Raw genomic sequence first — 144,179 nt, forward strand, 5'->3', positions numbered from 1 at the left:
GATCGGTTACCTAAGACGACACCTAAAGGGGCACTGCTGCCAGCTGTACAATCTTGGATTCAGGGAAGCCTGGTGGTTCCATCTTGATGACGATGCTACACAAATGGATCAAAACTAGAGGACAGAGTAGGCATGAGGGTCAACATTGATAACCTAGGGACTGAGATCTGTTTTAGACTGCCTGACCATAATACGATCCTACAGGCAGAGATCCAGGCAATCACGGAATGCGTGAGGTGGTGTAGTGTTCATGCGAGAACGTCGTGTGTGAACAACTTTCCGGAACAACTAACAGGCCATCAGACTGTTCGTGACCTTACCTGGATGGTAAGGTCACGAACAGTCTTGGAGTGTAAGAAGGAGATTAACACCTTTTATGAGAATATCTCGATCAGCATCGTTTAGGTGCCAGGCCAACGCGGATCGGCATTGGTTAAGGACGTGAGCTACGAACGCATTTAACACTGCGAAATAGCGAAATGATTGGTAGGACGACAAAATTCTATGGTGAGATCTGGATGGTAAGAAATAGAGGCTATTACTGAATGGAATTAGGTATTTTCTAAGTAGGATGGAATTCTTCACTCCAAATTTAAGTCAATGTGGTGTGTTGGGTATAAAAGGTCGGCTACGACCGACAATTTTAAGCATTTCAGGTGTTGTTGCAGTTTTTTTTACCATCTCCATGGCGTTGGACCCAGTATCACTGTAACGAATAATGATACGATACACAAGCATTTTCTTCACTTTGAGGTATTTGAGGAAAACAACAAAAGCCTCTTGTATTCCATCACAAATAACATTAATTTTTAAAGGTCGATTTGGCGTTCTGACCAATTCAAGAGTAGAGCTTCCAGAGATATTATAGTTAAGGCAATATTTGAACCTATGCAAAGAAATTTAAAATGAAAATTTTATTTATTTTATCAAATAAAACCAACATGTTGGTGTCAACACTTTTAGAGCACTCATTTTTAGTTTAAAACAAGTAAAAGCGTGCTAAGTTCGGCCGGGCCGAATCTTTTATACCCTCCACCATGGATCGCATTTGTCGAGTTCTTTTCCCGGCATCTCTTCTTAGGCAAAAAAGGATATAAGAAAAGAGTTGCTCTGCTATTAAAACGATATCAAGATATGGTCCGGTTCGGACCACAATTAAATTATATGTTGGAGACCTGTGTAAAATTTCAGCCAATTCGTATAAGAATTGCCCCCATTGGGGCTCACGAAGTAAAATAGAGAGAACGATTTATATGGGATCTGTATCGGGCTATAGACCAATTCAGACCATAATAAACACGTTTGTTGATGGTCATGAGAGGATCCGTCGTAGAAAATTTCAGGCATATCGGATAATAATTGCGACCTCTAGGGGTCAAGAAGTCAAGATCCCAGATCGGTTAATATGGCAGCTATATCAGGTTATGAACCGATTTGAACCTTATTTGACACAGTTGTTGGATATCATAACGAAATACTTCGTGCAAAAATTCATTCAAATCTGATAAGAATTGCGCCCTCTAGAGGCTCAAGAAGTCAAGACCCAAGATCGGTTTATATGGCAGCTATATCAGATTATAGACCGATTTAAACCATACTTAGCACAGTTGTTGGATATCATAACGAAATACTTCGTGCAAAAATTCATTCCATTCGGATAAGAATTGCACCCTCTAGAGGCTCAAGAAATCAAGACCCAAGATCGGTTTATATGGCAGCTATATCAGGTTATGGACCGAATTGAACCATACTTGGCACAGTTGTTGGATATAATAACAAAGCACGTCGTGCAAAATTTCATTCCAAATGGATAAGAATTGCGCCCTCTAGAGGCTCAAGAAGTCAAGATCCAAGATCGGTTTATATGGCAGCTATATCAAAACATGGACCGATATGGCCCATTTACAACCGACCAACCGACCTACACTAATAAGAAGTATTTGTGCAAAATTTCAAGCGGCTAGCTTTACTCCTTCGGAAGTTAGCGTGCTTTCGACAGACAGACGGACGGACATGCGGACGGACATGGCTAGATCGACATAAAATGTCACGACGATCAAGAATATATATACTTTATGGGGTCTCAGACGAATATTTCGAGTAGTTACAAACAGAATGACGAAATTAGTATACCCCCCATCTTATGGTGGAGGGTATAAAAAACTATCAAATAGCGAAGTAATTATTTAGCTGTAAATATAATTACGATAACATTTGAATATATACGATATTGTTATAACTTGCGGTGAGTCGATGACGCAACTCTTAAGTAGTGGCAAGAACCGCGCATAGCCATGATATTATCCATAATCAACAGAGGTCGCACTAGGTATAAGATGAATTAATGTTTATCCATATATTATCCCCATTTTCGAGTATAACAAAATTTAAATTTTGTGCTATTGTTGATCCAGTGCCGTCGTTTATCATACACTAACCATTTTCACCAAGATATTGCCCCTTAAGAGTAAGTAGTTCCTACGCAAAGCCAGTACAGACTGACTTTTCGCCCGAACAACTGTGAAAACGCGTTATAAAAAATGGTGACGAAGGAAATACGAACACATACCATAGAAATGGTACTGAGTTCTATGAGCAAAATACATGCGGCTGCGGCGCGTACGAAATGGGTCACAAACAACTCTGCTTTAATGAAGTTGATTTCGTTGTTGTTGTTGTAGCAGTGTGTTGTTCACTGAGACCGCAGCCCTTGCCGACGAAGGACTCCATCGGGTCAGTTCAGTACGTACAACCGGCTGCCATGGTATTGAAGATGAATATGTCGTGCATCATGGTATGATTATTAATTGTGTTATATCTTCCTACAGAATACGGTATTTTAGGAGACAATTTTCGTGCGAATGAAGTCAGTACTAGGCTGTAACCTGAAAAAGGAAAAATTTTTTTGTCAAAATTAACAATTACAATCACAAACGCAATCTTATTTCCTTAAAATCTATAATAAAATTGGTGAAAACTGTAGAGCTGGAAGGCAGCCAAAATCTTTTATTCAAAATTAAAACAAATATTTGAAAAGTAAATTCCGAACAGTGTTTATTTATTTAAGAATATCATCTGGTCTGATTAGATTAATATCCAAAATACAATTGCTAGTATAAAAAGGTTCTCCTAAAAATATACTTTAGATTTGGAGAAAGATGGGTTTGTGAATTAGCTTAAAATTGGTTATCGAATAAAATGTTTTAGTTATCGGTAGATCAACAACAGAGGGACAATTCAGTAGAAACGAAAAAATAGAAACTTCATAAGATCTTTGTACAGCAGAAACTCAATAAGAACAAGTAAAAGCGTGCTATTCGGAAGAATCTTCCATCCACAACCATGGATTCTGCTAGAAATTTATACAAAATAAATTTAGATGTAGGGCATAATTTTATTCTTCATATCAAACTTCTGTCAAACCAACAAAAATTAAAGGTTCAAGGAACCGAACAAGGATGATCGAGAGACCGGTTTACATGGGAGCTATATCGGGTTATAGACTGATATTGGCCGTATTTGGCAAAGTTGTTGGAAGTCGTAACAGAACTTTGCATGCAAAATTTCAGCCTAATCGGACAAAAATTGCGACTTGTAAGACTCAAGAAGTCAAATCGGGTTTATACTGGAGCTACATCAGGTTAAAGATACCGTACTAGGCACAGTTGTTGGAAGTCATAACACTACATGCAAAATTTCAGCCAAATCAGACAAAAATTGCATCTTGTAGGGGCACAAGAAGTCAAATCGGGAGATCGGTTTATATGGGAGCTTTACCGGGTTATACACCGATTTAGACTGTACTTGGCGCAGTTGTTGGAAGTCACAACAGAACACTACATGCTAAATTTCAGTCAAATCGGACTAAATTGCGGCTTCCAGGGGCCCAAGAAATCGGGAGATCGGTTTATATGGCAGCTATATCTTAATCTGAACCGATATGACCCATTTGCAATCGCCTATGACCTACCTAGCTTTACTCCTTGGAAAGTTAGCGTGCTTTCGACAGACAGACGGACGGACATGGCTAGATCGACTCAGAATGTCGAGACGATCAAGAATATATATACTTCATGGGGTCTTAGACGAATATTTCGAGGTGTTACAAACGGAATGACTAGATTAGTATACCAACATTCTATGGTGGTGGGTATAACAATGGAATGTCAAAAGAAGAAATCCCATTATTTATTTTATCCCATGGGTGACGTCCATAAATTGTCTACTACGCATCCCGACTGGGCAGAGTTTTGGAACCCTTTGTTGCGCAGAGCATGTTATAATACTTCTAAGGCTTGTAGTCCCAATCAGCTATGCAGAAAGGTTGAAAGGGTCTCGAGAATACGAAGGTGAGACGCAACATTTCCTCAACAGAACGATTCCAATATCTTGAGAGTGATCTTGAATAGAACACTAAATATCTGGCACATAGACAAACATATTAAGTATGAGTCAGCCACTGGGGCTTTGAGACATAAAAGGTAGGAGTAGTTCTTACCATCGCAGTATAATTGAGGCGACTGTAGGAAACCTAGTTGGGATGGAAGAGCCTTCGTATCAGATACCTGTGAAGACACTTGAACGAGTGCGTGCACTGGCGTAACTAGACATTTTTTCTTGTGGGGTGCTACAACCCAACCAACAAAAAAAACAAATAAAAGGCATTTACTTCGGCCAGGCCGAACATAGGATACTTATCACCTCGGGTATATATAAACATCATTTTCTTCAAATCCGGCATGGGATGACTATGAGCATGAAAGGCCGGGCGACACGAGCTTAAAGACTTTGCTATATTCAAATGTGATCCGATCAGCATCATATTCGGGAAGAATATATTGGGGTTTAACATCGCTCACTGTACTTAATTTCAGCAAAATCGCAGCAGATCGGTCTATACCAAGATATAGCCCGATTTGGACCATATATGGCACGAATGTCGGGGAACTCAACACAAGCCACTGTTCCAAATTTCATCCAAATCCTGTAATAAACACAACTTTTACGAACTAAGACCCTAAATCCATAGAACTAAGACCCTTAATCCATAGATCTTTGTTTGTAAGAAGTGATCATGGACCCAAACATAAACCTCAAATTCGTGTTCGCGGAGTTTTACATATGTGAACCATGTTGCATCGAAATCGAGGGTGCGCCCTATACAGCTCGCTTTTCGCAAAAAATTAAATATAAAATTTGATTTTTCAATTAAATTTTTTATTAGTCCAATTAAAAAATTAATTGAATATTTGGATTTCAATCATTTTTATACCCACCACCGTAGGATAGGGAGTATATTCATTTAGTCATTCCATTTGCAACACATCGAAATATCAATTTCCGACCCTACAAAGTATATATATTTCGGATTGTCGTAAAATTCTAAAACGATTTAACGATATCCGTGTGTCTGTCCGTCCGTCTGTTGTAATCACTCTACAGCCTTCAAAAACTGAGATATTGAGCTGAAATTTGGCACAGATACGTCTTTTTTATGCATGCTGGTTAAGTTCTTGAACGAGCCAAATCGGACCATATTTGGATATAGCTGCTATATAGACCGATCTGCCGATAAAGGGTCTAATGCCCATAAATGCTTTGTTTTTCGTCCGATTTCGCTGCAATTTGAAACAGTGAGTAGTTTTAGGCCTCCCGACATCTAACCCAAATATGGTCCATAGCTGGCTATTTTTATATATAGCTGCCATATATACCGATCAGCCGATAAAGGGTCTGATGACCATAGAAGCTTTATTTATTACCCGATTTCGCTGAAATTTGAAACAGTAAGTTATTTTAATCCTCCCGACATCTGCTCTAAATATGGTTGAGATCGGACTATATATAGATATAGCTGCCATATAGAGCCATATCCCGATTAAGGGTCTGAAGCCCATAAAAGCTTTATTTTTCAACCGATTATGCTGAAATTTGAAACAGCAAGTAGTTTTAGGCCTCCCGACATCTGAACTAAATAATGGATCATATTTAGTTCAGTTGTCGGATGTCGGATCGGACTATATTTAGGTATAGATTCCATATAGACCGATCTGGCGACAAAGGGTCTGAAGTCCATAAAAGCTTTATTTATTACCCGATTTCGATGAAATTTTAAACAGAGGGTTATTTTAAACCTCCTGGCATCTGACCTAAACATGGATCAAATCGGACTATATTAACGTATAGCTGCCATATAGACCGATCTCCGGATAAAGGGTCTAAAACCCATAACAGCTTTATTTTTAAACCGATTTCGCTGAAATGTGAAACAGTGAGTAGTTCTACGTCACCTAAAAAAGGAGCCAAATATGTTTCAGATCGGACTATATTTAGATATAGCTGTCAAATAGACCGATCAGCCGATAAAGGGTCTGAAGCCCACAAAAGCTCTATTTATTACCCGATTTCGCTGAAATTTGAAACAGTGGGTAGTTTTAGGTCTCCCGACATCCGTCCCAAATATGGTTCGGATCGGACTATATTTTTATTTATAGATGCCATACAGACCGATCTCCGAAACAGATCGAAAAATTCAATCATTTGTTTAATTGGATCAATTAAAAAAATTAATTGGAAATATCAAAAATTTGCAATCAATATTTTAATTGAATATACAATTTTTTTAATTGAAAAATTTTTCAATCACCTTTTACAAAAAATGTGATTAATATTATCATTTTCGTGATTGAAGCACGGATACCATAATAGAACATTTGTCAGCGAAATGTGGCACAGATAGTCGGATTGCTCGAACAATTTTGTCAAATTTTATACTTTCCCAACTGAACTGCACCTCTGCGAAAGAGCCCATCCATACAAGTAATTTAATCTACTATAGGTGCTTACCCAATTGCTATATGAACCTAATGATCATCAACCTAATGAGAAGACGTAGGTCCATTTAACATTGTATTTCTAGGTGCTCAACTCTAACATTATTTAAAAACAAAAGTAATAAAAGGCACTTGTTTTTTTTTAATTTTTAACAAAATTTTTATTTCAATACCAATGTTTAAATAAAGAAATAAAAAAATACACAATTTGCTTAAGTATTTAAAAAATTACAGATTTCCTTTGTGTCCAATGTAAAAAAAGAGTTTAAAAATATTAGAAAATTTATATATAAGAAAATGCAATTTGTTTTTATAATTATATATATATAAATAAAAAAAATATTGAAATTTGAATATTTACGATGAAAGTGTTCGATTATAAAAACATATGAAGAGTTATAATTAATTATTAAAAAAATTGAAATGAAGACATTTTTTTTTTTTAAACAAAAACATTGCAATCTTTGGATAAAAGCTGGTTCATATTTATATTGCCACATTTCGAGTTAAAAACAATTTCAGGGTTTCAGGGGATAGGTGTAGGAAAGCAAACGGCAGCGAAAAGCGAAAGAAATCCATGTCAAATAATGAGAATACAAAACAAAGGTCAAAAGGTCAGTCTTAGTTAATGATGATGGTGTGTGCATGTGGGGGCTAGAGAATGCCTTTTTTATAGGAAAATTTTGAATGATTTTGGTTTTTCTTTTGTTTTTTTTTTGGGTGAAATTTATAATACTTAACAATATTATGAGACAAATAGAACAAAATGCATAAAATCATAGAACGATTGTTAAACGAAGAGAAGACGCGACGATGGTTTTATCGACATTCAGAGAAATGCTTAAGAGGTGCTTATAAGTTAATCATGTCGTAATGGATGGTTGGTGTTCACTGTGTCATTCTTGCCAATGGGGGTTTCTACTACAAATTAAATGATGCGTTAATTATAATAAAAAAAAAAATAATAATTATAATAATAAGATATGAGAATACTTATGATTAGATATTACATAGAAGAGAGAGTTGGAGGTTAGTTTAATTCGTAATTCAATTAAATTCAATTAAACTTAAATGTGTGTAAGAGCTTCCACCAAGCAGGCGGGCGCCATATGAAATCAATGGAACATTTCCGTTTTATTCTTCTTCTTCTCTCTTCATTCTTCTCTCACGTTTCAAATGAGTACAACTAAGATTTTGTTGGGGGGAGTGGATGGGAGTGCGTACAATGCCATATTACGGAGAGAGCTGGTGTCGATTGCTAAGCGTTTGAATTTAACGCAACTTAATGTTTTTTTTTTTTTTTATAAAAGCTGTAGAGTGAGACTGAGTTTAAAATGCCCTAGGGATTCTTAATCTAATCCAGAGTACGTTTAGATACGCGCTCTTCCTTTCAAAGAAAACACCTTAAAGTATGCAACAGGGCACGTATTTCCTGTGCCAATCCTGCCGCATTTTCAGCAGCAATTTGTCTCTCCCTCTCAACACGTCTCTCCAAAGCACGCTCCTCATCATTCCTCTGGCTTGTAGATTAAATACAATCTCCCTCAACCTCTTCGGTGTTCACCTCCGGATCGAATTCATCGTCGGCTGTGGCCTCTTGGTACTGCTGATACTCGGAAACCAGATCGTTCATGTTGCTCTCGGCCTCGGTGAATTCCATTTCGTCCATGCCCTCGCCAGTGTACCAATGCAAGAAGGCTTTGCGCCTGAACATGGCCGAAAATTGTTCGGAGATACGTTTGAATAGATCCTGAATGGCTGTGGTATTGCCAATGAAGGTCGAAGACATTTTCAAGCCCTTGGGTGGAATATCGCACACGGCGGTCTTCACATTGTTGGGGATCCATTCCACAAAGTATGAGCTGTTCTTATTTTGCACAGCCAACATTTGCTCATCGACCTCTTTCATGGACATGCGGCCACGGAAGACAGCAGCCACTGTTAAGTAACGACCATGACGAGGATCGCAGGCGGCCATCATGTTCTTGGCATCGAACATTTGTTGTGTCAATTCCGGCACGGAGAGGGTACGATAGTTCTCCGAACCACGTGAGGTAAGAGGAGCAAATCCTGGCATAAAGAAGTGCAAGCGAGGGAAGGGCACCATATTAACAGCCAATTTACGCAAATCGGCATTCAATTGACCGGGGAAACGCAAGCAGGTGGTAACACCGGACATGGTCAAGGAGACCAAATGATTCAAATCCCCATAGGTGGGATTCGAAACCTTCAGGGTGCGGAAACAGATGTCATAGAGAGCCTCATTGTCAATGCAATAGGTCTCGTCGGTGTTCTCCACCAACTGATGAATGGACAAAGTGGCATTGTAGGGCTCCACCACAGTGTCCGAGACCTTGGGTGACGGAACCACCGAGTAGGTGTTCATGATGCGATCGGGATATTCTTCACGAATTTTCGAGATCAAGAGGGTGCCCATACCAGAGCCAGTACCACCACCCAAGGAATGGGTCAATTGGAAACCCTATAAGAGAGTGAAAGTGAAGAAAGTTTAAGATTTTGAATCAAGATTTTTTCTCTCTTACTTACCTGCAAACAATCGCAGTTCTCACATTCCTTGCGCACTACATCCAAGACATTGTCCACCAACTCAGCACCTTCGGTATAATGACCCTTGGCCCAATTATTACCAGCTCCAGATTGGCCAAAGACAAAGTTGTCAGGTCGAAACAGTTGACCATAGGGTCCCGAACGAACGGCTTCCATAGTGCCCGGCTCCAAATCGAGAAGAATGGCACGCGGCACATATTTACCGCCCGATGAACTAGATGCTGCTGAAATGGAAGCACAAAATTGAAAAAGATCAGTGTGAAGATATAGGGTTGGGAGCAAGGGTGCAAGCATTGAGGTACAAACTCTACGAAGGTGATTATTTCGAAACAAGACATTTGGGTGGAGTAGAATAGGCATGCAAATACAAAAATAGTTCATTAAGGTGTACATCCAGTGGCAGCTGTTTGGTATATAAATACAGAGTGGTGACGATCACGGGTTTGGAACCTCAGTCGATGTCGTCTGTCCTTGATACTTGAATTGCTTTTTTATACCATACTTAATCCTTATTTAAGCCTCGAAATATAGATCTGCTAATCATAAAACCATATACGTTCTGTATTCGATGTCCGTCCGTCTGTCGAAAGCTCGATAGCTTTTGAACTTTATCCGCTTGAAATTTTCGAATGAGTTCTTATCAACATTTTCCGATTTGATTCGTAGGTCCTTAGAAACCGAATTGCCGGACACCAACACAAAATATGGCCAGCATAGGTTTTTATAGGATGGGGTATATTCATTTTGTCATTCCGTTTGCAGCACATCGAAATATCCATTTCCGACCCTATAAAGTATATATATTCTTGATCAGCGTTAAAATCTAAGGCGATCCAGACATGTCCGTGCGTCTGTCCGTCTTTCTGTTGAAATCACGTTACAGTCTTTAGAAATAGAGATATTGAGCTGAAACTTTGCACAGATTCTTTTTTTGTCCATAATCAGGTTAAGTTCGAAGATCGAACTATATCTTGATATAGCCCCCATATAGACCGATCGGCCGATTTAGGGTCTTAGGCCCATAAAAGCCACATTTATTATTCGATTTTGCTGAAATTTGGGACAGTGAGTTGTGTTAGGCCCTTCGATATCCCTCGTCAATTTGGCCTAGATCGGTTCAGATTTAGATATAGCTGCTATATAGAACGATCCTCCGATTTAGGGTCTTTAGGCTCATCGACGTCCTTCTTTAATTTGGCCCACATCGGTCGAGATTTGAATATAGCTGTCATGTAGACCGATCTCTTGATTTAAGGTTTTGGGCCCATAAAAGGCGCATTTATTGTCCGATTTCGCCGAAATTTGGGACAGTGCGTTGTGTTAGGCTCTTCGACATTTTTCTGCAACATGGCCCAAATCGGTCCAGATTTGGATATAGCTGTCATGTAGCCCGATATCTCGATTTAAAGTCTTAGCCCCATAAAAGGCGCATTTATAATCCGATTTCACTGAAATTTGACACAGTGACTTATATTAGGCTTTTCGACATCGGCGTCGTATATGGTTCAGATCGGTTTATTTTTAGATATAGCTACTAAAAAGACCAATATTTTGTCATACACATTGAACAATGACTTGTACTTATTAGTATTTCGTCCAAATCGGAACATATTTCCATATAACTGCTGTGGGACATAAGGTGTGCAATTTTCACCGAATTTTGATGAAAGATGGTTTACATACATACCCGTGGTGGTGGGTTTTCAAAGTTCACCCCGGGCGAACTTAACGCCTTTTTACTTGTTTTATTTGGAAATTTTGATTATTTCCTTTATTTGTTTATTTATTGTATCCCCTGACAATATTTCACATACATATGGTATGAAATACTATAGGTTGACATTTCCCCAAACCAGCACCATTAAAGTTATTTCGTTGCTTAACCAAAAATGGAGTTTTTGTGAATTTCTACCCGAGTTTTAAGTTGGTCTAAAATTTAATTTAACAATAACATCATACACGAGAGTGCGTGCTTTGTGGGCTGTTTTAAATGTTCGTTCTATTATTTTGAGAATTTCAAGCTTTTCTCCCTCTACCCTCTCCACTATTGATGGCTGTCATATCAATTTCAATAAATCATAGCCGCCATCAAGACCGATGGCCATCAACACTTGGTGTAACTTCTTTTATATGCATGGCACGTGCAATGTGCGCATGCGCACATTAAAGCTCCTAGCAATGCGTATGTACAAAAATGGGAAGGAAGTCAGTCAGTCACCCAACCATTCTTAAAGTGGCAACAAAAGAACCACTCATGCCATTCGTAACCAAACAAGGAATCCAAAGGCGGTCTCACAAGGCATTCGACAAAGTTTGTTCATCACACCACTTATGACGGACAGAGAGAGTGAGTTTTCGCTGGATTTAAGTGACGCAGCTTTAACAATGCGGTCAACCATGCACTTCTTTCTGGGATTGTTGTGTCCACTGGAGACCATATTGAGTGTAAAATATTTCTTATGACTTAATATTCTATAACGATATTATGAGGTGGCACTTGCGCGAGGAGTATATGGGCATATAGGCCTATAATAATATAGCCTATAGTAATATAAAAAGGTTGGTATGGTATGGTCTACTAAAATCCATAAAATGGTAAAAATACTTTAAGAACATTTAACTGCAAATATTCGGCATTTCTTGACATTGTAAATGCAAATTTTTCATTAACATACTATTTGGGGGTAGCGAGAAGACTTCTTTAGCTGAGTGATAATGAAAACTTCCTTCGTGACCAGGTCGTCGATCTGGCCATGCCCATTGGTCCGACCCCTGACCATGTGCCCACTGATAAAAAAAAAAGACAGTACTTTGCCAAATCCTGGCGAGAACATCAGAAAAAATATCATGTATGCCATGTAAAAACTTCTCCCCAGAGAGGTGTATGAAATGGAGGACTCTTATCATTGAGATATGCGAGAAGTTTGCCCCTCTTCCTTAATGGAATGTTCATGGGGAAATTAACATATACTTTATCAATACCTGCTGGTATTATTTTTTTCACATTGTTTTAATGCCATTTGGTATTAATTCAATACCAGACGAAGGAGACGACTATTAACGGTATACAGCCTGTTTAAGAGTGAAAGTAAGTATTATAATAAGCTCCAAGGAAGATGTCATAAAACTTAATAAATTATCTTCTGTGGTCAAAGATCATTAGCGTGTGTTGGTTCCTTCATATATATATACCACTTCTGTGAATCAAAGTTCATGAAATAAATTGCTTAACAAAACGAATCGATGACGAATGTTATTTGTTTTAATTCATTAGATGATTATCATGTGATAATGGTATTAAAACACTCTCGGATTGGTACTGAAGTGAAAAACAGTTTGGTGTTAAAATTAATACCTCTTTGATAATAAATGTAATGCCAAATAGTACTTATACCTTATACGTATCAGGCGATATTTTTTAATGTTATACGAAGTTGCTTCACCATTACTACCGTATGATATCAAAATAAACACGTTTTGCATCAATTTTTCTATCAGTGTGTTTGAATTCATAAGGGGGTGGAATGTTCAAATGCTAACGAGAATGGTATAAAACAATATCAGTGTAGAACAAAAACCAATAACAGTTTGGTATTTAAACGAACAATTGATTGGTAATAAATCTAATACTAAACGGGATTGTTTTAATCTTATACGCAGTTACTTCACTATCAATACTGTATGGCATCAAAATAAGCACGTTTTGTATCAAATTTTCTATCAGAGTCCTTCTGCTAAAAATCATGACAAAGTTCGAACGAATAAAGGTATCAGTTTGAAATTTTAATCAGATACTTATCTGTACTCTCCATCATAGAATAGGGTCACTTAGTCATTCCGTTTGCAACACATCGAAATATCCATTTCCGACCTAAAAAAGTATATATATTTCCGATCATCGTAAATTTCCCAGACGATGCTAATTTCAATGTGTCTGCCCGTCCGTCCGTCCGTGTGTGTGACCGTCAGTTTTAATCACGCTACAGGCTTTAAAAGTTCAGATAGTGAACAAAAATTTGGTACAGATCAGTATCTCTTCTATGCGCAGGTTAAGTTCATCAATGGGCTTAATCGGATTATATTTTGATATAGCTGCCATATAATCTGATCTGCCAAATTAAGGTCTTAAGCCCAATTCATTATCTGATTTCTCCGAAATTTGCACCAGTAAGTTGCACTAAGCCACCAGGTATCCCAACCCAGTATGTTCTATCTCAGACCATATTTGGGTATAGCTGCCATGTAGGCCGATCTGCCGATTTATGGTCTTAAGCCCATGACAGGCGCATTTATTATTTGACATAGTGAGTTGAACTATGACCTCCAATATCCGAATCGAATATGGTCCATTTCGGACTATATTTACATATAGCTGCTTTATAGACTGATTTGCCGATTCAGGGTCTTAAGCCCATAACAGGCGCATTTATTACCCAATTTCGCTGAAACTTAGAATCGTGAGCTTTATATGGTCCGTCGACATTCGAACCGAATACGGCCCAGGTTGAGTCATATTTGGATATAGTTGCCATAAGAACCGATCTGCCTATTAAGGGTCTTAAGCCCATAAGAGGTGCTTTTATTACCCGCTTTTGCTGGACCCCGAATATGGTCCAGATCGGACCATATATAACTGTCATAAAGATCGATCTACCGATTTAGGTTATTATAACTCGATTTCGCTGAAATTTAGAATAGTTGTCCGAACCAAAGATGGTCGAAATCGGACCCTACTTCGAAATAGCTGCCATATAGAATGATCTGCGGATTTAGGGTCTTATGCCAATAAAAACGCATTTTTCCGATTTCTTTGAAATTTGGAACAGTGGGTGGTAATAGGCTATCCATGTCCAAACCGAATATGGTCAATATTTGCTCATATTTAGATATATTTACCATATAGAACAATCTTCCTATTTAAGGTCTCAGTCCCAAATATAGAGGATTTAATACCCGATTTGGCAGAAATTTAAAACTGTGGCATGTAAACACAACATTGGTTTAAACAGCTCACGCACGTTCCGTATTTTGTTTCACTATCAAACATCTTCAGTTTGATCTATAATTTAACCATAAGTCTTCTTACAAACGTACAACGCTTGCAAATTATTGTATTTTATTATCAAAATGCGTGCGCTGTTAAAAATGTTTATCGCGCGCTTCATTGTGTTCAGCGTCCAAGCTCATTTTTGCTCAATGGGTGCGTTAATAAATAGAATTGTCGATTTTAGAGTGAAGATCAGTCAGAAGCATCGCAAGAACTACCAATACATCCAGAAATAGTCACAGTTTGGTGCGGTTTATGGGCTGGTAACACAATTGGACCGTACTTCTTCAACGGTGATGGGAATCGTAAGGTAACTGTGAATGGTGAGTGCTACCGTGAGATGATATCCAACTTTTTTTTTGCCCAAAATGTAAGAGCTTGACTTGCATGACATGTGGTTTCAACAAGAAAGTGCCACATGTCATACAGCACGCGTAACAATGGACTTATGGCAATGGCGATTTCGGTGAACATTTTATTTCACCTTCGGGACCGGTCAATTGGCCACCTAGATTGTGCAATTTAACACTGTTAGACAATTTTTTTGGGGCTATGTTAAAGTTCATGTCTACAAAGACAAGCCCGCTTCAATTGACACATTGGAAGGCAATACTGAAGCATTAATTCTTGAGATACCGGCCGAAATGTTGGAAAGAGAAAGGCAAAATTGGACTAAGCGGATCGACCATTTGAGGCGCAGTCACGGTCAACATTTGTATGAAATAATCTTCAAGCTTTAAATTATATACTATCGATTCAAATAAAAATTTCATGAATTTTTCTGAATTTTAAGTTTTTTTCTTTTGAAAAGCTTTTCTATAGCTCTTAAAAAATTACCTTTTGTTAAAGAGCTGGCGAAATACATCGGTCCCTGGCCCTCATATTTAGATTTCCATGCTTAAAACCACTATAAAGGTTCTGGGTATCCTTGAAATATCATTCATTGATAAAAGATTTTGTTTTCATGATTCTCATTATTATATCCACCACCCTAGGATGGGGGTATATTAACCTAGTCATTCCGTTTGTAACACCTCGAAATATTGATCTAGGACCCCATAAAGTATTCGTGATCGTCTCGACATTCTGAGTCGATCTAGACATGTCCGTCCGTCCATCTGTCAAAAACACGATAGCGGTCGAACGCGTAAAGCTAGCCACTGGTACTTTGCATGGATGTAGGTCAGTGGGGATTGTTAATGGGCCACATCGGTTCAGATTTGGATATAGCTCCCATATAAACCGATCTCCCGATTTGACTTCTTGAGCTTCTAGAAGCCGCAATGTTTGTCCGATTTGGCTGAAATTTTGCATGTAGTCTTCTGTTATGACTTCTCACAACTGTGTTAAGTACAGTCTGAATCGGTCTATAACCTGATATAGCTCCCATATAAACCGATCTCTCGATTTGACATCTTGAGCCCCTGGAAGCCGCAATGTTTGTCCAATTTGACTGAAATTTTGCATATAGTGTTCTGTTATGACTTCCAACATCTGTGTCAAGTACGGTCCAAATCAGTCAAGAACCTGATATAGCTCCCATGAAAACCGATCTTCCTATTTGACTTCTTGACTTTGGTTTGGCAGAAGTTTGGTGTGTAGAATAAAATAATGCCCTTTAACTAAATTTATTTTGTATACATTTTTAGCAGAATCCATGGTGGTGGGTCCCCAAGATTCGGCCCGACCGAACTTAAAACACTTTATCTTGTTTTTTTGCTGATCCGGTAAATATTATGATTATATCCATTCACCCAGTTCGTCTTATATCTATCCAAACAGGTCCATTTGATACTTAATCACCTTAACTTTAATTGTTTAATCGTTTCTTGAAAGTCAGTTTCAATTTTTTACACAGCCTAGCTAAAAGACACACTCAATTGAAGTTTTGCATTACAAATATACTCCCCGAACTGATCATACCATTAACAATTTTTCTCATACCATCCTTGGGTGAAAACTCGAATAGCGTTTTTGAATAAAATTAAATCCAGACATGTACACTACTTTTCTAATGGGCGTGTTAACTACGTAAAAATCATAAAACACAACAAATTGCAACTAAATATGATTCATAGTAAAGTGGAATTGCAAAATGGAAAGCGTGCGGGAATGTCGATTGATGAATGAAAGAGTTAGCGTTTGGCATTGCCACTACACTTTGTCCAGGTCCAATCAACTATTGGCAACAATTAAGGCAAATAGGCACGGCATCGCCAACATCAGCAGCAAACAGTTTAGCAGTGGTGTAGTAGAGTCTAACAATTCTACATAAGTTGATGGCAAAGAAACATTGTATCTATATTAAAATGCATGCATAAAGCTAACATATATAGATAGTATGCAGAAGAAATTTAGTAGTAGGATAGGATTTAGATAGTAGTTGGTAGATGGATGCAGTTAATGTGGTGGTTCAGTGAAGACAGCTTCTTTTATTGCGGTGGTTTTTCATCTTCGTCAGCGTCATCATGCACATAAGCGATATTTATTTTACCATACCTGATGCTTCATTGTAGTAGACGCTGACGCGTTCCAATTGCAGATCGCTATCTCCTTTGTAGATACCATTGGGGTCAATGCCATGCTCCTCGGAGATGACTTCCCAAAACTGTAAAAGATTAGAAAAAAAATATTTAATTATAATATGTGGTATACAAATTAACTACATTTATGATTAAATTAAAGTTAATACAACGGAATGTTAAAAGATTCTTTATCATTCACTTTTCCTGTTTGATGGTACCCTAAATTTCATGGGATGGAAATTACACCATCCATTTGGTTTCCTTTTGAGTTTTAGTAAGCAAAATATGAAGTGATCGATTAACAATAGTCCGTATCTATGCGACGTTCAAAGTTGGGTGTAGCACTCTCTAAGGGATGCAGTTGAGAATTTTAGGTCTTTGCATGAAATTAGTAAACAAAGCACACCTGATATGGAATTTATGGTTAAAACAAAAACTATAGCCTGTGCCACTACTTTGGTAGTGATAAAATGTACGGTTCAACTCAAAAATTCTTTGTGGTTCATCTTAGACATGTCCGTCTGTTCGCGGATCCGTCCTGTGCCATTTGAGTGCTTTTGGTGTCCAATCATCACAAAATTATCCACAACACTTTTTAAGGAAGAGCATTATGAGTTTTGGTAAGAATAAATATAGCTCCCAAATATATATATCATCTGATTTGCACTTCTAGTATGTGGTTACTACAATTTTCAACCTATATGCATGAAATTTGGTACGGATTATTACATGTTTTATTACACATCTGAAAGCCTTTGCTAAATTTCATCAACATTAACTTATGGTAATTTAGGTTTGTCACAAGAATGGCGATAAAATGCCCTCTTGAGGTGAATTCGGTGCACACTATCCATCTTTATTATGTTATGTTAGGTTAGGTTTAAGTGGCAGTCTGCCATCAGACTTACTTAGACGTTTTCGTCCATTGTAATACCATTGGAACAGAGAAAGGAAGGTGCCTTCTAGTTCCTACCGTTGAACCATTATAAAGCCCAGTAACTTGCGAATATTCACATCCGCTAAATCAGACAGGTTCTCAAACCTGGAACTCCTTCTAACTGTTAGTGCGGGACACACACACAGGAGGTGTTTTATAGTCTCTTCTTCCGTAAAAGTCGTTGCTGGCAACCTTCAGTCTGTCAGCATGTTTTCCGATTAGAGAGTGACCTGTCATGACGGACACAATGATTGAGATGTCTGTTCTAGCCAATAACAGCAAAGCAGTAGACCTCTTCAAGTCTAGATGAGGCCATATATAGTTTTGGAACGCTCACGGCCCCCTCATTGTGCCCTTCGGGCCTGGTCCTTAGCACTTAGCTTACATGTCGCTAGAGGCATACCCACAGATTACAGTGTCCCTGGAGTGTGTAAGGTAGTTCCTAGTCTCGCAAGCTCGTCTGCTTTAGAATTCCCTGAGATAGCTCTGTGGCCCGGCACCCAGAACAGGTGAATTTGGAATTGTTCAGTCATCTCGTTGATAGATCTGCGACACTCGAGGGCGGTTTTTGTGTTCTGAAATACGTTCTCTATGCATTTAATGATTGCCTGTCTGTCTGAGAAGATATTTATGCCAATGGTCGTAATGACATTATATCTTAGCCATTCTACCACTTCCTTAATTGCAAGGATCTCTGCTTGATACACATTGTAGTGGTCGGGTAACCTCTTCGATATGACCAGTTCTAGACCTTTAGAGTACACCCCAAAACCCACACGGTCGTTTAGTTTGGAACCATCCGTATATAAGTCTATGTAACTTCTGTTACCAGGGATATGGTAGTTCCAATCGGTTCTATCAGGAATAGTGGTACAGTAATTTTTATCAAAAAGCGACTCAGGTAGGGTGTAATCCACACTGGCTGGAACATCAGATATTGTATCAAGTATAACACAATGTCCGTGGCCGCCACATGACCAATGAGAAAGCTTCCTTAACTTTATTATGTTAGTGGATCCCATATTTATCCATCTATTGTATATCTTACCGTTTTAGCAAATCATTTGGAATATTTAACAATGACAGTGTCAAAAAGCTGGGTCAGTTTAGTAACAGAGAACTCCTTATTTATTTGCAACTTTCCCACAGCAAGTGAGTAAAAGATGCACCAAAACTATTTTCACACAACAACATTGCGGAAAAAGGTTAACTACAAGCCTAGATAATAACCATAGCTTAACCTGGGTCATTACAATGTTTCCCTATTCAGAAAAAAATTCTTGGCAATTTTGTTTTTTTTCTGTTTTTGGTCTGGGAAAACTGTGAAATTCTTTTGGAAATTAGAAATGAACCTTATGCCATGGCAAACAATGAAGGAAAAGCCATAAAAAGAATTCAGAGTTTTCACGCAAAGTAATTGCAGGCCAGTTCAAGACTGCACTCAACACCAACACAATGGTCTTGGTAGGCAAGTCTCGGATCATTCATTCTCGTAGTAAAAAGACTTTTCAAGCCATTTGTTGTTGCCATCAGATGGTAATAGTGTTGATGCTGGTGGAGGTGATCTTAAAGATCACCATGACTAAAAAACGCCATTATTATAATCTGCACAATGGGAATTATTCCGCTCTGCACAAATGGGAATTATTCCGCTATAGAGGATTATGGTGATCATCATTATTTGGATATAAATGGTAATAACAGCAGCACCATTCATTCTATCCATATAAACAAGCCAAAAGATACGACAACAAAAAATGTAGTAGCTACAAATTGAAAGATTTATTAGGTTGCGCTTCATTGAAGATGACGCTGAATCTGGCTTTCGTCCATGTCGGCTGTATAGCTAGTTCCCTGGTGCATGAATGAAGTTCGATCAAGACACAATGCAAAGTTGAAGGAGGGGCTGTACTCCAGGCAGGCAAGAAGGCGGGCGCAAGGGCTTTCAGAAATGCGTTAAGGAATGTTGTTTGGCTGTTCAGTTGTGATGTTACATGTGCCACTTCACAGATTGTGGAACACCACATCATACCATCAGCACTAGCGCTGGCAACAGCTTCAGCCATAAACTAAGAACGTGCAACCAATGCAATGAGTGATGGCAACAGAAACTGCATAGGCATGGGCATTCACATCGACATCAGCAACTTACATTTATATTGTTAATGAATTTATTTATTGTAAAATGCAATCATCGGACACAAAAAGAGTCATTACAGAAAAAATACAAAAGAAGTAACATGACAAGAAGTGGTGCTTTGGTGCTGTGCAACCATAACAACATGGGGCCCCATACAAAGCCTGATTGATGTTCGAGTACTATATACTGGCGATCGATGGAAGTGCTGCTGTCGGCAATGCTATCTAAACAATTTCATCAAAAACCATTTTTGATTGCATTCAAAAGCGAAATTTATAGACTCTCTGTCTGTCTGGCTCACTGACTGACTGTTGACACTCCACATAAAGTACGACGAGCTGCCTGATAGACAGGATGGGAGGGAAATTGCTAAGCTTTAGTTGGTCATGCATTTTAATAAGCAATTAAATACAAGGACTTACCTAAAATTTTATGATACACTTTTTATACATTTTATTGAATAAAAACATGATAGAAATCTCTTTTAAGAAATAACTCTGGTTAAAAAGGGACGTTAGATCAATAAAAGTAACTCTCCTATTTTGAACACACTTTGAAAGTCGAAACAGAACGAAACATGCGCCATGCTGAAGGTGTTAAATTGAATGTTTGGATTATAAAGGACCAATTTGGATGTTACTAGTTCTGGGCATGGATTCATCTAAGGTGAAGAATAGGTTGAAAATAAACGAAGCTGGTGTGTTTTACTCGGAGTTAGGGCATACCGTAATCTAAACTGCAGCTTCCGGAGGGCGACTCTGATATCGTCACAAGATACTTGGGACTAGTATTCGTTTCGATATTATCCTTGAACAGAAATTCAGAGGAAATCAGCGTTAGGATACTGTGCGCCTTCAGGAGAATGTACGCCCAGAATGATCTATCGAACGTATAGGGTCATTATAAGACCATACATGAGTATGGTGAATGTCTTAGAATGTTTATGAGTATGGTGAATGTCTTAGAATGTTTAGGAGCTCGAGAAGGTCCAAAGGCTTGACTACGTAAAAATCACGGGAAGGCTAAGGTCCACACCACAGGCTGGGTTTGAAGCTTTGTCGAATATGCAGCCTTTGTCACCGAAGTAGAGATTTACCCAAAAGATAAAATACTGGATGTATGGGGCCATTATTACATCATACAGTGGTATCGTAAACGTTTAAGAGGACTTGTGTTAGGGAGTTCGAGAAGGGCCAAATGTTTGCCTACCTCCCAATCATGGGAATCCTAATGTCTACACCACAGGATGGTTTTGTAACCCTGCGGAATATGCAGTATATTGGGGATTTGCTGCTCTTATTATGATGTGGGTAAAAAATAAAATATAATTAAAAAAAGGAACATACAATTAAATAATTAAATTAAAAAAAATAAAGTCGAACTGAATGAAATGAAATGGAAAAAATAAAATTATATCAAAAAAGTAAAATAAATTAAAATCATATAAAATAAAAATTAAATAAAAAAAATACAAAACAAGGAAAAGGCATTAAGTTTGGATACCCACCAATATATACCAATATATATATATTTAAAAACCTTTCGTCATACTACAGTGAAAAATGCATCATTTATGAACCCATAGCAGCTATATTTAAATATAGCCCGATCTCCACCATATTCAAGAAGGCTTAGTAAGGATCTAACGCAACTCATTGTACCACATTTATCGGTAGAAAAATGCAACTTTTATGAGCTTAAGAACTTAAATCGGGAGATCGGTATATTTATATTACAGCTATATCCAAATATACACAGATCTTAACCATATTGAACACGAATGTCGAGGAGCTTAACACAACCCACAGTGCCAAATGTCAGCGAAATCTAGTAATAAACGTGCTTTTATTATCAAAATGACTTAATTTGGGAGATCGGTACATATAGCCCGATCTAGAGCATATTCGGTACGAATGCCGAGGGGCCTAATGCAACTCATTGTGCTTAACTTCAGCAAAATCGTAATAAATTCACTTGTCATGGATTTAAAACCTTAAAACGGTATAAAAGGCAGCTATATCCTCATCTACACCGATCTGAGCCGTATTGAACGGGGATGTCTTAACACAACTCGCTATACCAAAATTCCTCGAAATAGGATAATTAATTCGCCTATTATGGGTCCAAGACCTTAAATTGAGAGATCGGTCTATACGACACCCAAATCTAGACCGATCTGGGCCAAATTAATTAAGAATGTCGAGAAACCTAACATGGCTTACTCTTCCAAATCTCAGCGAAATCGGACAATAAATGCGCCTCTTGTGGGAGCAAAATCCTAAATCGAGAGATCGGTCTATATGGCAACTATATATAAATTTAGACTGATCTGGTCCGTATTGAAAAAATATGTCGAGAGGCCTAACATAAATCACTATCCCAAATTTCACCGAAATCGGCCTAAGACCTAAAATCGGCAGATTTGTCTTTATGGGGGCTATATCAAGATATAGTCCCATATTGCCCATCTTCGAAAAAAAGCACAGTTAGCTTGAATCTTGAAGGGCTTAGCAATATATATCGGTAGATCAGTGTATAGGGTAGCAATATCCAAATTCAGTCGGATCTTGAACATGCTCGGCAAGAATATTAAGGGTCTTAACACAGCTCACTGTACCAAATTTCAGTGAAATCGAGTATTAAAGGCGACATTAGTTCTTAAATCGGAAACTCGCTTCGATATGAACCCAACAGTTATAGTATGGCATCCCAGGAAAATTTTTGCTTCCAAAGATGTAAAAAATATTTAGTTTTTGGTGATCTGGATGAACTCCGAAACTACACCAAAATGTTCATCCTTTTCAGTGAATTTTATTCGTTTTCTATACCCTCCAGCATAGGGTGGGGTATATTAGTTTCGTCATTCTGTTTGTAACACATCGAAATATCCATTTCCGAATCTATAAGGTATATATATTCTTGATCGGCGTAAAAATCTAAGACGATCTAGCCATGTCCGTTCGTCTGTCTGTCGAATTCACGCTACAGTTTTTAAAAATAGAGATATTGAGTTGAAACTTTGAACAGATTCTTTTTTTTGTTTATAAGCAGGTTAAGTTCGAAGATGGGCTAAATCGGACAATATCTTGATATAGCCACCATATAGAGCGATCCGCCGATTTAGGGTCTTAGACCCATAAAAGCCACATTTATTATCCGATTTTGTTGAAATTTTAGACAGTGTTTGGCCCCTCAGCATCATTTTTCAATTTGGCCTAGATCGGTATAGACTTGGATATTGCTGCCATATAGACCGATTCGCCGATTTAGGGTCTTAGACCCATAAAAACCACATTTATTATCCGATTTTGCTGGAATTTGGGACAGTGAGTTATGTTAGGCTCTTCAATAACCTTCTGCAATTTGACCCAGATCGGTCCAGATTTGTATATAGCTGCCATATAGACTGATCTCTCGATTTAAGGTCTTGCGACCATAAAAGGCGCATTTATTTTCCGATTTTGCTGAAATTTGCGTGAATTGCGATAGGCCTTTCGACATCCTTCATCAATTTGGCCAAGATCGGTCCAGATTTTGATATAGCTGCCATATAGACCGATCTCTCGATTTAAGTTTTGGGGCCATAAGAGACGCATTTATTGTCCGATTTTGCTGAAATTTGGGATAGTGAGTTGTGTTAGGCTGTGTGTTAGATATAGAGTTGTATCTCGATATAGCTGCTATGAGGCATAAGGTATGCATTTTTTTACCGGATTTTGGCGAAAGGTGGTTTAAGTATATACCTGAGGTGGTGGGTATCCAAAGTTCGGCCCGGCCGAACTTAACGTCTATTTACTTTTTTTATTGTTGTATATTCTCAATGTATTTTTAATCGGTTTACAAAATTTAACTAAAATCTTGGGATCTTATACGAAAAACGAAACTTAAAGGCGGCCTAGTTAAAAATCAGGGCGGCCTAGGAAAATAGAAACTATAACAGGAAAATCGACCAAAAATTATGCAATAATATGGCAAAAACCTTTTCAAAGCATCTGACTCAAAAATTTCAAAATGGAGTGTGGAACATCAAACACTCAATCAAGCAAATGTCTATATGAAACTAAAAAAAATTAAATTCATTTATAATTGCCCAATTTATATGCCACAGAAGCGTATAAACTTAGCATATTCATTGCTATTCTATATTACGTCCCAAGATGTTGGAATAGAACAAACTGTGTCACTTTAGAAGTACATTCCATTTTATTTTGCTGGGATACTATGGCCACACCATAACTTCTAACCTGTCTATGGGCAAACAACAAAGATCGGTGAAGAGGGCCCTCAGACATCAAAAAATAAATTTCTGTCAGATTTGTATTCTACTTTTAAATACCTTTCAATTGATACCCATATTGCCCAAAGGGGTAAAAGTGTCGTGTTGGGTGGTGTTTTGGATGTGGGGAACCCCCCGACACTAAGAGTTACATTTTTATACTCTACTCCTAAATACCTATCATTTGATACCCATATTGACCCAGTCAGTAAATATGTCCGTTCGAGCGGGTTTTGAGATGGGTTGTCCCCCCAGGTTAGTTGACGCCAAAATTTTACACCATATTAGTTTTTTTTGGGTACCATGAGATGGCAACAAACAGATGTTAGCATAACGCTGAACGCCTGGCGTGAACATCAGAAAGTTTTTTAGCGGTGGTTATCCCCTCATAATACTGGGGACATTTGTGAGGTACTTTGCCATGTAACAACTTCTCCCCAAAGAGCTATCGCACTGCGCCACGCCGTTCGGACTCGCCTATAAAAAGCAGGCCCTTTATCGTAGAGTTTAGCCTTGAATCGGACAGCACGCATTGATCTGTGAGAAGTTTGCCCCTGTTCCTTAATGGAATGTTAGTGGGCAAATTTGCAAAAAGCAGGCCCCTTATCGTAGAGCTTAACCTTGAATCGGGCAGCACGCCATTGATCTGTGAGAAGTTTGCCCCTGTTCCTTAATGGAATATTAGTGGGCAAATTTGCAAAATGTTATTTAAATCGGCGCATGCATCTCCGAACGCGTAAGCTAGCCGCTTGAATTTTCCACAGATACTTAATATCGATGTAGGTCGTTGGGGATTGCAAATGAGCAATATCGGTTCAGATTTAGTTATAGCTCCCATACATACTAATCTCCCGAATTGACTTCTCGAGCCCCTGAAAGCCGCAATTTTTGTTCGATTAGGCTGAAATGTTGCTCATGGTGTTTTGTTATGACTTCCAACAACTCTGTCAAGTACGGTCCAAATCGGACTGTACCCTGATATAGCTCCCATATAAACCGATCTCACGATTTGACTTCTTGAGCAGTGGGGAGCCGCAATTTTTGTCCGTGAAATTTTGCACATGGTGTTTTGTTATGACTTTCAACAACGGTGTCAAGTACGGTCCAAATCGGTCTTTACCCTGATATAGCTCCCATATAAACCAATCTCCCAATCGACAAAATTCAGTGAAATTTTCTCCAAAAATTTCAGTGAAATTTTGTCTTTAGAGAAAATTTTATTTTCCATTTCCATTTTAAAGGCAGTAGCATGAATTCAATAGACAGACGAACAGACATTGCTAGACTGTCTTTGAATTTTACAAGAATCAAGAATATAACTACTTTAGGGTCGGAAATGAATAATTCCATGTGTTACAAATAGAATGACAAACTGAATATGCCCCTATCCTTCGGTGCTGGGTATATAAAATTCGAGTGTGCTAAAAAAATTTGGATTTCGATCCAGGACACAGTGGATTCTCTACAGATTCATCTATAAAAGAGAAGAGATCAGACGGTACTTTGTACTAAGGAAAAAATTGCCCCTCAGTTCTTTATTGGGGAAAAACTTCCATTCCTTAATTATAAAAATGCAGTAGAACTATATGTTAACCTTTTCACAAATTATATCACCCCAATCTACACCCAAACATTTGCACATAAATTCATTCTGACGATCTATAAAAAGAAAACTTTATATGCATTCGATATTGAGTGTTTTGGAGTCTTGTATTTTTATTTTGCTAAAATATTTGCTAAAGTTGTTGCTTCCATTAGTTTGGGCAATACATCACCCAGGGCAGATCAGTTGAACGACAAAATGTTTGTTGACTGTCAAATTGAACAAGAAATGCAGCGTGAGCAACACCACCAAATCAATGATTGCTGAAAAATGGTTTTACCTTTTTTGGTCAAGAAACGCCGAATACGCAGCTGGAACATTCAATTTTGTGTTTGGCAACAATCTGCGAATGAAATGCTTTTGTGTGTGTTGAGGATTATCTCATTATGCATCATGGGGCACATTAAATTTTATTAACCGCATCAAAGTGAAACAAAACTACAATTATGTGGCATTAAATATCCAGTTGAGCATTGAGATTAATTATTTCCCAACTGGGTGTGGAGTGATGGGGATATATATATTTTTTTGTCTTTGTTTTTGACAAAGCAATGGGTCGAAATTCCCCACATTAAATGGCGTGTTAAAAAAAGCTTCCGTTAGAAACCAATTTTTGAAATTGTTTAAATTTTAGTAAAAATTTTTGTCTTAAGTGGATTAAAAAAGTGACATAATACAGGAATTGATTTATGTTTGGTACTGGATTTGATTTTCTACTTCTTTAGAAAATTTGTCTATGTTTTACTTCTGTTAGAATGGGCTAGATTTTTGTGCTTCATTCTTCATACAATGATTCATGATGTTGGAATGTTTCCCATTTTCTTGCCATATTAGAGTTGATCTCCTTCTCGAAATAAATGCTAAATTTAGTTTCTGACTTTTTTTTTCACTTTCCTCATTTCTAGTTGGAATATCTTGGCAGCTCCGCATGAGTTAAATTTAATATTTCCCTTTTGAGTTATTTTTAAATAGCGAGAAAAGCTAAAAGCAAGAACAGCAGGAGCATAAAACAAAATCGAAAAAAAGCAAGAAGTCAAAAAAATCCCCCTGACCAAAAATTATAACTCAACCCATACACAGTGTGTCACAACATTATGATCCCCAGGAGCGCTATCCTCAACCATAAATGCTACGCATGCATATACAACACACCCAAAATGCATATTCAACGTTGCATGTGCAACAACACAACCTCATTGACATCACCACTCTGCCTACTTAGCTCTTGGTGTGCGAGTACAAAGCCATAACCGAAAAAAAAGAACTCAAGTTGACAAGTGTTATGTGTCAAAAAAAAAAAAAATAAGACAAAGAAGAGAAAAATTAATATGTATATATGCCTTTGCCTTTATTTATTAAAAATACAGCAATTTGTTTGTGTTTCATTCACTTCACTTGAGAGAGATATGATATTTTTAACAGCAAAATTGTTTGGATCTTTATAATAGAAAATTAAAATAAATTAAATACAATAAATTTAAAATAAAATAAAAAACATATAACAAAATAAAATAAAATTCAGTATGAAAAAATAAGACAAAATAAAATAAAGTAAAAATATAATAAATTAAAACAAGTAAAAGCGTGCTAAGTTCGGCCGGGCCGAATCCTCCACCATGGATCGCATTTGTCGAGTTCTTTTCCCGATATCTATTTTTAGGCAAACAAAGGATAAAAAACGAATTACTATGCTTCTGAAGATATATCAAGTTATGGTCCGATTCGAACTATGTTAGGTTAGGTTTGGTTTCAAGTGGCAGTCTGCCATCAGACTCACTTAGACGTTATCGTATTGTGATACCACAGGAACAGAAGAAGGAAGATGCCTTCTAGTTCCTACCGTTGAACCATCCAGATCGCTTTAAAAAGCCCAATAACTTGCGAATGTTCGCATCCGCTAAATCAGGCAGTTTCTCAAAGAAATGAGAACCTAAAGTGAAACTCCTTCTTACTGCTAGTGCGAGACACACACACAGAACATGTTCTATAGCCTCCTCTTTTTCAATGTCCCCACAGCTTCTGCAAAAGTCGTTGCTGGCAACCTTCAGTCTGTCAGCATGTTTTCCGATTAGACAGTGACCTTTCATGACGGACATTATGACTGAGACGTCTGCTCTAGCCAATGACAGCAAAGCAGTAGACCTATTCAAGTCTAGATTAGGTTACATAGTTTTGGAATGCTCACAGCCCCCTCTTTGTGACCATCTATCATTCGTTATCCTTCGGGCCTGGTCCTGAAAACTTAGCTTACATGTCGCTAGAGGCATAACCACAGATTCCAGTATCCCTGGAATGTGTAGAGTAGTTCCTAGTCTCGCAAGATCATCCGCTTTACAATTCCCTGGGATATCTCTGTGGCCGGCAAGAAGAACAGGTGAATATTGAATTGTTCAGCCATCTCGTAGAGAGATCTGGGACAGTCGAGGGCTGTTTTTGTGTTCAGAAATAGGTTCTCCAGGCATATAATGGCTGCCTGGCTCTCTGAGAAGATATTTATGCCACATGTCGTAATGACAATTGGCCAATCCAAGTGACAATTGGCCAATGCAAGTGATTGGCCAAAGCCAATCACTTTTCGCATGTTGTGTTATGACATCGAAAAACTGTGTTAAGTATGGTTTAAATCGGTTCATAACCTGATATAGCTGCCATATAAACCGACCGCGGATTGACTTCTTAAGCCTCTAGAGGCCGCAATTCTTATCCGATTTTGCTGAAATTTTGTACAACGGCTTTTCCCATAACCTTCAACATGCATTGTTCAATATGATCTTACTCGATCTATAGCCTGATACAGCTCCCATATAAACCTATCTCTCGATTTTGCTTCTTGAGCAACTACAAGGCGCAATTCTTATCCGAATGAACTGAGATATTACACAATGACTTCTACAATGTTCAGCATTCATTTATCATCCGAATCGGAATATAACTTGATATAGCTCCAATAGCATAACAATATTCTATTCCTAAAGAGATACCGCGTATAGAACTCGACTAATGCGATCCATGGTGGAGGGTATATAAGTTTCGGCCCGGCCGAACTTAGCACGCTCTTACTTGTTTTTTTTTTTATTTTTTCCATGCTGATTTCCTTTCCTTATTACATCCTTAAAATATTCTGATCATTCAAATTCTGTAAGCCTTACTCACCCTCGTGAGAGATGATAAATGACAACATTTCTAAAGACTTTGACTAGTTGTCAGCGAACAACTCCCAGAAATGCAACCAGCCATTGGAAGCATTGGAAGTCGGCAATTGGCAAACATATGTTCGAATGTCTGATGTTTCTTCTATGCTTAAAAGTCTGGAAAACCAGCATAAATGTATCCATTTACACAAAAGCACTGCTGTTGCACTGCCATTACCAGCAGATGGGGCTAGCAAGAGTGATCTTTTGATCTCAAACTGGAAATTGTAATAAATTAAGCTTAAAAGAGAGTCCAACCTCAGTGTCGAGAGTGTAATGTATCATTTTGATTATTATTTGCTTTTAAAGTGTGCCATCATTACTTCTATATACCACATTTTTCATTATTACCAGTGGTATTATGTCTGTTGGCTATGTAATTGCTTTCGCCGACAAGGCATCAGTTTGTAATGCCAAGAGCATTGACATGAATTGCTAAACATTCGGTACGCCTTAGACTTGGACTTTCATTTCATCTTTGCATGCAAAACAATTTGTTTTCGTGTTAATTTTTTTAAGGCTTTTTCTGTAATTTGGGAAGAAAATTGCATATATGGCAATTAGGTTCAATTAGCCATTTGTATATGTACCTCGGATAATGGCTCTCAAGTTAGTTTTCAAAATAGTGATTTGAAAATATCATTTTAGCCAATATGTATGGTCATAGATCAAGTTATGTCTATATTTTACATCTTAACGCCAGTTTTCTTGTTTGAAAAGTTGAGTGGAGTGGGAGTTTTGTTATTTCGCTTCGCAAGAATATTTTCGGAAAAAATTTAAGATCTACAGATCTAGAGCCAAGGAGTAGACAGGGAATGGACTTCTAAGACCCAGCTGTTGCGGTGGTAGTAGATAAATCCAGCTCCTGCGTATCACGCCGTAGCATAATAAACGACTGGTATGCAGTGGCTTTTAACGAAAACACCTGGTTCGAGTCATGAAAACAAGACCAAACCTATTTTATCGTCGCATGCCTATAATTTGCCAGACCATCGGCATTCTCTGGCAAATTAATATGGGCTTTGAGGGTTTTTGATAGTGAAGATGGAGCATCGCTTTAAAATTTATTTTGAGATTTGGTGCGAATAATCCTAAAGCTCTCACCATTAAATGGAGAGTCTCCCTTAACTAAACCCGGAGATTCGCTGAACAGGCGAAGTAGTCAGCCAAAAGGCTGCGGTCATCTGGAGGAAATCTCTGTTTTTGGTTTGCATAAGAAAAATCGGATATCGGATTTTGCCAGACAGTTATATGGTGTCACTTTCGACGCATACCTTTAAATACGTTCGCTGCTGGCACTACACAAAATAATATACACTATTATTTGTCTGCTATACTTCGTTATGCTAATTCTAGTAGAGGCAAGCAAGTGATTCAAATACGATATCAATATCGCAAATCAGAGCAACGGTTTTTTATTTGTGCAATACTCTTCCCAAAAATATCCAAACTGTATGGAACGAAAAACATTTTAAAACTTCAATTTTTAATCGCTTTCTAAACAATTTATGAACAATTCTAACCATTTTTTTTATCAACTTTAAGGAAGATAGTCCTTCTCGACCAATGGCACAGGCATGAATACCAAGGATTCCCACAAATCCTGAATCTATACTTGAGAGACTAAGGGATTGTATTCCAAATCTTGCAACCGATTCAACAAGTTGAAGCTGAAGGTGTATAGAAGCGGTGGGATTGGAAAACCAGGAGACGACTGATCAGTTGTTGTGGAACCCTTGTCTGAGGAACTATCCACCACGTCTCTACACCCAAAAAAATAAAGAATTGCGCCCTTTAGGGGCTCAAGAAGCAAAATCGGGAGATGGGTTTATATGGGAGCTGTATCAGGCTATAGACCGATTCAGACCATAGTTGACACGTATGTTGAAGGTCGTTGTACAAAATTTCAGCTAAATCGGATTATAATTGCGCCCTTAAGAAGTCAAGATCCCAGATCGGTTTATATGGCAACTATATCATGTTATGTACCGTTTTTGGAAGTCATAACGAAACACGTCATGCAAAATTTCAGTCAAATCGAATAAGAATTGAGCCCTCTAATGGCTCAAGAAATCAAAATCCAAGATCGGCTTATATGGCAGCTATAACAGGTTATGGTCCGATTTGAACCATACTTAGCACATACTTTGGAAATTATAATAAAACACGGCATGTGAAATTTCAGCCAAATGGGATAAGAATTGCGCCCTCTAATGGTTCAAGAAGTCAAAATCCAAGATCGGCTTATATGGCATCTATTATAGGTTATGAACCGATTTGAACCATACTTAGCACAGTTGTTGAAAGTCATAACAAAACACGTTTCAGCCAAATCGGATAAGAATTGCGCCATCTAGTGGCCTAAAAGAGGTGTCGTATATATATGTCGTATATGTCGAATATAAAAAGGACGTCTCTTATCATTGAGCTTAAACTTGAATCGGACAGCTATTTTGTATCTTTAATTACAGTTCATCGTTATCTTGTCACAAGGCCATTTTCCTAACATTCAACGATATTTTGACCTTAATTTTAGGTTTTTGTCTTTAATAATAAGACGCAAAGTTAAGGATTTATTAACCTATCATTTAAAATAAAATATCCTTAATATAAAGGTTTATTTTTTTGATATTTTTTACCAAAGGAAATGTTTACTTAAAAAGTTGGAAAACTGATCATCTTTAAATTAAAAATTTTTCAGTGCAGGCTATCGTAGGAGATACAAAAATCTGCCCTTAATAGAATATTATATCCATCAATCGTCTCCATTCAGGGCATTTAAAGGGTTCCCTAAAGTTTATTTATTAACTTTAACAACAATTTGGCTTACCCTTTCAGACAGAATTACACTAATGTATATCTCTTAGAATTAATTACCTGTAATTAAAAGAAATTATAAGTTTATTAGCAACAGACACATATAAAAAACGGTAAATAATTTAAATGTTGTTCTCTTATTATGTTATTTGTATAAAACAATTTAAGAAATAAATCTCTGTTTCCTACTACCAAAAAAAATCGAATAAAATCCAAATGCCTCTCAATATTTGCTTTGCGCTTCATTAATCCAGCTTTAACCCTTTAAGGACATATGTCCTATTTGTATTTTTGCTCTAAACTCCTCATTTATTAATGGATTTTTGAAAAATTGCATTTAATTGAGAGAGAATCAATAAAGGTACAAAATTCCACATTCACCCATGAATATGAAATTCCCGTTTCGTTTTGGAAAGATGTCAAATACAAAAATTTGCATTATTTTGTTCATTAATTTAAAATATCTCCATTCCGAAGATTAGATAGGCTAGGGAGCTAAATGCCTCCTCTATCACAAATTTTCTACATAAATTGATTTGGTGATATAGATTTCCCTTTACACTTTCTACACTGATAAGACATATATGTCCCATTCACCCTCAAAGCGAATGGGACTTAAGATTTCTCCAATTTGGCTGGAGTTTAGCATTCAAGTTACACCTATTGTCTCCAATACCCAAACTGGATACGGCCGAGATAGCTCCATAAATAGATATAACCTCAAATTGCCAACCTTTTGATAACTCATATTTATCGGATTTGACCGGATTTTTGTTATATAAATAAACGTACAGTGAGCGCCTACATGAATTAGTACAAAAGCCACACTTTTACAGGTTTTTTTTGCCAAATACCTTAAACTTTTTTTCATCACTAAATAAAACGTTGTGTTAGAAAGTTAATGATTTTCGTATAACTAGTAAATTTTAAGATGAAATAATTTTTTTGTAATCAAATGCTTTCAAATGCTGTATAACCACAACATCTTCACCTCCCCACCACAATAAGACGCGCATAAATTATGTTTATGGTGTTTCCACCTCTGGGCAGGGATCCGGAGCGCCCCAGCAAACATAAACCGATCTCCGGATTGTACTTTTTGATCCCCTAGAAGGCATAATTCTTATCCTATATGAAAAAAATTTTACATAATATCTCACACCGCTAACATCCTTGATAATAAAACTCCAACTTCACCATTTTTTTACCAAAACTTCTATAGGGCGCAATTCTTATTCAATTTGTCTGAAAATACATGCCAGTATGATCTGAATCCGTCTCTAACCTGATATTGCTTCCATATTAAAAGGGATCATCCGATTTTACTCCTTAAGCAAATCCCGGAAGCAATTCCTAGCCTGGTCCTTTTTAGTTTCGCCAAAATAACTTCTTAACAAAAACAAGTAAAAGCGTGCTAAGTTCGGCCGGGCCGAATCTTATATACCCTCCACCATGGATCGCATTTGTCTAGTTCTTTTCCCGGCATCTCTTCTTTGGCAAAAAAGGATATAAGAAAAGATTTGCTCTGCTATTAGAGCGATATCAAGAGATGGTCCGGTTTGGACCACAATTAAATTATATGTTGGAGACCTGTGTAAAATATCAGCCAATTCGAATAAGAATTGCGCCATTTGTGGGCTCAAGAAGTAAAATAGAGAGATCGATTTATATGGGAGCTGTATCGGGCTATATACCAATTCAGACCATAATAAACACGTATGTTTATGGTCATGAGAGAATCCGTCGTACAAAATTTCAGCCAAATCGGATAGGAATTGCGCCCTCTAGAAGTTCAAGTCCCCAGATCTGTTTATATGACAGCTATATCAGGTTATAAACCGATTTGAACTATACTTGGCACAGTTGTTGGGTATCATAACGATTGAAATTTCATTCCAATCGGATAAGAATTGCGCACTCTAGAGGCTCAAGAAGTCAAGACCCAAGATCGGTTTATATGGCAGCTATATCAGGTTATGGACTGATTTGAACCATACTTGGCACAGTTGTTGGGTATCATAACAAAACACGTGGTGCAAAATTTCATTCTAATCCGATAAGAAATGCGCACTCTAGAGGCTCAAGAAGTCAAGACCCAAGATCGGTTTATATGGCAGCTATATCAAAACATGGACCGATATGGCCCATTTACTATACCAACCGACCTACACTAATAAGAAGTATTTGTGCAAAATAGGAATTAGGACTTTTCTTCTTAGCAAATAGGACTTTTCTAAGAACATAGACTTTTCTAAGAAATATTAAAACTTTATCAAGCGGCTATTTCTTCGTCCTCAAGGGGTTAACGATATGCAACCTAGGTAAGTGTGAGAGTTCTACCACCCATAGACTTGCATTTCTAATGCATTCACAATTAGCTAAAATATATTGTTTAGGTTGTCGTCATCATCATTACCATCTTCCTTATTATATTTCTTTAGCATAAACACAGTGGTAAGGTTTAGTTTTGAAACAACAAACAAATGGAAATGCGTCTAAAACAAACAAACAGGCAACAATCACAACACCGCACGTCACAGCATACCAAAACCACCACGAAGACATAGGGCAAGTGAAGTCTCTTTTTCTTGAGTTTATGAAGTGTGAAACAAGCCCAATGATAATATTTATGCAAAATGCGCAAGAAGGAAATCTGCATGCCAATGCATGTGTGAGTGTGGAGAGAATGTGCATTGCCATGTATGTGTGATTGTTATCATGCGAAAGTTGCCATGAAAATTTCAACTCCACGGCCAGTGATTGACGGAGTTGGGGCTAATGCCCTACCCCAAAAAAACCACAGCCCAAGAAGCAGACAATAAACTACAAACAAAGTAATTAATGCTATACGATTGGTGGAGGAGTGGAGGAGGAGAAGAACAATATGTGAGGATTGCAAGAACGGATAAACTGCTCTGTTTTCTTCTTCTTTATTAGGAAATTGAATGTAGTGTCTGATGTAATACATGACGACAACCAATCTTTTTTTTCGCCAGCAAGCTTAACTTAAGAGCATTTAAGTTAAGAGTAACTGCAAGATTGATAGTCACTCACTCCTCTTACATGATCAACTGGTATGTGCCTCGGCGTATCTAACAGCATGCAATACTGGACTCTTGTGAATATGGCATGTCTTATGCCGCCGAATACGGATGCTATTAAAACAAACGGTTTCATTCTTTTTTTAGTTCGTTCGTTCTATAGTTTTGTTTTGAGGATTTTTATTTCAACCAGAAAATAACACCATTTCCAAAATGAATGCAAATACATTTTAAAACAGGGAAATGCGTCCCTTCATTTGTAGTTTTCATACCTTCCACCAAAAAATGGTGTATACAAATTTCGCCATTTTGTTGTACCTCATGGAACTTTTGATCTGAGACCCAACAATTTTATATACTCTTGATTGTATTACGACAACTAGTGGGGTCCTTTGACGATAGTTGTCCTCTTCGAGAAAGGAAATCTGCCCAAGAAAAACCCTGGATGACCGGGAGATTCGCAATATTGGGAAAGAGGTTCGCAGACTTTATTACAGAGCACGTCGTAAAAAAGCGAAAGTTTCTTATGATGTGTATTACACATGGCTCAAAGAATACAGAGCGGCAAAACGTGCCTCCTGGAAGCTTCTCTGCAAACAGGTTGATAGCGCTAATGATGCTGCCAAGATGAAAAAATTTATCTCAAAAACCCATGTCCAAACTGAAACCTTTGTAGACGACATGGGAGTGAAAGCAGAGACAACGGAGAACATGTTGAGACTTTTGATGAAAACCATTTTCCACAGGATACGACGGGACTCACGGAGACACCGGAATCTTGGAATAATGAGGTTGATCGAAGGCTTACCATTACGGAATTAATGGTAAAGGAAACCTTGAGGAGCTTTAAACCACTTAAGTCACCCGGACCTGATGGAATATTTCCGGTGTTACTACAGAAGGAGGCCGAGTATTTGGCGTCCCATCTGGCCGCAATTTTCACAACACGCCTAGGACTTCATATACTCCGAAAGCCTGGCAGGAGGTAAGGGTGCCATTTATTGTATATCCAAGCCCGGCAAGTTATGGGACACCAAAGGCCTACAGATCTATAAGCCTTACGTCCTTTCTACTTAAAACCATGGAACGTATTTTAGATACTATGAGACAGAGTAGAACATCCAGCGAACTGTTCACATACAAACAGCATGCCTATATCAAAGGATGGTCGGTGGAGACTGCTCTGCACGAGGTTGTGTATAAAATAGAAGAATCCTTCGATGCCAAGACTTACACACTGGCGGTATGAATTGATATCGAGGAGGCGTTTAACAATGTGCGATTTGGCAGTGAAGGCCAGAGGACTGCCGTCCATAAATGACGAACAGTAAAAAACAGTGTAAAGACGAATACAGTGAACCAGCGAACACAGTGATACGCCGAAGCGATCAGTAGAACGACGAAAATCCTGTGGGGGAATCTGAACCGTGTGAAAACGAGGCTGTTACTGAAAGGAAGTAAGCAGGAGGTCAGTATAGCTTTCGGTATCATAACGGGATTCATGGTTTTAGATGCTAACTGGCCTAGATGCATGTCCACAGTGGAATGGGACGGATAAATATACGCATCCCTCGCTTCAACCTAACACCTAAGCAAAATCGATGCGGCATGTATAGGGCATGTTGGGACGATGATGAGACGTTCGGGCATTTCCCATGTAATTGCTCGGCTTTCGCAATTAACAGACACTGGCACATAGGTGGGAACACAACACCAGACATGAACCAATTAGGACGGTAAGGACACGAACAATCTTGCATTGTAAGAAGGAGATTTACGCCTTCTCTGAGGATGGGAAAATCCGTATCGTTTGGGTGCCGGCCCATAACGGAGTAAGGGGAAATGAAAGGGCGGACGATTTAACGGTAAAGGCCAGAGGACTGCAGTCAATAAACTTGGTTGACCCGATGCCTTTCGTGTCGATGCAGTCCGTGTTAAGAGAGTGGGCGACGAATGCGTATGCAATATTGTGGAACAGCGAAAGGGTCGGTAGGATGGCAAAAATCCTATGGGGGGGATCCAGATCGTGAGAAGACGAGGCTATTACTGAAAGGAAGCAAGAAGGAGGTCAGTATAGCTATTGGTATCATAACGGGACACATAGGACTTCGAGCTCACTTATGTAAAATCGGGGCGACAAGTGATAGCATGTGTAGGGCATGCGGGGAAGATGATGAGACGTTGGAGCATTTCCCTTGTCCAGTTTTCCGAATCTTTATGTCGGTGATGGGTCCGTCGTCGGGTTCCTGTTTGTTAGGCTGTGTTGGGTCTCTCGCCACTGCACTGCCTGATATTTTAGTATTAGGATCATTGCTTCTCCTAGTCTTTCCAATATTAAGAGATGACGTGATTGTCTCATTGTCGGCCTCCTGTTTGTTGGGCGATGTTGAGTCACCTGCCACTGCACGGCCTGGTGTCGCAGAATGAAAGTTTCTGCCAATCCTAGTCTTCCGAATCTTGAAAAATACAGCTTTGCTCCCGTAGTGCGCCATGCCTTTAGTCTTAGCCAAAATTGTCACGGAGACTTGAACAATACCAACCACAAACAGAGTTCCTTCCTCCTTCTCCTCCCTGTGGAAGACCACCCCCTTCTCTACGACCAAACCTAGGTGTTTGCTTGCCCAAGAATCCCAACATGCGTTCCGTCGCAAATTTACTGCCCCATCCCTTGATGAAGCCCGTAGCCTTTGTGAGCTGGAGGATATTCACCTTTCTCACAAGGTCGAGCTTTGCGCCCTTCCAGGGAGTGTGAATACCTCTGACGAGCTGTTTGACGGTATCAATACATTCCGCCGACGCAAAACGCAGCGTAAAGATGTCCCCTCTAAAATCGCAGCTCATCATTTGTATGGGTGGACCCTCTACAAAGTTCCACACATGTTCAAAATCCGATCGTTAACCAGATCCTCCACTTGGGACCGATGATCTGGTGGAATCCTACCGGATACACAGCCGATATTGATGACTGCATAAGTCAGCTCATCTCAGTTGTGCTTCTTTGCCACTCTGGCGTGAGAGGGCGGCTCCTTACCATTCTCAGCGGCCATCTTCCCCCTTCCCATTCCGCGATGGCTGTGGCCTTTTTGAAGTCATAGTCCTCCATGAAGACTGAGGGGCCGTGCACGCTTCCTTCGTTCCTGTTCCAACGTTGTCCACCTCCGCAGGACACCGTATGGAGTCTCCATTGCGGGATGGATGGCTTGGTTTTCCCAGAGTACTTGAAAGCGGGGAGTTTTTTTCTTCTTCAGTATTTTAGCAGTATTATGCTCTTCGGGAGATCCGATTCTTTTTCCAGCTTCTGTAGAAGTGTTTGGAATGTCAGTTCTATCCCTTCCAGCATCCTGCACTTTTTCCCGATTACGCTGCCGGTACATACTCCTCTGTCTCTTTCATCGTGCACCGGATCGATTTCTCGGTCTGTTTGGGAGCTCAGCAAAGCCATCGTCCACTTCTGCTGTCATCCCGATGCCCTCATCTCTCGATTCGGTTGCGATGACTGTTTCATTGACACAGTCGCTGTCTGAATCCGAGTCAGAAACTCCACCTTTACTTAAAGGCTGGGGACGAACTGTGCATCCCTCTGGTTTATCCGTCTCTTCATCATTTATTAGTCTGACGACTAGTTGTGCGCTTGAAGCATTACTCTCGACTACGTGCCAAGGCACCCACACCTATAGGAGGGGAGGACAACATGCTGCGGTCTGAAAGACAGGTCTGACGCAGATGTTGAGTCTTTGAAGTCCATTTCTAACCTTCTCCAAAAGCCTTAAATTTTTTTCGGTAATAGGTAGTACCTATTCCGAGATACGAATATATATTTATTTTTTTTTTCTTTGAGGAGCGAAATAAAAACACGTCCGCTTCACTCAGCGGCTACAAATTTCAATCTTCTTCCAACAATTTATTAACCATCAAATTGATGGATCCTGCAGAGACAAAGAAGGAAATCTGATAAGAAATTCATATAGTGTGCTTAGCACACCTTTGCTAAGCAAAGGTATCCGATAGTGGCGAAACAAAAATCCATGATGAGCAATGGGAGCAGCACAACACTAATCCGGATAAATAACAAAGCAGCAGGAGCCGATGAGTTACTGTCGGAATTATCTTAGACCGGTGAAGACTCGCTCATTAGACGTGTATATGAATTCATAGAGGTATTCTAGTAAAATCAAGACAGACTCAACTATTGGAATCATAGCATGATAGCCCCTTACAAGAAAGAATACAAAACTAAAAAGGAATAAGTAACTTTCCATCACCTACAGGATACTTTCGATCTTATTGTATGGGATTTTAATATATAAAGTCAACAAAATAATTGGGCCTTATCAATGCGGAAATACACTTGGAAAATCTACCATACATCAAATACTGGGAAAGGGTAAAGCCAAAGAGATCGTCAATTACCATTTTATTGGCGACTAAAAAGCGGGTTCGTGGGTTCGATTCTCACCAGAGGCTTTGGTCTGTCGCCACTGTCCTTTGAATATGGACTACAAATTGTCTAAGTAAGGTTGGGACTGCCACTATTAACTAACCTATCTCATTTTCGTCTAAATAAAATGGCTGAGAGAACACAATTTCAACATTTTTTCAAGAAATGGTGTACCTATTTCTGCTTGCCTTTCCTTAATACTCTGTATACGACTAAAGTAAATAATGAACCTTCTTGTTCAACATAAGAATTGAGGGGGCATCTCAATTCATGCGAGCCCCACACCAAAATTTGCAACATTTAAAATATCAAACTTTGTTGGAGTTTCCCTTTTTTGTTTTTGTTAGTGCGTGGTGTAGTGCAGCATGTATGGCCCAACAGTCTAGATGACTGACTGGCTGAATGCTTGCCTGTCTGACGGTTTAACAGAATTCTTGTTGTCTTAAGATTCTTGAGATTGCCACTAATTTATTTTGGCTGTCAAGCCGACCAGGCAGTTCCAAGTGGACGAACGACTCTTGATGGTATGGTTCTTCAACCATAAACTAGTGGGTTTCTCTCACATATGTATGTATGTATGAGTGATTTAGTACGGACTAAAGTGTGTTGCCGGGCCCGTTTGTTTGTTTGTTCTCTCCGCCCGTCGAGTGTATCTTGCTTCTGTATGGGCTGAGATTTTAGCCTTATTTTTTTAGTTTTCTTTTGCTCTATCGACTTATACGATGGAGTTTTTTTTTGTTCCCAAGTTGAAAGTACTTTTACTTGCATTGCATGCCACCAATCTCTCAGACCCAGCAACAACACAAACTCCACTAGTCAGTCTGTTAGTCGGCAACAACAGTGTTCGCTGTAAACACTGGCATTTGCGGTTCATTCTTCGTCTAGAAAACTCCAATTTTTGAATGAGAAAAAAATCACAACGTTGGGCAGCAGCAACAGCGCCAACAAACTGTAAAATTGCTGATGAGAAAGAAGAAACACACAAATTTTGCCAACATGCGAACCAGCAGCAAACGTCAGAGGAATCCATCGAATCGCCAACAACACGGGACTATGAAGCACAGAAGAATTGACTAAATGAATGAAACAACGATCGCCAACGAGACTATAAACCACTCAAGTGTATGAATCTCAAAATCATGATAAACTTCAACAATACTGAACGCAAAAGAAGCACAATATGGAATGAACTTATATTAGATGCCCATGGGGACCATAAATGGAGGATTGAGCAGAATATTTGTTGATGGAATTGTTAATGGTAAAAATTAATAATTGCCGAAGTTAGTTGCCATTTTTAGCACAGAAATTATAAGGAAAGCTCAAAATACCCGGTTAATTTGTTAAACAAGATATTATCCAACCTCAGAAAGGGCCAAACAATTTTACTCTGTTCTCCTGCAAGGGGACTACAGCCAATAGATGGGGTTTGAAGATGAGACAACATGACAGTCGGACAGGAATGTCCACGGTCGGAGCTCTCAGAGATGTGATGGAGATGGAAGAGGCGGCTAAGCAAAGAAATCACTTCTCTAGGCCGATTGTTCTTTTAGCCACACTGGGCGTGAAGAGCGCATTCAATAGTCTCAGATGGTCTGACGTCCTCCAAACACGCAGAGAGGACTTTAATATCCTGGCTTATCTGATGGGAATAATGAGAAGTTACTTGCATAACAGGGTACTTATCTACGAGGTTCCATAATTGAAGCCGAACTTTGGAATGTCAGTTATGATGGAATACTACGAACACAAATACCAGACAGAACCTTTATATCAGGATATGCATCGCGACAAGAAGGTGCAGAGAGCAACCCAGCGAACCAAATGTATGGTGTCAGACAAGTCCGAACAAATTCTGAATTATTTCCGACAACATCTTACCGAGTTCGTTCCGAATTCTGTTCGATTCTGAGTGAATTTTTGTTCTGACATTTTTGAAGAATTCTGAACGAAGTCTGACCGTCTTTTCGTTTTTTTTTTTAATTTTTTTCCGACAGTTTTGAAGAAATTCCGATCTATTTCTGCACTGTATGTCTGCAGGAATTTTTGTTCTGACAGTTCTAAAAGAAATGCAAACGATGTCGTACATCCTGCCGTATGGGTTTTTCTTAATTTTTCTTTCGATAGTTCAGAAGGATTTCTGAACAACGTCTGAACACCGTGTTGGATGTTTTTTTATACACTCCACCATAAGATGGGGGGTATACTAATTTCGTCATTCTGTTTGTAACTACTCGAAATATTCGTCTGAGACCCCATAAAGTATATATATTCTTGATCGTCGCGACATTTTATGTCGATCTTGCCATATCCGTCCGTCTGTCCGTCCGTCCGTCCGTCCGTCCGTCTGTCTGTCGAAAGCACGCTAACTTTCGAAGGAGTAAAGCTAGCCGCTTGAAATTTTGCACAAATACTTCTTATTAGTGTAGGTCGGTTGGTATTGTAAATGGGCCATATCGGTCCATGTTTTGATATAGCTGCCATATAAACCGATCTTGGGTCTTGACTTCTTGAGCCTCTAGAGTGCGCAATTCTTATCCGATTGAAATGAAATTTTGCACGACGTGTTTTGTTATGATATCCAACAACTGTGCAAAGTATAGTTCAAATCGGTTCATAACCTGATATAGCTGCCATATAAACCGATCTTGGGTCTTGACTTCTTGAGCCTCTAGAGTGCGCAATTCTTATCCGATTGGAATGAAATTTTGCACGACGTGTTTTGTTGTTATATCCAACAACTGTGAAAAGTATGGTTCAAATCGGTCGATAACCTGATATAGCTGCCATATAAACCGATCTTGGGTCTTGACTTCTTGAGCCTCTAGAGTGCGCTATTCTTATCCGATTGAAATGAAATTTTGCACGACGTGTTTTGTTATGATATCCAACAACTGTGCAAAGTATGGTTCAAATCGGTCCATAACCTGATATAGCTGCCATATAAACCGATCTTGGGTCTTGACTTCTTGAGCCTCTAGAGTGCGCAATTCTTATCCGATTTGAATGAATTTTTGCACGAAGTATTTCGTTATGATATCCAACAACTGTGCCAAGTATGGTTGAAATCGGCCCATAACCTGATATAGCTGTCATATAAACAGATCTGGGGATTTGACTTCTTGAGCTTCTAGAGGGCGCAATTCCTATCCGATTTGGCTAAAATTTTGCATGACGTATTTTATTTTTACTTTCAACAACTGTGTCAAATAAGGTTCAAATCGGTTCATAACCTGATATAGCTGTCATATAAACCGATCTGGGATCTTGACTTCTTGACCCCTAGAGGTCGCAATTATTATCCGATATGCCTGAAATTTTGTACGATGGATTTTCTTGTATCCTTTTTTGCCTAAGAAGAGATGCCGGGAAAAGAACTCGACAAATGCGCTCCATGGTGGAGGGTATATAAGATTCGGCCCGGCCGAACTTAGCACGCTTTTACTTGTTTTTTTTTTCTTTTTCTACCCTCCACCATAGGAAGGTTACATTCCGTTTGGAATACCTCGAAATATGCGCCTAAGACTCCATAAAGTATATATATTCTAGATCGTCATGACATTTTAAGTCCATCTAGACATGTCCGTCCGTCTGTCGAAAGCACGCTAACTTTCGCAGGAGTAAAGTTAGCCTGGCCTTCTGAACTATCCTCTAGGGACCAAGCTAAATTCCTGCTCTCGGTACAGAGGACGGGGGCTCTTAGGATCATCCTACAGACAGTGGTAGAGCCCGCAGCTCCTGAATTAACCGGAATGGTTTCGATAGACCTACAGGTCAAGGAGCGCGCCAGGTTCTACACCGCGAGATGCAACATACAGTGAGGATAGGGTGAGACTCAAAGGGATGATTCATGGGCCACACGAGAGGAGACTATGGAGAGATGACAACAAAGGTGGACAAATGAGAATCGGGCCAGGTGGACGCGACGACTTTTACCCAATGTTCGGCTGTGGAGCGATAGGAAGAACGGCGACGTCAACTATTACGTTATGCATATGCTGATAGGCCGTTGTTAGTTCTGGAAATACCTGCATAGAATGGGAAAATGATCTTCTGGTAAGTGCATTTATGAATAGCTAGAGGTTGCAGAAGATGCACAGTGGAAGAAAATCGAAAAAAACTATTAGTTTAAGTAGTAGTTTAAGAGAACGGATAGAGATAACTCTCTGAAGTTTGAAATGGTTAGAGCTGAGATATTATCGAGACGAATGACTTCCTAAATTGCAAAATGCTAAACCAATCTCGGTCAAAATTTAACAAACAAAAATTAAAACTCGTATATTCCCGCAACCAGTGAAGATATTGAAACTTCAACCGGACTTTTTTGTAGGGTTTTTTGAGCACAATCACGCAAAATAAAGAATTTTGAAAACTGGAAGAAGATTTGACCAAGAGGACCACGTTCAGTGGCTGCCAAAAAGCGCCACCTAGGCCCTTGAAATTTTTCACACGATCTCGATAATATCTCAGCTCAAACCATTTCAAATTTCAGAGAGATATCTCTACCCGTTCTCACACGTCATATTTTTGGCTATTTTTTTTATTTATTTTGGCGGTTTCGAGGTGGAATTAATCTCCACGGGTGACACAGGAAGGGATTTTAGCCGGTACCTTTGGAAACAATGAAGTCTGACATAGGGCGAAAGACGTACTCGTCACACATGCGTAAGCATTTTCCTATCCTGATCCGCATCTTCCGGCTTTCGCCTATCCTTACTTGTTTTGGGTATATTTTTATCCATTCGTTGTTTAAGAATTAAAGCAGAGCCTCATATTAAGTACTCAAACTCTTTTAGAATACTCAGTTTAACTGTGATTAGCAGTGAAACTTAATTTTCATAATACAAAGTAGATGACACGAAGTGTTATCAAGTTCTCACTCTTATATCTATCAAAGTTTATTTCAAAAGAACATTATGCGTAACGAAGTTCAAGCGTAATAGAGTGATTACGTTATATTTGGCCGAAAAATTACAACCGGCTATTGAGGGCGAACTCAAATACCTCAAAGTGAACAAAATGTTTGTGTATCTCACCATAAATCGTTATAAATAATAATACTGGTAGCGGTGCCAAAATCCGATTGTGGTGGTCTGAAAATGAGTGCAACAATACCTGAAAACCCATGGATTCCGATAAAAATGAATTACCAGTTCAAAGCGCACGATCTTACACCAAAACAAAAAATGTTAGTCTCGAATGAGCAAAGGAGTTGCTGAGCTAACAAGAACGTGGTGAATTTCCGAACATCATGTTCTCTGATGAGAAAAATTTGAACAATTTGAAAACTCCCAAAATGACTAAACAATCATGCTCCGCATTCCATTTTGTCCACAAAATTTGATGTTCAATTCGCCAGATGCCAATCCGATGGGCTTTTCTATTTGGGCCATTTTAGAGAACAAGGTAAGGTAAGGTAAGGACCAGTATGGATGCGCTGGAGAAAGCCATTTGACGAGAATGAGCCAAAATACCGAAACGTGCACTTTTTTTATAGTGCTCTATATTTTTATACTCGAATGTTTAATAAATCTCTGCTTATCTTTTTATATCCCCTTGGATGAACTGTTCGTTTTTTTTTTTGTATCGCAGTACTTGTAGTAATTTTTTTAAATTCTTTCTATTTGTTTTCAAGTTTGCTATAGAAGGTATTTTATATTTGATTTAGTAGCAGTGTTTTAACCGTTGCCGGTTTGTTTCTTTTTTATTTTGTAGATTTTCTTTTATATGTTGGGTCGATGGCCGACATTTATGCATGACTGTCTGTGAATAGACAGACGGAGAGATGGACAAAAAGAAATGCCAAACCGACAATTGCTGCGAGAAAAAAAATCGGAAGCATATAGAGATGCCTGTTCTTGATAATTTTAATGCCGCAAGATGAACATGAAATAAGAGAAAACGAGACAAAAGGAAAATAATGAAGCAAAATAATCAAAACCTATTGTTTTCTAAAACTGCATAAAACGCAACAACTCAAGATTGCTACACAATACCTAAAGAGTAAGAAAATCCCTAAACAAAAATAATTTTGGATTTATTCCCATGACTAAAAATAGCCATCCCTACTTAATGTCATTCCTTCAAAATATTAACTCTAGTTTACCACGATAATTATACGCATTGGTCGTCCCTTGCCAGTTGAAGCCTTTAAGATATTATTCAGCTCTCTTGAATGATGACTCGCAATTGCTTATACCCCCGCATAGTAATAAAAAAACTAAGTGACTGTAGGAAGTCTTAAGGGGAGCAGTCATAAATTAAATCATTTGTCTTATTTGCGAGTTAAACCAGAGTAAGGATGCAAGTGCCCCATAAAACTATCAACGGGCGAACCTCATAAATTGTATTTGGAGTTAAATTTATGATTATTATTTTCTGGAAAAAGTTAATTATTTTTCCATCTTTTAAAGTGGTTGGCTTGGTTACAAACAAACAGTTCAGCTGTTACTTATATGGAGTTGTTTTTTGAGAAGTGTACAGAAATGATTTGGTAAACCGAATGGGGATCAATGTAAACAAATTTTGCAAAAATTAAATAATCGGTCTTTCCTGCTGTACAATTAAACAAGTAAAAAAGGCATTAAGTTGGGCCGGGCCGAACTTTGGATACCCACCACCTCGGGTATATATGTAAATCCCCTTTCGTCACAATTCGATGAAAATTGGATAACTTAAGCACCCAAATTCGGCACGGACATTGAGTGGTCTAATATATACATATGTCACTATTCAATTTATGGGCTTCAGTCCCCTTATCGGCATATCGATTTATATAGCAACTATATCTAAATATAGTCCGATCAGAAGCATATTTAGGTCGGATGTTGGGAGGTCTTAACCTACTAACTGTTCCAAATTTCCACGAAATCGGGTAATAAATAAAGCTTTTTATTGGCTTCAGACCCCTTATCGGCAGATCGGTCCATATGGCAGCTATAACTAAATATAGTCCGATCTGACCCATATTTATGTCGGGTGTCAGGAGGCTAAAAATAACACACTGTTTCAAAATTTAGCGAAATCGGTTAAAAAATAAAATTTTTATGGGCTTCAGACCCTTTATCGGCAGATCGATCTATAAGACAGCTATAACTAAAAGAGTCCGATCTGTACCATATTTCGGTCGGACGATGGGAGGCTTAAAACTGCGCACTACTCCAAATTTCAGCGAAATCGGATAAAAACTAAAGCATTTATGGCCTTCAGACCCTTTATCGGGAGATCGGTCTATATGGCAGGTATGTCTAAATAAAGTCCGATCTGAACCATATCTAGGTCAGATTTCGGGCAGCAAAATCGGATAAAAATTATAGCTTTTATGGCCTTCAGACCCTTTATCGGGAGATCGGTTTATATGACAGCTATATCTAAATATAATCCGATCTGAACCATATTTACGTGAGATGTCAGGAGGCTCAAAATAACCCACTGTTGCAAATTTCAGCGAAATCGGGTAATAAATAAAGATTTTATGGTCTACAGACCCTTTATCGGGAGATCGGTCTATATGGGAGCTATATCTAAATATAGTCCGATCTGAACCATATTTAGGTCAGATGTCGGAAAGCCTTAAACTACTCACCGTTTTAAATTTCAGCAAAATCGGATGAAAAACAAAGTTTTATGGGCATTAGACACTTTATCGGAAAATCGCTCTATATAGCAGCTATATCCAAATATGGTCCGATTTGGTCAGTTCAAGAACATAACCAGCGTGCATCAAAAAGTCGTATCTGTGCCAAATTTCAGCTCAATTTCTCAAGTTTTGAAGGCTGTAGAGTGATTACAGGAGAAGAACGGACAGATACACGGACATCGTTAAATCGTCTTAGAATTTTACGACGATCCAAAATAGATATACTTTTTAGGGTCGGAAATTGATATTTCGATGTGTTGCAAACGGAATGACTAGAGGAATACACCCCCTATCTGTGGTGGGTATAAAAAATAGACGAAATACTTCGTAATACACATACTACGATTCAGCCTAAATTCCAACTGCCTGTTATAACAAAAATAAGTCGTAGTTCAAGACGATGACTTCAAAATTATTCTGGTAGACTTTAATGTGAGAATAGGAGGAAACAAATAAAAGCGTGATAAGTTCGGCCTGGCCGGATCAATTTTTTATAGGCAAACAAATGATAAAGGATAAGAAATGATATGCCATTGGAGCTATATCAGGTTATGGACCTATTCAAACCATACCTGGTTTGGGTGTTGAAGACCATAGTAGAAGTTATTGGGCAAAATTTCAGACAAATCGGCTAAGAATTGCGCCCCATAGGGGCTCAAGAAGTAAAATGGGCAGATGGGTTAATATGGGAGCTATATCAGGCTGTGGACCGATTCAGACCATACTTGTAAGAAGTCAAAGCAAAACAGCCAAATTTCAGCCAAATCGGATGATAATTGCGCCCTGTAAATGCTGAAGAAGTCAAGTTCCGAGATTGGTTTAATGGCAGCTATATCAGGTTATGAACCGGTTTGAATCATACTTAGCACAGTAATTGGAAATCGTAACAAAACATCCCTTACGAAATTTCAGCCAAATCGGATAAAAATTGCGCCCTCTAGTGACTCAACAAGATCCAAGATCAGTTTACATGTAGCGTTCTCAAAACATGGACCGATATGGCCCATTATTTGAGCAAAATTTCAAGCGTCTAGCTTTATTCCTTCTAAGGCTAGTGTGCTTTTGACAGTACGACAGACAGATGGACTGACATAGCCAAATCGACTTAGAATGTCAGGATGATGAGTTACATCAGGTCATCTGCTCACTTTGACTTAAAGAACTTATGCCAAACCAAAGCACAGGAAAGAAGACAAGCATGTGTCCAGCTACGGGTCTTTACCATCGCTTACAAAATAAATTTGAGCGTACTATGTGGGAGATTGAAATCATAACAAAGGAGTTGTCAATCTCCAACTGGGCGCATTCTCAGCTGGTAGATAGGGGCCGGAGGTTAGCGGGCCACTCCACCTGAGCTTAGGACCCATGGACCAAAATAAAAAACAACGACAAAAAAGATTGAAGAATTAAAACTTAGGGTGCCGGGTGTAATTCACCCAGAACCGGCCGTTCGTGATCATACCACGAGTCGTCGATATCCAACAATCGTGGATCCACTCTTGCAGGTGTGCGTGCCTTGGCGAAAATAAAGTTCAAAGCGTTCAACAGCAACCAGTCGTCAGACAGAAAATGAGGAAGGGACGGAAATCCAGGGGACGAGCAGTCAATCCTCAGCTTTTAAATGTAATGTGAAAAAAACCGTCGTTGGAGCCATATCGAAGATGAGGCTAACAGAATGATTGCAGAAGTGAGCCATGACATCGCTAAGCTCGTAACAAAACCTAAAAAGCTATTTAGAGCAAAACGAAGGAAATTGAAGAAGATGTACCGCCAGCGCAATCTGGCGAACTCTTTTAAAATTTTTTTCAATCAAATCTTTTTATTAAATTTGCTTTTTGAGGAAGCTGATAAGAAGATGAGGCTCCTGAAGAGCAGAGCTCCGCAAAACCACTTTAAAAGAAAAATAGGCGCCCTTTTTCCTCTGGGAAGATCTAGTTATTGTAGCTCTTCCTTTTAAGACTCCAGATAGTATTTGACAGAGGGAGACATAGTTGGATTAATTACGGAAAAACGCGCACGGCCCTTGAGTCTTCAGGGAAGGGTTTGGCTCGCAAAAGGACGCCACAGCCACATCGGAAGTGGGAGAAGGTTGCCAAACCGAACTGTTTCACCAAAGTAGCCATGAGGCACAACAGAGACGAGCTGATGTATGCAGTTATCCACATCAGCAGTGCATTCGGTAAGATTCCACCAGAGCATCGGTCCCAAGTGGAGGATCTGTGCTGATCGCAACAGCAGGTTGTATTGATACCCCAAGCAAACTCGTCAGACTAATCATCACCCCCTGAGACCGTGCAAAGCTTGAAGAGCGAAGCAACTTTTTTTTGTGGCAGGCGTTGACCAAGTCTCTATGACAACTTTGGCAAAGACTACAGCCATGACGGCACGGGAAGACTATGAACACCACACTGTCATCACAGCTGAATGCTACCAGGACTGTCTTCCATAGTGAATTAAAGAGCGAAGGAACTCTTTTTGTGGCAAGCATTGACCAAGTCTCTATGACATCTTTGGCTAAGACTAAAGCTATGACGGTACGGGATGACTATAAACAACACACTGTCATTACAGCTGAAAGCTACCTGGCTAGTCCACAGATTGTGACAAGGGAGCCATTGACCTCTTTACATAACCAAAGGCCATTAGGTTCCCACGATGATCGGTCCTACAGACCGGAACAAGCTTGCTAACCTATAGGAGTTTGACGACTATCCTTACCTACATATACAAATATCTGGATCGACGAGGATCAGCATCAAGAAGTGCAGCGGCAGAAACCCACTGGCGCCTAACAAAGAGGTAACTGGGGACGACACAACACCGACTCCTTAGATACTGAAGAACCAATGATTGTGGTCATCCAGATAAACCAACATTGAGGACCCAGAGACTGAAATCTGTTTCTAACTCCCCGATCATAATACCGTCTTACAGACGGAGAAGTAAAAAGGATTTTAGAGTGGTTTTTGTTTTCATTACACAATAGGCGCACTTTTGCAGAAAAGTCCCGGCAACTAACCGCATGTGTATGACAGGTGGAGAAAATGATGAAGCATTGCAAAATATCCCATGCCGATGCCCGGCTTTCGCGGCTAACAGATAATGGATCTTATGTGGGGTCACAATATCAGACTTGAACCAGCAGAGCAGCATAAAATGGAAAATGATTAAGGATTTCGTGAGTCGAATTGTATTCCTGACATAGATCTCTTCGGGGATAGTTTTCGGGTAAAGAGCGCATAACAAGCCGACTACCGGCATAGTCGATCCATAGTGAGAAGGGGCAAATTAGATCTCGCGGAAATTTACTTCTGTTCGGGGTTCGGAGACCGCCCTCTACTAATTCTACGCGATAAGGTGCGAAGGGCATCAAATGACATACGGAGGCGGCCTCAAAAGTAGAGGTACATGACGGACACAATGACTGAGATATCTGTTTTTGCCAGTGCCGGCAAAGCGCCAGACCTCTTCAAGTCAAGATTAGGCCACATAGTTTGGAATACTCACAGCCCCCTCTTTCTGACCATCTATCATTCGTTGTCCTTCGGGCCTGGTCCTGAAAACTTAGCTTACATGTCGCTAGAGGCATACCCCCAAGGTGGTTCCTAGTCTCGCAAGCTCGTCCGGTTTACAATTCCCTGGGATATCTATGTGGCCCGGCATCCAGAACAGGTGAATTTTTAACTGTTCAGCCATCTCGTTGAGAGATATGCGACAGTCGAAAGCGGTTTTTGTGTTCAGAAATACGTTCTCCAAGGATTTAATTGCTGTCTGAGAAGATATTTATGCCAATCGTCATTATGAAAATATATCTAAGCCATTCCAACACTTCCTTAATCTCAAGGTTCTCCGCTAGAAACACACTGCAGTGGTCGGGTAACCTACCGGGTAGCCGATATAACCAGTTCAAAATTTTTAGAGTACACCCAAAGCCCACATGGACTAGATTTGTAGAATACATTCAAATCCCACCACCAAACTAGACAATAGTTTAGAACCATCCGTATAGAATTCTATGTAACTTCTATTACTAGGGATATCGTAGTTCCAATCGGTTCTATCGGGAATAGTGCTACAGTACTTTTTATCAAAAAACAGATAAGGTAGGGTGTAATCCACACTAGATGGAACATCCGACATTGTATCAGGATAACACAGTGTTCGTAGCCACCACATGACCAAAGAAAATCTCCCTTAGCCTCGCGACAGTTGTCGCAGCAATTTGTCTAGCAACAATGTCCAAAAGGCATTAGATGTAGCATTAAATTCAGTGCATCACATGGTGTCGTCCTCAGTGCGGCTGTGATGCACAAACAAGCCTTCCTTTGGATCCGGTTGACTATTGAACAGTAGGTTGACTTTTGAAGTACCGTCCACCAGACTACTACACCATATAGTATTATAGGTCTGACAACTGCAGTATATACCCAATGCATGACGCTCGGTCTCAACCCCCAACTTTTGCCAATGGCTCTCTTGCAGGTGTATAGGGCTTGCTTATTAGAAGCAAAATTTTCCATGTGTATATTTGAATAACTCTGGAACCTAAATATCAATATATTTGCTCATTGAATGCATATTTTTCCACCGATTACTTCAAATACGATTCAATTCTCTCTATGATTGCCTTATAGATGTATGTACAGATTTACAACAGTTTTTGTTGGGACGCTTAAACTTTATCTGCTGGAATATTTTTGTTGTATTTTTTATCCAATTATGGAAAACCACCAATTTTGACATTCTTCTCATTTTCCTCCGATTGGCAAATGACAATTTCTTTTGGCCTTATTACACTGCAAAGAGAAAAGATGTAAACAAATCTAAGGCTATTTTTAACCTCCTTATTAAATGAGCTGTAAACATTTTTCCCATTGTGTTTTGTCTATTCATTGTCATTTGTTAATTATATTTAATTAAGGCGAAGAAAACGAACTGCAAAATGATAATTAACAGTCTTACCATGGATACGGATGGCAGATTTCTTGGTCTAGACTCTAGACAGTAACATGTGTCATGGTACAATTGCGGAACGAAAGAGAGAAAGAGTGGTAGATGAAAGAGAGATATCTACGCCACACATGCGCGAATGTATGGAGTTTTAAATAATAACTACAATTAAGTGTTCCATTACAATGTACATTAGACATGGTTTTTTGTCATTTTCCGAATTTCGGGAAAAATGCATGATATTTTTGAGTAAAGATGCAAAAAAATAAAACCAATAGAAATACAGAACTTTAATTAAACCAGGGGGACGTATGTTCATGAGACAATATTGGTTAGCTACAAAATTTCTCGTTGAAGCACTGAAGATGTAAAAAACCGACTATGTATTGGTTGCCCAAAAATTAATTGCGGATTTTTCATATAGTCGGCGTTGACAAATTTTTTCACAGCTTGTGACTCTGTAATTGCATTTTTTCTTCTGTCAGTTATCAGCTGTTACTTTTAGCTTGCTTTAGAAAAAAAGTGTAAAAAAAGTATATTTGATTAAAGTTCATTCTAAGTTTTATTAAAAATGCTTTTACTTTCTTTTAAAAAATCCGCAATTACTTTTTAGGCAACCCAATAATATCCTACACCATGTAATATCCTAAACCGTAGATGGGGAACAACTCACAACCTCACATAAATATTTACCTATGCATAGAAACACAAGTAAAAAGGCATTAAGTTCGCCGGGCCAAACTTTGGATACCCACCACTTCGGCTATATATATAAACCCCTTTTCGCCACAATCCGGTGAAAATTGGATGAATTTAGCACCCAAATTCGGCGCGGACATTGAGTGGTCTAATATATGTAAATCACTGTTCAATTTTGTAGAACAAAATATTGGTCTTTTTGGCAGCTATATCCAAATATAAACCGATCTGAACCACATTAAGGTCGGATATCGGGAGGCTCAAAAAACTAACTGTTTCAAATTTCAGCGAAATCGGGTAATTAATTAAGCTTTTATGGGCTTCAGTCCCAATATCGGCAGATCGGTCTATATGGCAGCTTTATCTAAATATAGTCTGATCACAACCATATTTAGGTCGGATATTGGAAGGCCTTTACCTACTCTCTGTTTCAAATTTCATCGAAATTGGATAAAAAATAAAGTTTTTAGGGGCTTCAGAACCTTTATCGGGAGATCGGTTTATATGGCAGCTATATCTAAATATAGTCTGATCTGAACCATATTTAGGTGGGATAGCAGGAGGCTAAAAATAACTTACTGTTTCAAATTTCAGCGAAATCGGTTAAAAAATAAAACTTTTATAGGTTTCAGATCGGTCTATATGGCAGCTATATCTAAATGTAGTCTAATCTGAACCATATTTGTGTCAGATGTCAGGAAGCCTTTAGCTACTCACTGTTTTCAGCGAAATTGGATAAAAAGTAAAGCATTTATGGGCGTTGGACCATTTATCGGCAGATTGGTCTATATACCAGCTGTATCCAAATATGGTCAGATTTGGCCCGTTCAAGAACTTAACCAGCGTGCATAAAAAATACGTATCTGTGCCAAATTTCAGTTCAATAGATCAATTTTTGAAGCGTTATGTAGAGTTATTTCAACAGACGGACGTGTGTATGTCTGAATTCATTGACATACAGAAACAGTAAGGTATTCTTAGTCGATCGTAATTTTCAACAGTGTATCTAGAATTCTCCTTCATGGCAGACACCCAAAGTTATAATACCTTGAACCACAGTAACAGCACAGCGGCGTCAATCCATTTGTCTACAATTAGTCAAGTTTTATCAAAGGCAAATAACAATTTTAAAGGAATCCTTGGGATGTCCTGGATATGGTGTAAAACTCTTTTTCTTTTTTTTTTGGCGAAACTCCTATCGCAGAAGCGCATTATCTCACAAACGTGTAGAATTATATTATATAGCTGTCTTTACCCAGTGGGAAAACTATTAAGGACTGATGACATCAGGTCTGATGACACCACTTCAAGGTCTTCTAATAAAGAGATCGTATGCCTTCTAAACTGAAGCATCCAAGAGGACAACTTTGCAACTTTTAAAAATTTGTCATGGGATGCCTCTCCCGTCTTTAGATTTTCCTTCTGAAGTGCCACATTAAGTATATGGTATATTAAGTTTTTAGGCAGTAATTCTATTTTCTAAAGGCCATGTATTTACCGTGAAAGGCAAGTACTAACCAGGCCTCCCTGATGCAAAACAAGGAATGATATCAGGCCAGTAAGTCACCGCCATTTCCCGCTGGGTAGGTAATGTTCTGATCTAATTATCTAATATCGATCTTGTTCAATGCTTAGTAACATGCCTTTACACACTACTATTTTTTATGTACTCCAATTGCAGATTTTTTTTGTTCTTGCAGACTCCTAATTATCATTCACAACCCCAAAAAATAGTCTGCGAACTGCAGGCTATTTGAATGCTTCATCAATTCCGGAAGCTTTCATTTCACTGCTACTTCATCATTATTTCAACCCTGTTGGGTGCCATTTAAAGCAGTGCCACGTTCCACATTTATTAGTCCGCGTTAACTTTCTTGCCAGCTGTTGCATTAACAAAATCACCAAAAAATAACTGGTTTAGGGGTTATTTTGTTTCGAAAGCAATACTAACAATTAGTTTCGCACTCACTTTTCCATTGGATTTAGTGCAAAGGTAAAAAAAAACTACAGATGTTGTTAACATTCAACAGTGGGAAGTCCTTTCGAAATTTGCGCCAACCAGTACATCCACGCATGCCATAGGGTAAAGTATGGAAGCCTATAGGGTTTGAAATCAAAATACCTATGTATGTGGATGAATCAGAATCATTGCTGAGGTTCGCTTTGGTTTAGCTCAAATGTAATGACGTTTTGCAGAGTGTGGAATGAATTGGGTGAGGGATGAGTTTACAGGTTTGGAAGGGAATTTGAATGCAAAATAGCTCAAATAGACCGATCCGCCGATTTAGGGCTTTAGGCCCATAAAAAGCACATTTATTATCCGATTTTGCCAAAAGTTAGTTGTGAGTTGTGTTAGGCTCTTCGACATCTTTCTTCAATTTGGCCCAGATCGATCCAGATTTGGATATAGCTCCCATATAGACCGATCTCTCGATTTTAGGTTTTGGGCCCATAAATGGCGCATTTATTGTCCGATTTTGCCAAATTTTGGGACAGTGAGTTGTGTTCGGTTCAGATTTGTATATAGCTGCCATATAGACCGATCTCTCGATTTAAATTCTTGGCCCATTAAAAGGCGCATTTATAATTCGATTTCACTGAAAATTGGCACAGTGACTTATGCTGGGCTTTTCGACATCCGTGTCGTATATGGTTCAGATCGGTTTATTTTTTAGATATAGCTACTAAAAAGACCAATATTTTGTTTTATACAATTAAACAATGACTTGTACTTATTAGTATTTGGTCCAAATCGGAACATATTTCGTTATAACTGCTATGGGACATAAGATATGCAATTTTCACCGGATTTGATAAAAGGTGGTTTACATATATACCCGAGGTAGTGGGTATCCAAAGTTCAGACCGGCCGAACTTAACGCCTTCTACTTGCGTGTAAAACCGTATTCCTTGTGGAACTTGTAAGGTTTTACCTTGAGCTCAATATAAAGGGTGATTTTTTTGAGGTTAGGATTTTCATGCATTAGTATTTGACAGATCACGTGGGATTTCAGACATGGTGTCAAAGAGAAAGATGCTCAGTATGCTTTGACATTTCATCATGAATAGACTTACTAACGAGCAACGCTTGCAAATCATTGAATTTTATTACCAAAATCAGTGTTCGGTTCGAAATGTGTTCATTCACCTTAACGTTGCGTCCAACAGCATCTTTGAAAAAATACGGTCCAATGATTCCACCAGCGTACAAACCACACCAAACAGTGCATTTTTCGGGATGCATGGGCAGTTCTTGAACGGCTTCTGGTTGCTCTTCACTCCAAATGCGGCAATTTTGCTTATTTACGTAGCCATTCAACCAGAAATGAGCCTCATCGCTGAACGGTGAATGAACACATTTCGAACCAAACACTGATTTTGGTAATAAAATTCAATGATTTGCAAGCGTTGCTCGTTAGTAAGTCTATTCATGATGAAATATCAAAGCATACTGAGCATCTTTCTCTTTGACACCATGTCTGAAATCCCACGTGATCTGTCAAATACTAATGCATGAAAATCCTAACCTCAAAAAAATCACCCTTTATGTTGGATCCTTTCACGGGATTTTTCAGATTTTTAAGCATTTGATTGCCACTACGGAGTGGATTTCGTTGAAGTGAAGAAGGCTCCTTCACTTGCCGAGCCATTGTAGGTTTTGCTGTATTTTTTTTTTTTTCTTTGACTACAAATGCGACTTATAGCAACGCTAATAGTATCATTATAACGATATACATATAAAAATTTTGTTAACTTTAAGATATTTGAATTCACCAAAAATAGCCCGTTGTGATTTTCCAGCTTAATAAAAAGCAATCACTCTATCACGTTTGAACTCGACCACGAATAACTTTCTTTTGAAATAAACTTATAAGCAAATGCTTTTAAAGGCTTATAAACAATATAATGAGCTATCAGTAAAACAATTATCATGTAGCTGTCACTTCTAGTTTGACAGATATACCAGTTTGAACTTTTGGTAACACTTCGTTAATCGTTGTATATTGTTTGGGGGGTTGGTCCCCAAAAAAGGGGATAATTTTTCTTTAATCATTGATATTCCTTGAAAAACTAACCTCGTTCATATAATCCGTGCATAACTACATCCACATGATGCTGGTTTTCCAATATGCCCACAATATGTGGTTGTACATCAAAATATTCACAATACAGACATAAAGCCTGAATTGGTACACTCGTCATTCGCATACTATTTGACCATCTCCCATCTGAATGTCAGACAGGCAGGCAGGCTATCAAGCAGCGGTCACCATGTAGGCTTGTTTGCTTTATCAGACCCTTGTATTATTTGCTTTTTTTTCACGCGTTTCCATTTGTAAAGAACTTTTTTTTGGGAAGACTGATTGTAAGTAAAATGATATTGCACGTCATGATAAGTTGGGTGTTGTCTCAGATGAGTAGGAAGGAAAAGCAACAATTTATAGTTGAGACTTTGTATGCAAACCAATGTAGCTTATACATATGATCTCAACATTATGCGTGCGTACACAGATGCTAACATCTGGAAGGGATTTGCATGCATTCTACTATCCGAGGAGGACTGTTCATACAGCTGCCAATGTAAATGGTTCGATAATTAACAATATATTATTTATACGAATGTAGTTAAATTTGGGACATTCAATTTCATACAACCTCCATCCATTGCAAATGCGGTGATATGGTTAGTTGATATGGATATAGGGGATATACATACAGCGGTCAAAAAAAGTATTCATCATTAGCAAAATTGATAATAAATTCACTTATTTTGGGCAATTGAAGAAAATTTAAAGTAAACAAATAATGCAGTTTTATGCAATAGTTTATTTTTCGTAATATGTTTTAAAATAAATTCAAAAAATAAATTTAATTAGCGCAAAAAATGCAATTTTATATAATAACACCAAAAACAGAACAAAAAAAGTATTCATCATTGATGTGCTATCATCAAAGTCAAATTCAAATATTATTTGGGAATCCCCCTTTTCTGTTTTATTTAGTAAAGGAGGCTTTGCCCTTGACAGCAAATATTTAATTTCATTGAAAATATAGTTTTTGTCAAAATGGGTCGTAAGCAAAACGAGGTTTCTGATGAGGTAAAAGTTTTGATAATAAAACACCACAGGAATGGTTTAACTCAAAAAACTATCAGTGAAATATTAAATAGACCACGATCTACTATACAATCCATCATCAGAAAGTGGACAGAAACGAAAACTGTTGACAATAAACCAAGATCTGGTCGACCAAAAGCACTTTCAGTTGGAGATGTGCGTTGGCTAGTGCGGCAAGTTCAGAAAACTCCGAAGACAAATGCGACCATTCTTCGTAAAAACACTATGGAATATTTAGGGAAGGAAGTTACTACACAAACAATTCGAAATACACTCAAAAGGCATAGTTACAGAGGAAGAACTGCACGTAAGAAGCCCTTTATAAATAAAATAAACCGAGTGAAAAGGCTAAACTTCGCAAAAATGTATGTAAAACAGCCCGAATCATTTTGGAAAACAGTCATTTTTGCAGACGAGAGCAAGTTTAATCTTTTTGGGTGCCCCAAAGTCATTAAAACTCCTCCTCAAAGTCCCGACTTGAACCCAATTGAACATCTTTGGGAACATCTCGAACGCAAATTGAGAACGCGCAATTTTTCGAGCAAGAGTCAAATGCAACAGGTGATAATGGAGGAATGGACTAATATAGACCAAAATATAACCGCTAAATTAGTCCAATCGATGTCAAACCGTTTAAAAGAAGTTATAAGACGCGGTGGTCGAATAACAAAGTATTAATTTTTTTAAATTATGTTATTTATTTTTTTGTTTTTTTGCAATGATGAATACTTTTTTTGTGTTCAGCTGTAAAATGGCCCTTTTTGTTCCAATAAATACTATTTTTTTCTTTAAAAACAATGAAATTGTGTACATATATATCATACAAGCACTACTGCATCATTAGTTTAATATGTTTTTATTCCAATTGTCTTTTGTAGACTTATTAAAAAAAAAACATTGAATGATGAATACTTTTTTTGACCGCTGTACATAAAATAGTAACATAGCGTAAGGATTAGATATCCAAAGTAAGTTCCAGATTTTTGTTTGTTTACAGCCACCACCGTTATTCACTCCATGAAGGTAATCGAAATATCGTTGACTTCTCAACGACATTGCGTCTTATGACGCTTAACACCTGGGTTTGAATCCTGGCGAGAACATCAGAAAAAATTGTCAGTGGTGGTTATCCTCTCCTAGTGCTGCCGACATTTGAAAGGTACTATGCCATGTAAAAGCTACTCCCCAAAGAGGTGCCACACTTTGACACGCCGATCGAAGTCGCCTATCTTATTTTACTTTAATTGACCATTACAGAAAATGTATTCCTCTAGTTGAACGTAGAATAGATGCCCAATCGCCTCGATCTTCTGCGGTTCTTCTCCAATTTCTGAAACCCAGTTTCGAGATGTCGGTCTCCACTTGGTCACTCCATGGGAGTTTTGATCTTCCCCTTTGCTTTTAGTTTTATGGTCGCCTTCAAAAGACTTCTCTGCTGGAGCTTCCTGATTCATTCTGACAACATAACCTGGCCAACATAAACGTTGTATTTTGATGCGTTTAACTATGCTATCGTCGTCATACAGCTTTTGGTTAATTCGACGCCTATACTCTTCATTAACGCAAACTGGTCCATATATTTTACGAAGGATTTTTCTCCCAAACACTTCAAGTACTGATCTGCTTTCGCAAGTATAAATATGTATATCCATATTTAACTGTAATTCGATTAGGGTTTACAAGAACAATTCACTTAACAACACTTCGTAAAGAAATCAAAAAGTAATCAATTTGCTGCTTAATAATAAACCATTGGTCAATGCATCATAAATTTGTTTAAGGTAAGTAGACACACACACACCATTTACTCATTCATTCATTCATTGTACCCTCCACCATAGGATGGTGGTATACTAATTTCGTCATTCTGTTTGTAACTACTCGAAATGTTCGTCTGAGACCCCATATAGTATATATATTCTTGATCGTCGCAACATTTTATGTGGATCTAGCCATGTCCATGTTGAAGGAGTAAAGCTAGCCGCTTGAAATTTTGCAAAAATACTTCTTATTAGTGTAGGTCGGTTTTTGATATAGCTGCCATATAAACCGATCTTGGGTCTTGACTTCTTGAGCATCTAGAGGGCGCAACTGTGCTAAGTTAGGTTCAAATCGGTCAATAACCTGATATAGCAGCCATATAAACCGATCTTGAATATTGACTTCATGAGCCACTAGAGGGCGCAATTCTTATCCGATTTGAATGAAATTTTGCACGAAGTATTTTGTTATGATATCCAACAACTGTGTCAAGTATGGTTCAAATCGGTCCATAACCTGATATAGCTGTCATAAAAACCGATATGGGGACTTGGCTTCTTGAGCTTCTAGAGGGCGCAATTCCTATCCGATTTGGCTGAAATTTTGCATGACGTATTTTATTATGACTTTAAACAACTTTGCCAAATAAGGTTCAAAGCGGTTCATAACCTGAAATAGATGCCATATAAACCGATCTAGGATCTTGACTTCATGAGCCTCTAGATGTCGCAATTATTATTCGATTTGCATGAAACGGATCCTCTCATGACCATCAACATAAGTGTTTATTTTGGTCTGAATCGGTCTATAGCCTGATACAGCTCCCATATAAATCGATCTCTCAATTTTACTACTTGAGCCCGTAAAGGGTGCAATTCTTATTCGAATTGGCTGACATTTAACACAGGTCTCCAACATAGCATTTAATTGTGGTCCAAACCGGACCATATCTTGATATCGCTCTAATAACAGAGCAAATCTTTTCTTTCATCCTTTTTTTGCCTTAGATGAGATGTCGGGAAAAGAACTCGACAAATGCGATCAATGGTGGAGGGTATATAAGATTCGACCCGGCTGAACTTAGTACGCTTTTACTTGTTATTGCTGTAAGTTTCAGATTAATAAGCTTGACTTTAAGTGGCTTTATTATTTGGCTAAAATTGTCCATAGTCACTGACCAATTATTCAATTAACCAGTTCACGTGCACACAAAAACGATGGAAATTTTGGCCAACGTTCATGGCAACGAAAATCCAGAAAAAATATGCAAGGTTGAAAAGAACGCAAAACTTTCTCAGCATATTTTTTTCGCTGCCTTTGAAATGTGCGTGACCATAAACAAATGAAACGCAACCAAAAAAAACAAACGGAACAGAAATTATAATTAAATAGTTTTTTCTTCTAAACAGAATTTCGCTGAAAATGCTTCCAATGCTCGGTTTGTCGATTAGTTTGCTTATATTCTCATCTGCCCAATCCATTACTTGTGCACAAATATTTGTTGATAAATAAATTTATTGTTTACTGAAAAAATCATCATATTTCAATGTGAGGCGTTATTGCTTATCACTGTCAACACCTTCCTTTTGGAGTGTTGCACAAATATTTTTTTTCTCTTTTTTTTGTGGGAAATGTTTTGAGCGCTTTAGATATTTGTGGTCATAGAATGTGATCTTAAGCGATTAAAATATTTTTGTGTTTGATTTCTGAAACATTCATGGAGAGTGTCTAGTCGGATATATTTGATCAGAATATACATATTCTAATAAACATTTTATAACCAAAAGACAAAGTATTATTATGGAGTTTTTTTCTATCTATCATGCTTCTTCACAGTCTAATAAAAATTCATATTATTCTAGAAAAAGAAGTGTAAAAGTGTATTGCCGACCATTGGCATAATTATCTACTCAAACATTCTGGTAACCATTAATTCTCTGAAGAACGTGTTACTGAATTCAAACCCCGAACTAGACTTTCACATTTCTCTCAACATACTGACTGAAAAGTTTAAAATGCAGTTATGCAGAGTCCAATGTCACAGAAATATTCCATGAGCGGCCTGTTTCAGGCAAGCTTAAAATAATAACCACATATTTTATGTTGAAATTACCTAATATCCACCTATGAGTCAAATTTTTTTGCACATCTCACACATGTGACTCTTCAAACACATCTGCATATCTGCTTTTATTATCCTTACAGCAAATAAAAAACTTTTTAAAACTCTTCACTTAAGTAACCTCAATGTAATTTGAAACCGCAATATAAACAGCAGCTACACTACGGATATGTCTTTTGCATAATGTTATCCTTGTACTTGAAAACATATGTCAGTCTCCCAATAAAAAAAAAAAAAAACAAAAATATCCGAAACGTAGAATTTCAAAGTAAGGCTCAAATTACTAAGTATTGAATAATATTGATTTACCACTGAAAAAAGGAGCGATCATTAATGATGAGTAATTTTGTTAACATGAATCATTATTTAAAAGGCTTCTCAGGAAGGAAGGGCAAATACATGTGACAAAAAGAGTCATAAAACAAACTACAAACGGAAGACAAAGAATCATGCAATCGCAAAAAAAGGAAGTTGGAATTCCTTATATGCATATATAAGACTTCATTAATGAGGTAACAACTGCAAAATGCAAAAAAATTGGTGAGTAATAACAGTGAGTTAGGTAAAACACCTTGTATATTTATTTACAGAATGTGTGTGCTATTTTTATTTTTTAAGAAATTTGACTTCCAAAATATTTCGTTAACTTAGATTAATCGTTAAACTCGTTGATAATATTCAATTAAATGGTCGATGTACTTTTTGGTGTAGTGTCTTAGCTTAAAATATTTTTGAATGATCCTTTTTAAAACAATCCATTTACGATCAGTTGCTCCATAATGCCTATAGAATTTAAATTAAATAAGTTTTAGCAGAACATCTTTATTTTAAAGAGCTGCGAGACATCAAGTAAAACTTCACAAACAGAGGCTAATAAAAAGTTATTCAGCATGTGCCCTTACAATAATTAGAAGCCTGGAAAATAGCAAAAACAGAGGTTGTATTACTTGAAGCATTCGAAAGAAGCGTAAACTTTTATTATGTCAGACAATTTAGTTCAATGGAAAAATTAGTAAGAACGTCGAATGGTTCCTACCATAAAATCCAGAACGCATTAAAAATAAACTGTGAATGATAGGTAAGGTTTAAGTGGCCATCCTCAATCAGACTTATATAGAAATTTTCGTTCATTATGATACCATAGGAATAGGAACAGGAATATGCCTTCTAGTTCCTTTCATTGAACTATTTAGATCACTTTAACAACTTGCGAATGTTCACATACGCTAACTTAGATAAGTCCTCAAAGAAATAAGAACCTACAATAAGAAATAAGAACCTCCTTCTACTTGCCAGTGGAGAACACTCACAACAGATGATTAGTAGTCTCCTCTTCTGCGCTGCCCTCACAGCTTCTGCAGAAGTCGTTACTTACAACTTCCAGTCTACCAGCATGTTTGCTGATCAGGCAGACTTAGCTTAAATGTAACTTTAGGCATGTCCCCTGACTCTAATTCCTCTGGAATGTGTAATTCCCTGGGATATCTCTGTGGCACCCAGAACAGTTAAATTTTGAACTATTCAGCCATCTCGTTGAGGCAATCAAGGATAGTTTTTATACCCTCCACCATAGGATGGAAGTATACTCGGTTTGTAACTTATAGAAATATTGGTCTGAGACCCAACTTACTTTACATATTCCTTCGTGCCCAGAGGATTGGGTATATACTGCAGTTGTCAGACCCATAACGTTATATGGTGTTGTGGTCTGGTGGACAGTTCTTCAAAAGTCTACCTTCTATTCAATACTCAGCAGGACCCAAAGGGTGGTTTGGCTGTATCATAGTCGCCCTGAAGACTACACGATCTGATGCACTGAATTTATTACTGCACCTAATGCCTTGAGACAGTGCCTGATATCTCAGACAGTGTGGATTATACATTGCCTGAGCCACTTTTTGAAAAAAGTACTGTACTACTGTGCATGATAGAGCTTGTACACCCCAAAGCCCACTTGGTCTTCTATGGTTGTAGAACTTGGACTGGTCATATCGAGAAAGTTACCCAAACACTGCAGAGTGTATCAAGCGGAGATCTTTGCAGTTAAAGAAGTGGTGGAATTACTAAGATGTAATGTCATAACGACGATTCTCAGACAGCCAGGCAGCCATTAAATCCGGGATAATGTATTTCTGAATTCAAGCCACTCTCACAGATCTCTCCACGAGATGGCTGAACAGTTCAAAATTTAACTGTTCTGCGTGCCGGGCCATATCCCACGGAATTGTGAAGAGGACTAGCTACCGAGACTAGGAACTACCTTACACATTCAAGAGGAACGGGAATCTATGGGTAGCGATATGTAAGCTAAGTCTTCAGGATCAGGCCCGAAGGACAAAGAAGTATAGATGGTCACAAAGGGGGAGTTGTGAGCATTCCAAAATTATGTGGCTTGATCTAGACTTGAAGAGGTCTACCGCTTTACTGCCGCTGGCTAAAGCAGGCATCTTAGTCATTGTGTCCTTCATGAAAGGTCATTGTTGGATCGGAAAAAATGCTAAAAGACTGAAGGTTGACAGTATCGACTTTTGCCGAAGCTGTGGGGACGTGCATTGAATACAAGAACATAAGCCCATGGGCTTGGAAATATTGGGCACACTAGAACAGAATATCTGGTGGGTGTGTGCCCCGCACTGGCAGTTAGAAGGAGAAGGCAGAAGAAGGTCTGATTTAGCGTATGGTAGCATTAGCAAGTTGTTGGGATTTAAAAAGCGATCTGGATGGTTCAACGGTAGGAGCTAAAAGGCATTTTCCTTCTTCTGTGCCCGTGGCGTCACAATGGACGAAAACATCTATGTGAATCTGATGGCATACAACGACTTAGATTTAACCTAGACTTTATATTCTTGATAGTCTTGACATTCAAAGTCGATTTTGCCAAGTCCGTCCGTTCGTCTGGTAAAAGTATGCTAACCTTCGAATGAGTAAAGCTGGAGCTTGAAATATACTTCACAAATACTTCTATTAGTGAAGGTCGGTTGGTTTATTGAAATTTTGTTGACTTCCAGAAATCGTGCTAAGTATGGTTCAAATTGGTGTATAACCTGATATAGCTGCCATATAAACTTATCTCCCGATTTGATTTGTTAAGCCTCAGTGGGCGCAATTGTGCACGTGATGTTTTGTTATGTCTCTCAATAATTATGCCAAGTATGGTGAAAATTGGTATGTAACCTAATAAGGCAACCATATAAAAGAATATTCCAATTTGACTTCGTGAGGCTCAGGAAGGCGTACTATCCGTCCCATATAACTGAGATTTTGCGCGTAATGTTTTTCTATGATCCATCCATCTCCTATTACCTATGAAATTTAAGTTGAAACCGTTTTTATCGGGAATAGTAGTGAAATACTTTTTATCAGGCAATGTATAGTCCGCTCCGCCTGGTATATCGTGCATGTTAATAAAGATAAAATAGTGTCCGTAGCTCCCTTATGACCAAGAGAAAGCTCCCTCAGCTACACAGCTGCGATCGCAGCAATCCGGAAAACCCAATTTCCAGGGCCATTACACATAGCATTAAATGCAGTGCATCAGATGATGTCGTCCTCAGTACAGATGTGATGCATAAACAAACCATCCTTTGGGTCCAGCTAAATATTGAACGGAAGGTACAATTTTAAAGTACCGTCCACCAGACCACAACATCATATGGTATGCAGTTTGCAGTTTACAGCCAGTACATGACACGCGGTTTAAACCCCCAACTTTTGGCAATGGCCCCTTGCAGGTATTAAGGGAAAGAGATGCCATGCTTGCACTTTCCGTACTGGTTTTATGGGACTTAATATTGTAGATTTATGGACTAAAATAAACACATATTTGTGTAAAACATAATGTCACACGCATTGAAAACAATATGGGCATCTTAGGGGATAAAAAAGTCAAATCGGTTGAAAGGATTTAGTAAAGGCTATTTATGTCTATGGAAACACCAAGACATCTAAATAAAACTTCAAAAGAAGGGAAGTCCTTCATAGGTTGTTATGGGTACCTCTACTGGTGTACCTTATTAACAACTTAATCATCTCTACGCAATTAAGACTTCATTATGTGTGACACCAAATTTATCTCCGATATGACCCATAACCTAACCTAACCTATACATCAAATTTGGCACTTAACATATTTTGTTGTATCAATACTCTCCTTTTTTGTACAATACTGAAGATTTCGTCCATTAATAATAATAATTGAAAATTTAACAAATTTATGATCATATATATCATGAAATGTTAAGACATTAATTAACAAATGCGTTCGTGCAATAAATTTTTTTCGCATAAACCTCCAACGTTACTTCTTTTTATTGCTGAGAAAACCAAACCCAAATGAATTTTAAACTTAAAACAATTGTATAATTTAATATTTAATAAGACGCAGGGCAAGATAAGTGGAAAAAAAACTATTTTTACGTGCCAATGTAAAGCCAATTTACTAACACATATAATCTAATTATTAAAAATTTTTTTTTGGTTTTAGTAAATTTTAATGACTTGCCAATTAACTAAGCGCCATTAAACCGCTAAAGCTAGCAGCTACAATTTAATTGTCTGTTTTTGTTAAATTTATTTAACGAGTTGCTTGCTTACCAGAGGTAAGGGTGGGAATTTTTCATCTGCTGTGTTTTTGTTTTTCTTTCTTTTTGAAGTGGTTTTATGTGTTTAATTCATATTTGTTGTCACATCATATGTAGAGTAGATATATTAAATTTCTTTTTATGTATGTTTTTGTTTTTTTTTTTTTTTTTTTGCTGACGGGTTCCTGTGAGCTGTGCAGCAATAAATGCATGTTCAGACAATAGAAATTACTTAATGAAGATATCATATAGTCAAGTCCCTCGAAATGGAGAGTAAAACGACAACACATGTTACCTGCTTGATATCACTATCTCTGAAAATAGCTGATTCATGAGGTTGAATATTAAGAAGAAAATCAAAGGAGATGAGTGTGGTACTGTGTTGATATGAAAATGGTTTTTGATGGAGAAAAGAGGAAAAATAAAAACGTAATCGATTGTAAATGGGCCATATCGGTCCATGTTTTGATATAGCTGCCATATAGACCGACCTGGGATCTTGACTTCTTCAGCCACTAGAGAACGCAATTCTTATCCAATTTGACATGAAATTTTGCATGAGATGTTTTGTTATAGCTTCTAACAACTGTGCCAATTATGGTTCAAATCGGTCCATAACCTTACATAGCTGTCATATAAACTGATCTGGGATCTTGACTTCATGAGCCACTAGAGGACGCAATTCTTATCCGATTTGGCTGAAATTTTGCACGAGGTATTTTGTTGTGACTTTCAACAACTGTATCAAATATGGTTCAAATCGGTCTATAACCTGATATAGCTGCCATATAAACCGATCTAGGATCTTGACATCATGAGCCTCAAGAGGACGTAATTATTATCCGATTTGCCTGAAATTTTGTACAACGGCTTCTCTCATGACCTTCAATAAATGTGTCAAATATGGTCTGAATCGGTCTTCAGCCTGATACAGCTCTCCTATAAACCGACATCCATATTTTACTTTTTGAGCCCCTAAATGGCCCAATTCATCGGATTCGATTTCGCTGAAATTTTACACATAGACTTCTACTGTGGTCTCCAACACTCAATTCAATTAGTATAGCAATTCTTTTCTTTTATCCTTTGTTTGTCAAAAAAGAGATACCGGCAAAGAACTCGACAAATGCTATCAATGGTGGAGGGTATATACGATTCGGCCCGGCCGAACTTAGCACGCTTTTACTTGTTGGTAATTGCAAATTTACCTGCGAACCGCTCTTTTAGAAATCACCTTGATATTTCTCCCATATCAGTTAATGCTGTCTAAATTAAGTTTTGTAGCTAAATGATAAGTGACCTCACTACGAAGTAAGAACAATTGATATATCTCAGACATCAGCGCAAAATATGTGAAGAAGAGACCCACGTCCTCGCAGGCAAAACAAAAGGAATTGCATTTGAACAGACTCAATTAGATAAGAGTGAAGAGTATTGATAGGATCCCAATTTATAGATCCGTATTCTAGGTTGCAACGTACTAAATAAGTGTATACTAAAGATAATATTGATCAATATTAAAGATAATATTGACCATCATCATTAATAGACCTGAAGATTTTCACATTATCGGCAAACTTCAAAATATTAGAATACTTTATTATGGAATAATATAAGATTTTTTCCATATCTGCGGTAGACATCGATATTTTAATGAATGATTAAAAAGGCTTAATATCGTATAGGAAAGTTAATCGGCACACTGTTTCAAAATGCTAGCCGGGACACCATTTGGAACAGCAAGAAATGTAGATTTTATTGATCTTACGTTTTGTTCTATAGTGTTTTCATCTATCAATGGAACATGTATATTAAAAGAATTTCTAATTATATAAGAATACTCAGAATAAAAAAATCAGCGAACATTTTTGAGATATCTAATCAGTGTCCACTGACACTGAATCATATTTAAAAAAGTTGGGTAAACCACTAAAGCGGCGCTTAGAATTAATATAGAAAGACTTAGGATTGGATTGTAACTCCGTTTTAATTTTATTCAGGTAATTGCTATGAGCCAGCTTGTACTCCATACACTGATAGAAAAAGAACGGTACTTCCACCGGCTGGTATTATTTTATTCGCGTTATTGTCAAATATTTTAATACCAATTGGAATCAATTTAATACCAGACGAAGTAGGCTGTTAAGAATTGACGGCGTCACATATGTATTCTTGCCTTCGCGGCGAAAGTGTGGTTTAGCTTTGTACTTAAAATATCGACGGCTTTATAAGATATTTGTTTTTATTTAGTAAAATGTTTCAACACGATTTGTGTGAGTAAAAACGTGTTCAAGTACAATCGGAAGCGGAGAAAATGGTAATATACAAACTCTAAGGATGTTACCTATGTTTATGAAAAACATGATAAAATCTCTTATGTGGAAAACGATGGTGTGTTGGTATATTCATATAAACCACTTCTGAGAATCAATGGATATGGAATGAGATTGCTGAATACAATGAATCGAGGTTGGTCATGGTGTAAATTTATTTTTTGTAATTATGTAGTTGTAATTACTAACATATATAATCAAAATAAAATAAGTTTAAAATTACTTTCAATGGGGGATAGAAAATTCAATAACGGCTTGTTACTAAGATCAATAACGGTGTGGTACTAAAACCAGTAACAGATTGATATTAAAATCAATACCAGTACAGTATTAAAGCTAGCACAAATGGTTCTTATCGTTTTGTATATCATCCATATCATGCGGTATTGCTTTCTTCCTAAACGGTGTTGCTTTACTATCAATACCGTATTGTACTAAAATTAGCACGTTTGGTATCAACTTTTCTGTGGGTGTATTGTACCTTGATCTTGCTAATGAGTAGTTTGAGAAATCGAAAGTTGTTACCGATTTTTTAAGTTTCTTATACAGTTTATTCTTGGAATTGTTCAGTTTCCATAATTTTCTTGTATTCCAAGGTGGTCCAGAATTATCAGCTACAATAATTCGAGGCACTGATTTAGCAAAGTAGTATCGTAGAATAGAAAAAAACTTTGATGTATTTTCATAAACATTATCAGATGCTAAAACGTTATCCCAATTAGTGGCGGAAAGCAGGAATCTGAGATTTATATAAATAGCTTTAGCGAAGCAAAATTCTTTTCTAGGGGAGGGATATTTAGGAAAAATTTGTTCTGGGAAAGAAATAGTAATGTTCAGGGTAGGATGGAAACGATCCTCTGGATAAGTGACTGGATTGGAACATTATAAAGAAATGTCGGATGTATACTATTAAATTCCCCATGAACATTCCATTAAAGAACAGGGGATACTTTTGTCGGATGTATGGTTGACGAATGTTAGATAGAGTAATTTACAAAATGAGCAATATATAGTATTGATCTGAAAAAGCCCGAAGTCGAAAAAGGTATAAAAAAATCGTTAGAAACCACTAGTAGCAACTGTTAAAGCAATTAAACTGTTAAAATTTGATGAGCGGATCCAATAAATTGAGGATATATTAAAATCGCCTAAGGCATTCACAGTGTCAGTTGAAGGGGATTTTTGGAAAGCAAATGTAATAGCTTTAACGTGTTTCGAGTAATTGAATGTGGAATGTAAGAACAGGAGACAAAGAATGAATTTTGCCTATGAACATTCCACTAAGTAACATGGGCAAACTTCTCACATATCAATGAGTGCAGTCTGATTCAAGTTTTAGCTCAATGACAAGGGGCCTCCTTTTTATAACCTCTTTGGAGAGAAGTTTTACATGGCATAGTACCTCACAAATGTTGCCAGCATTAAGAGGGGACAACCACCGCTGAATTTTTTCTGATGGTCTCACCAGGATTCGAACCCAGGCGTTCAGCGTTATAGGCGGACATGCTAATTTCTTCGCTACGGTGGCCTCCAAAAAAATGATATATTCTTCAAAAAGATTCTAACAACCACAATCTCAATACCAGATAACATGGAATTGTTATCTGCCCGGAGGGTAATTAGACGGAAACTGCAATCAGCATCACATCTGTAAATGCTACATTTTGAACATAAGACCTCCATATCATAAACCTTATGATAGCCATTGTTTCAGTAAACGCTATAAAGTGAAAATCAAAATCAAAGCTATCTGAGAAAGACGTTTTGGTATACTATAGAAATGTTACTATCGAAAGAAGTTTCTAGTTTTTTTGGAACATTATTCAAGGTATGAAGCAAAAATTCAATATCATTATAGATGTATTCTTCAATTAGTGATTTGTTCCTCAGGAACAATAATTTCAAATGATACTTTACTTCGTCTGTCCCGGTGTTTAAATTTATGTGCTAATTTTCGATTTTATATAGAAAGAGACATCTTCAACGGCTGTTTCAGCAGCGAACCAAGCGCCCAAACACAATCTTTTTGGATGAAATAACCTGCAACTGTATGAGTATGATATTTATTGCTACACGAAGGGGTTGTATTGATCGAAGCTGAAGCAAGGGAATGAGTATTGGTAGGCGGGTTTGAAGCAGTTGAAGTGGATGGATCCAAAAAATACCAATTTCCCAAAAGAGTCAGGTTTTCAATGTTTCAGCATTTCGACCATACCTTAGAGCAATCGCAAAAATGAAGATTCAAAATGAAATGTAATAAAAACATTTTTATAAACAACAGAATAGTTTTAATGAAATATAAAAATTGTACTACTCAATACCAAAGATATATGTTTAGCAAATATTGTTTTAATTCTCGCAGTATATTTTCTTATGATTCACTTTCAGATAATGGTCGTAGAAAAAAAACGACGTGTCTAATGTGATTTTATTTATTTAATTGTCGCTTTCTTCAAGTGTGTACTTTCCTCTGCTATTCTCGGAATCATAAAATATTATATGCATTATTCACATATAAGGAACAAAACTCTTAGGAAGTGATAACAGCCACCATTAGCATTTACACAGTTTATTGCCGAGAGGGAAAATAAACGTTATGGGGTTAATCATTACATTATAATTATCATTTAAGTTTTGTATAGCTTCTGTTTGTAAATGGTTTTTTTTTTTGCATACAAATATTTTGGTTTTGTAAATATAATCAATGTGCAGAGCGGTAGCGTCAGTATATTGCGGTTTATGTGATTTCTTTCTTCTGCACTTTTATGAACTTCGGTTTGAAGTCAAGTCTAGTTAAAAATAAATAATAAAAATCAATTGTAAATTCCAAAGAACAGAAAAAATAAATGACAAAACGGTGTTGACCTTTGTGGCAAAAACAAAAAAATCAAGAATTTTAAAAATAGAGACTGTTTTATTTCTAAACTGTATGTTATTTATGTTTGTCTACAGATCTCTACTAACTGTCCACTAACAGATTTTTTGCTCAATTTTGTAAATAAAGTGGAGAATTTTTTATTTTACAACAGTATTAATTCAATTGAAAGTGCCACCAAAATGAAAGAATAGTTCATAGTTCACATCTAACGGGGTTTTTAGTTCACCAGCTAAATCGGCTCATTTTGCCTCAGTTATTTAACTCGTTAGGCAGTCTGTTATTGTATCGGTAAAGTATGCGCAATGCAGCCGCATTAAGGAAATGACATCAATACAACTAAACCTGCCTAAGGAAAATGGATATCCTGCTATGTAGTGAAATTGTACTTCATATCTAAGATAATCAGATACAAGCAAAAACATCAGTTACCATATGAAATGGGGAAGAGGCTTGTGTGGTAATTTATGACATTTTTTATAGCTGAAAGTTTCAGCAGACATATGGGCATCACTGATTGTGTATGAAAAGTCAATATGAAATTGCTGGGCTTAAAGGAGAATGACTGATGTGAACTTTTCCAGTTCCGTTGGCTGAATTCAACTCAACAAACACAGTGAACTAAATAAACGAACTGGTTTAGAAAGCTGAAGAGAGAGGGAACAAATGTTTTATGTTGCTTTCAGAAAATAAAAATCTGAAAGTAGTACAACTTAAAAAACAGTCAGTTCCTTTCGTTGAACCATTCAGATTACATTCGCAAAACCAAACAAATTCTCAAAGAATGAGACCCTAAAGCGGAACTCCTTCTGTTTGCCGGTGCGAGACACACACACAACAGATGTTCTATAGTCTTCTCATTCTCGCAGATTCTGCAAAAGACTTTACTTACAATTTGCAGTCTGCCAGCATGTCAGCATGTCAGAAAGCGACCTGTCATAATGGATATAACGACTGAGAAGTGTGTTCTAGCCAACGACAGCAAATCGTTTCACCTTTTCAAATCTAAATTGGACCTGATCATCTTCTTTTCTTACATGTCGTTAGGGGCATACCCACAGATTCCAGTTCCTAGTTTTGCAAACCCGTCTTATCACTAGTTCCCTGAATTTTTAATTGTTCAGCCATCTCGTGTATAGATGTATGATAGCCCAGGGCGGTTTTTGTAATGGTTTTTATGACATTACATCTTAGCGATTCCATCACTTCTTTGCTTGTATCTCGATTTGATCAGTCATAGTTCTCCAGAGTACAAAAAAAAGCACACCTGGTGTTCTAGTCTGATACAGTACATTCTATAAAAAAATGAGGCTTAGGCAATGTGTAGTCTACATTCACTGGAACATCGGGCATTGTATCAAGGATGACTCATTGTTCAAAGCCGCTGCATGGCCAAGTAGAAAGGTCCCTTAGCCTCATAGCAGTGGTCGCTGTAATCTGTATAGCCACAATGTCCAAAGGATTTAGTTGCAGCAATCAATTCAGAGGATCAGATGGTGTCGTCCTTAATGCGACTGTGATGCACAAAGAAGCCATCCTTTGAATCCAGTTGCCGTCCACCAGACCACAACACCATATAGCATAATAGGTCAGACAACACTTGAAGTGTTCGGACGATCAAAAATATATGTACTTCGTAGGATCCCTAATCAATATTTCGATGAGTTAGCATAAAAGCATAAAGAAATAGGTTTATCCTCCATATTATGATGGAGGCTATAAATAACGATTTCAGATATTGAACTATACATTCCTTAACTTAATAATCTAGGTTTTAAAAATGCTGTTTTTTAATCCCGTTTATTGTAAAATACCATATTTTGAAAATATTACTGCAGCTTTGAATAAATAAATAAATTATTATTCTAAAGGCGAAGCAGTCATGAAGACAGTGACAACACAATATCAACACTGATGACAATACTTGCAAAAACGGGTTCATCTAATTATTTAAACAGATTTTATGAAATTAACCTCACGTTAGCGTCAATTAAGAGCCAATTAAGAAATTATCTTCGGGAGATTGAGTATTTCTTCTCCACGTCCAAATTTAGCTAATCTTGATTAAGAAGAAACCCCCATGTTATCATACTGATTTTAATGTTGTTTGCTAAAGAACACATTAAGTTGGACCAACCCGAACCTTGATTTCCCACCACCATGGATTATTCTATCGGAATAGATATTAAATCTCCAAAAAAAGACCCTGCAACAGCCATGAAATCGGCATTATTTGGGAATTAAAAATAAATCCTTCAAAAATGGGATTTATTTTTGTATGGTAAAACCTGCAAAAAAACACAGGATTTAGCACTTTAATCCCGCAAAGGCCAAAAATTCGGTTTTAGTGGTTTTTTATGTAAACTTACTTTATGTTTATTTCAAAAGAAAATTATTCGTAATAATGTGATTGCGTTGTTTTTGGCTGTAAAATCACAACAGGCTATAGTTGGCGAACTCAAACACCTTCAAGTGAACAAAATGTTTGTGTGTCGCACCATAATTCTTTATAACGATGCTGGTAGCGTTACCAAACGCCATTGTTGTGGTCCAAAAAAAAACCTGCAATATCTAAAATAGTTCGACGAGTGAAGGATCGAATTCCCCTGAAAGCATGGAACATAAATTTAAAAAGCAAGTAAGGACGGGCAAAGTCGTACACTGCAAACCTTTTGATATCCAAAACCACATTGAAGAATTTCGACCAAAATCCTTGTATATTGTGGGAGTCATAGAGGAATTCGCTGTGCAAAATTTTGAAAAGATAGGATAAAAGCGCTTGCAAAGGCTCTAGGAGTGAAAATCGGGCGATGCTTATGCATCTAAATCTGAGCCGACTTCAAAGAAGTACGCCAGTGACAAATATTATGTGGATCGGTAACCAAATGACGATATTGTTGCAGTAAAAGTCAAAAACGGATGAAAATATATACAAGAGCAACATCTAAATCTGAACCGATTTCAACCAAAATCGTCACACGTAGAAAAAGTTTTTAAAGAAAACATTGTGTAAAATTTTGAGAAAATTTTTAATAAAAGTGCGTAAAAAGCTCTGAGTGTGAAAATTGGGTGATACATATATTGTGGTACAGAAAATTCTACATACACCACTCAAAATATGCGTTTTATAAAAAGAAACTTATTTACGAAAAAGTTTTTCCGCCAAATATCGAATGTTGCCAAAATTGTTCTCCATGGTAACCACTGTTATTATTAGCAAACATTTTTGGGGTTATATCCTATCCTCAGTACATGGCTCACAGATTATGAAGCTGCCATTTACGAAAAGGTATGTGGACTTATCTGTGGCACTGTATATGGCAGCAATATCTTAATCTAAACCGATTTCTATGAAATTAGACAGCAGTGGCGGGAGTCATAAGAGAATCCTTTGTACCCAATATCGTGAAAACTGGTTAACAAATTACCACGTTATTGCAATATTAGTAAGAATTGGAAGAAAGGAAAGCATTGGGTAAAATTTTGAGAAGATCGGTTGATAAATACGAATGCAAAATATTTCGAAGTGAAAATCGGGGGAAACATATATATGGAAGTTATATTGATTTCTATCAAACTTCTAGTGATGTCGAGTCGTAAGAGAAGTCCTCCTGCAAAATTTCGGTAAACAAATGATTATATATTTACAATATTAGTCCAAATTAGACGAATATGTATATAGGATCCAAATCCCTGAATCGATCTCTTCCAATTTCAATAGACTTCGTCTCTAGGCAAAAAAAAAGCTTATGCCATATTAACATGGACAGAAAAACAGAGAGTCATTGCTAAATGGAATAAGAAAGTGATTCTGAGTCGATCCGTATGCTTATCCATCGGTCTAGCTCTCTTCCTTCTGTATGTTAGAAACCAATGATACCCTGTACCACAGTAATTGTAGGCTGGTGGAAAAACAAGCTCAATGTAAAGCCTTAGATGTTTAAAAGGCACACGATTTTACACGAAAGCAAATAAAGTTAGACTCTAAAGAGCAAAGGAGTTGCTGCGCTTGCAAGAATGTGGCGAATTTCCACGATTGTCCTCTGATGAGAAAAATTTCCCAATTGAGCAATTCGCTGGATTCTGGGGGGTTTTTGGGGAAAGAGCGGAGCCCCAAATACATGGTCCCACAGTTGGATATTCGTATTCAACTCCCAAATACCTTTATTTGAGCCCCATGTTGCGATGGTGAGTAAATAATGACTGTTTGTGGTCTATTTTGAGAAAGGGTTAGACCCCCAGAAATTGGTCCCGAAAGTGGGTATGAATTTCATTTGAGCCCCACATTGACATGGTCGGTAAATATGCCCGATTTAGGGGTGGTTTTGGGAGTGGGTTGGTCCCCCAAACACTAAGCCCTGAAAAAATATCAGCTACGTGCTCTATTCTCATGTATCTATATATCATCTATTTGAACCCCATATTATCATTGGCCTCGAAATTAGATATCAAATTCGTTTTCTAATCTCAAATACCAATTGGATCCCCTTATTGCAAAAATCAGCAAATATATGCGGTTTGGGGTCCCAAAAACTATCAATATCGAGCTCCACTGTCTTGAACACCCAAATTGTCTTGGTGCGCAATTACGTCCTATTTGGGGGTTTTTATGGTGTTAGGACGTCCCCTAGACAGTTGGTCCCAAATGTTGATTTCAGATTCGTGGTCTACTCCTAAATACCTTTCATTTGAGCCCCATAAATACCTTTCATTTGAGCCCCATAAATACCTTTCATTGAGCCCCCTTAGTCGGCAAACATGACCGGTTTGGCGGATGGGGAGGCCAGATTCGTGTCCTACTATAAAATACCTCTTATTTGAGCCCTATACTTGCAATGATCAGCAAATACTTCCTATTTGGGTGGTATTATCCGTAATTTGGAAACCACATTTTTGTTTTTAGGTTACTGTATGAGGGCACACAAAATTTCACTTAAATCACCGAGATCTCGCGTTTCTGAAAATTAGGGTAAGGGGGAGGGTCCGCTCCCCCTTCAGATATCAAAAAATGCACCATTATGTACCATCAGTGAAAATTTCAAGAAAATCGGTTCAGCCGTTTTTGAGTCTATAAGGAACACACAAACAAACAAACTGACAAACAAACACAAATTGATTTTTATATATAAGATTTTTTTGTGGAAATTCTTTTAATACTCCGGCAATGGATTTATTTTACCTATAGTTACTTCTGTGAGGTTTAACATTAAAGAAATTAGCAAATCTTAGTGGTAGCAATTCGGTGCAATCTATAAATCCCTTTTCTGATCCCTTATCCATGGACGTTCTGCATCTGACACTCAATGAGTCCAAATCAATTGAATTACACACCGATTCATAAGATGGCAATAGTTCAGAATAAGATAAGGAAAATAGCACGCATTTCATTTCCGCTAGATCTGAGATATCACAAACAATGATGACTAGTTCTTATCATATTTCAAACAGTACTAATTATCTTAAACCTTTATTACTATCAAGTAATGTGCTGTTTTGTGAGCAATCGCTGTTATAAAAGTGACGTGGAAACCTTTGCCACAGATAAAAATAAAAGTCCCCCACTTATGGGTAACCCCTCAAGGTTAATCATCATTTCCGATTTATATGGTGATACCTTGGCAGAAGTAGCAGGCGGTGGAAGCACATGGGTCACCATACCTTTTGTCCAAATTCCTACTAAATCAATTTCAATTGCTTAATTTTCTCCAGCCACAAAGGCTGAGACTTAGCAACCATTGGTGTACAAGTAGCTATTTTTGTGTATTATTCTCAAAGCATCGTTGTAGATTTGTTGAGAATTTTTGTGTAATTGTTCAATTGAGTTGAAAACTCCTTAAAAGATCGCCATAGACACTACCAGACCACCACAATTGACTGCAGTGCAATACAAAAATTTTGAAATTTCGGTTTACCCTGACATTGATATTTGCCCACCAAGTGGCTGTGCCACAAGGGGCGGGCAGAGACAGAGGCAACGAGCCTGACATCAGCACCGCTCATGGAGCATTTCTGTAAGGAAACTCGTTGTAAACTGGATTCCAAGTGTGATTTTTTTCTGTAGCTGCTTTTGTTTTGTTTTTATTTTTCTGATACAATCTCCCCATTTTTATTTTGGAGCGCCTTTTCACAGAAAAAATCTATAATCAAATTCAGTAAAAAAAATTAAAATTCAATTTGCGAAAAACCCCAAAACTGCCAGGCAACAAATGCCACATGTGAATGCGGCAAGTCTCCCCCCAAATGCAACATCGAAAAATTGAAAAAAGTGTAACTGCTGATTTTGGCAAAATAAGGAAACCCAACCGCTGCGACTGCGCAAATTCTCGAGAATATGATATTCTGAAACTCCAATCCACTAGCACATCAGACGAGTCTGAGAGAGCAGAAAAGCAACAAAAACTGAACTTACCTTAGCACCGATTTGGTTGCCACATTGACCGGCTTGCAAGTGAACGATTTCCCTCATGATGGTTTGTTTTAGGTTTTAGAGTTCTTTTTTTATAAGAAAAAAAAGGTGATCGGGTTTCGTTATAGTTTTGCAAGAAACTAGCGCAGGTAATAAATCACGTTTTTATGTTTTGTCAAAGCACTTCTTTTTTGCAAAAAAATTCACTTTTTTATCAGCTAGAAGAGCAATCAAGCAAAGAGAGAGAAAAGATTGTTAATCCTTTTTGGCACTTTTTCGAATGGATATTTGGATAATATTCTCCAAGTTCTTTTCTTTGTATCTTTGGTTAATCAACTATCAACTGCAGCACTCAGTTCCTCTGGGTTTTAATATTTTGTGTTCGTTGTACCACACTTGATATCCACTCGACAAGCAAAACTCAACTGATCGCTGCGATGTGGGGTTTTGTAAAAGAAGCATTTGCCGGCTTCATAAATTTCAGGCCCCCTTATGTTGTTGTTGCTACTGTTCTCATCTTCGTTGCCATTCAACCGTAGTTCGTTGTTGTTGATGGGCTTCGCTTCATACCGCCGCATGCACACTAGGGTGGTTCCGTCTCAAAGGGAAAAAATCAATGAAGAGGTTTATTTTTAGGCGGCACCCCCTAAAATGTTTCATTTTGTTAGACTTTAAGATTGCCCACATTTGAGCACAATTGAAAGATGTTAACACGTGCCATTGGGGCCTTAAAGTTTTGAAAATCACGATTTTTTGCCTATTGGCGTACTTTGGAAACTTCGACGACCCATATCTCTGGAATGGCTAAAGCTATTTGCCCTTGTCATACATCAAATTAAAGTGCAGTTTACAGGTAACATATCACTCTCTGAATGGGAAAAAACGGAAATATGAGTAAACAATCCGCAATACAACATGCACTCATACAAAAAAAGTTTGCTGAAAATAGCACACACGTCTGCTGAAAATAGCACACACGTCTGCTGAATATCAGTAGTTAATTTAGCTGCTATTGTAGCAGTAGTTCTGCTATTACAGCAGTAATATTGCAATCTCAGAGCAGCAGGCAAAATGCTGAAAAGTCTGCTGTTTGCTGAAAATGACTGCAGCTTAGTTATGAAGGGGATGTTGGAATAAAAAATAAAACACATATGTAAATGTGTCTCTCAGTGGAATTTTGTAATCACCACTGAAAGTATGCATTCCATAATCTTCTTATACCCACCACCGAAAGATGGGGGTATATTCATTTTGTCATTCCGTTTGATACACATCGAAATATCCATTTCCGACCTTGTAAAGTATATATATTCTTGATCAGCGTAAAAATCTAAGACGATCTAGCCAGCGTCAGTCTGTCTGTTGAAATTACGCTACAGTCTTTAAAAATAGAGATATTGATCTGAAACTTCGCACAGATTCTTTTTTTGTCCATAAGCAGGTTAAGTTCGAAGATGGGCTATATCGGATTATATCTTGATATAGCCCCCATATAGACCTATCGGCCGATTTTGGGTCTTAGGCCCATAAAAGCCACATTCATTATCCGATTTTGAGGAAATCTCGGTCTCTTCTTAATTTTGGCCTAGATCGGTTCAGATTTGGACATAGCCGCCATATAGATCGATCCGCTGATTTAGGGTCTTAGGCCCATAAAAGCCACATTTACTATCCGATTTTGCTGAAATTTCGGACAATAAGTTGTGTTAGGTCCCTTGACATCCCTCTTCAATTTGACCCAGATCGGTTCAGATTTGGATGTAGCTGCCATATAGATCGATCCGCTGATTTTGGGTCTTAGGCCCATAAAAGGCGCATTTATTGCCGGATTTTAACAAAATTTGGTTACAGTGAGTTTAGTAAAGCCCCTCGACACACTTCTGCAATATGGCACAGATCGGATATAGTTCCCATATAGACCGATATCTTGATTTAAGGGTTTAGGCCCATAAAAGGCGCATTTATTGTCCGATGTCGCCGAAATTTGAGACTTCTGCAATATCGATCAGATCGATCCAGATTTGGATATAGCTGCCATATAGACCGATCTCTCGATTTAAGGTTTTGGTCCCATAAAAAGAGCATTTATTATCCGATATCGCCGAAATTTGGTACAGTGAGTTGTGTTTGGCGCTTCGACTTTTCTCTTTAACTTGGCCCAGATCGGTGCAGATTTGAATATAGCTGCCATATAGACTGATATCTCGATTAAAAGTCTTGGCCACATAAAAGGCGCATTTATTGTATAATCCAATTGCATTGAAATTTGACATAGTGACTTATGTTAGGCTTTTCGACATCCGTGTCGTATATGGTTCAGATCGGTTTATTTTTAGATATAGCTACTTAAAAGACCAATAGTTTAGCCGTTCCAGAGATATGGGTCGCCCAATAGCCAAAAAAATCTAGATTTTCAAAACTTTGAGGCCCTAATAGCACGTGTTAACGTGTTTGGAAGTCTTCAAATCTAAAAAAATTAAACATTTTAGTGCGGTGCCGCCAAATTCTGTTTTTTAAATCCACCCTAATGCACATACAACCACCCATCGTCATCATACCCCATTCACTGCATCGATGTATGAAACGAAAGCATGAAGCGAACACAGAATGAAGACTTCGGTAACATATCGAAACAAAAAAGTCTCCAAAATCTTGTGTGCTCATACGCATAGGTGTATGTGTGTGTATATGAGTAGAAGATTAGTAAGACGAGCATTTAACACTCGGGATTACCACTACCTTCTCGAATGCACGACTAATAAATTTGACTGTGGTAAATTGAAGATCTTAAAAGGTGAATTGAAGAATCGAAGACCATGGATATATGATGGAGGTGGTGAATAGAAGTTTTGAGTACTTTACTCGTGAAGTTGGGTGCGAGTGAATTTATGGGAAATTTCACGTTTATGCAGCTGTTCCTTAAGCACGTTTCGAACGCACGCCATTACATATTAAGGTTGAATTTCACAAGAGAGGAACTATCTGTCACCATGATTGAGTTTGAATCAGGCATGGACACGTTTTTTGGCTATGTATGTGTGAGTAAAATTATTTTGCTCTACACGCGAAATAAAACTGCAATGCGACAAATTCGAAATGTTTGGTCTATAATTTTGTTTGAACTTTAAATTACAATAATATACGGATTGACTTAGTGTTTTATTAGTGGCTTTATTAAATAAAGGTTTTTGACGATTATTGTTTTAAACATTTTTGCCTATCTAAGTTCGTTCGGGCGGAATCTTATATACATAGCCTTCACCATGGATACCATTTGTCAAGTTCGTTGCCCTGTATCTGTTTATAGGCAAACAAAGGACCAATACTGGTAATATTGGGTTTGGCAGATGGAGACCATAGTAGTGCAAAATTTCAGGCAGCCATATGGGGGACCTAGACGTAAAATTGGGAGATCGGTTTATATTGGAGCTTTATAAGGTTATGGACTGATTCAGTTCATATTAGGTAAGTAAGTTGATGGCCATTGAAGAAGTCTTTGTGCAAAATTTCAAATCAGACAAGAACTGCGCCCTCTAGGGGTTCAAGAAGAGCAATCAGTTTATATGGGAGCTTTGTCAGGTTTTAGACCGATTCAGGCCGTGTAACGTGTGTTGGAGGTCATAGCAGAATTCTTTGTGCAAAATTCCAAATCAGACAAGAACTGTGCCCTCTAATGGCTCAAGAAGTGCTATGGGATATCGGTTTATAAGGAAGCTCTCCGGTCTGATACTTAGATCGATTCAGACAATACAAGGCACGTATATTGGAGATAATAAAAGAAGTCATTGTGCAAGATTTCAGTTAAATCGGATAAGAATTGCCCCGCTCTAGAAATGAAATATAATCGGAAGATCGGTTTATATGGGAGCTATATCAACATCTGGATCGATTTGGGCCATTTACAATCCCAACTGACCAGCGCTAGAAAGAAGTATTTATGCAAAATTTCATGCACGAAGATTTATTCCTTTGAGAGTTAGCGCTATTTCGATAGACAGAAAGGCGGACGGACAGACATGGCTAAATAGTCTAAGAATGTCAAGACGGGAAGTTAGGTTAGGTTGAATGGGTTGTCCACCACAGGTTCACTTGGAGACCAGTTCGGCCCATTGTGATACCCTACAAAGAGAGAGAGAAAAAAAGATGTGAGATCTCAGATCATATCCAGAGGTTATACACGAATAAAAAACCAGGAAGAATGGAGAACGAGAGCGGGGGGTGAAAACGCATATCCCACACGCAAGCACGTATGTAATTTCGCTGGAGCTTATCCGTCGAAACTATCTCGTTCCGCTCACGAATCTCAGGAGACATCCCAGAGGTACGTTCCCAAAATTACCCTGATCGCAGAAGAAACGCCTCACCAGAAAGGGGAGCCTGCATCCCTGCACACCCGGACATGAGCACAGCAAGTGTTCGATAGTCTTTTCCGCATCTTCATCAAGACAACTCCTGCAGAAGTCAGTGTGAGGTTTTCCATGCGAGCCACCATGAGGCCCTTGTCAAAGTGTTCAGCGACTTCTTATCGAACGCCATTAACTTACTCTCGATGACAGGTCAGAGCGACCCGGCAACCATCCGTTGAGTCCCATCTCGCCACCGACCCCGCTCTAGCCATTTCCTCTACTATGTTCAGTATTTCGACAAATGGCACGACCGATGACTGGTTCGTTCGGCTCAAACGAGCCCCTACTGGCTCGTTCGTCGGCCGCTTAATTCCCTTTCATATTCGGCAGCCCATATCAGCACCCCATCTGGAACCCGGAGTCTATCCTGGAACTCCAAACAATACGCCATACACTTTGACCTCACCGTCCTCGAACCCAAGTTCTTGAGCGCCGCCATACTGGCCACATAAATTCTGAGTTTTGAATTACCTTACCAGAATTTCTCTTGCGGGTACTGTTATGGCACTGACTGTTGCCTGAAAGACCGTACACTCGTCCGGTAGTCTTAGAGACGTGCCGATGTTGAGTGCGTTGGAGTAGACCCCAACTAAGTCCCTAACTCCATCTTAGAGCCATCAGTGAACATCGAGGTCTTCTCCCCCTCAGCAATCGCTCTCCATTCATCCCTTTCTGGAAAACAAATCTTGAATGTTCTAATCCCAGTCGGTACCGGTTCCAGATAGTCGTAGATCCTCTTCAGTCTACCTACCGCATCATTAGCATCCAGGAACTGTGGCCACAACTGTCCTCCTTCAAAATACCGAGCACCTTCAGCCTGAGCGCGATCAGTTCCGAATGTAGGCCCCAATGGATCCAGCATCGCCTGCCCGATTTCATTCGTCACGAAGTTCCGCAGAATAGGCGAGATCACCCCACCCTGGGGCGTTACTCTTGTCACCCGTCTTTTAATCCCAGTCGGTACCAGTTACAGATAGTAGTAGATCCTCTTCAGTCTACCTTCCGCATCATTACCATCTAGGAATTGTGCCCACAACTATCATCCTTCAACATACCGAGCACCCTCAGCCTAAGCGCGACCAGTCTCGAATGTAGGCCCCATTGGATCCAGCATCGCCTGCACGATTTCATTCGTCACGAAATTCCGCAGAATAGGCGAGATCACCCCACCCTGGGGCGTTACTCTTGTCACTCTCCGTCTGACCACACTATCTTCCAGGTTCGCATAAATAATCCTGCCACACAGCATATTATTAGTCCACTGGGTGAAAGTAGGTTGGATTACCATGCGGTCCAGTGCAACGACTATTGATTCTACCTCCACGTTATTGAAGGGCCCCTCAATTTTCCAAGAGCGTAAGCTGCTGAGCAAAAGAGCACGGGGCACCTTCTTTACCCTTGGAATGTCCCCTAGTACACAGCATGAAATAACATGAGGAAATTATTACAATTGGAGGGACTTACAGGGTTCATATGTTGGCAAGACCAGCAAGCACGTAAAATTCATAATATAATGTTGGTGCGAGACTTATAACATGAGAGACTCAAATGAAAGGTAGGTATTTGAAAGTAAAATACGAAACTTATTTCAGAGGCCGCCCCATCTAAAAAAACCACTCCCAAACCGACCGATCGGGACTATGTGGGAGTTAAAAGAAAGGTATTTGAAAGAACAATACAATTATAATATCTTAATTAATTGGTGCCAAGTCGCAGGGGAAGCATTCCTACTCCAAGAATTCCCCTACCCCACAAAACCTCAAGGAATAAGTTGACAGATCGGCAGAAAATGATACTCAAATGAAAGGTATTTGGGGATAGAATACGAAACAAAATTCCACATTTGGACTAAATTAACTTTAAAGCACTTTTTCGCTGGAGCTTTTTCAAGCATTCTGACGACATGACCTAGCCAACGCAATCGTTGTATTGAAATACGTTATACAATTCGTGGTCTAATTTCACAAGTACCCATGCTTCAAAACCATATAACAATAGGGATAGTATGAATGTCTTGTATTGGTTTTCGTCTGTCGAGGATGGCTTTGTTTCTGAACTGCTGGATTAATCCAAATCAGCATCTGTTAGACTATATTATCCTTCGTCTTAATTCAAAACTGGTGCAATACGTTTCGTTGACGGAGGTGACAAGGTAGATGAAATTTCTGACTATCTCAAAGTTATAGTCTTCAACTGCCTTTGTTTGCTCGGATCTACAGGGCATACCGATAGTTGATATCATCCACTTTGTCTTATCTTCATTTAAAATGGATCTGAATTTTCTATGACTCTGTTTCCATAATTTCAAAAGTTGCTGGTATCCGACCAGTAATATCGATGTCGTCGGAATAGGCAAGCATAAGTGTTTCCTTGTTAGTTGCGTGCCATACCTATTCACATCTGCATTTCGTATAAACTGTGTTCTTGTCTGCATCCCCGTTTGGCATTGTGTAGTTCGGAGAGGTTCTTTCATAGACTTATTCCTCTGTAGTTGGCACATTCCGTCTTGTCGCCTTTCTTGTGTACGGGACAAAGTATGCTGAGGTTCCAGTCATCGGGTATGCGTTCTTCTAGCCAGATTGCGCAGATAAGCTGATGCATACGGCTTATCAGCGGACTACTTTGGCCCTAATTCTGACTAGGAGGTAAACATTCTATACCATCATCAGGGATTGGTTCTGCGGTATCCTCTTCGCCGCCAACGTCGGACACTAGTAGTTGGGTAAAAAGTTCTTTCTATATCCTCAGCATGTTATCTGTGTCAGTTACCAGATTTCCTTCTTTGTCTCTGCAGGAGGATGTGCCTGCACTAAAGCCATTGGATTGATGTTTAATTCTTTGATAGAATTTTCGGACTTCATTCTACTCCTGTACTTTCACGTCTTTCCATTTCCTTTCTGCGGAATAGACGTTTCTCCTTTTTTCCCGATACCTCTCCTTCATCTGGCGCGTTGCTAATGATTGCAGGGGGTTGCTCTATATGCCACATTCTTGGCTTCGGTAGCATCTCAACACTCTTGGTCGTACCATTGGTTTCTTGGAGGAGGCTTCCGGTACCCAAGTACGGATTTCGCGGCATTTTCCATGGAATGGGCAATAGTTTGCCACTGCGCCATTATATCATCGGAACAATAAGTGCTTTCATCAAGCAGTTGGGTCAGTCGAGTGGAGTATGCCGTTGCCATTTGTTGTGTTTGCAGCTTTTCAATGTCAGTGTCAGTTCGTACTTTCCTCGCCATGTGGGTGCGAACCTTTGCTGCAACAAGGTAATGATCCGAATCTATATTCGCTTCACGGATAGATCGTACATCTAACACGTTGGATGAATGCCTTCCATCTATCATGGTCGATTTGGTTTCTCGTGTTTTGATCGGGTGACAGCCATGTGACTTTGTGAATATTTTTGTGTTGAAATCTGGTGCTACTAACTACCATGTTTTTTGAGGCGGCGACATCTATCAGCCTCAACCCATTACTGGACATTATCTCGTGGAGGCTAAACTTTCCGACTGTTGGACCAAAAATGTCTTCCTTCCCTATCTTCGCATTAAAATCTCCCAGAACGATTTTAATATCATGGGCGTGGAAACCGTCATATTCTCTCTCTAGGCGCTTGTTGAAAATATCCTTGGTCTGCTCGTCCTTGTCTCCCGTCGGGGCATGGGCACATATAAGGCTGATGTTGAAAAATTTGGCTTTTATGCGGATGGTGGCTAACTTATCATCCACCGTATACTGCACCTTCTCCATAAAGAGTGCAGACATTCCAGGTGTAGATTCGCAAATCATGGTCCTTTTTTCGTTTGCGTGGGTCGTCAACGTTGAGGGGGTCCGTTTTTACTATTCCTTTGTTTCTCATAGTTTTCCGAGGGCGGGTTACTGTCCCAGGGCCCCAACCGCATGGGTTTTGTGGGATTGCACATGTATCCCTCGTTGTGGCGAGGCGCTTGCTCCAAGACGCTGATGTTGGCCATTGGTTATTTGAAGGCGCCAATAACTCACCTTGTCATCTCGAGTATCATTGACACTCAGTATTTAATAAAGAAATAGTCTTTTCTTTCTGCGTTTCTACTGATTACAGTGATGATCCGTATGCTTCAATAGTATTTCTCCGAGTACGGATTTCGTAGAATTTTTCATGTAGCGGACAATGCTTTGTCATTGCGCCTTTATATCATAGAGACAAGGAGTGCATTCATCTATCAATTAAATTATTCGAATGAATTATACCGGACCATCTGTTTCGTTTGCAACTTCCGACGTCCAGCTTCCGTGCAGCATCAGATCGTACGTTTCCCGCCACGCTTAGACGGGCGCGTGCTGCAACAAGTTAATAATCCAAATCAATGTTTGCTCCTTGGATCGATCGTATATCAACACGCTAGATCTTTGTCATCTATTAAAACGTCATTAATTTGGATTCTACATTCTTGACAACCATATAGCCTTGTAAATTTTAGTATTTCTGGTACTGGTTACTATCATATTTTTTACCGCTGCGAAATCTAATAGCTTCAATCCATTTTCGGACTTTATCTAGTGGAGGCTAAATGTTCCAAAAGTCGGAACAAAGACAAACGATTTTAATGTCATGTGCGGGCCAGCATTCAAATATTCTTTTTTTCTTTTGTCGGGCACAACTTACCAAAAAATTACAGCCAAATTCATGCCTCGTATTTTAGTAGCTATTGTATAGCCCGTCACCATGCGGTGTTGTTGTGAGGCCACTCCCGATCCATCGTATTTCTTGTAAGACGTTGATGTCTGCCTTGTACTTTTACAAAACTTCCTCCATAGCGTATACTTTTTTGTGAAGAGTTCGAACATTTTTTGTGAAGAGTTCGAACATTCCAGTTGCACTTCCGCATATCATGGTCCTTAATTCTTTTGTGGGGATCATCAAGGTCAGGACAGTCCGTTTTATCTTTCTTTAGTTTTCTCAAAGTAATTGAATTCATTTCACGGGTACGAGTTACCAGCCCAGCGACGCAATCGCATGGGCTTGCATATCGCTTGATTTCGCGAGCCGGTTTCTTCAAGATCGGACGCCCTCTTCCAACCGCGCCTAATCTAAAAAGAAACGCTGATTGTGGCCATTAATTATTTAAAGGCGTCAATAACTCTCCTTGTCATTTCGAATATCATAGGAACTTAGCATTTAAGTTGCCCACCGACCCCTCATTGAGACTACTTTCATGACAAACGTTTGAAATATTAAGGGTGGCTTTGTAGATGATTCGGCATTTCTGAACCAATATCTCTAGGGATTATACAAAGGATGTGAAACAGTTTGGACCCCGGTCAGATCTGGGCGATCGTTTTTTTGGATTTTCGTGTTGTTCATATTTAAAGCATATTTAGCATCTACTGTGAAAAGTATATAGTCAAGTTCCAATGTTACTGGAAAAGGATGCCCGGCGAAATAAGATTTGCCATCAATGAAGAGACTTCGTTGCGTTCTTAAATGCGGAGCACTTAAAAATGGAATGTTTTATACCCACCACTAAGGAATGGGAGTGAGGAGCTCCAGCCTAGGAAAAATGGGTATTGAATGAAAGGTATTAGCGAGTATATTACGAATATGTAAAAAAAAGTCTAAAAATTATACCCGGGAACTTTAGGACTTTGAACCCCCTTTTCCTATTTCAAACCGTTCGAAAACTGAGCTTATTCAAAAAACGTGTGCAAGTTTTTAATATATTTTTAGTGAAATACCTGCTAATGCTATGAAAATAGTAAATGTATACTGCTTGACTAACAGTATAGCAATATAAATGCCTTTATCCCATATTATCTTTGTTGGTCTATGAATTCGTTCGGATCGGTTAAGGGACATAAACGTTTGGGTGGTTGAAATACTCCATTCTTAAAAGTCTTTGTTTAAGTACGATATTGTCATGATTTGGGGGTGTTTTCGGGGGTGCGATAGTCCCCTAAACACTAGGCCTTGAAAAACTATCAGCATCGTGCTCTTCTCTTGAATATCATTTATTTGAACTCAATATTGTAATTGGTTTAAGGGGAGTTTATGGGATGAGGCGGCCTCTAATACTTGGCCCCAAAATTTTTACTCTTTGTGAGTTGTTTTGCAAAAGGGGCGGTGCCGCAAATACATGGTCCCACATTTGGATATGAGATTCGTATTCTACTCCCAAATACCTTTATTTGAGCCTCATATTGCGATGGTCAGTAAATGATTGCTGTTTGTGGGGTGTTTTGGGGAAGGGGTAGACCCCCAGATAATTGGTTCCCAAAGTGGGTATCAATTTCGTACTCTTTTCCCAAATACCTTTCATTTGAGTGAGGTCTGTAAATATGCGCGATTTAATTGTGTTTTGGGAAGTGGGGTGGTTCCCCAAACACGTAGCCCTGAAAATATATCAGCATCGTGCTCTACTCTCAAATATCATTTATTTGAACCCCATAATAACATTGGCCTTGATATCCAATTCAAATTCGTTTTCTAATCTCAAATACCTTTCATTTAAACCCCTTAATACAAAAGTCAGCAAATATGTCCGGGTTAGGGTATGGGCAATAAAAACTATCAATATCGAGATCCACTCCCTTTAAGCCCGAAATTTTCATGGTGAGTTGTATGGGGTTGGGCGTCCCCTAGGCAGTTTGTCCCGATTTTTTTTTATCAGATTTGTGGTCTACTCCCACAAATCTGGGGCGGTCCCCCTAACACCTGGTTCGACAATTGGATATCAGATATGTTCTCTCTTGTTTTTAGGTAACTATAAGAGAGCACACAAAATTTCGCTTAAATCGCAACACCCATCACCGAGATCTGGCGTTTCTGAATGTGCTCTATTTTAACCACGGGATCATTATGCACCATCAGTGAAAATTTCATGAAAATTGGTTCAGCCGTTTTTGAGTCTATAAGGAACACACAAACAAACAAAGCTCAACAATTTCATTTTTATATAATAGATTTCAATCAAATTTTTTTAAAGACAAAATTTAATTTTTTTATACCCTCCACCATAAGATGGGGGGTATACTAATTTCGTCATTCTGTTTGTAACTACTCGAAATATTCGTCTAAGACCCCATAAAGTATATATATTCTTGATCGTCGTGAAATTTTATGTCGATCTAGCCATGTCCGTCCGTCTGTCCGTCCGTCCGTCCGTCCGTCCGTCCGTCCGTCCGTCTGTCTGTCGAAAGCACGCTAACTTCCGAAGGAGTAAAGCTAGCCGCTTGAAATTTTGCACAAATACTTCTTATTAGTGTAGGTCGGTTGGTATTGTAAATGGGCTATATCGGTCTATTTTTTGATATAGCTGCCATATAAACCGATCTTGGGTCTTGACTTCTTGAGCCTCTAGAGTGCGCAATTTTTATCCGATTGAAATGAAATTTTGCACGACGTGTTTTGTTATGACATCCAACAACTGTGATAAGTATGGTTCAAATCGGTCCATAACCTGATATAGCTGCCATATAAACCAATCTTGGGTCTTGACTTCTTGAGCCTCTAGAGTGCGCAATTCTTATCCGATTGGAATGAAATTTTGCACGACGTGTTTTGTTATGACATCCAACAACTGTGTCAAGTATGGTTTAAATCGGTCCATAACCTGATATAGCTGCCATATAAACCGATCTTGGGTCTTGACTTCTTGAGCCTCTAGAGTGCGCAATTCTTATCCGATTGGAATGAAATTTTGCACGACGTGTTTTGTTACGATATCCAACAACTATGCCAAGTATGGTTCAAATCGGTCCAAAACCTGATATAGCTGTCATATAAACCGATCTTGGGTCTTGACTTCTTGAGCCTCTAGAGGGCGCAATTCTTATCCAATTTGAATGAATTTTGGCACGTAGTATTTTGTTATGATATCCAACAACTGTGCCAAATATGGTTCAAATCGGTTCATAACCTGATATAGCTGCCATATAAACCGATCTGGGATCTTGACTTCTTGAGCCTCTAGAGGTCGCAATTATTATCCGATTTGCCTGAAATTTTGTACGACGGATTCTCTCAAGACCATTAACATACGTGTTTATTATGGTCTGAATCGGTTTATAGCCTGATATAGCTCCCATATAAATCGATCTCTCTATTTTACTTCTTGAGCCCACAAAGGGCGCAATTCTTATTCGAATTGGCTGACATTTTACACAGGTCTTTAACATATAATTGAATTGTGGTCCAAACCGGACCATATCTTGATATCGCTCTAATAGCAGAGCAAATCTTTTCTTATATCCTTTTTTTTGCCTAAGAAGAGATGCCTGGAAAAGAACTCGACATATGCGATCCATGGTGGAGGGTATATAAGATTCGGCCCGGCCGAACTTAGCACGCTTTTACTTGTTTTTTCTCAAAATGAACCAATTTAATGGAGTGGCATGGAAAATATTTAAGGATTTTGTAAGTTGCGCGGAATTCATAACTTAGATTTTCTTTATCGAAGTTACTTGTTTTGTATTTACATCGCACAACAAATCGATTACTGGCTTGGGTGTTTGTCCATAGTGGCATGGGGCGGATTAATATCTGCACCCTCTTTCCAACCTAACCTCACCTAAACATAAAATTTCAAGGACATTTTTAAAGACAATATTTCAAACAAAATTTTATTGATATTTTTCTAAAATTTTCTAAAGGAAAACTTTCAATAAAATTATTTCTATAGACAAAATTTCGATGAAATTTTCTCTTAAGACAAAATTTCAATGTCATTTTTTCGAACGACGAAATTTTAATTTTTTTCTTCAGACAAAATTTCCATCAAATTTTCTCGAAAGACAAAATTTGGGTCAAATTTTCTCAAAAAACAAAATTTCGATCAATATTTCGGTGAACACAACAAAATTTCAAAAAATATTTTAAAAGAAAAAAATACAATTAAACTTTTTTTTAAGAAAAAAAAAATTCGATCGAATCTAATTTTTTATGAAAACAAATTAAAAGTAACATTTTCTTTTCTTTGTTGAATTTCTTTTCTCTGAATATATTTTTTTTCATATTTTGCTCGGAGTCGGATTCGAGGTAATTTTCGCGACTCCGAGGAAAACTGCTCCACTCTGACTCCGCCGCTCTGGTTCTGTATTCATGGGCATACACATAGTAATTTGTAATTTTATTTATTTACACCCGCACAACAAGAATATAAAATTCTTATAATTAAAGTGCGGGTAATATCTCCAACAATTGTACATAGTAAACACTTAAAACTAAAAATCTATAGTTATACAATACATCACAGATTTTGAATGATTAACTTACTAACGGAAAAAACTAACATTTGAATTTAAAGAAAACAAAAGTTAATTTATCAATTAAAGAGGAATTAATAGACTTAGTTGATCCAAAAAAAAAAAAAAAAGAAATTAAGGTAAGTATAAAAGAATAAGAATAAATATATAAATGAGTCTTAACATTCATCAACTTAATGCAGTAAAATGTTTCCAAAGTCTGGTTTTAAATGTTGCCGAGTTACTGAGTAATTGCAGATCGTTAGGAAGTGAATTCCAGAGAGGAAGTGAATTCAGAAAAAAGCCTCCGATACATTTTGGGAATGATTTTTTTACCTCTAGTAGATCTGGCGAAATCAATAAATCCATACAGATATTGTGGTGCCTGCGTGTAGATTAGTTTATGCAGGAAAGTAAGCGATCTCAGGTACAACAAGTGCTGTAAAGAGACGCCATACAGAGATAAAGAGTATTCAGAGATGGAATCGCGCAGTCTCAAGCCAAACACATAACGAGTAACGCTATTAAAAAAGGTGTTTAGCTTACGTCTACTTACCGAGTCGCAATTAGCAAACAACTCACAGCCGTAGAGAATGCCAGGATCAAGATATGTCTTTGCCAAGAGAGACCTAGCCCGCAGCGGAGTAACCGACTGAGTGGCCCAGAGAGCACGCAATTTTGAATATCCCTGACCAACGACAGAGTATATGTGATTACTCCAAGTCAGAGTGCTGTTAATAACAACGCCCAAGTTCTTTGCATGAGGAACGATTTCCAATCTAGAGTCGTTAATGAATATACCGACACCACATGAAAAACGAGACAGCCTGTTTCTGATAACCACACACTTAGACTTTACAGGATTGAGACACAGGCCATTGGCTTTCGCCCACGTGCTGACTCTTGACAGATCATGATTAAGTCGACGTATGTTTTCAGCAATCTCATCCCTCGGACTGCCGATATATATTTGTACATCGTCAGCGTACATATGTACCTCACAATAAGACAATTGACGCGCCAAGTCGTTACTGTACAATGAAAAGAGAAGAGGACCCAGAATTGATCCCTGAGGAACACCTTTTAAAACAAGCAGAGGTGCCGCTAGAGAAGACTTATAACTGACGGACTAAGTGCGGTGTGACAGGTACGACAAAATAAGACAAACGGACGTAGAAGAAAAATTGTAAAAATGTCTCATCTTATCACATAACAAGGAATGATCCACAGTGTCAAATGCCTTAGAATGGTCAAGAAGAACAAGGAAATTTATCTTGTCATTCTCCAAATTGACCCTGATCCTCTCAGTGACCTCTGCCAAGGCAGTTACGCAGCTGTGGTTAGGTCGAAGGAAATTAAATATACATATTTTTGTCAAACTGTCCACAAAATTAAAAGTTTATAATTTTTTATTTATGATTAAATCTAAATTTACAAATTCCGTTTATCATTATTGCACTTCAAAGTCAATACTTTCACATAAAACTTCAAAGGATTTAGCTGAACATGATTCATATCGAACCGCTGTAAGCAGTTCACTTATCTTTATTCATGCGTTGAATTTTCATATCTGTGCCAATACTTTTTTTTAGAGAATTAAAAAAGAAATTTTCGGTTTTTGGCCCATTTCGGACGTTATATAATTCAAATAGAACTCTGTAATAATTGTGAGTTAAATTTCTTCTGCCGGTGACACCATTCATTTTTTATTACCCGCGTACGGTATTAAAATTTAAATTTATAGATGTCATTTCGTATATGGTGTTGGTGTTCCATTTTGACAAATTTCCATATGAAAAACAATTACCCCATAGGAACGACAAAATTCTAAACGACTAACAACGCTATGCCACAGGGCAAAATGGTCGAAAAGAAAGAGAGATAGACCAACATTTAGCCAAAGTCTTGCGGTGCAGTCTAAACTAGCGAAAGTGTTGTGCCAGCAGGAGAACACTGCTGATTAATAGAACAGGGAAGAGATTTTGTTTTTAAAAAATCTCTCCTTAAAATCATAGACATTGAAGAGCTATATTTACTACATCTGAAAATACATCAGTGGGTGAAGATTTATTTCGAATATATAAAGCGTGATATATTCACCTCTATGGATCTTTCGCAAACCTTATCCAATTCTGAGGTTTGAGCCTTGTTACTTCGGGAAATTAGTGGTATTACATATAAATTCAATATGTTTGAATACCTTGTACGACAGTAGCGATGCAGGGTTTATATTTGTTATACTAACTCTCAAAAAAATATATTTTTAGTGTGTCACACGATTCAGAGATACCATCTTCAACCTAAATTTTGTTGGTGGAAGCAGCATCTGTGGGGAAAAAGGTCCTCGTTGATGGTAGTGATGAATCAGTTTACAAACAACAATATAATTACAACTTTAGTCCAAATCGGACAAACATATATATGGAAGCTATATCTAAGCCGATTTCCAACAATGTCGAGACTTATGAGAAAACCCCTCGTGCAAATTTTATCTTTCGAAAAAATGTTATAAAAATTTGTTAAAAAATTGCATTAAAATTTTTCACTTAAGAAAAATAATTTTAAGATGGTCATGGTCTGATCAAAATTCTATCTGCAGAATATTATAAATATAAAATTTTGTCATTTTAAAAAGTTTTACTAAAATTTTGTGTTTAGTATAAATTTAATTTTTTCTATAGATAAAAACATTTTGGGAGGGGCTCGTGCCCCAGCACCCCCCCCCCCCCCCAGAAGACTGAAAATTCCCCCACATCCATTAAAACAGCAGGGGAAAGCGTCGAAACGGGAGCCGACAAGCCATGTTTGAGTGGGTCATAAGGTGTATTGTGATTTAGGTGTGCGCCAGCGGGTAAGGACGGTGCTTCGGAAGCAGCAAGTAGTGAAGCATTTAAGGATGAATCATCCACTCCGCAAGTGTCCAATATCCTGAGGAAGAGTGGTTCCACTGTTTTCTCACCTGCCCTTGGATGCATACGGAAGCTCACCATGACAAGTTTTAACGAATCACGTGAAGATGAACTCCTGGCGAAATCAGAGGATGAGACTAACCCAACAGTGGTGGAAGTTCTGAATCCTGACTATGGTCCGGTTTCCACAGATAAATCTCCACCATTGTAAGGCCGCTTTGGCGGCACTAAAGATCCTCCTGATCGCAGAGGGATTTGACGTGATTCTTATCCAGGAACCATGGGTATGTGGAGGAATGGTTCGCCGGCTATGAATTCCGGGATTTAAATTACTGAAGGGTACAGGAAATGGGAGACGCAGAGCCTGTATTCTTGCAAAGTAAGAATAGTCTGAATGTTTTTCTTCTTCCGTCGCTAAGCACTGAAGATTTAGTAGTAGCCAGCTTTGAAATAAACAAGTTTCATTACTGGCTGGCTTTCCTATATATGGAACACGCACGGAGTAGAATGAAGTCCGGAAATTCTATCAAAGAATTAAACATCAAACCAATGGCTTTGGTGCAGGCATATCCTCCTGCAGAGACAAAGAAGGAAATCTGGTAACTGACACAGATAGCATGCTTAGGATATGGAAAGAACATTTTACCCAACTACTATTGTCCGACGTTGGCGACGATGAGGATACCGCAGAACCAATCAATGATGATGGTATAGAATGTTAACTTCCTAGTCAAAATGAGGTACAAATAGCAGTGACCCGAGTAAAGAACAACAAGGCAGCAGGAGCTGACTGGTTACCGCTGAACTATTTGAGACCAAAGGCGGCACGCTGATAAGGCGTATGCATTAACTTATCTACGCAATCTGGCAAGAAGAACGCATACCCGATGATTGAAACCTCAGCACACTATGTCCCGTACACAAGAAAGGAGACAAGACGGAATGTGCCAACTACAGAGGAATAAGTCTCCTCTCCATCGCATACAAGATATTCCCGAGCGTACTGTGTGGAAGATTAAAACTAAAAGTCAATGAGATAATTGGGCTCTATCAATGCGGCTTTAAATCTGGTAAATCCGCCCTACCCGAGATATTCACACTGCGCCAAATCCTTGAAAACACTCGAGATGAACAAATCAACACCTACCATCTCTTTGTTGACTACAAAGCCGCTTTCGATGCCCCTTTACGTTCAAGGGTATTTCAAGCCATGTCTGAGTTTGGTATCCCTACAAAATTAATAAGACTCTGAAGGATGACACTTGCTGATACGCGTTCCTCAATAAGAATAGAAAAGAATCTCTCCGCACCATTTAAAATCAAACGAGGTTTCAGGCAATAAGGCAGCCTGTCGTGTGATCTATTTAATATCCTGCTGGAGAAGTTAATATGAAATTTAGATGTGAATAGAAATGGCGCACGAATCACATACTACTCGTCTATGCTGACGACATCGACATCATAGGTCGGTCACCGGAAATAGTAACTACAGCCTTTGAAAGAATAAAAAGAGAGTCAGTGAAAATGGGTCTGGTAGTAAATGGAGATAAAATGAAATAAATTCGTTCAACTCCCAAATCGCCTTGCACAACCGAGCAGATAAAGAAAAGTTGGGAACCACAGCTTTGAGACAGTCAGTAACTTTATCTGCCTCGGCAGTAACCGAAACGACACCAGTTTTAAGATAAAGCGATGAATAATACTGGCTAACAGATGCTACTTTGGACCAAGTAAGCAGTTTAGAAACAAGGCCTCCTCTCGACAGACGAAGATTACCCGTGTTGTTATATGGGTCGGAGGCATGGGAACTTGTGAAAACAGATGAGGCAGTGCTTGGAGCATTTGAGAGAAAGATTCTTCGTAAAATTATGGACCAGTTTGCGTTAATGGAGAATATAGGCGACGTGTGAACCTCGAGCTGTATGAGCTGTATGACGACGATAGCATAGTTATACGCATCAAAATACAACGGCTGCATTGGCTAGGTCATGTTGTAAGAATGGATGAAGAAGCTCCAGCAAAGAAGTATTTTGAAGGCAAACACGGTGTATAGGCGACGTATGAACCACGAACTGTATGACGACGATAGCATAGTTATACGCATCAAAGTACAACGGCTGCGTTGCCTAGGTCATGTTGTCAGAATGGATGACGAAGCTTCAGTAAAGAAGTCTTTTGAAGGCAAACACGGTGGTATACACAAAACGGGAAGACCAAATGCCCAATGGAAAGACCAAGTGATGGAAGACACCTCGTAACTTGGTGTCAGAGATTTAAGAATGAGCGCAGAAGTTCGAGGCGCTTGGAACGCTATTCTACGTTCGGCTAGTGGAATAAACGTTCTGTCATAGCCAATTAAAGCAAAGCCTTTTAAGCCATTAGCTTAAAAGACGCATTTATTTATTTCACGTGTTTTTAGCTTGTACGTTGTTTTATATGTAGTTTGAGTGTTGTTCACGTGAAAAGCCAAACATAACACCAACCCTTAGCTATAACAGCAGAACTCCTGCTGTGAAGCAGCAAAAGTAACAAATCAACAGGCAGTGTGTGCTATTATCAGCAGACTTTTTTATGAGTATCGTTAACTTACTGCCATAAAATAAAATTTAAAAAAGAAATTGATAAAATGAATAAAATAGTTAATTGGTTCTTGCACTAATTGGGAATTGAGCTATGACCATGAGCATTCTCTAAAACTTTGTGACTTTTATTGCAAATTTGGTTATCGGGAATCACATAATCTCGAAATTTATTAACACGTAAAATATTCAAAGGCAAATCTTCCAATGAGGATTAATACCACAAAAATTATGATTTTTTAAAATAATAATTTAATTTGGTGTCCCTAATCGATTGACTACTGGGGTGTTGTTTTAAAACAGAAATTGTCTCCAATAAGAAAACATAGACTGTGACCAAAATAGCACAACGCATTCATCTCTCTTAGAATTGAAGCGAGCCAGCCGAATTTAACCTACCCAGACACTTGAGTCCCAAAATATCCATACATGCCGACAATCGCACAAATAGGTGAGATGATAAATTTACTCGCATGCAGTACACTCCCAAAAGCAACTCCTCATGCCAACAACAAATGCATCGGACGAATACACATGCATGGTTAGAGAAATAGAGGCAAACGCATTTATATAAATATATGCAGAAGTGTGGATGTGCGTGTGTTTGTGTGTGTGTGGCGACAGGAGCATGGCCCCACCAAAAAAGAAAACAACTACCACCACATTATCGTTTCAAGTAGGGAGACATATTTTGAAAATGTTTCCCAAGTTCTGTATTTCTGCTTGTACATGACGTTGTATATGTCCGTCCGTCCGTCTGTCTGTCCATCCCTACGTCCGATTGATGGTGCATTGAATCTATTTTTAAAGATATGTAATGACTTTTCCTGTTCTTCATCTTCTAATGAAACTCAAACGAAATTGAGAGGAAAGTCGAAACCAAGTTCTTCGTCTTTTATACAAGACCATTTTCGCACAAATGAGTTTTCTGACTACATAAACCCGACACAAAAAAAATGGAAGAAAAACTATCTCCCCTGTTTCTACTGCTGCTGACAACTTTTCTAATGATTTTCTAAAACACTGGAGACCCCACATCCGTCTATCGTGTCTGTCCGAGTGTTGGGTGTTCCGCATGGCTGCCAATCAGTCCGTCTAAACGCCCATCCAGGTATACGACTGCACTTAATCCATCGCATCCATCTCGTCACTATCATGTGTCAGCATGCATCATAGAAACTTGTAAAGCTTTTGAGCATATTTTTTGGGAATTTTTAGTTCGCTAGAAACGAAGGTGTTTTTGGGAAGTCATCTTTTCTCTCCACCCCTGTGCAGCAGATAGAAGATCAACTATTTTGGTTTAATGGCTAAACCATAATGCCAGCGAGGGATTTGAAACGGCACTTATCAAATAAAAACTTATCATATGACCATTTCCGGGTAAATGGCAGAGATTTTCATTCAAATTAAATTCTAGATGATTATAGGTCTTAAATTCTGTCGGGCCAAATCTTATATACCCTTCACTGTGGAATTTATACATCGAGACACAAAAAATGTTAGTAATTAAGTCATGTTTGGCTTCTTTAAAAGAACTGTGGTTCAGTAAAAAACCACTCAACTGTAAGAATGAGACCCCCTAATACTGTGCGAAAAATTCATTGATTTGAAATAAATGTCCTCTCGTTAGACTCAAGTGGCAGTCTGAAATCGAACTCTTATCCATTGTGATACCGCACAAAAGTTCCTACCATTGAATCAGTCAGATCGCTTTACCCTAAGCTCAATAGTCATCAGCAAACGCGACCACTTTAACACCACTTTATCCAATAATAGTAAATATCCTTGTTAGAGTTAGTACACCTCCTTGAAATGACCCAATAACAACATTGTAAATGGAAGACTTTACTTTAGTTGGCCGTTACAGACCATCGTTCCTTCAGTCGAACGTAGAGTAGATTCCAAGCACCTCGATTTTCTTCGCTCTTTCTCCAATCTCCGACACCTAGTTTTGAAATGGTCACTCCATCCGAGTATTGATCTTACAGTCATCTTCAAAAGCCTTCTTCGTGGGAGCTTCCTCATTGATTCTGTCAACAACCTTGCCGACGCAACAGTTGTATTTTGATGCATTTAACTATGCTATCGTCGTCATACAGCTCATGCGGCTGGTTCTTACTATGTCCATATTCTTCATTAACGCAGACTGGTCCACATATTTTACTAAGGATCCTTCTCTCAAACACTCTAGGTACTCCCTCATTTGCCTTCCCAAGTACCAATGCTTCCGAGCCATATAACAGCACGGGTAGTATCAGTGTTTTGCATTGTGTAACTTTTTCTGTCGAAAGGTGGCTTTGCTCCTCATTTGCTTGATCATTCCGCAATAGCATCCGTTTGCCAATATTACTCTTCGTGTTATTTCATAACTGGTGTTGTTTGTTTCGGTTACAGCGGTGCCGAGGTAGATAAAGTTGCTGACTAACTCAAATAGTAGTTCCCAACTTTCTCCATTTTCTTTATCTGCTATAGTGTACAGGACTTTATAGGAGTTGATACCATGAAATTTCGTTGATTCTCTTCCAATACTTTCAAAGTCTGCAGTTGTTTCTTCAGATGACCGACCCACATATATATGTCGACGGATAGGCGAGTAGAATATTTTGTCTTGTGAATAGTGTGCCATATCTATTCCCATCTGCATTTCATATAATCTTCTCCAGCAGGATATCAAAGAGATCATACAATAGGCTGTCTCCCTGTCTGATATCTCCTTTGGCAATGAACGGTTCTGAGCGATTTTTTTTCCTATTTTAACTGAGGAGCGTAAATCAGCAAGTGTCATCCTACATATTTGTATCAGTTTTGCAGGGATGCCAAACTCAAACATGGCATGAAATACCTTCGAACGTATAGGGTTGAATTGTCCTTCGCGGGTCTTTTCCAGTGCAGTGCAAATATCTTGTCTATCGTGTATTTATCATGGTGAGGAAACTTATTACTCTTTAGTTGGCACATACTTTCTTGTCTCCTTTCTTGTATACGGTACATAGTATGTTGAAGTTCCAATCGTCGGATATGCGTTATTCTAGAGAGACGAGCTAAATCATATGTGTCCCCTCCGGTATTAAACAATTCAACAGGCAACCCATTGGCTCCTGTTGCCTTGTGGTTCCTCAGTCGAAACACTGCTACTTGGATCTCATTCTAGCGAGAAGGTAAATATTCTATATCACCATCAGGGATATGGTCTCCAATATCCTCTTCGCCCCCTTTATCGGAAACTAGCAGCTGGGGAAAATGTTCTTTATATATACCAAGCAAACTGTCTGCATCAGTAACCAGATTTCCTTCTTTGTCTTTGCAGGGGGACGTGCCTGCACCAAAGCCGGTGCGGTCTGATGTTTAATTCTTTGGTAGAGTTTTCGGACTTCATTCTGGCTCTTGTACATCTTGTTTCGCTCACACTCACGTCTTTCCATTTCCTTCTTCTTCTTACGGAAGAGACGTTTCTCCTCTCTCCTTTTCTCACGATACGTCTTATTCATCTGACACATTGCTACTGACCGACTTGACTGGCTTCAGGAAGGAAGGAATAAAGCTAGGCGCTTGAAATTTTGCACAAACACTTCCTATTAGTGTAGGTCAGTTGGGATTGCAAATGGGCTACATCGGTCAATGTTTTGATATAATTACCATATAAACTGATCCTGGATCTTGACTTCTAGAGGACGCAATTCTCATCCAATGTAGCTGAAATTTTGTCCAGAAAATGTTTTGTTTTAACTTCCAAAAACTGTTCCAAGTATGGTCCATGCATTAACAATATATTATTGTCTCTGGAAAATAGTCTTAAAAGTGGTCGCGTATGCTGATGACGTGGCAATTGCGGTTAGGGGAAAGTTTCCCAGCACTATAAAAGATATACTTTAGAAAGCTCTACGAGCAACTGCAAAGTGGGCTATCGAAAGTGGTCTAGGCATTAATCCGTGTAAGACAGAAGTAGTTCTTTTCAGAAGAAGATACAAGTTTCCTACAGTGAAACCTGTCTCCTTGGGTGGAGAATGCGCAGAATACCTGGGCAGGAAACTGAACTTCAAATCCAAAATTTTGGAAAGGACAAGAAAGGACACTCTTGCCCTATACACCTGCAAGAGTGCCATTGGCAAAAGTTGGGGATTTAGACCGAGTGTCATGCATTGGATGTATACTGCAGTTGCCAGACCTATAATGCTATATGATGTTGTGGTCTGGTGGACGGCGTTTCAAAAGTCCACCTACTGCTCAATACTTAACCGGATCTAAAGGATGGCTTATTTGTGCATCACAGCCGCACTGAAGACGACACCATCTTATGCCTCTGGACATTGTGGCTACCCAAATTGCAGCGACCACTGCCGTGAAATAAGGTCATGTGGCGGTTACGGACACTGTGTTATCCTTGATACAATATCCGATGTTCCAAGTATTGTGGATTACACTCTACCTGAGCCGCTTTTTGATAAAAAGTACTGTACCACTATTCCTGATAGAACCGATTGGTATTACGATATCCCTGGTAAACGAACAGGTGGGCTTTGGGGTGTACTCTAAAGATCTAGAACTGGTCATATCGAAGCGCAGATCCTTGCAATTAAGGAAGTGGTAGAATGGCTAAGATATAATGCCACTACAACGATTGGCATAAATATCTTCTTAAACAGCCAGGCAGCCTTTAATTCCCTAGAGAACGTATTTCTGAACACAAAAACCGGTCTCGACAAGATGGCTGAACAGGTCAAATTTCACCTGTTTTGGGTGCCGGGCCACAGAGATATCCCAGGGAATTGTAAATCGGATGAGCTTGCAAGACTAGGAACTAACTTACACATTCCAGGGATACTGGAATCTGTGGGTATGCCTCTAGCAACATGTAAGCTAAGTTTTCAGGACCAGGCCCGAAGGACTACGAATGATAGATGGTCACAAAGAGGGGCCTGTGAGCATTCCAAAACTATGTGGCCTAATCTAGACTTGAAGAGGTCTACTGCTTTGCTGTCATTGGCTAGAACAGACGTCCCAGTCATTGTGTCCGTCATGATAGGGCACTGTCTAATCGGAAAACATGCTGACAGACTGAAGGAAGGAACGACTTTTGCAGAAGCTGTGAGGATATCGAAAAAGAAGAGACCATAGAACACCTTCTGTGTGTGTGTCCCGCACTAGCAGTTAGAAGGAGTTCCACTTTAGGTTCTCATTTCTTTGAGAGTCTGTCTGATTTAGCGGATGTGAACATTCGCAAGTTATTGGGATTTTTAAAGCGATCTGGATGGTTCAACGCTAGGAACTAGAAGGCATCTTCCTTCTTCTGTTCCTGTGGTTTCACAATAGACGAAAACGTCTAAGTGAGTCTGATGGCAGACTGCCACTTAAACCTAACCTAACCATGGGCGAAATCGATTCATAACCTGATATAGCTTCCATATATAAACCGATTTCGGATCTTGACTTCTTGAACTATTGAACAAGAGGGCGCATTTATTATTCGCTTTGGCTGAAATTTTGCAAGAAGTGTTATGTTCTAATATTCAACTACTGTACTAAGTATGGTCTAAATCGGTTCATAACCTGATATAGCTCACATATATCCGCTAGAGGGCGCACTTATTATCCGATTTGGCTGACATTTTGCGCAATGACTTTCACTTTGGTCACCAACAGCAAATTCAAATATGACTCCAATCGATTCATAAATTGGTATTGCTCCAATTGCATAGCAATTCCTATCCATTATCCTTTGTTTGCATATAAAGATACATCGGACAAAAAACTTGACAAATGCGATCCTTAGCACGTTTTTACTTGTTTGGCACTAAAAATTTACAGAACGATTTAAATATCATGGGCGGGGCAGCGGTCATTTTTTCTTTTTAGGCGTTCGTAGAAAATATTCATGGTTTGCCCGTCCTTGTCTTCCATCGGTCCATGGGCGCAAATAAGGATTGTGGCTAGACTCTCATCCTCAGGCTTAAACCTGGAGACATGGTGTTTCAGTGTCCGACTAACCACAAATCCATAGCGAAATCCATGCCTCGTTTCATGCACTTGAATATTCCATTTAAGAACAGGGGCAAATTTCTCACATATCACTGAGTGCTGTCCGATTCAAGTGTAAACTCTATGATAAGGGACTTCAATTTTATAATCGAGTCCGAACGGCGAGCCGCATTGCGTCACCTCATTGGGGAGTATCGCCAGCATTACGAAGAGATAGGTTAGGTTAGGTTAAGTTAGGTTGAAAAGAGAGTGCAGATATTAATCCGCCCCATGCCACTATGGACATACACCTAAACCAGTGCGCTCTTAAAACTATAAAGCAACCTCTAAAAAGAAAACGTTAAGTTAGTTCATGTCTGCACTTGCGTCTCCACCTAAGTTCGTATATCTGTTAGACGCGAAAGCCGGGCAATGACAAAGGAAATGCTCCAACGTCTTACCATCTTTCCCACATGTCCTACACATGCTATCACTTGCCGCGCCGATTTTTCATTAGTCAGCTCGTAGTCCTATGTGTCCCGTTATGATACCAATAGCTATAATGACCTTCTTCTTATTTCCTTTCAGTAATAGCCTCGCCATCTCATGATTTGGATTACCCCAAGGGATTTTCGCCGTCCTTCCGACCTTTTCGCTGTTCCACAATGTTGCATGCGCATTTGTCGCCCACTCCCTTAACTCAGACTGAGTCGACCCGGGTTAACCAAGGCTTCGGGTTAACCAAGTTTATTGACGGCATTTCCTTGGCCTTCACCGCCAAATCGTCTGCCCTTTCATTTCCCCTTACTCCGTTATGGCGCGAAACCCAAATGATGCAGATTTTTCCATCCTTCTTACACCGCAAGACTGTTCGTGACTTTACTCATGGTTGTTGCCCTTGTGGCAATTTTACTGTCGGTAAAGATGTTCACACTCGACGATTCCGTGATTGCCCGGATCTGCGCCTGCAGGACCGTATTATGGTCGGGAAGTCTAAAACAGACCTCAGTCCCTGGGTTCTCAATGTAGACACACAGGCCCACTCTGTCCTCGGGCTTTGATCCATCCGTGTTACATGATCTTCCAGATGGCAATGCTAGGGTTCCGTCAATTCAAGACTGTGCCGATGGCAGCAATGCCTCGCACTCGACTTCAAGGTTGATCTCTGATATCCGATGGGATAACCACTGCTGAAAATTCTTTCTGATGTTGTAGCCAGGATTCGAATATATGCGTTCAGCGTCATAGTCGGACTGACTAACCTCTGCGCTACGGTGGCCTATTATATAGGGAGTCACCTCTCGCTGTTGTTGTGGAGGCTTTTCCAAGCCATCGTTCTTCCTGTACGACGGTAAAAGTTCGGACATTGCAGGTCAGATACGTAAATCAAGGTCCTTAAAACATTTGCGTGGCCCGCCAACATAGATGGAATCCATTTTCAATTTTTTTTTCGTTTTTTCAATGTAATTTCTTCAAGTTCTCCGGGTGATGGCTACGAATCCTGGTGAATTCGTGGCTCATCTTAGCTCACTACCCTTAACGAAGGATAAAGACAGCCGCGGGGAAGTTTGTGTCCACATTTGATTTGAAGCTAACTCGAGATATGTGGATTTTGCCAAATTAGAACCAATCAGAACCGTTGCTTGGTTTCCAACATCCCCAAGTCACCCAAATACAATAGAAGACCAATAGAACGAAATATTTGGCATCTTTTGCTTCGCCTCTCCTGTTTTTGGCTGACGTTTCGCCCTTTTCCTATTCACTTCATTGAGATTTCCAATTAGAAATATGTATCCATTTTCCCCATTCTACTATTACAACACAGTTTGTTGAGTGTGTTCAAAATCCCCAGATGCATTGGTTTCTTTACATTTACACTCATTTTCCAGTCTCCCTTTTCTATTGAAAATGCATTTCTTTGTTCGGCAAACTGATTTGAAAATGCATTAACAGATTGCTTTCGTAACCTTAGCATTCACACATGGTTGAAAGACCAAAGATCAGGATGTAGATGAGCGTTTATGATAAGACTTTTCACCACTTTAACCTTTAATAGGCACTCACAGAAATCTTCAATGGACTTTTGCTCAAGGCGCCAGAGTAGAATTCTTCAGCAGGCATTCCATGTACTTAAGATAAAACAATTGAAAGTCGAGTAACCTGAGATGGATATTCCTAAGATTCATCCCACAAAATTGAAACGTTTCGAATGTTTTGATAAGAAATGAACGGAAAATGTTGCGAGTTAATCCTCTTAGCTTTCATCTGTACAAAATTTAAATACCTTAAGGTTGAGCATGTTCATTTAAAACCGTGAATTCAACAAGAATGATTTTTCCAATTAATCTCTTGTAAATCGTCAATAAAGTGTGGTTACTGTTTTTATTAGCGTTAAAGTGACGATGATATTGCTGATTCATTTCGATAAAGTTCAACATCCATTCGAATAGCTTGGATGATAAAAATAAGATAAGAAAAAAAGAATGGTTTCTGTGTCAGAGGGGTTTTATAAATACCACAGCGTAATGCAAATGCCTTTTTCATCAACTCTGCGGTCTAGACTGCAATGAGCTGAACGGCCATGAGAACAATGATCTTGAAAATGTCTTCTTAACTGCGACAGAAGTTTAAAATATATCAGAAGACGGAAGATGTCAGCCTTATTTCTTTGACAATAACTAATATTATTGTTCTAGGCTGACCTTACGAGGTGAGAGAACTAGTTTCTGTTCTGAAGAATGTAAAGGCAAATATGGCAGCAGGTCTTGACAGCATTAACTATGAGTTCTATCAGCTTGCTCCTGCTGGTTGTCTGCATGAAATTTATCACTATTTAACATAGTTTTCTTACGCGAGGATATCCGGGATTACTTTTGACGCCCGGCTATAATTCCCTTATTCAAAAAGGGGGATATTAACATGGTTTCGAATAATAGAGGTTTATCGCTCCCCGGCACTATGTACAAAATTTTTACAGGCCTTATTCTCAACAATATCAGTGGTATCACAATGGAGGAAAACGTCTAAGTGAGTCTGATGGCAGACTGCCACTTAAACCTAACCTAACCATTCTCAAGAGAATCAATGTTTGGTTAGACTATAACAACATACTCAATAAATATCAGGCTGGGTTTCGCAGGAATAAGTCTACTGTGGATAATTTATTTAATTAGCATTGTGCACTCTAATTGTTCCCAGAAAACGTACGAGTTCTTCATCGATTTTTCTTCGGCTTTTGATATGATACCAAGAAATTCATGGGCAAAATCTGCATTTGCATAAAATGTGATGTGCGGGGCTGTCGATGAAATTAATTGTGGTACTGCAGATTTTGTATTCGAATACTAACAGTCAGGTCTAGGATGATAAAACTTTATCCGACCCTTTTGAGCTGACTCAAGCTCCATTATTGTTCTCGATATATTTAAATGACTTGCATGATCTTCTCCCGGGTGTAATGTCACGGTTGACAAATGACAACAAAAATCCAAATTTTGCCCATGAACATTCCACTAAGGGGCAAACTTCTCACATATCAATGAGTGCAGTCCGATTCAACTTTAAACTCAATGATAAAGGGCCTCCTTTTTATAGCCGAGTCCGAACGTGCCGTGTAGCTGTGCGACACCTCTTTGGAGAGAAGTTTTACATGGCAATGTTGCCAGCATTAGGAGGGGAAAACCACCGCTGAACATTTTTTCTGATGGCCTCGACCGGATTCAAACCCAAGCATTTAGCGTCATATGCGGACATGCTAACCTCTGCGCTACGGTGGCCTCCAAACTAATCACAACATTATTGCAAATTACCCAAAATCTGGGGAACATATATATCTAAATCTAAACCATTTTCGACCAAACTCGACAGATATTGTGGTACTCGTTGAAGAAAGTTTTGTACAAAATTTTGGGAAGATTGGTCAACAAATGCGCTTGCAGTGCCTCTAGAAGTGAATTTCGGGCGATATATATATATATATATATATATATATATATATCGATTTCTATGAAATTCCACAATAGTATTAAGAGTCACAAGAAAATGCTTCCTGCCAAATTGCGAATAACAAATGAGCACTTTATTGCAATATTTCTCAAAATCAGACGAACATATAGGAGCTATATCTAAATCTGAACTGATTTCGAGCAAACTTCTTTGCGGTAGTCGTCGAGGAAAGTGTTGTACAAAATTTTGGGAAGATTGGTCAATAAGTGCGCTTGAAGTGGCTATGGGGAGAATCGGTCGAATCAGAAAGTGATTCTCAGTCGATCGGTATACTTATCAATGGGTCTATCTATATTTCTTCCTTCTGGGTGTTACAAACAGATGAAGATGGGTATGATAATGGTATTTAGGATTTGCACAAGGATCTACTAACTTACTACTTTTATTGGCTATGACATAACATTTGTACCACTAGCCAAACCTAGAATAGCGTTTCAAGCTCCTCGATCTTCCGCGCTCATTCTAAAATTTCCGACACCAGGTTTCGAGGTGTCTCCCACCACTTGATCTTTACATCAGGCTTTTGGTCTTCCCGGTTTGCGTGTACCAACGTGTTTGCTTTCAAAAGACTTCAGCAGTGATATTTTTAGAAGTTATGGTGACAGTCGCATAGAAATAATGAACGAATATACGTACCTAGATGTCACTTTGACTAACAATCTTTTAGTCTTTTAAGAAACACATTATATATAAACTTACTTCAGTTAGAAATGCCACTTGGCTGGCATACATCCACAATCCAAGAATAAATTTTTCGAATAAATTAAAGATCATTCATACAGCAGCCAAATCAACAATGTTTAACGCTGTACAGGTCTAGAGTTCTCAGGTTCGAGGAGGTTGAAAAATTGTTAAGATATTTTTTAAGGAAAATATCTCCCCAAAACACACCGCCTACCGCTTCTTTACTGAAAGGTCTTAACCTTTACCTTAGTTATATGAGGATTTTCAATCTACTTGTGAATAGACTCCCCCGTTTTTTGGCAGGAGATGCAATACAACATGAAGTTTTCTGGTTGCCACTTTAGACGTCATTGAAGGTACTTTAGATTTCGAAATTAGGAGAGGAAATTTTCAAAAAAGATGAAGAAAGATGTCGACTATCCTAACACTACTCACTGTCCAAAATTTCAGCTAAATCGGAAATAAATGTGGCTTTTATGGGCCTAAGACCCTAAATCGACGGATCGGTCTATATCAAGATATAGTCCCATATAGCTTATCTACGAACTTAACCTGCTTATGGACAAAAAAAAAGAATCTGTTCAAAGTTTCAGCTCAATTTCTCTATTTTCAAAGACTGTAGCGTGATTTCAACAGACAGACGAACGGGCGGAGACGGCTCGTCTTAGATTTTTACGCTGATCAAGAATATATATACTTTATAGGGTCGAAAATGGATATTTCGATGTGTTGCAAACGAAATTACAAAATGAATATACCCACATCCTTTGGTGGTGGGTATAAAAACAAAAGAATACGAAGTTTTGTGGGTTCAGTGACTATAATTGCACGCTGAGGTGACATTAAGGATTGGTTTGACAAATTCTTTCTCAATTATTTGTTTCTGATGTAAATTGTTTAATATTACCATTTCGTATGTTATCTGTTTTAGTGTTTACAAAACAGCACCAACACGTAGTGCGCCTCATATGAAAAAGGTTGCTCCAAACCGCTTAGCAATAAAAATTCGTATAACCACAGAACCAATAAAGGTTTCTTGCTAACTGCATTGAAGAAACAAAGCATTTTGCCACAATTGAAGTCAATATGGATGCAAGGCATAAAATTGGCCTACATAAATTGGTCATACTCTCATCTCCAACTCTTTGTCATACCAATGTCAGAATTTATACCAGACCGCAGGGCGCTCGGCCCATTATACACGCAATGTTCATTCTTTCCAGTTTTTTTGTTTTAATGCCATAAACTTCAAGCTTACTTGTCGGTTGGCTAAAGTGAAAGTGTCGATGGCAGGATACGGAAATAAGGAATTGAATGGCCAACAAGTGTTGCCAAATTGCCTGCCGTTCGATATTTGTTGTCGCCAACACTTTGGTGCTGCGGCAACTTATAACCATAAATAACGGTACTTTTGTCATAAATTGCAACGGCCACGGCCACCTCTAACCAAAGAAGTAAATGAACCAAAGTACCACCATCCAGCCGGAAGCCATTAATGCCGAGCCAACCAAAAGGAGAAGAGGCTATCGAAAAATACCACAATGTCCCTTGTGCTTACATCTCAAAACTGTATAAGATCTATAAACGCAATAAACAGATGTCACCGCCGCTACCATTCAGCCACACAGTCATTGCAGACCAACCAACCAATATAGGGCCAAATCCATTTTTCAAATCTTTTATTGCTGCTGTCATTTTTTATTGTGGTCGTCGTAGTCGTCGATATTGTCGTTCAATATGCTCCTCCAATTATTGAGCTGGAAATCAATTATTAGGCAACATTCCTTGGTTTCCCATATTTCACTGAAATTAAAGCAATAACAACAAAAGAGGTAACAAATTTGCATACGACAAATTTCAAAATATGGTTGACATATCTGAAGGAATTCTTTTCATGGCGATTTACATGTGATTAATTTTTTACAAAACATATACATACATATATGAACTATTAAAATTCTTTAAATATTGCATGAGCATAAAAATATCATTCAAATCATTTATCAATGGAATTTTCGTCTTATTAGTCTGTCATACTTTATGTTGAACAATCTGGAGTGGTTCATAGACACTGATCTCAAGGGTAAAATCTATGGGATCGCACCTATCGACAATACCACGGCGAAAGTCGATGGAGGATGGAAGAACATATTTGTTGCAGCGATCCAAGAGACAAAGCTGACCAACACCTGCAACAGCGGTCACAATTTTGATACTTTGGTGACTTTTTTGATACTTTTTGAATACTGAAAATACCACGGTAGCCCCGTAAGACATCTGGTACTTTTTCGAGAATAACCATTTTTCATTATTTATTCGAAGACTGAAAAATGAAAAGACTTCAATTTCTACAATTAGCATTAGCATTACCTATCGGCATTAGGAAAAATCAATTTCTTAGTCCTAAGGTATTTCCTTTATATTATTAATGATATTAACTTAGAAATTCCGCCAGAAGATAGTAGATTAAGTTCCAGAGATGAAGATTATACTTCCAGAAACGGCATTTGCCAATCACTAGAACACGTAAAATGGCATAAAGTTTAGCCGGATCAAACTTTGTATAGAAACCTTATGCCGGGACCTTATGAACTTTGTACTGAAACCAAATTAGGGAGTTGGTCGTGAACCTCTGTGAACCGAAATCGAATGAATAAGCCCTTCGTGAACACATAATTCACATTAAGAAATTGGGCTTATGATGGCTACATCGAAATGTGAACCTATTTACAAATACTTAGAACATCAGTAGGAGGGGCTAATTTAACTCAAAACTTGCCCATGAACATTCCATTGAGGAACAGGGGAGAAATTCTCACATTTCAATGTGCGTTTCAAGTTTAAGCTCAATGATATGGGGCCTCCTTTTTATTGCCGAGTCCGAATGGTGAGCCCCAGTATGACACCTCATTTGGAGAACTTTTCACATGGCTGCCATACTATTTTTCAAAAGGCATAGCACTTCACAAATGTCGCCAGCATTAGGAGGGGAAAACTACCGCTGAAAACTTTCTTTTGTTGGTTCGAAGACATAACTACATGCTGTCTGAACAATACCTTTTGGGCTGTTATCGCCGAGACCATCCAAATCATCATCTTGTGGATAGATATCACCGCTCAGAAGCCTTAAGGTAGATCTACATAATCTAGAGCGTGAGGTTCAGCGCTACAAGAGAGAACCTCTAGATCAAGCGGCATATCAAGCAGGTCTAGACAACATTCATGCAGACACGGTAGCAGATGCGGTAAATGGCTACCGGGCAAATGTAGTTCTTGGAGAACGACCGCCTCCCATTGCACCTGAAGAAATTGACCTCCCCCCGCTAACCAGAGCAGTTCTGGCTCAATTACGTTCCGGCAGGTGCAGCCGCCTCAACTCCTACAGAACAAGGATTGATGCCGACGTGCAAAATGTATGTCCCGATTGTAACCAGGGACCGCACGATACACGTCACCTGTTTAACTGCCCAGCCAGACCCACTCGACTCAGACCCAGATCCCTGTGGACGCACCCCCAGAGTTCCTGGGTCTTAACACTCAACAGAATCAAGCAGACGAAAGATAGAACACAATCAACTGCTACAACAATAACAATTTTGCCAACGTCATTTATCATCGCTAATCTGCAGCCTTCACAGTTGTCACGGGTACAATGTGCAGATTTGCCCATGAACATTACATTGAGGAACAGGGGCAAACTTTCATATTTCAGTGATAGCTGTCCGATTCAAACTTAAGCTCAATTAAATGAGGCCTCCTTTTTATTACCGTGTCTGAATGGCGTACCCCAGGTACTGGGAATTTTGGGATAAGAAGTCGAAGCATCATAGAGTGAAACGGGGAGTTCCCCAAGGTGGGGTGATATCTCCGGCACTGTTTAACTTCTACCTATACTCCATTCTACCTCCTCCAGACGGCATAGAGATCGTATCATATGCGGACGATTGTACGATCATGGTATCAGGGCCCCTACCCATTGTTGACATCTGCGATTTTGAACGTCTACCTCAACGAACTTGCCTCATATTTCGCTGCAAGAAATCTGAAGGTATCTGCCACCAAATCTTCAGCCACAAATACGCGTGAAGTGAATGCCGAGCTGACAATGATAGTCAATGGAGAAATGATTCCGACCATCAAGTGTCCCAAAATACTTGGCGTCACATTTGACAGCTCTTACACATTTTCCCCATGTGCCATATCAATTTGCGATAGAGTCAAAAGTAGAAACAAGGTCCTCAAGTCACTTGCAGGCATATCTTGAGCTGCTAACAAAGAAAATCGTTGACTACTTACAAAGCAATTGGCCGGTCTGTGGTAAGTTATGCAGCGCCAGTGTGGTCTCGTTAACTATGTGACACGTAGTTGAATAATATTCAGATGTGTCAGAATGCCGCTCTTCGAACTGCGACGGGCTCTCTTCTCAGTTCTCACGTGGGCCACCTTTATCAGGAGACAAACATCCTAACTTCGCGAACTACATGCTGTCTAAGCAATACCTTCTGCGCTGTTATCGCAGGGACCACCCAAATCATCATCTTGTGGACAGGTCTCCACCGTCTTAAAGCCTCAAGATGGATCTTCGTGATCTAGAACGAGAGGTTCAGCGGTACAAGAGAGAACCTTTAGATCAAACGGATCTGGGCAATATTCATGAAGACACGATAACGGATGCGGTGAATAGCTACTGAGTGGATGTTGTCCTTGGAGAACGTCCCCCACCCATTGCACCTGAAGAATTTGACCTCCCCCATCAAACCAGAGTAGTTCTGGCTAAATTGCCATCCATCTCAACTTCTACACAGCAAGGATTGATGCCAACGTGCAGGATGTGTGTCTCGATTGTGACCTGGGACGACACGACACATGTCACCTGTTCAACTTCCCAGCCAGACCCACTTGACTCAGACCCCTATCCCTACGGACACACGCCACCGTAGTCGCAGACTTCCTGGATCTGAATAATCAACAGCACTAAGCAGACGAAAAATAGAACACAACATACTGCTGCAGCAACAACAACCTAGTCACCTGTGTATAAAGCTCACCAGCTGTCTAGGAATCTATAGTGGTAATAATGGCCAGAAAAAGCAACTCTTCCCCTAAACAAATGAGAGAAGGATGTTAACGTCTTGTCATTCACTAACACTTCTATAGCTGTCAGACCCATAATTTTATATGATTTTGTGGTCTGGGGGACGGCGTTTTATCTTGTACCGTGTACTTTTACTCAAAGCTCAGCCGGATCCTACGAATGGCTTCATTGTGCATAACACAGTCGAACTGACGACAACAATAATAATGTCCCTAATGCGTTCAGTAGCAGTGTGTCTTGAATTCTTGAGCCTCTAGAGGGCGCAATTATTATTTTGTGCACGTATGAACTTCAACATACGTGTACAAAATAATAAATGCGTCCTCTAGAGGATGAAGAAGTTAAGATCGGTTTATATGGCAACCATATCAGGTTATGGACCGATTTAGATCATATTAAACAAAGTTGTTGGAAGTCATATCAAAACACATCATGCAAAAAAGAGGCTAAAGAAATAAAACTTCAAAATCGGTTTATATGGAAGCATTATCAGGTTATGAACCGTTTTGACCATACTTAGAACAGTTGGTGGAAGTCATAACGAAAGAAATCTTAGTGCAAAATTTCAAGCGTCTAGCTTTACTCGTTCGAAAGTTAGCGTGCTTTCGACAGACAGACGGACGGACATGGCTAGATCGACTAAAAATGTCATGACGATCAAGAATATATATACTTTATGGCATCTTAGACGAATATTTCGAGGAGTTACAAACAGAATGACGAAATTAGTGTGACCCCATCCAATGGTAGAGGGTACAAAAAATAATTTTTCAAAAAATAACATTTGGACAGTCATCTATGAAGTAAAATACGAATCAATCAGCTATCAAAATTTGAACCGGATGGTCATGTTCATTAGTAAATAGTAAATTAAATTTTAAAGATGGAATCCTTATATTAAAGTTTTGGTTCTTTGGCTCGTTTTGTTGTTAAAATCCAAAAAATAAGGAAAAATCTTAAATTTTTGTCCAAGTTTATTTTCAGTGTGGATTGCACATTACCTGAGCCGCAATTTGTACCACTTTTCCACCATTCCTTATAGAGCAGATTGGAACTACAATATCACTGGTAACTGGAAGAAACGTAGACTTATATACGGATGTCTTGAATAACTAGGACAGATCATATGAGAAGGTTATCTGACCACTATAGTGTGCATCAAGCGGATATCCGTGCAAGTCATTGTCCACTTTTTGATACGTCCCTATCTTTTATTGATGTTGGTCTTTGGGGATTAGATATAGCCTATACTCAAATTTAAATAAATTTAAACCTCAATTTTTGTTCAATAAATAGATATGACCTATTTTTAAAAATAAGAATGAACTATGTATAAAGTGATACTACAATCATTTCTGCTTATTTTTGCAGAATTCACGGTGTTGGATATTACAGTTTCAGCCGGATAAACTTCACCCGTTTTAATATATATGGGTTTCTATACATACACTTGGTTACATATATTTCACCAGTCTTCCTTAAGTTAAGCAATTATTTAATACCAGCATACATATATGAAATCTGCCATTAGCACAGTTTCATTTGCGGAAACGAAAAGTTAACAAGCATTTTACGCTTCAATAAACAGCGGAATGTGAAATGGAAATTAATTACAAATTTTCTTTTCTAAATTATTTTTTTATGAAATTTTGGTTTTGTGTTTTTTTGTGTGCACAAATGTTGAATTTGAATATGGGGAGACATTGTTGCTAATTCAGATACAAACCCATGCCATTAACACGTTACGCTCGAGTTGAATTAACCAAGAAAATTAAAAAAAAATCAATCGAAATTTGAAGAAATTTCGTAATTTGTTAATACACTTGAATGAAACATTTTCACATATAATTCAGAAGCAGTACAATATATAGGCTTTTCAAATTCATTTTATTGAAATCTTTAGAAAATAGCTTTGTGTTATGTTCGTTGTGTAGGAGCGTTTATTTAGTGACATTGAATTTTATAGTTGCATGCTTAAAGTAATTTTATTGTGGAAAAAGTTTCAATGTCAATGAACTTAAGTGTAAAATGTTGTCTCTTTTGATTTCAATAACCCATTGACTTGTTGAGATCATATGATATAAATGGGGCTTTTAGAGTCTAGAGATATAGAATCTAAAAGGGGTGTAGGTATATCTCAGAACCTTTTATTCCATTGTCATCAGTTGTATACTTATAACTTAGCATAAGTTCGCACAGAATATCTTTTATGTAGTTTCCTTTCATCAAGGAAGCAAGAAGGATCACGATCTGGATCCCCCATAGGATTTTCGCCGTCCTACCGACCGTTTCGCTGTTCCATGATGTTGCACGCGCATTCGTCGCCCACTCCCTTAACTCGGACTGCGTAGACCCGAAAGTCTTCGGGTTATCCACGTTTATTGACGGCCAGAGGGCCTTCACCGCCAAATCGTCTGCCCTTTCTTTTCCCCTTACTCCGTTTTTGCCCGGCACCCAAACGATCCGGATTTTGCCATCCTCAGATAAGGCGTTAATTTCCTTCTTACACAGCAAGATTGTTCGTGACCTTAGCGTCTTGGTTGTTATTGCCCTTATAGCAACTTTACTGTCGGTAAAGATGTTCATACTCACACCACTTCACGCAATCCATGATCGCCCGGATCTCCGCCTGCAGGACCGTATTATGGTCAGGCAGTCTAAAACAGATCTCAGTTCCGGGGTTCTCAATGTAAACCCCAGGCCCACTCTGTCCTCTAGCTTTGGTCCATCCGTGTAACATGATCTTCCAGATGACAATACTAGGGTTCCGTCAATCCGAGTCTGTGCCGATGGCAGCAGTGCCTCGCACTCGACTTCAAGGTTCATCCGATTGGACATCTCTCCCTTCCTTCCAGGTTTTCTATTGTCGCCTCGATTATACCGCGATGGTATGAGCTGCTCCCATCCTCAATCCATTTTCCCATCGTCTTAAGTCTCATCGTCGCAGTGGCTACCTCACACTTAATTTGTATGTCAATAGGTCGGATATCCAGTGCCCTAGTGGGCGTGGTCCTCATCGCTCCGCCTATGCCAAGACAACCTGTTCTCTGAACCTGTTGTAAGGTCCTTATGTTGCACTTTTCTCCATAGCAGTCCATCAAGCTTCAGAGACGTAAGTAAGTATTGTCCTAATCACGCTCCTGTAGAGCCAGTGGACTATCCTCGAAATCAGGCCCCATTTCGAGCCTACGGCCCGTCTACATAGTGCCCAACATCTGTGAGTCTTCTTAGTACGCTCCTGAATGTGACACTTCCAATTCAGTTTCCTGTCCAAGATCACACCTAAGTATTTGACCTTGTCAGATATTAAAATCGTCATATTGAGGAAACGTGGTGCCTTAAATTGCCCCACCTTCGTCTTCCTCGTGAACAGGCATATTTCAGTCTTCTCTGGTTTAATATTGAGACCTCTGGGTCTAGCCCAGTCATATGCCATATGCATGACCCTTTCGGCCCTTCTGCATAGCTCGTTCGCATCCTTACCCCTTAGAAGTATTATAACATAGCAGTAGCAGACGGCTTCAAATCCCTCCTTAGTCAGCTTCCGTAATAGGTCATTTATGGTGGTCACCCATAGGAGTGACGATAAAATGCCCCCCTGTGGCGTGCCATGTGCCACATTCTCCCTTATATTTATGCCATGCGACACACAATTTATTCACCAGTTCCTTAGCATATGGTTTATCCAGTCTCTAAGGACCGGGTCCAGCCGGTACTGTTCTAAGGATTGGATCAGTGTGTCGGTCCGCACATTGTTAAGGTGAGGTGTTAACCTGTTCTGGCTAGCAAAAGCGCATTTCGATGTTCGAAACTGTTACTTTTAAGTGCTCAAAAAAACCTACAAAAAACAAACTTAAATGTGCGGCGTATTTTTTATGGTGACCAAGAAATTCGTCTAATAATTTTTTTTTTTTAAATTTTCGCTGAACCTTGTCTCTTTCTAAACGATTTTAAATTTTTAAGTGATTTGGAAAGCTGATAAAATTTACTATATATGCTTAGCTCTGATTCTTCAGTCAAAAGTTATGCGAGTTACAAAACAAAAACGTGAAAAATTTGGCTTTTTTCGTAAAAAAGGGTAATGTCATTGTTTCGTCTCTATACAGAAAACTTGGCCCAGCACTTCAATTTTGCTTACTGTACTGTAAAGAAGACTTAATGTGGATGCGTTTAAGTGTAATTTTTATAAATTGTGTTAACTCTAATAGAAGATCTGTGAAGTACAATATTGGAATTTTTTAACAAAAAAAAAAATAAAATGGGAAAACCCTTCGAGTTCTCAAAACGCAAAGCTGAGACCCCCAACTTTATAACATATTTTCATTGCCCCAAGTAATAACTAATTGAATGCAAAAATAGTTTTTCGCCGTCCAAGGATTTTGGTCTCTACGGACATTTTTTAAAAAGATATTTATCTACAAATTTGTGAAAACTTAGACTGATAACTTTAGTAGTTTTGGTTTTATGATATTTTCAATTTTAATTTTATTTTTCACAAAAGTGTATTTTTGTATTTTTTTTTTTTTATATTTTGCATATAAACTGGATAACACCTCAGCTATAAACATGTAAAATTTCATGAAGATATCTCTATTCGCTCCAAAATGGCTGACTTATTTCTACTTATTTTTACCATCCCACATTGCGTCGTCTCGATTATACCGCGATGGTGTGGCCTACTCTAATCATCAATCCATTCTCCCATCGCCTTAACCCATTAACACCTGTCATTCGCTTCCCTTGTCAGATTTTAATGAAATTTCGTATTTTCAATTCTTCGAGCTTATATATTATTTTAGTAATCGGTGTTCAATATGGGCAAACTTCGGTATATATTTGGTTACTAGCTGGACAGGGCCCGCTCCGCTCCGCCTTCTTTTATTCTCTTATTTTATCTGAGCCCTATACTGGCACGGTCAGGAAATAAGTCCTGCTTGGGGGTGCTGGTACGGCGTTTTAGATATTTATTTCGCCCCAATGTGGATATCATATTGATGCTCTGCTACCAAATTTCTTTTATATTGCTATGGTCGGTGAATATGTCCCGTATGTGGGTGTTTTTGGGGTGAGGTGGACCGCCAGATTTGTGCTCTAGTCTCAAATACCATTCATTTGAGCCTATTATTGTCATTATTGGCTTATATTTCCATTTGGCGGGCTTTGAAGCTGGGGTGGCCGCCCAAGATATCGCACCTTAAATAAGCATAGCAAATTTCCCTTCTACGAGATCTCGCGTTTCTGAAAATAGGGTAAGAGGATGTCCCCCCTTTAAAGTTTGGATGTTAGATCGAGCTAAACCCTTTGAGCCGAAAGTCAGATTCTTACTTTACTCCCAATCAGATTCTTACTTTACTCCCAAAAACCACATTTGAGCTACATATTGCTATAGTCGGTATATATGTGTGGTTCAGGGGGAGTTTATGAGATGAGTCGTCTCTGAAACACTTAGCCATAAAACAGATATCAGATTTGAGCCCCTTTTTCGCCGTAATCCACAAATATGTCCGTAATCCACAAATACGCACTTAACTCTGAAAAAATATCAGCATCTACTGTTAAATTCCATATATTTGAGCCGCAATTACAATTGGTTTAGTGGAAGGTTGTGGAGTGAGACTATCCCCAAACACTTAGCCTTAAAATTGGCTATCAAATTCGTTTTCAACTACACGAAATATTGGACAGCCACGAAATAATGTTTGAGTGCCCACGGGTCCAAAGCAACTTCCAAAATGTTTTCTAGATAATAATTCGCATTTACTTTGTCGCCAAGCTCGATGAACACAACTCAGAAGCGGCTATTGGCGGTTACAGCTCACTCAAATTTGTCTACATGCGCTCAATTAAGTAAACATCATCATTTTAGGAGTTCAGGAATTGTTCAGTTGGGATTTTTTTTATCGCTGCAAGGTGCAAGGTTTACAAGATGCGGCAAGGCAGACCACAACACGTTTTACCTGATTTTTCTGATCGATTTAATCTACTTTACCAAATGCCATTGAAACCCTTTTGGTCCCTTGTTTGGGTCCCTGCTTGTAGTCTTCTTTACTTTTTCGATCGTTCAAGTGGGATCCTGTCAAACAAAATTTTAAATTTCCTTTCGTCTTAAAGCCCATAAATTTAAGACTCTTACAGCTTTAATATTCTTGCAACAATGACAAAGAGTATGCTAAATGCCCTCCATTGCTTCCGTTCAAACATTTCAACTTGAATGTTAGTTTTGAAAATTTACATATGCCTGTATTTGAAGTTTTGTTTTGATTATCCACTTAAATAATTCCTGTGTTTATTTTCGTTATAATTTTCATCAATTTTTTTATCCTTTTTTCCTGCAGCAAAATTGTTGGTTTCGTCACTGGATGGTTTGTTTGTTTGTTTTTGTTTGTGGCTGGCATTCACAATTTTACATGCCAAAGAGAGAATTTACATGTGTCGAAATTCACAGACAACATTTACTTAGGTCCGATGTGAATGCATTTTATGGAAAATATTCATTTATTTTGTCACTGCGTGCAAAAAATTCATTGAAATTTTTAATGATGATATTTTCCCAGGCTGTACTGTTCTGGTGTTTTTGTTTCTACGGCATTTCCTTGTTGCAAAAATAATAACAAATTGTGAATTTATCAAAATTTCATGCAAGACTACCAGGCCACCTGTCAATTTCTCAGATCAGGAAAAAACCGAGCGTGGCAAAACAATTTAAGCCACCCAAACATAAATGCTGCTGAGGAATTTCTGGTGGTATATAACGACCACACCACACCATTTGCAAACCAAAGGCCTGGGGGCTAAAGGGCATATAGCACCAACGCACAAGGCTATCATCAATTGTGGCAACATTTGTTTGGCACACTAAACCACCACCAGCAGCAATGGTAAAAGAAGTGTCCAACGTTCATCCACCCACCTACCCACCTTCTAACCACCCATTCGAGTGGTCAATCCATTTGGGGCCATAGCATTGTGTGGGAATTTTGCGTTCGAGGATTTTTGCAACTGTTAAACAAACAAATGGCGCTATTGCGATAAATTTGTCATATCCTTACTTAATGTCCTGCAGGATAAAATAATCCAAATTTATGGTCGATAGATGGGATGGTTTATACTTCGTCTCTTGAGCACAAATGCGTTTGTGACTGCGGCTGTGTATGTTTTTGTATGACTGGCACAGAGGACTATTTATTCGTTTTCGCCCTTTAGGTTATATCCATTTTTTTTTAACTGTGTGCTTCCCGTTTTTTTCCATATCTGTCAGATCCAAAGTTTGTTGGTTTTTAATCTTTGGCCGGCACCAAGAAAAAACGTCAAGTGCAATATAAACAAAAACCGTGGGGGATTTGGAAAATATTAAGTTTGTAATTCCAGTTATTTAAAACAACGAAGATAACGACTTAAAGGCCAGTGAAATGTTTTACGACAAAAAAAAAAAACACACATAAAAACTGAATGAATCAAAATTTAAAAAGGCAAAAAATGATTTACTGTATTTTACAACTAAGCCCTTTAGAGTTGCAATTAGGACAATATTCAAATTATTCAAGTTTCTTGTTTAATGGATGTTTTTATACCCACCACTATAGGATAGGGAGTATATTCATTAAGTCATTCCGTTTGCATCACATCAAAATATCAATTTCCGACCCTACAAAGTATATATATTTCGGAACGTCATAAAATTCTAAGACAATTAAAGGATGTCCGTGTGTCTGTCCGTCCGTATGTTGTAATCACTCCTTAAAAAATTGAGATATTGAGCTGCAATTTGGCACAGATACTTATTTTTGATGCACGCTGGTTAAGTCCTTGAACGGGCCAAATCGGATCATATTTGGATATAGCTGCAATGTAGACTGATCTGCCGATAAAGGGTCTAATGCCCATAAATGCTGTATTTTTTATCCGATTTTGCTGAAAATTTAAACAGTCCAGATCGGACTATATTTAGATATAGCTGCCATAAAGACCCTCCTATTGCTGGCGACATTTGTGAGGTACTATGCCACGTAAAAACTTCTCCTCAAAAGAGGTCACGCACTGCTGCACGCCGTTCGCACTCGACTATAAAAAGAAGGTCCCTTGTCATTTAGCTTAAACTTGAATCGGACTGCACTCATTGATTTGTGAGAAGTTTGCCCCTTTCCTTAATGGAGTGTTCATGGGCAAATTTGCATTTTGCCATGTAGGCCGTTCTGCCATTTAGGGGACTGGAACCCATAAAAGCTGCATTTATTACCCAATTTCGCTGAAATTTGAATCAGTGAGTTGTTTTAAGCCATCCGCCATCTGACCCAAATATAGTAAATATCGGTATGTATTTTGATACAGATGTCATATAGACCGATATGCCGATTAGGGGTCTGAAGCTCATACAAATTTTTTTTTATTACCCAATTTCGTCGAAATTTGAAACAGAGAGTTGGTTTAAGCCTCCCGATATGCGACCCACATAGGAGTCAGATCAGACTATCTAGATATAGTTGTCATACTAACCAATCTTCCAATTTAAGGTCTTAATCCGATAAAAAGAAAATTTATTATCTGAAATGTTACTTGTATATGTGTTCTCGGGACCTAAATAAAATATGATCGAGACCAACCATTATTAAGATAAAATAGGATGATAATTATATCCGTGTTTAATTTGGTCCAGATCGGTCCAGATTTGATTATAAGTGCTATATAGAATGATCTCTCGATTTAAAGTCTTGTCTCCCTACAAAAAGCGCATTTATCATCCGATTTCGTTGAAATTTGATCCAGTGAATTATGTTAGACTTTTCGACTTCCGTGACCTATATGGTTCAGTTCATACCATTCGACAACCGTGACCTATATGGTTCAGATTGGTTTATATTTGGATATAGCTGCCAAAAAGACCAATATTTTGTTTTACCAAATTGAACAGCGACTTATATTTATTGAACCACTCAATGTCCGTGCCGAATTTGGGTGCTTAAATTATCTAAAAATCTAATAATAACAAATGTAAAAGCTCGTTAAGAACGGCCGGGCCGAATCTAATATACCCTCCACCTTGGATCGCATGTGACAAGTTCATTGAATGAAGCAATTTCAAGTTATAGATTGATATGGACCGTACAACAGGTTCAGAGAACATGTTGGCTTGGCATAGGCGGAGCGATGAGGACTACACCCACTAGGGCACTGGAGACTATTCTAGATATCCGACATACATATTAAATGTGAGGCAGCCACTGCGGCTATGAGACTAAAGGCAATGGGAGAATGGATAGAGGCAGTTCATACCATTGCGGTAAATTCAAGGCAACGATAGGTAACCTGGATGAAATAGAAGAGTTTTCCGATCAGATACCTGAGATGGTACTTGAGGTCGAGTGCGAGACACTTCTGCCAGATGCACAGTCTTGGATCAAATCGAACAAAGCTAGAAGATAGAGTGGGCTTGGGTGTCTACATTGTGAACCCAGGGACTGAGATCTGTATTCGACTGCCTGATCATAATACGATCCTGCAGGCAGATATGCGGGCGACCACAGAATACGTGAGGTGGTGTTGACAGTTAACTGGCCCTCTGGACGAGTCGACCCAATCCGAGTTAAGAGCGTGGTCGACGAACGCGAATGTAACACTGTGGAACAGCGAAACGGTCGGTAGGACGGCGAAAATCCTATGGGGAGATCCGGCTATTACTTTTGTGGTCATTACGGGACATATAGGACTACGAGCTCACTTATGAAAAATCGTTGCGGCAAGTGATAGCATGTGTACGACAAGTGGGGAAGATGATGAGACGTTGGAGTGGCTTGGAAAACAATTAAGGATTTTGTAAGTAGCACGGAATTTCTAATTTTTCTATTCCACTTGAGACTTATGATCTGGCGGAATCCTACCGGATGCACTGTCGATATTGATGACTGTATAAGTCAGCCCATCCCTGTTGTGCTTCCTTACCACTGGGCTGGCTTCATTTTCCCAGAGTACTTGAAAGGGGAAGCTCTTTTTCTTCTTCAGAATTTTAGCATTATTATGCTCTTCGGGAGATCTGATTCTCTTTCCAGCTCCCGTCCTTGGAATGTCAGTTTCATCCCTTCCAGCATCCTGCACTTTCGCCCGATTGCGAAACATAAAGAGATTATGTTCGTACAAAAAACAATCAATAAAACCATATTAAGTCCGGCCGGGTCGAATCTTATATAGCCTCCACCATGGATCGGATGTGACAAGTTCCTTGAATGACTTTTTCAAATATATAAAAACTATATAGAAGGTGATTTTTTAGTTACTGTCGTTTTTGGAGCACTGGCTTAAACAGCTCACGCACGTTTCGAGTTTTCTGCCACTGTCAAACATATTCACTTTGGTCTATAATTTAACCATTAACAGTCTTACAAACGAAGAACGCTTACAAATGATATAATTTTATTATAAAAATGCGTGCTCTGTTAAGAAAGTTCATCGTGTTCAAACTGTGTTCAGCGTACGTAAATGGGTACGTAAATAATCAGAATTGTCGATTTTGGAGTGAAGATCAGCCAAGCTAGCAATGCATACAGAAAAAGTCACAGTTTGAAGCGGTTTATGGGTTGGTGGCATCATTGGACCGTATTTTTTAAAAGACGAATCGTAACGCAACTGTGAATGGTGAGCCATATCATGAGATGATATCAAACTTTTTTCTGCATGTGGTTTCAACAAGACGGTGCCACATGCCACACTGCACGCGTAACAATGGACTTATTGACAGGCAAGTTCGGTGAACATTTTATTTCACGTTCGGGACCGGTCAGTTGGCCGCCTAGAAAGAATGATTTAACGCCTTTAGATGTTTGGTACCACATCATACTATGTCCCGTACCCAAGAAAGGGGACAAGGCAGCTGATAAATTCTCTATTGACCTGATATTTACACAGCGCCTGATATTTAATCAATACCTACCATGTTTTCGTTGACTAGAAAGCCGCCTTTTATAGCCCTTTACGTTCAAATGCGTTTCAAACCATGTCCGACTTTGCCATCCCTGCAAAACTGATATGGCTTTGCTTGCTGGTACAGGCTCCTCAGTTAAAATAGGGTTGACCCTTTCCGAACCATTCAATATCAATCGAGGTTTCAGACAGGCAGACGCCCATCGTGTGATCTCTTTAATATCCTGTGGTGCAAATTATACGAGATGCGGTCAGCTTTTGTGACCTTAAGATACTCCGTTTCGGAATCTCCCAGAAATTACATAGTTTTCAAGATTTTGAGATGTAAATATGGCAAATATGCTTTATTTCAATGCATACTGCAAAGTACAAATACGAGTTTATCATAAAATAAATAAAGTGGCATTACACCAACGATATGCTACTTGTCTATGCCGACAAAATCGATATTATGGGTCGGTCACCGGAAGAAGCAATTGCAGTCTTTGGAAGTATCGAAAGGGTATCAACAAAAGTAGGTCTGACATTAAATCGAGATACGACAAAGTGAATGTTATCAACTTCCACAAGGTCCTGTACACCAAAGAATGGCATAAGATCCCATATATGACACTCAATAGACACTTATGCAAAACACTCAATAGACACTAATGTTTATTTCGCATGCCACCACAATATTATTTACATATAACTTCAAAATGAAGTAATAACTTAATTTTTAGTTGGCATACTATTTTGAGTTTTATGAAGTTCTCTGCTGAACTACAACTTTGAGATAGTCTGCGAAATTGTCTACCTTGGCATCGCCGTGAACAAAACAAATGACACCAGTTTTGAAATAAATCGAAGGATAATATTGGCTTACAGATGCTACTTTGGATTGCGCAACCAGTTCAGAAGCAGAACTACCTCTCGGCAGAGAAAAATTGCACTTTACAAGACACTGATACTACCCCTGCTGTTGTAAGGCTCCGAAACATGGGTACTTGCGAAAGCAGATGAGGTAGTACTTGAAGTGTTTGAGAGAAATATCCTTCGTAAAAAGCATGGAGAATATACATAGGCGTCGTATGAACCACGAGCTGTGTAAGCTGTTTGGCGACGATGGCATAGTTAAACATGACGTATCTGGTCTGTTGTCAGAATGAATGAAGAAGCTTTTTTGAAGGCGACTAGAATAAAACATGAAAACCAAAACTCCGGTGGAGTGACCAAGTGGAGAAAGACATTTCGGAATTGGTTGTCAGAGAAGAAGATTGAGGCGCTTTAAAATCTATTCTACGTTCGGTTAGAGCAACAAATGTTCTGTAATGGCAAATTAAAGTAAAGTAGAATAACAAGTTTTATCGTATTCAATTCAATTCTTCTTTCTTTTACAGCTTCTATTTATACCCTCAAACAACAGGACTTAATTGTTTTATTATAAAAACTCAAAATTTGCCAAACTATTGTATTAGCCATATTTTTGTTTGAGTTAACAGCATATCTAAAACAGAATTCCCAATTCTAATGTTCTGATATCACATACATATGTGTATAGGGCTGATACACATGATGTTGGTTTAAAAACAAACAAAAAATATTTTTCAAATGTTTGTATTTATGAAATAATAATGTTTACTCTTGTATTTGACAGTTTCGTAATTAACTGCAGCAAGCAATACTCGTGATTCAAACAACAAAATGACTCCGACTGATGAAATGAATAAGTCTCAGCCCACATTCTCCCACATCATCTCTCACAGGCATGCAATTGAAGAGACCTGGTTGTTGTGTTAGTTGTTCGTTGTATTGTTTGTCGTCGTTGTGATTTTGATGGTGATATGTTGTTGATGTTCGTTCGGTTTTGTTCATCGAAGGCGCTGTGGTTTTGTTTATTTTTACTGGTATTAGTGATATAGTGTTGTTGTATTTAGTTATCATCCTACGAGTCGCCAATGCCATCCACAATTCTATTTAGCTTGCAACTAAAGCTCTCCGACAAGCACACAAGTATATACCGCTCACAGACAGGGATATGTGAAGGCCACATGGTGAGCTGCAACCATTCATTTTTTATGAGGAGGCACATATTTTCATACACAGCTAAGCCATGGTCCATGCATGGAAAAGCAACCATAGTTATCGTCTCCCTCTCAGTTGTCTGTAGTGATGGGTTTCTCGTTTGTTTTGACTTTTTCAAATCCACAATTTTCCATTAGTTTTGGTTTGTGCTGTGATTTTCCGACTCCTTTGTTCTCATATTCTGTTTTATTCTTGATGGCATACAAAGGGACCCCTATTTTTGTAGTTTTCTAATATTTCATTTGTATTATTTAAATATGCCACTGTTTTGCGAAAAAAATACTAAGCTGGCTCACACGATTTGAAACATAATTGCGGCAGAACCTAAACCGAGATATATTGTTGTCTGTTGTATTAAAAACACAGTTGAATTAGCCAAACACAAATTGAGATCGAACAGTAAAAGCGTGCTGAGTTCGGCCGAGTTCTTTTCCCGGCATCTCTTCTTAGTCAAAAATAGGATAAAAGAAAAGATTTGCTCTGCTATCAGAGCGATATCAAGATATGGTCCGTTTCCGACCACAATTAAATTATATGTTGGAGACCTGCGTAAAATATCAGCCAATTCGAATAAGAATTGCGCCCTTTAGGGGCTCAAAAAGTAAAATAGAGAGATCGATTGAAATGGGAGCTGCATCAGGCAATAGACGGATTCAGACTATAATAAACATGTATGTTGATGGTCATGAGAGGATCCGTCGTACAAAATTTCAGGAAAATCGGATAATAATTGCGACCTTTAGAGGCTCAAGAAGTCAAGGTCCCAGATCGGTTTTTATGGCAGCTATCTCAGGTTATGGACCGATTTGAACCATACTTGGAAAAGTTGTTGGATATCATAACAAAATTAGTCGTGCAAAAATTCATTCAAATCGAATAGGAATTGCGCCCTCTAGAGGCGCAAGAAGTCAAGACCCAAGATCGGTTTATATGACAGCTATATCAGGTTATGGACCGATTTGAACCACACTAGGCACAATTGTTGGAAATCATAACAAAACACGTTGTGCAAAATTTCATTCCAAGCGGATAAGAATTGCGTCCTTCAGAGGTTCAAGAAGTCAAGACCCAGGATCGGTTTATATGGCAGCTATATCAGGTCATGGACCGATTTGAAATATACTTAGCACAGTGATTGGATGTCATTACAAAACACGTTGTGCAAAATTTCATTTTATTCGGATAATAATTGCGCCCTCTAGAGGCTCAAGAAATCAAGACCCAAGATCGGTTTATATGGCAGCTATATCAGGTTATGTACCGATTTGAACCATACTTGGCACAGTTGTTGGATATCATAACAAAACACGTCGTGCAAAATTTCATTCCAATCGGATAAGAATTGCGCTCTCAAGAGGCTCAAGAAGTCTAGACCCAAGATCGGTTTATATGGCAGCTATATCAGGTCATGGACCGATTTGAAATATACTTAGCACAGTGATTGGATGTCATTACAAAACACGTTGTGCAAAATTTCATTTTATTCGGATAAGAATTGCGCCCTCTAGAGGCTCAAGAAGTCAAGACCCAAGATCGGTTTATATGGCAGCTATATCAGGTTATGTACCGATTTGAACCATACTTGGCACAGTTGTTGGATATCATAACAAAACACGTTGCGCATAATTTCATTCCAATCGGATAAGAATTGCGCTCTCAAGAGGCTCAAGAAGTCAAGACCCAAAATCGGTTTATATGGCAGCTATATCAAAACATGGACCGATTTGACCCATTAACAATCCCAACCGACCTACACTAATAAGAAGTACTAGTGCAAAATTTCAAGTGGCTAACTTTACTCCTTCAAAAGTTAGTGTGCTTTCGACAGACGGACGGACATGGCTAGTTCGACTTAAAATGTCACGACGATCAAGAATATATAACTTTATGGGGTCTTAGACGCATATTTCGAGGTGTTACAAACCGAATGACGAAATTAGTATACCCCCATCCTATGGTGGAGGGTATAAAAAAGAAAAGAAACGAAAAATTTTAAATTGTTCAATTGACATCAATTATTAAAAGGAACAGAACTTCTTTAAGAATTTCGTAAACAATTATGTTAACTACTCTAATCAGGAATATTATTAAACGGGGTTTAATTCTGCACCCACGAAGACCCACGAAGTAAGGAATATGTGAATTTAATTGAGCCACGAGCGATACTTTTAATATTTTTCCTTATTTCGGGACCAATCCATTGACTTTGGCAGCGATCAGCAAAGTGAACACCCAAACTATGATGACTTCTATATCCTTGGAAGAATTGGAAAGAATAATTAAAAAAAAAAATTAAGGTACCCTAATGTATTTACCTCAATATGGCCTGTTATTTGGCGGTCAGTTATGGGGTGAACAATTACACATCAATTTCTGTTTTTGTCACATCAACTCAAGCGTTAAGTCATTTTTTAACCAAACACTTCTGCACAGCCGATATATGTATGTTAAAAACTAATGAATAAATTCATTCAATATCGGCTTTTTCAATGCGCATGATTGCTTCAAAGAATTAGAATATAAAAGCAACATGCTTAATTTACGTAGCAAAGTTTATAAATAGGCTGGTTATTCAAAAAAAAAAAAATTAAGTCAATATAATCCTGCAAAAACAACACCAATGTTGGTATTTAAAGAAAAGAGTATTAACATTGGCTTACTATGTTGATAAAGAACAAGTAAAAAGGCGTTAAGTTCGGTCGGGCCGAACTTTGGATATCCACCATCTCGGCTATATATGTTAACCACCTTTCGTCAAAATCCGGTGAAAAATGCATACCTTATGCCCCATAGCTGCTATATCGAAATTTGTTCCGATTTGGACCAAATACTAATAAGCACAAGGCATTGCTCAATCCTGTATAACAAAATATTGGTCTTTTTAGTAGCTATATCTAAAAATAAACCCATCTGAACCATATAAGACACGGATGTCGAAAAGCCTAACAAAATCGGATTATAAATGCGTCTTTTATGGAGCCAAGACTTTAAATAGAGATATCGTTCTATATGGCAGCTATAAGTTTCAGAAAAATGTCAAAGAGCCTAATTCAACTCACTGTCCCAAATTTCGGAGACATCGTACATTAAATGCGCTTTGTATGGGCCCAAAACCTTAAATCGAGAGATCGGTCTATATGGCAGCTATATACAAATCTTGATCGATCTAGGTCAAATTGCAGATATATGTCGAGGGGCTTAACTTAACTCACTGTCCCAAATTTCGGCGACATCGGAAAATAAATGCGCGTTTTGTGGGCCCAAAACCTTAAATCGATAGATCGGCCTAAGTCCCTCTCCAAAATTTCAGAAAACTCGGATAACAAATGTTACTTTTATGGGCCTAAGATTAATAGTAATATGAGCTGATTAATAGTCGCACTCTCTTTTCAACCTAACCTTACCAATTGACTTAAGCTTTAATAGAACGTCAAACGATGTTCACAAAAACTTAAGTTTCATAAGATGTCCAAGAAGTCAGTTTTGAACTTTGATGTAAATTTTTATACCCACCACCGAAGGGTATAAAAATTACGTTTGCAACACATCGAAATATCCATGTCCGACCCTACAAAGTATATATATTCTTGATCAGCGTAAAAATCTAAGCTGATATTGCCATGTCCGTCCGTCTGTCTGTTGAAATCGCGCTACAGTCGTTAAAAATAGAGATATTGAGCTGAAACTTTGCACCGACCCTTCCTTTGTCCATAAGCAGGTTAAGTTCGAAGATGGACTCTATCGGACTATATGTTGATATAGGCCCAATATAGACCGATCCGCCGATTAAGGGTTGTCGGCCCATAAAAGCCACATTTATTATCCGATTTTGCTGAATTTTGGGACAGTGAGTTGTGTTTGACTCTTCGATATTTTCGTCAATTCGGCCCAGATCGGTCAAGATTTGGATATAGCTGCCATATAGACCAATCTCTCGATTTAAGGTTTTGGGCCCATAAAAGGAGTATTTATTGTCCGATGTCGCCAAAATTTGGCACAGTGAGCTAATTGAAGCCCCTCGATAAACTACTGCAATATGGCACAGATCGGTCCACATTTGAATATAGCTGCCACATAGACCGAGCTCTCGATTTAAGGTTTAGGGCCCATAAAGGGCGCATTTATTGTCCGATGTCGCCGCAATTTGGGACAGTGAGTTTTGTTAGACCCTCCAATTTGGCTCAGATCAGCCTAGATTTGGATATAACTGCCATATAGACCGATATCTCGATTTAAGGTTTTGGCGCCATAAAAGGCGCATTAATTATCCGATTTCACCAAAATTTGACACAGTGACTTATGTTAGGCTTTTCGACATCGGCGTCGTATATGGTTCAGATCGGTTTATTTTTAGATATAGCTACCAAAAATACCAATATTTTGTTATAAACAATTAAACAATGACTTGTACTTATTAGTAGTTGGTGCAAATTGGAACATATTTCGGTAAAGTTGCTATGGGGCATAAGGAATACATTTTTCACGGGATTTTGACGAAAGGTGGTTTACATATATACCCGAGGTGGTGGGTATCCAAAGTTCGGCCAAGCCGAACTTAACGCCTCTTTACCTGTTTATATATATTTTGATTTTGAATGGATATGGATAGTGATATACTTACATAATATTTATAACCACATCACTACTGTGATACTGTTTACACCCACCACCAAAGGATGGGATATACTAATCTAGTCATTCCGTTTGTAACACTTCGAAATATTCGTCTTTAATTAGTGCTGGTTTGACTGAAGTTTGGTATGTAGAATAAAATTATACCCTTCAACTAAATTTATTTTGTATAAATTTTTTGCAGAATCCATGGTGGTGGGTTCCCAAGATTCGGCCAGGCCGAACTTAGCACACTTTTACTTGTTTCTACTTTAATTGGCTATGAGAGAACACTTGCTCCATCTTCTGCGCCTATTATAAAATCTCTGACACCAAGTTTCGTGGTGTCTCCCACCACTTGATCTTTCCATCGGGCTTTTGGTCGTCTCGGTTTGCGTGTTCCACCGTGTTTGCATTCAAAAGACTTCTTTGCTGGAGCTTCTTCATTCATTCTGACAACATGACCTAGCCAACGCAGCCGTTGTATTTTGATACGTGTAACTATGCTATCGTCGTCATACAGCTCGATGTTCATACTCGCCCTATATTCTCCATTAATGCAAACTAGTCCATCTGCATTCACAAGTACCCCTGCCTCAGAACCATATAACAACACGGGTAGCATCAGTGACTTATAGTGTTTTCTTCATCTGTCGAGAGGTGGCTTTGTTTCTAACTGCCTCGTTAATCCAAAGTAGCATCTGCTTGCCACTATTATTCTTCGCTTTATTTCAAAACTGATGTCGTTTGTTTCGGTTACGGCGGTGCCGAGGTAGATAAATTTGCTATCTCAAAACTGTGGTTCCAAACTTTCTCCATTTTCTTTATCTGATCGGTTGTACAGGGCGTTTTTACTGCCAGACCCATTTTTACCGATTCCCTTTCGATTCTTTCAAAGCCGGCAGTTACTACTTCCGGTGACCGACCGATTATGCCGATGTCGTGGGCATAGGCGAGTAGCATGTGTTCTCTTGTGAGTAGTGTGCCATATCTATTCACATTTGCATCTCTTATAATCTTCTCCAGCAGGATATTTGATATTTGAACGTAAAGGGTATGGAAAGCGGCTTTGTAGTCAATAAAGAGATGGTAGATGTTGATTTCTCCTTCTTGGGTTTTTTCCAGGATTTGGCGGAGTGTGAATATCTGGTTCAGGGTGGATTTACCAGGTCTAAAGCCGCATTGATAGGGCCCAATTATCTCATTGACTTTAGGTTTTAATCTTTCACACAGTACGCTCGAGAGTATCTTGTACGCGATGGGGAGAAGACTTATTCCTCTATAGTTGGCACTTGCTGTCTTTTCCCCTTTCTTGTGTACGGGACATAGCAAGCTGAGGATCCAATCATCGGGTATGCGTTCTTCTAGCCAAATTGCGGAGACCAGATGATGAATACGCCTTATCAGCGTGTCGCCTCCTGTCTTAAACAGTTCAGCTGACAACCCATCGGCTCCTAATGCGTTATTGTTTTTCAGCCGGGTTTTTGCTACGTGGACCTCGTATTGAAGTTCACATTTTATACCATCGTCCGGGATTGGTTGTGCAATATGCTCATGGCCACTATCATTGGATACCAGCAGCTGGGAAAAGTGTTCTTTCAATATCCTCAGCACACTATCTGTATCAGTTATCAGATTTCCTTATTTGACTTTGCAGGAGGATGTGCCTGTACCAAAGCCATCGGTTTGATGTTTAATTCTTTGGTAGAAATTTCGAACTTTATTCTGGTTCCTGAATACCTTGGTTCGACCACACTCACTTCTTCCATTTCCCTCTTCATGCTGCGGAAGAGACGTCTCTCATCTCTCCCTTTTTCCCGATACCTCTCCTTCGCCTGTCACGTTGCTACTGACTGAAATGTTGCCCTATATGCCGCATTCTTGGCTCTTTGGCACTCCTGGTTGTACCACAGATTCCTTGGGGGAGGCTTTTGGACCCAAGTACAGATGTTGCGTCACTTTCCGTGGAGTGGACAATGGTTTGCTATTGCGCTACTATACTATCGGGATAAGGAGTGATTTATTCAAGCAATTGGGTCAGCCGAGTGGAGCATGCTTAGACGTGTGCGAACCTTTTCAGCAACATGGTAATGATCCGAATCAATTTTCTCCCCTCGGATCGATCTTATATCTAACACGATGATTGAATACCTTCCATCTATCATAACATGATCCATTATCGGAAGTTTCTTCGTGTAAGCTAAATTTTCCGACGGTTGGCCAAATATATTTTCCTTCCCTATTTTCACTTAAAATCTTCCAGAACGATTTTATTGTCATGGGCGGGACAGCTTTCATATTCTCTTTGAAGGCTCTAGTATAAAATGTTCGCCCTTGTCTTCCGTCGAGACATGGGCGCAAATAAGGGTGATGTTGAAGAATTTGGCCTTTAACATGATCTATTTGGTTTCTCGTGTTTTGGCTGGGTGACAGCTATGTCGCCGTGTGAATGCTTCGATGTTGGAATCTGGTGCTGCTAACTACCATGTTATTTGCTGCGGCGAAGTCTATTAGCCTCAATCCATTATCAGAAGTGTTTTCGTATTTAAAACGACAAATTTTCCGACTGTTGGACCAAAGATATTTTCCTTCCCTATTTTCGCATTAAAATCTCCTAGAACGATTTTAATATCATGGGCGGGACAGCTTTCATATTCTCTTTGTAGACCCTCGTAGAAAATGTCCTTGATCTGTTCGTCCTTGTCTTCCGTCGAGGCATGAGCTCAAATAAGGGTTATGTTGAAGAATTTAACCTTTATGCGGATTGTGGCTAGAATATCATCCACCGAAGTCAACCTGAAGAAAAGGTGTTACAGTCTCCGACTAACCACAAATACACAGCCAAACTCATGCCTCGTTGCATGGCAGCTATGCAGCGGTGTTGTTGTGGAGCCCTTCCTGAGCCAGCGCACTTCCTGTATGTCAGTAATGTCTGTTCTGTATTTCTTCAACACATCCGCCAGTGCGTACACTGCACCCTCTCTATAAATATTGCGAACATTCCTGGTGCAGATACGCAAATCATGGTCCTAGAAACATTTACGAGGGGCGACAACATAGGGCAGATCGGTTTTTAATCTTCTTAGTTTTTTCATAGAACTTTCCTCAAGTTTTCTGGGTGCTGGTCTACTAACCCGACACCCCCCATCATCTTTTTATCGCTCTACAGGTGAACTCGTGGCACATTTTAGCTCACTACATTTAACGGATGTTAAAGGAAGCTACCCAGGTGGCACCGCGTAGTGATTTGTGTCCACATTTGAGATGAAGGAAGACGAAGATAAGCCTAGATTTTGCCAAGTCAAAACCAATCAGAACCGTTGATTGGTTTCCAACATGCCCAAGTCATCCTTGTCCGTCACTAGAGTAAAAAATGAGAGCACACCCACACTCATGTGTCAGTTTGGTCCATTATCAGCTGGAACAAGAATAAACATATTGGCAACAAGAGACATAAAAACAAAAGGCTATTGTTTGTTTACCATACATCACACAAGTCAAAGGGTATAATAGACGCAAATAAAGATTACTATGGTCTCCTCCTCCTCCTTCAGGGCAATACCATCTCAAATTGCATTCATTGACACACAAAAAATATGCATGCACTCTTCCATGTTGGAGCAGCCAATGTTTGTAAGACACTTTAAAGCGATTTAATCTCATTGCAGGACATTCAGCAGCTGTGCACCACCACTACATAACATAGCCGGCATTAGCAGTGTTCCTGCTACTGCTGCTGGTGCCACATGCTATATAGCGGCAATATCAACAGCAACCAAGGACCTGAGCGAAAACATTGAACGCGAAAAAAATTTGGCGTAGTCCAATGCTTTCGAATTATTGGAATTTTAAATGTTTTTCTTTACGCGCGTTTGAACGACCTGCAAGGACACCATATTCAATGGCATAACTATAGGAAAAACATTGTAAACTGTAAATGTGCATGTATACAAGGACACAACTTCGTCATAACTGTAGTAAAAAAGTGTAAAATTTGAATGTATGTATGTACAAGTAGAAAACTACAAAAACAGTTTTTTTGGCACAAGAAATAAGTTGTAAAAACAAATACAAAGAAAATAGCGTGAAATATGGCACCCTCCATCAACCACTTTAGCCAACCACCATTTCCGTTTCCTATCGCTGCTGCTACTGTTTCTCTTCCACGTTCAGGTGCTCCAAAGCGAGGGTTATTCAATTCGTGTTTTCTTCTACTTCTACAATAAATTATATCTTCGCATACGAAGGTTGTTCTTAAAGTTTCGCATTGAATTTATTACTTATTAATTGCAGTGACTACCAGTTATTATCGGTATTTTCGACAGCACTCTTTCGAAACATCTTACATTTTCTAATAAAAATTATACAATTTTATATTGAATTTAATATATATATATATGATAAAAAACCTCTTACCACAATAGACGCCGCCAAGATGAAAAAGTTTCTCTAAAAAACAATGTCCAAACTGAAACGTTAATAGACGACATGGGAGTGAGAGCAGAAACAACGGAGGACATGTTGAGGCTTTTGATGAAAACCCATTTGCCACAGAATACGAGGTTGAAAATGAGATTGATCGAATATTTCCAGCGTGGTGGTATGAAATAATTCCCCAATGCTAAAAAGCCCCAAACGGAAAGTGAAATTAGACCCCAAGCTTTATACATGAAACAGAAAAAACGATAACTGCGACTTTATTTCGTTTTATGGAGCTTTATTTCATTTTTAAAATTAGGGCTAATTTCGTATGAAATAAGACCCCAAATTTGGAAATGACACAAAACCCCAAACCTTGTTATTGGGCTTTATTTCGTTTTACAAACATTTAAAATAAAACGGAAAGCAGCACATTCCGAAAGATTTCCCGGACATTGATCAATCTCCCACTTATTGGGGCATTATTGCATTTTAAATCTGGGACTATATGTCATATGAAATAATGCCCCAAATTTTCGGGCCTTATTTAGTTTAGGGTTTTTGTTTTATTTTGTTGCGGCCTTATTTCATTTTACCTTTCGGGGTTGTATTTCATTATTAAATAAAGCCTCAGTTTTGGGTTTTTATTTCACTTTCCGTTTGGGGTTTTATTACATTGGGGCCTTATTTCATACCGCCTTCCGGCGTTACTACAAAAGAAGGCCGACTATATGGCGCCTCATCTGGCCACTATTTGCACAGCGTGCCTAGGTCTTGTATATACTCCGAAAGTCTGCCATGATGCAGGGGTGGTGTTTATACCCCCAGCGAGGCAAGGCAAGTTATGTGACACCAAAGGCTTATATACCTATAAGCATTACATCTTTCCACTCAAAACAATGGAAAGCATTGTGGATACCACGATAAAGAGTGGGACATCCAGAGAACTGCTCAAATACAAACAGCATGCCCATGTTAAGGGAAGGTCGGTGGAGACTGCCCTGCACGAGGTTGTGTATAAAATAGAATAATTCTTTGATGCCAAGACGTATCTATTGGTGGTTTGCATTGAAATCGAGGGGGCATTTAATAATGTGCGGACCGACTTATTAATCCCATCCTTAGACCAATACCGGGTGGACCAGGTCCTTAGAGGCTGGATAAACCATATGCTTAGGAACAGGAGGAAAAATTGCGGGTCCGATGACATAAATATAAGGCACATGGCACGCCACAGGGGTCCTTTTATCGCCAGTACTTTGGGTCACCACCATATATAACCTATTACGGATGGCCACCGTTGCGCAGAGTTTAGCATGTCCGCCTATGACGCTGAACGCCTGTGTTCCAATCCTGGCGAGACCATCAAAAAAAAATTTCATCGGTGGTTTTCCCCTCCTATTGCTGGCAACATTTGTGAGTGAGTAAAACTTCTCTCCAAAGAGGTGTCGCACTATGGCACGCCGTTCGGACACGGCTATAAAAAGGAGGTCCCTTATCATTGAGCTTAAACTTGAATCGGATTGCACTCATTGATAATTGAGAAGTTTGTCCCTGTTCCTTCATTGGCAAAATTTGCATTTACTGATGCTGACTGAGGAGGGACTTGAACCCGTCTGCTAGACCCAGGGGTCTCAATGTTAACCCAGAGAAGACTGAAATATGGCAATTCACTAGGAAGACGAAGATGGGCCAATTTGACGCACCACGTGTCCTCAATAAAACAATTTCGATGTCTGACAAGGTCAAAAATTTAGTAGTGATCTTGGAGAGTAAACTTAATTGGAAGTGTCACATTCAGGAGCGTACTGAGAAGGCTCGCAGATGTTGGGCACTATGTTGGCTGTAAGCTCAAAATGGAGTCTGAATCCTAGGATAGTCCACTGGCTCTACAGAAGCGTGATAATAGTCCACTGGCTCTACAGAAGCGTGATACGCCTCAGTAGTTTGATGGACTACTATGGAGAAAAGTGCAACGTTAGGACCATACAACAAGTTCAGAGAAAATGTTGTTTTGTCATAGACGGAGCGATGAGGACCTCGCCCACTGGGGCCATTGAGACTATTTTAGATATCCGACCCATTGACATACAGATTAAGTATGCGTCAGCCATTGCGACTATGGGACTTAAGACAATGGGAGAACGGATAGAGGATGGGAGCAGCTCATACCATCTCGGTATAATCGAGGCGACGATAGGAAACATGTCTTGCAGTGTATGAGGAGATTAACGCCTTCTCTGAGGATGGCACAATCCGCATCGTTTGAGTGCCAGGCCATAACGGAGTAAGGGGGAATGAGAGGGCAGACGATTTAGTAGTGAAGGCCAGAGGACTGTCATCAATAAACATGGTTAAGGGCATGTTCGACAAACATGTAACACTGTGGAATAGTGAAACGGTCAGTAGGACGGTGAAAATCCTATGGGGAGATCCGAAACGTGAGAAGATGAGGCTATTACTGAAAGGAAGTAAAAAGGAGGTCAGTATAGCTTTTAGTGTCATAACGGGACACATAAGACTACTAGCTCACTTTTGCAAAATCGTTGCGGCAAGTGATAGCATGTGTAGGGCATGTGGGTAAGATTATGAGACGTTGGAGCATTTCCTACGTCATTGCCCGGTTTTCGTGGCTAACAGACACCGGTACTTAGGTGAAGACACGATACCAGACGTGAAGCAACTTTGGGGAGTGGTATGGAAAACAATTAAGAATTTTATAAGCAGCACGGAATTCCCAACCTAAAATTTTCTTTTTCGAGGTTACTTTTTAGTTTTTAGGGCGCACAACAAGCCGATTATTGGCTTAGGTGCATGTCCATTGTGGCATGGAGCGGATTGATATATGCACCTTCTCTTCAACCTAACCTACCACAATAAAAATGCTGAACACAATCAAAATGGAAACCACAATAAAAATGCAGTAAAAACATTGCTGGTTTCAATCTAAGTTCGAAAATTCGAACTCCAAATCACTTCAAACGTAGTGTAAACTGGTTAAGGATATTTGCTCAAATCTAGTGGATTTGGGCTGTAGTGTAAACGTTGTTTTCGACCAAATAGTTTCTTGTTTTTAATAAAAAAAAAACATTTCACTCCTAATAGAAAAGCCAATTATTTTATTTTCTTATAGACTTTGAGTCGCGTCTTGAGACTTTAATATCGACTCTCGTTGAAATGTTCTTCAAAGAGAAAAACATATACACATATGTATGGCAGTTGTTCTGCTCCGCCGGTGCTTCGGCACGATAATGATTTACAATTTTCGCGCTCTCAGCTGCATTTTTGACAAAACAACACAGTTAACAGCGATTTGGCTTTTACGTTGGACAAGCTGTAAGCGTTTTTACGAAAGAGAAATAGAATCTTACCTTTCTGTTGTAATGTTCAATAAAATAGCTGCATTCTATGCCTAAATAGTTTGGAACTTTGGATTATGAAAAATAAAAATGCAATAAGTAATAACTCGTAATAGGTAGTTATTTTAATTATTTTTAAGTTAATTTTTAAGTCACTCAAGGATAGCTACAACAGTGTTATCTATTAGGCGGTTGATGACCTGCGTCTGCTTGCAGTGGAACGGCAGATCTAGAGACGGGAGTAGGCTTAGAATGTAATCCAAGGACTCATTAGCTGCGGTATTGGTATCAGGCCGAAGTATATTGTCTGCTTGAATGGTGGAGTTGGCCAAAAATAGAAAGTGTCATCTTAGATGGATGAAACTTGGAACAGATATTTTTTTTTCTAAATTAAAGACTAAGGACCAAAAATAGACCAAAGAACTCGAAAATGCGATCCATGATGGAGGCTTTATAAGATTCGGCCCGGCCGAACTTAGCATGCTCTTACTTGTTTGTAATTAAAGTAGAGATCGCATTTATTATCAAATTATCACGAAAATTTGCACATATAACTTCCTAAGCCCAAAAACAAACGTTATAAATTTTGAAAAAAATCGGTTCAGATTTAGATATAGCTCTCATATATATAAAACGCCCGATTTACACTTAAAAGAGCGTAACAATAATTTTGCACGGGTGTGCATGGTTTTTTGTATGGAATGTTGTATTACCCATCTGAAAGCCTATGCCAGATTTAGATACTGTACCGAAGTACTACTGAACGGTTCAGATTTAGATACTGAACCAAAGTACTACTTACGTACTTCGTTATTGAACATAAAATGTTAAAAAGAGAATGGCCTTTAATTTGATGTATGACACGGGAAAATAGCTTAAGCCCTTTCCGAGATATGGGTCGCCGAAGTCCCCAAAGTTGCCAAATAGCCAAAAAATGAGGTTTTAAAAACTTTGAGGCCCCAGCAGCACGTGTTAACATATTCCAATTGTGCTTAAATTTTGGGAATTTTAAAATCTATGGAAATGAATAATTTTTCGATTTCAAACCTATGATGTTATGGTCTGGTGGACGGCGCTCCAAAAGTCCACTTGCTGTTCGATACTCAGCCTGATCCAAAGGACGAAACCATCTAATGTACTGAATTTAATGCCACACCTACTGCACATAGATATTGGGGCAAATTTCCACCACCGTTGAGTCCTGGCGGACTCAGAAGACGAAGTAGTTGAGAAAGCAAGAACAGTTGAAAAAGCAGTGGAATCACTCTTCTTCAGGATACTGGACACTTGCGGTGTGGACGATTCCTCTTTAGATGTTTCACTAGCTGCTGCTGCCGAAGAACATTTTAAGTTCCGCCCTTCCCCGCTAGCGCAAATCTTGAGCCCAATCGAACCGAATGACCCACCCACACAGGACTAGTCGGATCCGTTTTCGGCGACTTTCCCTTCTGTTTTGGCCGTAGCAGGTGGATTGTCGTTCTCCTACTTACCTCAGACCAGTGTTCAGCAACAACAGCTGAGTCGTGTCCTGATTCCCCAACCACACCGCTTCTATAGACTTTCAGTCTCAACTTGTTGAATCCGTAGGATACAACTACATCATACTTTTTATGGCAAACCGGAGTTTAGTACAAATACTGCATGTCATCGGTTTCCATCAGCCTCATCCAATCTTCCAATCAGTGTCTGAAAGATTAGGATTACAATCCCTTAGTCTCCTAGGCATAGATTTAGGATGTGAGGGTATACTTGGTATCCAAGCGTGTGACTTTGGTCGAGAATGAATATCTTCCTTCTTGACTAGATCTATGTTTTGAATGGTAGAGAAGCCATAAATTTTGTTATTGTCTTCTGCGGCCCCAGAAGCTTACATTTTCGCGAGATTTTGAAGAAATATGCCCTTCAACTAAGTTAATTTCCGCAAATTTTTAGCAAAATCCATGGCAGTGGGATCTCAAGCTTTGGCCCAGCCAAATTAAGCACATTTTATTTGTTTGTTAGTTATTTGCGTATACTTCCTTTAATGTTAGAATGTGCTGGACATGCTAGTCTTTGTCAATTACTACATAATCTCAACATAAAGATTGCTATATTATTGTTCGCAGATGTCTTGAAACAGCAACGTGCATTGACTATGAGCAAAGCGTAATCCTGATAAAATTGAAATTTTTGTTATACGAGAGTATCTTCCATGGTGGTAAATGAGAGCATTTAGTTCAACACTTTTTTGGTTGCAGTCGTAGTTGTGGTGGTGATTGGTTATCGATGCTGTTTCTTTTCTCCTTTTTATGCGAAATAAGAGAAGCAGAAAAAAATAACAAAAACACTTTCCAAGCGTTTTTTAAAACTTCTAAAGCATGCTTAACGAGTATCGACATATTTCGTTTTTGGTTTCAACTTCTTACTTTATCGCTTACGAGCTGTAGCTATTAGTAAGCTCCCAAATATTTCTTTCGTCCATATTTTTATAGCTTGGGAAAAGTTTTAAAGGATAAGCTTTTAGATCCATATTTATGATACTTTTATCTCGTATGAGTTTGACGGTAACCGTTGTTTGCAACTACTACAAAATATTTGGCGGAAGAAAAGTGGCAATGCTAGCAGGTATGCTATACATAACACAAAATCAATACCAGCGTAACAGATAGAATATTTCAGAATTTTAAGCAAAACAAGTAAAAGCGTATTAAGTTCGGCTGGGCCGAATATTATATACCCCCCCATAATAGATCGTACTTGTTATGATCTCTCTATAGTTATAAACTAAAAAAGTCTAAGGGATATTTTTATGTTATTGGATGGATACGAATTGCTTCTTGTAGGCGATCAAGATGTCAAACCGAGAGATCCGTCTGTATAGGACCTACATCAGGTTATGGACTGATTTTGGCCATAAGTGGTAAAGATATTGGAAAAACTACTGTTTTAGCAAACATTTTTGCTGTTTTTAATAACAAATTTGGTTGAATGTATATTTTTATACCCACCACCATAGGATGGGGGTATACTAATTTCGTCATTCTGTTTGTAACACCTCGAAATATGCATTTAAGACCCCATAAAGTATATATATTCTTGATCGTCATGTCAATAACTTTATATTGAAAAAGTCATTCAAAGAACTTGACAAATGCGATCCATGGTGGAGGGTATATTCAGCCCGGCCGAACTTAGTACGTTTTTACTTGTTTTAAGTATTTATTTACAGGCTAAGCTTAGAAATATGCTGTTAGCCGTAATACAATGCTTATTGCCGAATTTTTGTTATACCCACCACCATAGGATAGGGGGTATATTCATTTAGTCATTCCGTTCACAACACACCATAAAATCCATTTCCAACGCTACAAAGTATATAAAGGGTGATTTTTTTGAGGTTAGGATTTTCATGCATTAGTATTTGACAGATCACGTGGGATTTCAGTCATGGTGTCAAAGAGAAAGATGCTCAGTATGCTTTGACATTTCATCATGAATAGACTTACTAACGAGCAACGCTTGCAAATCATTGAATTTTATTACCAAAATCAGTGTTCGGTTCGAAATGTGTTCATTCACCGTAACGTTGCGTCCAACAGCATCTTTGAAAAAATACGGTCCAATGATTCCACCAGCGTACAAACCACACCAAACAGTGCATTTTTCGGGATGCATGGGCAGTTCTTGAACGGCTTCAGGTTGCTCTTCACTCCAAATGCGGCAATTTTGCTTATTTACGTAGCCATTCAACCAGAAATGAGCCTCATCGCTGAACGGTGAATGAACACATTTCGAACCGAACACTGATTTTGGTAATAAAATTCAATGATTTGCAAGCGTTGCTCGTTAGTAAGTCTATTCATGATGAAATGTCAAAGCATACTGAGCATCTTTCTCTTTGACACCATGTCTGAAATCCCACGTGATCTGTCAAATACTAATGCATGAAAATCCTAACCTCAAAAAAATCACCCTTTATATTTCGGATCGTCGTAAAATTCTTAGACGATTTAATGATGTCCGTGTGTCTGTCCGTCCGTCTGTTGTAATTACGCTACAGCCTTCAAAAATTGGGATATTACCGATCTGCCGTTAAAAGGTCTGAAGCTCATAAAAGCTTTATATATTACCGGATTTCGCTGAAATTTGTAACAGTGAGTTGTTGTAAACCTCCCGCCATCCAATCAAAATATGGTGCAGATCGGACTATATTTACATATAGCTGCCATATAGACCGATCTGTCGATTAAGTGTCTGAAGTCCATAAAAGCTTTATTTATTACCCGTTTTCGCTGACATTTTAAATTAACTAAATTTCCCAACATTTAACTTAGGAACAGGGGATATTTCTCTCATATCAATGACTGCAGTCCGATTTAAATTTAAGTGATAAATTGTGAGTTACTTCAGCGCCCAGATATGTGTAACTATTAACAATTTTAATATCCTGATTTCAAAAGCACCACCTATAATTCGAAGAGATTCTAGGACCTCTACGAAAAATAAGAATTTTTGATTTAGTACCTCTCTAGTTCATTAATCATTTCTTGTAAACCCAATGGTAAATCAGATAACAGCACAATATCATCGGCATACAATAAGACTTTGACAGTAGTGTCCACTATTTTTTCACCACTTCTCCTACTTTACGTATAACGATAAAGACCACAGGACTGAGAATACAGCCTTATTTTACAGTAGTGTCCGTAGCCGCTGCATGACCAAGGAGCTCCCTTAGCTTCACAGCAGTGGTCGAAACAGTTTGTTTAGTCGCAATGTCCATAAGGTGTAGCATTAAATTTAGTGCCGTCCTCAGTGCGGCTGTGATGCACAAGCTAGCCATCATTTGGTTCCGTCTGAATATTCAACAGTATGTGAAGCGCCGTCACAACATCATGTAGGACCCGGCACAGCATAGCTGTGAGCACCACACAAGCTGGAACATTGAGCTCAGATCAATGAGGTGTAAAGCTCCATACAGAGTAGCTGCAACGGCAATCGCGGGCAATTAACGGTATCGAGAGGCCAGGAGGCACCGACTCCTGAACAAATACTCAGTGCCTATTAGAGATGGCAAAATATCGATGGAGCCATCGATATTTTATTTTTTGTCCGAATATTGATTGATATTTTTCCTACCGATACTTTCGGCAAAGTTCAATTTTTTGCCAAAATAAGCGATCCGACATTGATTGTATCCCATAAAACACATTGCGCCTCAAGAGGGCGCAATTCTCATCCAATTGGGCTAACATTTTGTACAATGATTTCTCTCTTGACTTAAATTTGGTTTTACTCGATCCGTACATTAATAAATCAATATCCTGATTTACTTCCCATTTTTATTTAAAATATAAGTGATAGCAAATTAACAATAGTATCGATTCCATCGATATTTATTATTAGATAGTTTGCCAGCTCTAGAGCTTATGATGTTCAATATGACAAGGCGAGTTATTGGCGCCTTTAAATAACCAATGACCACCCTGTTCCCGCAGCGCTCGGTTCTTTGGACCGCAACGAGCTTGCTCACCTATAGGAGCAACAACCAAGTAAACTATTGATGCAGAGAATCTCCAGATTCTTCATGGTTGTCGCCGGTTTTACATCATTGAAAGCACCCTTAACACCAAGAAATGCATTGCGTATTCCTTGACAGGGAGAGAACATTCTATATAGCCGACCAAGTCGTGAAAGAGTGTTTCACTGAATTTGCCCTTAATATGTGCATGCTGTTGCCGAGACAGGCGATTTCCAGCGATCTTTGTTCTAAGATATGTTTCTATCAATCTCTCTAGAGTCTTCATCATAAAGGATGGCAGACCAAAGCGATGGGCGAAAATTTTTTGCCTTTGTGTGGTAAGGTTTTCTTCCGTTTTGAATTTATTGAAAATTACCTGTGTGTTCCTCCATTCCACAGGTATATACCACATGTTGATACAAGCAGAGTATATATCTATCCATCATCAGGGTCTAACGATTTAAAGGAGTCGAAAATTTTTATCGCCCAAACAATTTCCCCAACAGCGACAACCTCTTCAGGCTGGAGTTTCCCGGGAAACGTGTATCAACGGAAATGTGTCACG

The 144,179-nt window shown here is 38.7% G+C and overlaps 1 protein-coding gene and 1 long non-coding RNA gene across 3 annotated transcripts; both read right to left on the bottom strand.

The window, feature by feature from the left end:
• Nucleotides 1-7,530: 7,530 nt before the first annotated feature.
• On the bottom strand, nucleotides 7,531-78,329 carry LOC106095737 (tubulin beta-3 chain). 2 transcript variants are annotated; one of them, XM_013263063.2, is made up of 4 exons: nucleotides 77,902-78,329; nucleotides 16,948-17,056; nucleotides 9,381-9,622; nucleotides 7,531-9,315 (listed from the first exon to the last, which is right to left on the bottom strand). In XM_013263063.2, the coding sequence occupies exons 1-4, from the start codon at nucleotides 77,956-77,958 to the stop codon at nucleotides 8,362-8,364; spliced, it is 1,362 nt and encodes a 453-aa protein (XP_013118517.1). In that variant the 5' UTR covers nucleotides 77,959-78,329; the 3' UTR covers nucleotides 7,531-8,361. The 2 variants fall into 2 exon arrangements, with proteins under 2 accessions (XP_013118517.1, XP_013118516.1); XM_013263062.2 differs by having other exon boundaries at nucleotides 9,381-9,625.
• A 39,990-nt stretch (nucleotides 78,330-118,319) lies between these two features.
• LOC106095739 (uncharacterized) lies at nucleotides 118,320-119,233 on the bottom strand. The gene is made up of 3 exons (XR_009398613.1): nucleotides 118,884-119,233; nucleotides 118,708-118,823; nucleotides 118,320-118,653 (listed from the first exon to the last, which is right to left on the bottom strand). It is a non-coding gene; the product is annotated as an uncharacterized LOC106095739 (long non-coding RNA).
• Nucleotides 119,234-144,179: the final 24,946 nt, after the last annotated feature.

This window comes from Stomoxys calcitrans, chromosome 5, assembly GCF_963082655.1.
Source record: "Stomoxys calcitrans chromosome 5, idStoCalc2.1, whole genome shotgun sequence".
Lineage (NCBI taxonomy): Eukaryota > Metazoa > Arthropoda > Insecta > Diptera > Muscidae > Stomoxys > Stomoxys calcitrans.

What these genes read in the sequence shown, in the direction of transcription:
- LOC106095737 (XM_013263062.2), bottom strand. Translation starts at nt 77,958, where the DNA reads ATGAGGGAAATCGTTCACTTGCAAGCCGGTCAATGTGGCAACCAAATC. An exon ending in GCAACCAAATCGGTGCTAAG is followed by an intron (nt 17,057 to 77,901) that starts GTAAGTTCAGTT and finishes AATCTTTTACAG; the next exon opens with TTTTGGGAAGTCATCTCCGA. An exon ending in AGAACTGCGATTGTTTGCAG is followed by an intron (nt 9,316 to 9,380) that starts GTAAGTAAGAGA and finishes ACTCTCTTATAG; the next exon opens with GGTTTCCAATTGACCCATTC.